The 144,179-nt window shown below is 37.4% G+C and overlaps 5 protein-coding genes and 1 long non-coding RNA gene across 18 annotated transcripts; 3 read left to right on the top strand and 3 right to left on the bottom strand.

Annotated features, from left to right (window-relative positions):
* Positions 1 to 366: 366 nt before the first annotated feature.
* LOC306987525 (uncharacterized protein) lies at positions 367 to 2,488 on the top strand (the record flags this gene model as incomplete). 2 transcript variants are annotated; one of them, XM_079591870.1, is made up of 4 exons in its annotated part: positions 367 to 693; positions 892 to 1,074; positions 1,179 to 1,668; positions 2,358 to 2,488. In XM_079591870.1, exons 1-4 carry the CDS (start codon positions 489 to 491, stop codon positions 2,419 to 2,421), a joined length of 942 nt encoding a protein of 313 aa, XP_079447996.1. In that variant the 5' UTR covers positions 367 to 488. The 2 variants fall into 2 exon arrangements, with proteins under 2 accessions (XP_079447996.1, XP_079447995.1); XM_079591869.1 differs by lacking the exon at positions 2,358 to 2,488 and adding an exon at positions 2,042 to 2,312.
* On the bottom strand, positions 2,093 to 5,784 carry LOC306987524 (uncharacterized protein). 3 transcript variants are annotated; one of them, XM_079591867.1, is made up of 5 exons: positions 5,348 to 5,784; positions 4,519 to 4,744; positions 4,356 to 4,434; positions 2,875 to 3,060; positions 2,093 to 2,706 (listed from the first exon to the last, which is right to left on the bottom strand). In XM_079591867.1, exons 1-5 carry the CDS (start codon positions 5,526 to 5,528, stop codon positions 2,629 to 2,631), a joined length of 750 nt encoding a protein of 249 aa, XP_079447993.1. In that variant the 5' UTR covers positions 5,529 to 5,784; the 3' UTR covers positions 2,093 to 2,628. The 3 variants fall into 3 exon arrangements, with proteins under 3 accessions (XP_079447993.1, XP_079447994.1, XP_079447992.1); XM_079591868.1 differs by having other exon boundaries at positions 2,520 to 2,706; positions 2,880 to 3,060; positions 5,348 to 5,640; XM_079591866.1 differs by lacking the exons at positions 2,093 to 2,706; positions 2,875 to 3,060 and having other exon boundaries at positions 3,347 to 4,434; positions 5,348 to 5,640.
* A 3,400-nt stretch (positions 5,785 to 9,184) lies between these two features.
* Positions 9,185 to 33,760, bottom strand: smap2 (small ArfGAP2). 2 transcript variants are annotated; one of them, XR_013795139.1, is made up of 11 exons: positions 33,055 to 33,760; positions 19,614 to 19,747; positions 19,437 to 19,522; positions 19,267 to 19,345; positions 19,110 to 19,169; positions 18,370 to 18,445; positions 18,168 to 18,289; positions 17,885 to 18,056; positions 17,488 to 17,777; positions 14,011 to 14,373; positions 10,964 to 12,526 (listed from the first exon to the last, which is right to left on the bottom strand). XR_013795139.1 is itself a non-coding variant. In XM_079591433.1 (10 exons), exons 1-10 carry the CDS (start codon positions 33,155 to 33,157, stop codon positions 14,248 to 14,250), a joined length of 1,248 nt encoding a protein of 415 aa, XP_079447559.1. In that variant the 5' UTR covers positions 33,158 to 33,760; the 3' UTR covers positions 9,185 to 14,247. The 2 variants fall into 2 exon arrangements, 1 of the variants encoding a protein (XP_079447559.1); XM_079591433.1 differs by having other exon boundaries at positions 9,185 to 14,373.
* LOC306987163 lies at positions 21,478 to 25,232 on the top strand. Its single transcript, XR_013795106.1, has 3 exons — positions 21,478 to 21,788; positions 24,944 to 25,045; positions 25,185 to 25,232. It is a non-coding gene; the product is annotated as an uncharacterized lncRNA (long non-coding RNA).
* Positions 33,761 to 33,799: 39 nt separating the features above from the next.
* On the top strand, positions 33,800 to 55,851 carry col9a2 (procollagen, type IX, alpha 2). Of its 2 annotated transcripts, XM_079591432.1 has the most exons (33): positions 33,800 to 33,922; positions 35,193 to 35,309; positions 36,596 to 36,670; positions 37,523 to 37,558; positions 38,288 to 38,350; positions 39,087 to 39,140; positions 39,439 to 39,474; positions 39,709 to 39,732; positions 40,463 to 40,516; positions 40,727 to 40,780; positions 41,104 to 41,154; positions 42,515 to 42,571; positions 43,246 to 43,299; positions 44,649 to 44,702; positions 44,854 to 44,907; positions 45,642 to 45,695; positions 45,782 to 45,835; positions 45,942 to 45,995; positions 46,085 to 46,138; positions 46,364 to 46,417; positions 46,908 to 46,952; positions 47,639 to 47,692; positions 47,773 to 47,826; positions 47,912 to 47,965; positions 48,582 to 48,653; positions 49,013 to 49,048; positions 49,178 to 49,222; positions 49,315 to 49,347; positions 50,267 to 50,413; positions 51,508 to 51,562; positions 53,885 to 54,073; positions 54,170 to 54,247; positions 54,328 to 55,851. In XM_079591432.1, exons 2-33 carry the CDS (start codon positions 35,238 to 35,240, stop codon positions 54,531 to 54,533), a joined length of 2,076 nt encoding a protein of 691 aa, XP_079447558.1. In that variant the 5' UTR covers positions 33,800 to 33,922; positions 35,193 to 35,237; the 3' UTR covers positions 54,534 to 55,851. The 2 variants fall into 2 exon arrangements, with proteins under 2 accessions (XP_079447558.1, XP_079447557.1); XM_079591431.1 differs by lacking the exon at positions 33,800 to 33,922 and having other exon boundaries at positions 34,994 to 35,309.
* Positions 55,852 to 57,776: 1,925 nt separating this feature from the next.
* col16a1 (collagen, type XVI, alpha 1) lies at positions 57,777 to 128,295 on the bottom strand. Of its 8 annotated transcripts, none has more exons than XM_079591423.1 (69): positions 128,144 to 128,295; positions 122,838 to 122,931; positions 117,778 to 117,846; positions 115,629 to 115,746; positions 110,616 to 110,739; positions 109,446 to 109,727; positions 108,865 to 108,945; positions 105,496 to 105,570; positions 99,009 to 99,041; positions 96,847 to 96,882; positions 96,241 to 96,297; positions 95,066 to 95,101; positions 94,500 to 94,544; positions 94,332 to 94,370; positions 94,151 to 94,213; positions 93,426 to 93,470; positions 93,194 to 93,289; positions 91,446 to 91,484; positions 91,212 to 91,256; positions 90,892 to 90,927; positions 90,040 to 90,153; positions 89,274 to 89,309; positions 86,696 to 86,731; positions 86,464 to 86,574; positions 84,900 to 84,935; positions 84,734 to 84,778; positions 83,720 to 83,770; positions 83,512 to 83,631; positions 83,354 to 83,389; positions 83,167 to 83,274; positions 82,791 to 82,913; positions 82,199 to 82,252; positions 82,062 to 82,103; positions 81,887 to 81,922; positions 81,321 to 81,374; positions 81,155 to 81,223; positions 79,968 to 79,994; positions 78,967 to 79,023; positions 78,807 to 78,848; positions 78,562 to 78,624; positions 77,586 to 77,639; positions 75,850 to 75,894; positions 74,459 to 74,578; positions 74,228 to 74,269; positions 73,059 to 73,136; positions 72,199 to 72,243; positions 70,991 to 71,035; positions 69,391 to 69,444; positions 69,237 to 69,290; positions 69,057 to 69,110; positions 67,368 to 67,412; positions 66,964 to 67,017; positions 66,612 to 66,647; positions 66,274 to 66,336; positions 65,930 to 66,001; positions 65,748 to 65,801; positions 65,553 to 65,597; positions 65,284 to 65,328; positions 64,809 to 64,862; positions 64,293 to 64,346; positions 63,902 to 63,952; positions 63,722 to 63,811; positions 63,592 to 63,627; positions 62,420 to 62,464; positions 60,774 to 60,971; positions 60,172 to 60,235; positions 59,911 to 60,087; positions 59,743 to 59,820; positions 57,777 to 59,648 (listed from the first exon to the last, which is right to left on the bottom strand). In XM_079591423.1, exons 2-69 carry the CDS (start codon positions 122,911 to 122,913, stop codon positions 59,449 to 59,451), a joined length of 4,707 nt encoding a protein of 1,568 aa, XP_079447549.1. In that variant the 5' UTR covers positions 122,914 to 122,931; positions 128,144 to 128,295; the 3' UTR covers positions 57,777 to 59,448. The 8 variants fall into 8 exon arrangements, with proteins under 8 accessions (XP_079447549.1, XP_079447550.1, XP_079447553.1 ...); XM_079591424.1 differs by having other exon boundaries at positions 75,850 to 75,891; XM_079591427.1 differs by lacking the exon at positions 77,586 to 77,639.
* Between the last annotated feature and the right edge of the window lie 15,884 nt (positions 128,296 to 144,179).

Raw genomic sequence — 144,179 nt, 5'->3', positions numbered from 1 at the left:
TGTAAACGATGACAGTTAACCTCCATCCTCAAACTAAATACTATCAACCAGAGTCCTGCACGGGTTCGGGTACCCGACGGGTGACCCGCAAATTTTGCTCAAACGGGTGAAAAATATCCAACTGTGTCGGATACGGGTGCGGGTCGGGTCGGACACGGGGAAACGCGGGTCTAATAAACACGGGTTCAGTGAGATGCGGCGCCTTGTAAAAGGTCCAAGTGATCTGAGGGCGCGCGCGCTTCCTGGTGTGTGACGTGTGTGCAGACTGGTGCATAGATACACTAGATGTCGCCTTGGCTACGGCAGTTCATTGGAACGAATGTCTTTAATGCGAAATCTAGTGTATACATATCTATGCACCCAACGCTACTTTTGCGTCATCGAATGGTAACGCCCCTTTTTTGGGGAAAACAAACAAACGGTCTGGATTCCCCATTTTGACACGATCTGAATTCTCTTTACTCCGGTAACAGAAGACCAAAAATAACATGCCCAAAAGTTGTTGCGTGGTGAGCTGCACCTCAAATGTTTTTAAAAACCCCGGGTTAAAATGTATACCTTTACCATGCCGAATAAAACAAGCGGAAAGAAGAAAGTTATGGCTTCAGGCGATAAAGAGGGAAGCACCAGATGGAGGGTTATGGGACCCAAAGACTCCTCACACATATGTATGTGGGAAACATTTCATAACTGGTAAGCCGATTATTTAATTAATTCAACCCCCAAACTATCTGTATTTAACATGAAGTAGTGTACTTGCTAGTATAGCTACTGGCTTTAATTTCGTTACCATACCAACTAAGCCAGTTAGTGCTAGCTAGCATCGAACTATGGCTAGGAGACCATAAGCATGTACTGAAACGGTATTTTACAATGTTAAACCAATTCCAGGAAGCCATGTTAAAGAACCCCTGCACCCGGATTTTGTGCCCACAATATTTCCTCACCGTACTGTGGCAGACCCAAACCAGAAATTAAATCGGTATAAACACGCCAGGAAACGTGAGCAGACGTCACCCCTTCTCAAACGCAAGGTGGCAAAAACGACTGCTGTGAGCCCAGATCTACCTACAAGTAAGTTTAATGACATATACTCGTTGAGATTGTATTAAGATAGTCAGGCTAAAGCTGGATTGGGTTTAGATGTGCGGGCTAAAGCAACTTCTTCTTCTCGTTAGTTCTCGATGAAAACCACTGCCCAGTTGACAACAAGGATGCTGACGATGTCCCTGTTGAAATGCGTGAGTCAAGGAACTGCCTGTCATCTTATTCTTTGGAGGAAAATGATGGAAAGTGCCGACAGATGATTGGACTCAGCTGGACGATGTTTTTGAGCCTATTTACATTTCTTAACCAGTTCGTGAAGAGGCGAGACTACATCTCCCTTCCACCGCGGGACCAGCTTTTTATTACACTGATAAAACTACGTCAAAACCCATCCTTTTTTTTCTTAAGTCACGTTCTGAAAATGCCTCAAACAACAGTCAGACAAATTTTTATCCGATGGCTTGATCTGATGTATGCGAAAATTTCCTTTTTAGTTCACTGGCCTGATAGGGAATGTTTTGCAATGATACCTCCAGAAATGAAGGCCCAGTTCCCACGACTCACAACAATCATAGATTGTTTTGAAATCAGGACAGAGTACCCCAGCAACCTTAAAGCTAGGTGAGTATCACAAGAAATGTATTTACACACTCTCTGAGAAAGATACAAAATGATTTGATCTTTTTTTTTATCTCACTATACCGGGAAATAACCTGATTTAGCCTATTAATAAACACTCCACCTTTACCAGCAAAATAGAAAAATATTCTCATATATAAAACGAAGTAATCAAACAAGCAAATTAATAAGTAAAAAAGCAAGTTAATAATCAAATAAGTAAGCCCTGCCCCCTCACGATAATATCGTGTATCGCCGATCTCACAGGCTGACGATAGGACGATATGCAAATGGAGCATATCGCCCAACACTAACTCTCACATCCCATATTGAAATAAAAGGCTAGATGTCATTGCTATTATGTATCCTTTCTTAGAGCAAAATCATACTCTAACTACAAGAAATGGACAACAGTGAAATATTTAATAGCATGCAGTCCATCTGGCAGTATTACATTTATTTCAAATGGATGGGGAGGAAGGGCCTCTGATGTGCATATTGTTCGACAGTCAGGATTCCTGTCCTCAGTGTACCATTCTCCAGGTGATCAGGTAAAATTGGAATTACGTGTAGGGCTGCGCAATATATCAAAATTATCAAAATATCGCAAATGTATATATCACCACCCTCTGGTGAGAACAAATTAGATACAAATACAATGCAATATTATGGTGGATTTTTTTAATCTCTAGATATTGGCAGACAGGGGGTTTACACTCCAGGATGACTTTGCCCTCCTCGGTGTCGAGCTGTTAACACCATCATTCACAAAAGGGAGGAAGCAGTTACCAGGGAGAGAGGTGGAAATGTCCCGAAGGAAGTCAAACATCCGGATTCATATTGGTAAGTAAAACTAGATTATTGTAATGCTGTATCATTTATATCATTTATTTATCATTTAGCAGGTATCATTTATTTGAAAAGTCAATTTAGAAAAGCGCTCCTTTTTTGTTGTTGTCGTCCTTACAGAGCGGGTGATTGGTGTGCTGAAAGGTCGCTTTCACATCCTTGATGGTCCACTCCCTCGCTGTCTGGTTCAGTCTGCACGGGACAAAAACCAAGGGAAAGCAACTGTTGACAAACTTGTACATGTTTGTGCAGCACTTGTGAACATGGCACAAAGTATTATTAAATAAATAGTAAAATATGTTGAATAGTGTCTCTATTTTTTTTAATTGATTATTTAAAAAAGATTATTATTTTTCTCACCTCACTTTGTAGCATTGTTGTCATCAATCGTGGGTGGATGTGTTTTGCCCAAAATCTGCTGATCACGTCCACCATTCCGTGAATGAATGCATCATCTTTTATGATTCTAAAGATGGTGGTCTGCTGTGGGGTCCAAGTAACAAAATCTGCATACTGTGCAGCACACACAAACATTTGCAGCTGAACCTTTGGCAAGGAGGAAGGGGGAAAGGAAGTATTATTAAAATGTGCCTACAGTATATGTTAAAGAATGTCACAATTCTGTTGACAGCTACTGATTTCTTTGTGTATCACCCTTACGAAAAAGAAGTTTATTCAAGTGTGCAATTAGTATACTTCTTTTTAACTAAAAATAAAGTATTTGAAAAATAAGAAGGTGAACTTTCATTCTACTTTTTATGTACTTCTCAGAAATATACTTCAAATTGCACTTAAGTATACTTCACTTATACTGACAGAAATGTCTAAGTATATTTGGCCTATACTTGTTGATCGAGATATACTTAAAAGTATAATTAAGTATTCTAAGTATTCTTGGCTTGTACTTGTGTTTACTATTTTGATTGAGTAGCTTATTTAAAAAATACAAATAAAAACATACTTCATAAAATGAACTTTAAGTATACTTCTTTTTCGTAAGGTTAGCTTTGCCTTTGCAGAGTAAACTGTACCTGAGTGTAGTAAACATGGTTGGGCTTCAAAGAAAACAATGTGGAAAGGTGCCCTTTCTCATCATCTGTCCAGCTAACTGACTGCTGACCTGCCCACTTATACGGACACTTTGCCTCCACCACACCCTTGCCGCAACAATCGCATGACACATAGGCATCACATGATACACCAAAGTATGGTCTTTCATGGCTGATTCTAAAGCCTGATCTGTCCACTCTTAATCCTTCATGCACTTTGCATACATCTTCAGTTACCAATATGTTGGTAGACAATTGGTCAGTGGCTGGGCCAATGCCCAGTGCATATTTGTAGGTCTCTAGGGCATGTTTTTCATTGTCTCTTCCCCACTTAAGGTAAGGACTATTTATGTTTTTAGCCTCTGACATGATTGTTCTGATTACAGTGTTTGAGGGTTTCTCTTGATTAGTGTGAAGAACAGTGTGAGCAAAAGAGCTGGTGATTCTTCCTACTCGGTGCCTGCGCCAGGCCTTACAGGCTGCCTGCGTTATAGTCTCTGCCTCCACTCTGTCTGCCTCTTCCTTGGTAAAGGTTAGTGTTTCAAACCAGGAGTGGTGTGGTGTGGAGCCTGCATATTTACTGAAAGTACTCAGCACCACAGGACATTCACCTGTCTCGTGTAGCATTTGTAAAAATTGTGCCTGTTGGCTTGCTGAGGCTTTGGGGATGGGTCTTTTGACCTTACCTATGACTTTCCTGCCTCTGCCTCCAAAATCTATTGAGCGGATTTCTGATGGCTCAACTTTTTTTGTAGAAACAGCGTTCCATTGGCAGGCTATACTGGTACTTACAGTGGTGGTGATGCCCAGGCGGACTGAGGCTTCCAATTTATACAGAACTGCACCCACATGAGAACAGCTTTCACCTAGTCTTGGGTAAAAAAAAAAAAAAAAAAGAGTGTCAATTCCACAAAAACGTGAGCACAAGTCAACCACTACAGTATGGATCTCTTACCCTGCCATGCAGTCGCAGTGAGCTGCTCTAACTTTGCCACTATTTTCCACAGCTACCCAGGTGTTGTGGGGCTTGTTAGTCACCCTCCAAGAAGGTTTAACACTGCTTTTAAAAACAAAGCACTTGTCTGTTTTTATGTGTAAAACAGCCTGGACCCAACCACTGACGAAAAACTTATGGGCCTCCAGGGACCTTTTGTTTTTCATTGTTTCCGATGTGTACAGGCCTGTCAGACACAAACAGTGACATTGTATGTTTATCATTTATGTCTATAGTGGTGTCTGCTCTATTTTAAGATTAGCACTAGGCCTATATGACTTTTCAACGACCACTGCTCTGGGCTACATGTAACAACACGAACGGCAGTAGATCAAGCCTTCTAGGTTAGATAGCGTAATGTCACAACATCCAATTTGACAGCCCCATAATACATGTCCCATACATATTTTGCCGTACACTGTAAACCTTTTTACAACTTTCAAAGTCCTAACGTTAGCACTTTCTAGACACAAGTAGAAACCAGCCAAGTCCACTTTAGTCTTAGCCTGCCATTATTTCAACAGTAAAATCAGTTAACAGCCAAGGTAGCGTGCCTAGTGAGAGCTAACTTAATCACGTAAGTTAACGTTAACTTAGCTGCTATCAGCTTCGTCTTTCTAACTAACGTTAGTATAGCTAAGCTAGTCGACAACAAAACTATGTCAATAGCTTAAATCAAGTGAAATATGATCCAAAGTAAACCATCGACTCCTATTGACATGGCCTCATCGTCTAGTTTGTCATACTGTGAGTGTGTTAATGACAATAAAATAGGCTAACTGTTACTTACTTGGTGATTCCACGAGATAGTGGTAGATGTCTGAATAGTCCATATTTGGCCACTGCGTGGGGTCATTAATCCAGTTTTCTAACAATTCAAAGGGACACCTCTGTAACCCCGTATCCAGTAGCTTCTTTAAATACCGCTCACGGTCCTCGGCCGGCAAAGAGAGTGTGTACGTTTGTGCCATTTTTGCTGTCAAGAAACTTAGAGCGATCTAGAGCGAGTTCTGTTCTCAGGGGAATCCGTTTGTTTTCCCCCAAAAAGGGGCGTTACCCTTCGATGACGCAAAAGTAGCGTTGGTCTATTCTGCGCACACGTCACACAGAAGGAAGCGCGCGCGCCCTCAGATCACTTGGACATGGCTTTGTTACAAGAGTTAAAAACGATATAAATACTGTTCGTTTTCTCACACAAACCGCTCGTTTCGTGTCTTAGGCCATCAATGTGTACTTACATTTACGAGTCATTAAATCATGTTTCATTTGGACTTCTCTGTGCATGCTCTTTGAGGTGGACCCCATAGACCTGCTTGATATGACTTTCAGACAAGAATGGTTTGACCTAAAAATATCAAAATTGAAAATACTGTGGAAACAAAGACACCTACATCTTGAATGTCCTTGAGGTAAGCTAAAACATATCAAAAATTAATTTCAAAGTGAACTATCCCTTTAATGCAAACACAGCCACAGGGGAAAAAAATAATATTTTTATTAAATAACATTTGAAAACCTGTATAAACTGAACACCAAATAACAATATTAACTATTGAGAGGTGATGACTCGTTCATGAAAACGTCACAAAGAAACGGGAAAAGTAGCCTAATGATTATTGAATAAATATAGCCAGGACAGGAGACAGAGCTGTTTTCTTTCGTTTTGAATTGTTTTGTTTAAAAGTAGGCTACACATTTCAAGCTTTCTATATGTTTCTCAGGTCTGTGAGGCATGTAGCTTATACGCTGAGTTTCGTTAATTTCCAGTTCATGCGCCGTTGATCCGCTCCGTGTCCTGATGCCTGCTATTAGGCTACTTCTTATTTATTAAATTCAGACAATTGGTTATAAAACATCAATTAAAATTAAGATAAAAATTAATACAAAACGAAATTCAATTTAAAGAAAGGCTTTATACATAATGAAGTGGTCAATAATGTCTGCCTCTGTCTCCCGACATATTGCACAACGTATGATCTTGCTTTTAACTTCTCATATAATTAATATTGATGAAACAATATATAAATATATATAAAATTGTGAAGCTGATGTGCTAGACGAAATTGAATTGTTTTGTGGTAACGCGTTAGCCATGTAGGCCTATAGGCTATCGGCTTTTTGACAGCTTCGGCTGTTGTCCTTGTGTTAAGGCAAGCCGCCAAAGGCAATACAAATTTGAAAAAAGTGTGTCTATAATGTGATTGACTAAACTGATTTTATTTCGGGTGCGGGTCGGATCTCGGTTCTATTTTAAGCGGGTCGGGTCGGGTTGCGGATTTTAATTAGCCTAGTGCTGCTGTCGGAAAACGGGTCGGATGCGGTTTTAAGCCCTGCGGGTACGGGCGGGTGCGGATTTACAAAATCGGACCCGTGCAGCTCTCTGCTATCAACCTTTATTCAAGCCACTACATTAACACCTCTCATAATGCAAACGGATTCTGACATATGATTTTTTGCCGTCGGATTCTATTCCCCTGTATTTCTTACACAATGAGGATCTTCTTATATCTATCAAAGTGCTGAACATGATTAGGCCTCCACAGCCTAGTGGTCAAATCCTCCACAATTAAGGAGGGTCTTCTAATATCTATCAAACTGCTTTGTTTGCAAGGTTGCCACAGCCTAGTGGTCCAGGCACTGACATTTAGAGCTAAAGATTTTTAGGTGACCCAAGTTCAAGTCCCGGCTCGCTGGCTTTTTTTTATCCAACATTTTCCTTTCACAACAAAAGGTAAAAACTCGAAAATATATTTATTTAAATTGGTGCCAGGTAAGCTCCATCCCCACACAAAATAAAATGAGATTTTTTTAAGCCACTACAACGCCTCTCATAATGGGAGTGGGGGAACGGATTCCGACAGCTGTTTTTTTAACAGGGGGAACAGAATCCGACGGCCAAAAAACAGCCGTCGAAATCCGTTCCCCCTGTATTTTTTACACAAGTAGGATCTTCTAATATCTACCAAAGTGCTTTGAATGCTAAGGTTGTCACAGCCTAGTGGTCCAGACATTAAGAGCTGAAGATTTTTTAGGTGACACAAGTTCAAGTCCCGGCTCGCTGGCTTTTTTTTAATCCAATATTTTCCTTTCACAATAAAAGGTAAAAACTCGAAAATATATTTCTTTAAACTGGTGCCAGGTAAGCTCCATCCCCACACAAAATAAAATAAGCATTTTTAAGCCACTACAACGCCTCTCAAAATGGGAGTGGGGGAACGGATTCCGACAGCTGTTTATTTTACAGGGGGAACAGAATCCGACGGCCTTAAAACAGCCGTCGAAATCCGTTCCCCCTGTATTTTTTACACAAGGAGGATCTTCTAATATCTATCAAAGTGGTTTATTTACAAGGTTGCCACAGCCTAGTGGTCTAGGCACTGACATTTAGAGGTAAAGATTTTTAGGTGACCCAAGTTCAAGTCCCGGCTCGCTGGCTTTTTTTTATCCAATATTTTCCTTTCACAATAAAAGGTAAAAACTTGAAAATATATTTATTTAAACTGGTGCCAGGTAAGGTCCATCCCCACACAAAATAAAATAAGATTTTTTTTAAGCCACTAAAACACCTCTCATAATGGGAGTGGGGGAACAGATTCTGACAGCTGTTTATTTTACAGGGGGAACAGAATCCGACGGCCTAAAACAGCCGTCGAAATCCGTTCCCCCTGTATTTTTTACACAAGGAGGATCTTCTAATATCTATCAAAGTGCTGTTAATTCTTAAGCCACCACAGCCTAGTGGTCAGTGCACTCTGATATGAAAACCTGTTGATTTTTAGGTGGCACAAGGTCAAGTCCCAGGTCGAAGGCTTTTTTCATCCCATATTTTCCTATCACAATGGGTCTCATTCATGAAACATTCGTAAATAAACTAGTAAATATGTGAGTGATCTGCGATCTGCGCGTAAAGAGACCTTCCCGAAAACTCTTCTCCTGATTCATTTCGTAAACGTCAGATTTTATAGTGAAATGTGTGTGTGTGTTATGAATTCCAATCAGTCGTAAATGGGACGCGCGTGCACCCTCATTCTCAATTACCATCAATCCCGCCCATTAAATCCGACTGACTATATGGGCTTCATATTATGACACCAAACGAAGTATTTCAACATGTCTTCTCAAAAGCGAATGAAAAAGAAAAATGTCTCATTATCAGATAATATTTTATTATCAGAAGTTCATTCAAAACGCCACATTTTATTTTCAAGCGTAGCCTACATAGTGGCGTATCAGGTCCTAAAAAAAGGAAGCTTGGCAGATATTACAGATGCAGTTACTGGAGTTTCATCTGTTAATCGAACAGTCCCAGAAGTGAAAAGAAAATGGTTCGACATGAAGCGACTGCAAAAAAACAAATTATTCACTTCGAAAATATAGCCCAGCCCTATTGAAAGCAATTAATAATTTGATTAAAGTGTTCCGGTTGCAGATGCTATCACTGACTTTCATAATAAAAGTAAAAAGAAAAACCGAATGTAATTACTATATATATCATATTTTTTCAAAATGCTGTGTAAATATGTATATAGTCTATGGCTTGTGTACAAGATTAAATTTATTTTCTGCATTTGTGCCACTGAAGAAAAATACATATATAGCTTACAGGCCACAAAATCACAACACTTAATTGCAGTTTATTTGTTTATTTCTCATCTTATTTCACATTCAAGCCTTTGAAATACATTTGAAATATCCTGAAAAGGAAGCAAACAAGATCGAGCAACTAAAATACAAACTTCGCAAGTAACCCACATGAGTAGAGTAGGCTACACATTCACTGCGAGCCACAAAATGATGTGATCCATTCAACATAACAAACACTTACATGACGTCATCATCTCACGTGTGAGAGTTCACAGGAAGAATGTTCAAGACCTCCACAACGTAATGTGGGCAGATGATGTTTTAGCACCGTTTCACCAAAGGGGGCGATGGAAACCATTACACAGCTGTCGGAGTCATAAAGCCTATCGTCTTCTCTTCCTTGAGACTGCAAGCGTGAGTGGAAACAAGCCCTCCATTTTCCATCAAGGAAAATCATTTATGCATAGGCCTACTGAGAAAACAGCAATAGTTGTTTTGACATTTACTGCTAGCACAAAAGCATTTATTTTAAGTGTGCTATGAAATGTGCACTGTATATGTAGCAGTTGCTTTTTGTATTAGACCTCTACAGATTACAGAATGATTGCTTCTCTAAGGATCAATCATTTACCTAAGTATTATTGTAGATCAAATTTTCAAAACAGGACCCATATTGCTTTACATAGAGCACTACCACTTCTTTATTTGACCTGTGGTAGTTGCATTTAACTTAGCCACTATGTTAAGAGACATGCTTTAAATCTGACTGGCAGTTTGTATGGAAGCTCGTTTCCGCCAAGAAATACAAATTCTGAAGAAGATGACTAGAATTGTGGATTATACAGTTGAAATTTCGAGAATCAAAGTCGCTCAGCAAGCAATTTTGCGTTTAAAAGACATCTAAAAGCCGTCCAAACACATAGACGTCTAGGCTAAAACAAGGCAAAATTTGGACTGTCAGTGAAAATGTAGGCTAATAGATGTCTAAACTATAGCCCAAGAATAGACTATCATCAATTATATAAAGAAATTAAATGAGTGAAGAAATTAAACCAAACACCTTGTAATCACTGTTTACTTTGCTTACATGATGGAATATCGTACATCTCACGCAAGTTATTTTGGCAAAAACTACATGTAACCAAATTCAAGGTTATTTTGGCTAGAAGTGGGTTACACATAGCCGGGTCTATAGTTAACGTAGACGGTGAAATGGCGGCTATTGAAAAGTCAAGTTTTCTCCGAATTGTGAGATACAAACTCGCAATTCTGAGGAAAAAAAGGCAGAATTGTGAGATAAAGTCACAGTAACCTTTTTTTTTTTATTGCAAGTTTATACCTCACAATTCATCTTGAAATTCCGAGTTTATTCCTTACAATTCTGAGTTATAAAACGCGCAATTCTGAGTAAATGTCAGTATTGTGAGATATAGGGCCTAAACAATTAAGCAATTGCAATCGGAAACAAGCTTCCACAGAAACAATTTTGCAAGGAAATAATTAGTCTTATTTTCTCGCATACAAATTAGACCAATCTACGCTTTTATGTAACAGTTATGACCCGTCTTATAGAAAAAAATATATAGACACATAACTTGTAAGACTAGATTAAGCATTTTATGCAGCCGGCTATACTGAGCCAAATTACATTTGACAATTTTGGTCTGAGTGGGTTTTGGAGATTAACTGTTTGGCCAAGATTCATGTTGGTAATGCAGACATTATGAAGAGTTTTGAAAAAGTGGCTTCAGTATTGAACGATGCTTGTTAGCTATACAAAATAAAACAAAATTAAAACTGTAACAGACAAACCAGACAGATACATTCAAGTGCAAGTTTAAAAGCAGATCCACCTGGTGAGATGAATCAAATCAGCAGCAACATTTTTCATCCCACTGATTTGACGTCAGTTTGAACATCCAATGATTGCCGTTTTGGAATGTCTAGCATGCAAGCGAGGCTGTCGCATATGGAATTAAATGTTGTCCAATCAAACTTTCTCAATGAACGAGTCATGCATACAGGCTTCTACTGTAAAGTGCTATTATAACAATTTAAATTAAAGATAAAACCTTGGACCTTACATAGAGGGTTATAAGTCTCAAATCACAAACATGGTATTTACAGGTTCACACATGCCTAATTGTGAGTAAATAATGGTCCCATTTAATCAGAATAAAGCAAAAGCACATACAAAACCTAAAAAATGCAGTGCAGATTAAAATTAAATGTTTGCACAATTAAAAAAAAGAATTCAGTAACAAATTATGAAATGAAACACTACTGTACATCACTGATTGGCCAATAGAGAGCAGTGATGTGCAAAACCACAATGACATTGTCATTTCAGACAACATACTCACCAAGGTATGTAAAGCACAAGTAATAATAACAGCAAACAATTCTTTACATTCAGCGCTACAACGCAAAAACAAATATTTTCAAATGCAGAGAAGTCTAACGCAATGAACTCCTTTAGAAATCTAATACTGAGAGAAAAAAAATCCATTTCCTAGGCAGAACATTTTCAGTCTCTATGGCTATGAAAGATAAAAAGATAACCTGAAAATAAACACAAAAGCACAGATGTGTTTAATGCATGTACAACTGCTTAATCCTGAACAAGTAATAATAATAAAACAAAACACATTAAACCAGCTTAAGATGGTTCTCTGGTCTCGTTCAATGTGGTCTAGCTTGTTTAAGAGGGTCTTGTTGGTATTCTAGACAGGCCAACTTGGCCAACTCCCAGCCTGACCACCTGCCAAGTGCCTAAAACCTGTATGAAACCAGTAAACCAGACCAGCAAACCAGCTTAGGTTGTTTGTTCACCAAGGAAGTCGTTGTTTTAAAGGGGTCCTAGTTATCAAGAGTGAACCTCATCGCATTTGGTTACTTTAAAAGTAGACATAAGGCTCAAACAAACAGCGAGCAGTCAATAAAACCCAAGCTGACTGCTTTGAATGAACTTCACACAGTGGCCATGGCAAATTCTGCTCTTCGGGCAGCAGTCAGAGTGAAACATTCATTTGGTCTCGGTCCAAACTGCAGCCTGAGTGTCCCAAAATTTTGTTCTCTCAGCCAGCGGTGACCCTGCACTCAGTAATGAGGGGAAAAAAGCAGTGTACAATACAATCAATGGTGCCATTAAACTCTTGAGGTCAAACCGCAGTGCTCTGAAACGATGCACAGCAGCATGGATCCATCTAGAACTTGTCATTCCTAATATCTGTGCAGACTACTGAGCATTAATAAATCTTTGGCTGAATGTAAATGTCCTGCTATGAGATGGATGTGAGAACCCTTTCATCCTCCCAAGCCTTTATTTCTCCTGAGTTGAGAGCGAGCGAGACCGAAAGCAAAGTCAAAGTGGCTTAGTTGTACCCTGTGCGTTAGAAAGACGACAATACAAAAGTATCATTCGTAGGTTTGCGGAACCTGATAGCAGACATAAAACAGACATTTTCCTCAGTAGTAAAGTTTAAGACCCTTACTAACAAAAATGGCAACTAAAATGGCTTCTAAACTTAAATTGAAACTAAACGAGAGGTCACATTAACTAAATTTTTGCCAATTTTCACGAGCAAAAATGGTCCAATGCAGCTTTTCTGTTGGTAAACGTGGCGTATTCACACGTACAACTGGAATCTGTTGCGAAATCTGCATGGGGAAAACTTTTGCCCTCACAAAGTCCCAGATCAATTGAATTCCTATTGAATTGACTGGATTTTGCCTGCAAAAATCAGCTGAACAATGGTAAATATGACTGCAAATTAACACTGATAAAATATGGTGAACGTGATTTCACCAAGTACATCATGTTCCTGGATCGTTCCTGGATTTCTTGATGGAGCAACATTCCAATCAACCAATCAGATTTGAGGGACAAGTTTACAGTTCATGTCAAGTTTAATCTTGCAACCAGGGTTAGGTGCTGTTATTCACCTATCATTTCCCTCTGATTTTAGGGATTAGTTACGGCTAAGGTTAAGATTAGGGGTAGGGATAGCCTAGGATTAGGATTTGTCAGTGTGTTCACACTTGGCATGTTTGGTTCGATTAAATCGAACCCTGGTGTGATTGTTAGTGCGGTTCATCTGAATAAATGTGAAGGCTGGAATCTGAACCCTGGCGCTCACCAAAGAAGCGGACCGAGACCCATGTTTTCAGCTTCCAAACAAACTCTGGTGCAGTTAACTGAAATATGAACGCGGACCAAAGACACATATACGAACCAAAAACAGGACATGATGTCACAAGATGCGACCCTAAAAAGGACAGAATGCTCAAGTATACCTGTATTTTCTTGTCTTAGTTGCAATGTTGCCCATCACAGTTCGTCATGTGTGTCAGGGAGGGATTCCTGACGCTGTTTTGACTCCTTTACACATTTTATAAGCTCTTCACGAGTTGTCAGCTTCATCATATACATTACACACATACAGCGAGTGCATTTAGCCCAGCACACAGCATTGTTTTGGAAGTTCAACAAATTCCTTTCGCAAAATATACGGCATAAAAGCCATTTTTGGTTGTTTTGTATCTTTAGGTTTCTGTGTTAAAAATGACCAGTGACCTAAGCAAACCAGGACTAAATTTAATGTTTTCTTTTTTTGGTCCGGACCAAAGGAACCAAGAGAACTGAACTACAAGTGTGAACACACCCCAAATTTTCAGACAGGAATGTTGTTCCAGGATCAAGAAAATATGTTGATCCAGGAACATGTCTTACTTGGCAAAATCACAGTGGCCAATAAGAGAGAGAATAAAAAAAATCAAATCCTCAAGCGGATGTAGCAAAAACACATAATTTAAGAACGTCAAAGCTGTGAATCGTGTAACATTCTGAGAGGAGCGTACGCACCATACCTTGCGAAGGAAACCTCTAATTCTCTCTCTGAGTATGTGATTGTTTGAAGGCAAGCATGAAAATCTGGCTCTGAGAATGAGGGAGGTAGAGACTTTGCTTCGATTGCGATCATCGAATCGACTCCCCAACGTGTTTGCTCCTACAATCTGTTCCCCTTCTTCTGTCATTCAGTCGTGGCGCCAACCCAGCCCACCCAATTCAGACACACTGTCCCACTCTCTCTCTTTATGGCGTCATCACTTCCACACGTGCGACCCAAGCATTTGATTTGAACCGGGAGCAGCCGCCCCGCCCATGGACTGACCGTATCCCATCACGTTATTGGCACTGTAGAAATTCACTCCTGCCATGTGTTGAGTCATCTGTGAGAGAGACAGCAGAAACGGTTATTACGGGCAATTAAAAGAAAGTAACGGTGAGACTTACATTTGTTGATTTCATTTGTTCTCCCTCATGTCGTTCCAAACCTGTGGGCTTTTTTTTTCAGTGGAAGACAAAAGGAGAAACTTTATACTGGTTATTTTTGTCAATACAGTTGCAATGGGGACTAAAGCTTTCATGCTTCAAAAACACTGCAAAAAAGTATCATAAATGTAGTGTTTACAAGACATGTGCATCTATAGAAGCCACACAACAACTCTGTGTGAGGAATAGATGAAATTTAGTAATATATATAATATAATAGGGGTGTGCCGGTTTCAGAATTGGTGATGACGGTTATGATGTGAGTCAAATTTGACGGTTCGTAACATAACCGTCGGTTTTTTTTTTAAATCCTTAAAAAAAAAAAGCAATGAACATGCTTTGTTTTAAATAAATCACACACACTAAACAAATCCTTTTAAAAACGTAGGCTGCTTAAATTATATAAGAGCTGCATAAAAATGAATGAGTAGGCCTAAATTACAAATGATAAAATCTACATACCTTTATCAAAGAAAAAAAAAGTCGAACAACGATTGTTGTGATAATACCTTAATTAAACGAACTAAATACAGGAAACAAAAAAAGTGCAATGACATTTTAAATTCCTAATCTTTTTCGACTTCAAAGTTCCGTGACAGGAACACCAACATGTTCACTTTACTCGGTTTTAGTGACGATCTGACAGGGGTAGCTATGTTACCCGCAGTGCTAAAAACTCGCTCTGATGCTGTGCGTGTAGCACAAATACACATGTATTTACGTGCCAATTTTGCTAAGAGCGGATAGCGTGTGTCTCCCCACCATGCTAGTGGATTAGCCGTAGAGTCAATTGGTTCTTCTTGGAGATAGCGGGTTAACTCCGTGTCAGCGCGCGCTCTGATCGGTAAGGGGGCAGAGATTTCAGACCTCCGTTTATTAGGGAGATCTCCAAGATTTCTCAAAGCCGCACCCGTCTAGAAAGGATGTAGCAAAGATATTTAATGCTAATGCATGAGGCATAGGCATAGTTTCATTCATTTACGATGAGATGCACTCTAGTTCACAATGCAATGCCAATGCAAGTGAACGCGGCGCGCCGGCGCCTCAATGTCACGGTTATTATATTGTCTGCTATATTATTAAATACATGCAATTGGTTGATGAAACATTTATTAAAATTAAGGTACAATTTGTACAAAACGAAATTCGCTTTAAGGAAAGGCTTACAAAGCAAAACTTATATGAAGTGGTAAAAATCATTTCTGACGATTTACAAAACAAAACTTCATTAAGTGGTAAAAACCATGTCTCCCGATGTATTGCGCATATTATGATCCTATCTAAAAAATTATAATTTTTTTGTTTGTTTTTTATGTTTGTAAAAAATATTTTAATAACACGGTTTTGGCGGTTATAGAGTTCTAATGACGGTGTTTAACTATAACCGTCGGTCTCACGGTTATATACTAACCGTCACACCCCTATAATATAATACACTTTAGTTAGTGTTAACTTTAGTTTAGTTAGGTAAGACGCTAAGCGCTGCCAATCACAACACACTGGGCCAGCTAACCAATCACAGCACATTTCGTATTTTGGCTTTATCAAAACCGGGACTAAACAATGCGTTCGGGACAGACTGGGGAGGGGGGAGAAGATTTTTGAAGATTCACGCATGAAATCATATTCCAGTACACCCCAAAAACAAAATCAAGACTTTGTAAAAGGGCATAGTATGACCCCTTTAAAGATGTACAGTTTATGTCCATGACTTAACTCTAAAATTACTTTTTAATATGAGCTCTTAATCATACATTATGACAAATGTTTCTTGTTAGCAGTGTTTATCATAACAACAAATATTGAAAAGTTAAGGAACAACAAAGAAACCCATCAAATGTAATAGAACAAGTGGCAGGTCTGTTAGTTTGCAGTAGTCTGTTTTCCAGGTTTTCCAGAATGCGTGGGAACCCTGAAAGTTTGGGGAATGGGGACAGTAAGATTGTGTTTTTGAAAGAAGTCTCTTATGCTCACCAAATCTGCATTTATTTGATCAGAAATGGAGTAAAAACAGTAATATCGTAAAATATCATCACAATTTAAAATAACTGTTTTCTATTTTAATATTTTTTAAAATGTAATTTATTCCTATAATGTTAAAGATTAGAATTTCCAGCATCAATACTCCAGTCTTCAGTGTCACAAGTCATGATCCTTCAGAAATCATTCTAATATGCTGATTTGCTGCTAAGAAACATTTCTTCTTATTATTAATGTTGATAATACATGATACATTTTATTCAGAACTATTTGATGAATAGAAAAAAACAAAAAAACATTTATTTTAAATAGAAATATTTTGTAACATTATAAACATCTTTACTGTCACGTTTGATCTCTTTAAGGCATCCTTGCTGAATGAAAGTATTCATTTATTTTTAAAAAGGCAGTGTTGCTATATCTGATTTGTGAATAAATCGTTCTTTTGAGTCAGATCTTTTCAATCAGTCTATGATCTTCTTCACAGAATTGCTCTCAATGGTCCGGTTTGCAAGTTCAACTCAGTGATCCGGCAGTTACCCCTGCTTTGAATGAGGAACATTATCACTGGAAGAACATTATCAGTGAATAGCAACTCAGTTGTGTGTGAGAAACAAACCAAAATATATCATTTAAAATATGAAGGATTAAAATAGAGTTGTTTGGATTTTTTTTTTTTTGTGCTTCTTCAGCAGTTTTTTTTAAGCATGAAAGCTCAAGTCTAATCATGATATCTGAATGGAAAAAAACAATCAGTACATTCTTAAAAATATATTATTTTGTGTTCCACAGAAGAAAGACAGCCATACAGGTTTGGAACATCATGTGGGCGAGTAAATGATGGCAGACTGGTTTTTTTGGTTCACTATCCATTTATTGTGTGTTCTTTAAGTATCAAACCCAAAACAAACTCAAAAATGGATTTGAGTTGAATGTGCCTAAAATGATTTGGGCTATCAGTGTGAAAAAAAGCCTAAACTATTTGCTCAGTATCAAGTCAGCATGGTAATGGTGATTCCAACGCTTGTTACCTGGCTGATGTTCCACTGCATCTGTTGAGCTCCATATGCCTGCTGAGGAACTGCTGCCATGCTTCCCATCATCCCATTCTGCATTCCTATTATGCCCCCCTGCACCCCTGCCATGTACGGAGGAGCAGCTGGCACTCCGGTCTGTGGCATGACACCTGCCTGTCCCACTATGTTCATCTGTGGAGCCATCATAGGCCCCATCATGCCCTGCTGGGCAGCCAGGCCCTGGTATTGGCCATAGCCTGCAGCAGGGACATAGCCCATCTGGGTTGCTCCCATGTACATGCTAGCTAAAACAGAAACAGATAAACATGCATAAACAGCACAAAGCAACAGAAAGGAACCATATTTTGAGTAAGTAATTTCAAATTTGCCATCATCCTGAAACTAATCTCACCATGAGCGGCCATGTTTGTTTGTGGTGCTGTACTGCTGTACAGGGACAAGATTGAGTCCTTTGACATCTTCTTTCCACTGTCCTCGCTTTTAGTGGGGGGATCCAGGAACAGGCTGAGGTTTTCGGGCACTGATGCTGCTACCCGTCCAGTGGGCATGGACCCTGAGTTAGGCTACAGTGGGGAAAAAAACACTTCAACTATTTGGTTTACCCTCTAAAGATGGATTCAAGATAGCAAAACAAAGTTAGGACTGAAGTGAAAACTCAGTGTGAACATCTTTACCGTGCTCCTGACGGAGTTTGAGCTGCTGACAGCAGCAGGCAGAGAGGTGAAGAGGTCAAGGGCGGGACTAATCGCAGTTCTCTGTTTGCCATTGGATACGGGAGCTTGAGGAGCTAGGGCATCTGGAAAAAAAAGAGTTTCAACATCAAAAGTCTATATTGTGGTTGTACTGATATGTATGATGTGTATTTTTGCATGTTACCTAGCCCTAGTAAGTCATTAACAGACTGTGACTGCTTCCTTGGAGTGTTTTTGAATGGCTGTGGCTCGTCTTTTTTCTGCAAGACAAACAAACATAGTCTTACTCATGCGTTAATGATAAAAACATTGTTTTGTTATTTTAAAGGGGTCCTATTATACTTTTTTACATTTACAACTTTATTTAGTGTGTATTGTCGCTGGTTGAACATGAACAAAGTCTGCAAAGTTACAAAGCACAAATGTTGAAATGAAAACCAATTCTAGTAGACCTGAAAAACAAAATTCAGACCATAATAGATCCCCTTTAACAAAGTTGTTTAACTGTCCATCAATAAATGTCAACCCAGAAAGCTCCATCAGGAATTTCTAATGTCTTCATTATAATGAAAATGTTTTGTCAATGTTTTCAGTTAAGCACGGGTGTTCTAAGGTTAGAACAAGACGTAGAGTCTCTTCAAGTAATATTAACCACAGACCCAATTTTACTCGTAAAATCAAAACCTGCTATTCTCAAAATAATTGAGGATTATACAGTTCTTAAAAACGTCTAAAATCACTCAATCGCAGTTTTTATTTAATTTGTCATAAATACTTCATGTTTACATTAATTAAAAAGTTTGAAAAGCAGCTTTGTCATAACTAGAGCAGATATCGGGGAGCATTCAAATCAAAAAGGTTGAGAACCACCGTTTTAAACAGAACCATTCAAACAGACTCAATTGCACAAATGCAGAAACCCACCAGCTTCATCTTTTCAAAAACAACAGGAGCCTCTTTCGTTACAGTCTCACTCTTTTCTTTCTGAAAATGGAAAGGAAATTCTTTATTCTTTTACAAAAATCAAACTAACAATAAAACTAAAAAGATAATTTTATCATTACAAAATCTTTGGACTTACCCTAAAGGACTGGATGTCAATGCATTTATCCATATATTTCTTCTTATCATATTTGTCACGGATAAAAATCTCAGCAGCTCTGTATCGCGGTGCTTAAGGAAACCTGTAACATGAGAGGATAATAATCTAATACACACAGCACACACACATTCATATGTGCTAAAGGATACTGGTCTGTCTCTGGGCGCTGGAAGCACTCTGGTAAAAAGGCCTCGTATAGTCGCCGAGCTTTGGTGTTCCCCATCTCCTGAACAGACTGAGCACATACAAAACATGCACAAACACATTTAGATCATACAGATCATGATCAAATCAGAAACAATGCCCTTTCTACTGGAAAAGCTTACCTGTATCTGCTCATGAGTCCACTGGTCCAGGTTTACAGATTTAACTCGTGATATGTGCACGCCAAGATTCCGATGGATTCCCGCACAGCGGATACAAATGAAGATTCCAAGATTCCAGGATGCCCATCTGGGACCTGACAATAAAAATGAAGACATTAGAGTGATGTTTAATTAGGACCACAGTTTTATCTACCTTTTTATTTCTAAGAATATTAAATTATATCAATATCGAATACAGAAATGGCAACATATATTATACATATATATATGCATTTCATTATACAAAAAAAGCTTAATTTTGTCAACCATGGTGGAAGAGCAATTAATCTTCCAGAATGCTCTAATTTATTCAAAATATTATATATTAAATAACATTAAGCTTTTAAAAAAAAATAAGAAAATGATACTTTTATTCAGCAAGAGCACAATAAATTGATCGAAAATGACAGTAAAGACATTTCTAATGTTACAAAAAAAACTTCTATTCATCAGAAAGAAAGAAAAAAATCCTGAAAAAATAGATCCGTTTCCACAAAAAATATCACACAGCACAACTGCTTTCAACATTGATAATAGTGAAAAGTTATTTGAGCAGGAAATTAGAATGATTTCTGAAGGATCATGACAGTAAGACTGGAGTAATGATGCTGAAAATTAATCACATTTGAAAATAGAATGTTATAATTGTGATAATATAGATACATTATGTTTTTTTTATCAAATAAATGTGAAAACTTAAAAAAATCTTATCAACCCCAAACTTTTATGAATATATTTATATAATTATTTTTCGATACATTTTCTTATTATTGTAGAAATTGATTGAAACTTTGACGCCAATATTCATTTTTTAATAAAGTTATACAATTACAGATTTCATTATGCTTTAAAATGCAGCAAATTCCTCTTCCTGTCATTAAAATTCAACTTCCTGTGGCGTGTGGACAGTTAAATTCCAATTCAATCTGATGAACTGAAATGGAGCCAATTCTTAAAATCAGAATTCAGCCCAACCCTCGCTGGAGCAATTTAATGAGTCAGTGAAGGAGAGAAGGGACAGAAAAACACAGACGGGAGGCAGCGAGAGATAGAGAAGGGCGCCTGCTGAGGAGTGATATTTACATTCTCTTGCTTGGCATTAGTAAAGAAAATGACAAGCTTCACACACTGCAATCACTAATCCAGTTTGGCCAGTCATGTGGACACGCTGGCACAACGCTGATAACACACACCCACCAGCACCCTGCAGCATCTGTAGGCTACTCTTAAATCACACACACGGGCGCTCAGTCATGATAAAGCCCACACTACCTGCTACAAAGAACCATGCCTGAAGGTGCATATATGTGTAGTCATCACCATTTTCCCCCTTTTCCTACTTCAAACACATTATGTAACCGTACTCTGCTGAGACACGAGCAAGCTTCAAAGACATTGCCGAAGACTGTCTCCGAGCACAAGCTCTGAGCGAGCTTTTCTGCTCGTTTGAAGCAATGCCAGTTTTGGCCAGTAGGTGGCAGCACCGCATTAAGTTATTGCTCTGGTTGCTCTCCTGATGCGATGTCACAGAGGATTGTTGTGGCAACATTTCCTCTTAATTGCTTAGGATTCTCTGAAACAAGTGCGCACAGCATTCTGGGACGGTTTACACAGCGCACCTGCTGTGGTTATATTCATCTGAGTGGATCTAATTTGACACAAAATTGACAGTCTAACCTTGAGTAAGCATCAGATGGCACGCCCATGGGCCGTTCGCTGACTGTCTCGTGCGTACTCGTGCACACAAAACTGAAAAGCACTTCTGAAAATAACAAGTTCCAATCAGATGATGGCGAGGCTTGTGAGGAATTAATAATAACTGGATTTGACAAAGTTGCCTTGCATTGGATATTTGAAAAATAATCAGAGTTTTGTTTGAAAGACTTAGAGAATAGTAAAATAATTTAACGAATTCATTTCATTTAAAAAAGCTATTCATTTTTTGTTTAGTACTTTTAATAATAAATAGCCTATATGGAAAAAAATGCAATTCCAATTTTTGACATTGATAATAAAAATAAATTTTATTGATCACTATAATCAGCATATCAGAAGGATCATGTGACTGAAGACTATTGTAATGATGCTGAAAATTCAGCTTTGCATCACAGGAATAAATTACATTTTAAAATGCAGGTGAGCATTATACACTTTCGTAATATTAATATTATTATAAATACTACTAACAAAATACCTGATGTGTATTTTTATCTACACATTGTCATAGTTATGTTTATGTTGTCATAACCATGTTACACTAGTCATAAGCGATATGAGCTCGATTCACTCAAAAGAATCGACTCATTAGATTCATTCATTCAGGAGTCAGACTACACTGGTCATGCTGTATGGTTTTGATTCACAATATAACTGTATACAACATTATGTATTTATATTTGATTCACAACATTTACTGTATTTTATATTTCAGATGTTAAATCTGTGAAATAATTAGTACTTAACACATCTGAACTTCTAGTTGAGCCATCTATATATATATATATATATATATATATATATATATATATATATATATATATATATATATATATATATATATTATTGTTCTATTATTATCTGAGCAATTTCAGATTCACTCACCCCTAAACAGCAATGAACTGTGGTCGGGTGCTTTAAATGTCGGTCAGACGGTCTTTTCACCGGTAAGTGGGCGAAAGTGGACCAGCCTGTATTCTGGAAATCAATGGACAGGCTAGACAAGACCATCTAACCTTGTTTGTTTTAAATATTTCTTTGTACCAAAAAAATAGCAGAAAGCCTGAATTCAATCATGAAATCTGAGATCTAATATTTATTCGGCTATAAATGTGTTGATTTGGCCCTTAATGGAGCGCCGGTTCACGTCTGCACTATGCACACGGTCACACTCACATCTGAGATCTGGCATGGATGTGAGATGGCCCTGTGCCAGAGGAAAGGGATATTCCCAACGGGATGCACGTTGATTCGCTGCAGCTGTATAAAACACAATTTTCATGAGCTCTTCTGTGCCGCAGGCCTCTTTAGATTACCTATTCATCCCCCACCTACAAACATCCCTCCTTCCTCTCCCTCTCGCTCTGTTTCCGCATGGCTAAGGGGTAATCAGCTTGCGTGGTATTACTGGAGGACGTCAGCTCGGGCACAGGGAGAGAGAGAGAGGGTGTTTGCGTGTGGGATGCAGAACATGTGAGGCTGTAATAAACAGTCATGTGGAGTCAGGCAGGTTTCAGGGTGAATCACAACAGAGATGCAGAACAGAGCGGAGAGATTCACATGCTGTTCACACTTATTAACCTATTAGAGAGAAGCAACAGTAAGAGCCGGAGAAAGGACACATGCCATTGCCAAGCCACCTGTTTATTAGTGGTACTTGCTAAGCCAAAAATCACCATGCTCATACTTAGGCATTTGTGACAGTGCAGGAGACCGGCCTGTGACTCCTGCACTGTTTATGCTACAGAAATTATTGAACAGTATGTGTTATTATTATGATAAGGCATATGGTTTTTGGCCTGGTCGATGATGAAACAAGGGAAAAATATCCAATTGACTTACATTGAACACCCTATCAAGTGCGTACCAAAAAACAAAACAAAAAAACTATATAAGAAAAAGGGGGAAATCCCTTTTGGGGAAAAACAAACAAGCTGGCATGATGGTCCAGGAACAATAAAAGAGAGTAAATAATAAATCACTTGCCCTATCAGGCTATTGCTGTGTTGTTGTTGATGATCACGTACATGTTGTTTTATGCTTTGCAAATAAAAACTTGAGGTATTTTTTCCTTCTTCTTTTTTTTGGTAGACAACAGTCAAGAGCACAGGTGTCAAACTCAGTTCCTGGAGGGCCACAGCCCTACAGAGTTTAGTCCCAACCCTGCTTCAACACACACACACCTGCAATTTTCAAATTAGCATGAAGGAATTGATTAGCTGATCAGGTGTTTTTAAAAAATGTTTAGGGTTGAAGCTAAACTCTGCAGGGCTCTGGCCCTCCAGGAACTGAGTTTGACACCCCTGGTCAAGAGGAATTGAGCATCATAGCTCAATATTTACTCGCACTGACCACCGTAACAATCAATCAACAATTATGATTGATAACGATAAATCTTTATTTGAAAGCCGGTAACCGATATATTGGCCGATAAAGATCTCATATATAAATATATATATATATAAATATATATAAAAAAATATATATAAAAAAATTGTGTATATATATATATATATATATAAAAATTGTGCAGTAGTGTTCTCATTACAATATAAATGTAGCTATTTGACAAACTTGCGCAGCACATGTTGCACTTAACTGTATTTTCCTTTTCAAAGTGATTCCAATTTCAAGCAATTCAAAACCGTCATGTGAACAGTGCATCTGAAGAGTCTCAGCTTAAGGAAATAAAACATTATTTATCGGCTTTAATATATTGGCCAAATGTTCTTATTGTGTCAATAATGATAACATAAAAAATTAACATATCGGCCAATACTGATATGGTGGCCGATATATCGTGCATCGTAACAACATTTTATTTTTCTGTTTTATTCAACAATGTTGTCTAGTAACTGGCTAGCATAAATTGTATCCCCATATATTTTCTGAAAATACAATAATATAATTAATATTATAAATATAAATATATACAAGTATAAATAATGTTATATATATTTATAATAATATGTTAATGAGTGAAAATATACAAATATATTATAAAATACATTCATACTTTTATATATTTATAAACATAAAAACATTTTATACTATTTATTAATGGGATAAATACTATACAAATGCATTAAAACATAAATATTATATTTATATGTTTAATAACAATTTTATACATTTATTGCAAATAATAATATTATTTATACATTACTAATGACATATTTGGGGTTGGTCAATTTTATTTTAATGTTTATCAAACAAATTTTGCAACAATGTGAAAGTCACTTCTCAATTGAATGCATCCTTGCTGAATACAAGTATTAATTTCTTTATACTGAACCCATGAAACTTTTTAAAGTTAGTGTGTAAAAATGTATAATATTGTGCTGGGGCAATGAGGGTAGGCAGACACAAATCTCAGCTACTGGTAGAGAAAAGCCCTGCATTTGCTTGACACTCCAGGCAACTGTTGATATAAAAGAGTGAACAGCTTTCCCTCCAGCTTGACGGGGAGCCTTGTTTACCGTCTCTGTGGAAATTTACAGGCCTGCAAAGCTGTCGTAATGTCGCTGTTAAAGTTACATTAACATGCTGTGATCTACAATGTGTTCCTCTGACAGACAGCATTCTAGTCTGCCAAAGGAGAGACGAAGAGTGTACCTGAATCAAACAACAAGAAAGACCAACTCAGAAGAGAAACATGGACTTTGGTTGGACCTCCTGTGAGATGATGTGTACTGAACAAACACGTCCACACACACACACACAAACACAGATGCGCACACACTCTTTAAGTACATAGAAACTGAAAAAGTGCAACATGTTTGTCCGAGACCTGATTTCAAATTCCTTTCTTAACAGTATCCAAACATACAGAAAAACCTGCTCATGACGCCACATGGATCAACACATCACAATGTTGCCATCAACAGGCAACCAGGCGAGACACAGGGCCCACGACCGATCTAAAGTATCCAGATAGAAATTTGTTGCCTATTCTCAATGGGAAAGTGCCCAAGCAACATCTCTCGGCTACACTGCCCGGCAACATTGCTCAAAAAAGTTGCCGCGTGTATCACTTTAAGAATCTCAAGTCTTGGATCATGGAGAAAAGCCTTGTGGGGGAAATCACATACTGTCTATGTAGGTAGCCTACTTGAATTTGAACCTACTTTGTGACCATTAAAAAATTATGTTCCATATAGTATGAATGATTGGAATTCTGATGCACTACATCAGCCACGTGTTATTATTGTCACATGACCTATCAGTTGCGTTTCTTCACTGCCATTCATTAATCCTCTCCTGTGGCCTCATGATAGTAAAGTGTCCATTGAACACACACGCCTGCTGTTTTTCGAATAGGGTACTACTCTGTTGGAGTGCTGTTCTCTGCATACTATATAGTGGGAAGTGTTATATTTCGGACGAAGCTTCGTTTCTCCAACTAGGATGAGGGATTGTTGGCCTGCCAGGCTACCAGTTATTATTATTATTTTCTGGAAGCTACAGGGCTTCTCTCACCCCAAAATATCCAGAGGACATGAAATGACTCTGGCACCCCTCAAAGCAGATGGACTTTTTGGTTTATTCAGGATTGAAGTTCATTAAGACAGACTTGTATTTAATTATGCAGACATGAACTCTCAGTGTTACGCCATTATCACGTGTCTGTGAGCGGTATTAGGACTACAGTTTGACTTTCATGCTAATCTCCAAAGCCGACACGACACCTGGAGGACCAGGTTGTAGCTCTGTCTTGATGTCTGCTAACAGCAATGATCTTTAGTAGCCTTTTAAATCGAGTTTTAATTCACACGCTGTAAGACGGCCGTTTTGCTGCAGTGCCAAAGTAGTACCCACAGGTCAGGCCCTTGGAATGTGTAACATTCAAATTTCCAGACATTACAATAGTGTTTCATAAACGGTGAAAAAAAAATTGAGAACAAAAAATTGAGAACAAAAATGGCCTAGTTTTGTTTCTAATTCACTCTAAAGTAGTCCATATCTTAATTTCAGTTTGCCTTTGTACCAAATAACCAAATGCTCAATACAAGTCACAAATAAAATTCAGAATCAAATATCCGATTTGAATGGCAAATAAAAATGAGATGTTAGTCAGGAAATTAAAAAGAATTGCAGAAACACTGTAACTTAGTATGGAATAGCCTTCCCCTTAGTTTTCTTTAAATGTTTAAGCCTTGTGGGTCTTGCAGACAGCTTCTTACAGAAAGAAGAGTCAGTGTTGTTCCACTCAATGGTAGTGGCTTCAAACAGTTGATGGTTGAAAAATGTCTTTAAAATTTGAGTTTAATGTGAGACCAAATATTCACTATAGGGGTCAAATTGTCTTTAGATAACTTTTCAATTGTGGGAAGCAAGCCATTCTGCAGTATTCTCCTCCACCCCAAAGCATTAAATGTCTTTTTACAGTGAAGTAGCTCACCAATACCAGCAGCTAAAAAGGCTTCCCACACAATGACACTCTCTTCCTCATGCTTCACTGTGGTACCGCAGAGGTGCATTTATTATTATATTTCTCAGCAGATTTGTGAAGACACCGCTCTGGAGCATTACCATGCAACTCATGTTTCATTGTGATTCATCACTCCACACACAACTCCCATATTCAGCCAAACAGATCATTCTGTCTTTGATATTTTTCTGAGACAACAATGGCACTTGCTTAAATTGAGCTAATTTCCTGACCAATAATTTGTGGTTAAGAATATTAAAATCTAAATGTTAAGCCATTTTTTTTTTTGCCCAAGAGTGTAGCCTACAACATTATAAAACAGCATCTAAATTGAGTGAAGCGCATCATGTGGCAGCCATGTGAATAAAATCCTTTCATTCATTGCTTAACTAGGCTAAATGTTCAAGAAATTACTACTGGGTAAAACAAACAACAATTACAACGGGAGAGAGATGCTTCCAGCACACCTGGAACAGCAGACAGTATCTGAAAAATCATCAGAACCCACACAGAAGGGTCTTTGTTTTTATTTACAACCATTACAACCATCATTCACCTTTTTTCATTCACACAGACTATATCTATATCCTCAAGTTATCCAGAATCGTCCAGCTCTAGTGGTACAGCACGTTATTGTTAAATGCGAGAGCATTAACCTTTTAGCGCCGCTCATCGGACACTTATTTTCCGAACTGCCACAATATGTACAACAAGCAACACGAGAACGCATTTTTAGCGACATTCACTGGACATTACACTTTGAAAGTGTCACCTGCAAAAAGCAACGTAATATTTTGTAGAAATGCCGCAACTCACACGTTTTTCCAATGAGCTTGGGTTGGAACAGAAGTACATTGGCTCCTCGGTGAGAGGCCGAGAAGGTCTATAAGGGACAGTCATCGTGTCCTCCCGCATCACATCCTCAATCCACTCCAGCCTCAGCGGTGATATCTCCATGACAACCGCAGAACAAGAGAATGCAAATGAGCCTCATATACCAAGGTGTTCTGGGAGAAAAGGTCACATGTAAAACCAATTCCGTTCTCTGATTTCCATTTCCATTACAACCTGTCCCTCACATACAATCAACCTGCACCTAATAGACAAAAAAGAACCAAAATGATGACACACACTGAGAAACAGATAAGTGTGAGCAATATGAGCAACGACAGACATAAAGATAAGTAATAGCCCTTTAATGTGGCATGCACAGTTCCAGCAGCTTAATGAATGGATTGTTAAAAGACAGCATCAGTTGAACTCCAGAGATTATTATAGCTCCTTCTATTACTCCCATGATTGCAGCTCAGTACTAAATCACAGACTTCTGAAAGTGAGCTTCAGCCAAAACAGGAAGAAACAATTACCATCATGCAAACTTGCTAAGGTGACGCGCTTAAAGGAAACCATCAAAGGAAATCTATACTTTACTAGAACTGTTTCTAGACGAGTTATTGTGGCTTCCTATCACATTCACAACAGCACAATATGGGCCTATTTCTGTGTGTGCTTACAGTGGTCTATCTCTTAAGTCTGATCGATGCATTTAGCAAACACATTCAACCTGGAGCCAAAATGATCACTCAACAAAAGCCAAATAAGAGCTGTAACTTGCTAGAAATTACAAAATTACATTTCCAACCACTTTTACCTCAGTGCACTGAAAAGCCTTATGACTGTGCTCAATTGATTTAGTAAACTCTTTCCCTCAATGTAATTGAGTAATGGGGTCTCTCAAAACTAAAGGGATAGTTCACCCAAAGATGAAAATTATTTCATTAATTACTCACCCTCATGTTGTTCCAAACCCATAAAGGCCATTGCACACCGAGTCCGAAATTTTCGTATGCGTTTTTTCGCATTCGTGATTCGGTGGCTCTGAATTGTCAAAGCACCATTCAAACACCATTCAAACTGCTTGTTACGGATGCGAAAAACGCAGAAAATCGAACCCGTTTCTATTTTTTTTATGACGGACGAAAGTTTTGGAGGCAGTGTGCAAGCGTGATTGACATAACGTAAGATCGTATTTATTTTTTAACGTGCGAAAATTTTGATGCGAATTTCGGACTCAGTGTGCAATGGCCTTAAGACTCTCATTTCTGAATTTAGTCTCTTATTCACATACAAACATTGACCAGCGAACATAAACAGTCTGAGAGGCGTAACTGAGCCTGCTTGACGCGCAAGAACAAGAACAAACGCAAGAACAAAGCTCAAATGTGCTGCATAACATGAGAATGAACCTCATTGTTTTTTGCACATCAAGTAATTATGTTGGATTATGTTGAATGTTTATAAGTGAACAAAAGCCTAAATTCAATCTGTTCATCTAAAGCCCCTTTCACACAGCGCGTTGATCCCGGGAAATTGCCAGAGTGCCTTCTGTGTGAACGCAAACACGTCCCGGGATTGATGCCGGCATCGATCCCGGGTTGGGGACCTAGTAACATTGCCGGGATCAGTCCCGGAACGCGCACCTGTGTGAACAAAAGCCAGGATGAATGCCGTAAGGGGTGTGTCGTAGTGATGACGCACGTGCCATTGCGCTACTCTAGAAAGTTTTTGTTCGTCATCAACAAAGAAAGAATGAAAAAATGTCTGCAAACTATAACGAAGCAGAGACCAGGAGCTCCTACTATCCGCGCTGAAGCTGAGATCGTTCGCCAGCTTTGTGGAACGGTACACAATGCATTAGTGTACATGTTTTCGACGCGTACGTTACACGTCTCATCCTGACGTCACGTGTCTTTACGGGATCTTACTGGGATGTGTGTGTGAACGCACTCAAAAAAAACCCCGGAAAATCACTGGCAGTGTGAATGAACCAAAATCAAACGATCCCGGGACAAATCCCGGGTCACATTATCCGTGTAATTTCCGGAATCTCTGTGTGAAAGGGGCTATATAAAGCGACTTAGAATTTGGACTAAAACGCTCAATTCACATGGATTATTTTTACGATCTCTTTAAGAACTTTTTGAAGCTTTTCGAAAGTAGTTGCGTGGACTGTCAATGGAGGGACAGAAAACTCTCAGATTTCATCAAAAAGATCTTCATTTGTGTTCCGGCGATGAACGAAAGTCTTACGGGTTTGGAACGACATGAGGACGAGTAATTAAAGAGAGAATTTTCATTTTTGGGTGAACTATCCCTTTAAGTTCACTTACTGAACTGAAATAAAACATACTGAACAACAATATAAAAAATTTCTTTATTGACATATTCATTTCACCATATTAATGAAATGTTAATCGTCACAATGTTGACTCAAAGTTTGCAACAAAGACCTATTTATTTTCCAAACTTTTGACTGGTGGTGCCAGTGCGTGTAACAGTTCTCGCCTTAAGCCTCAAAAAACTAAATCATTAGGAAGGAACTAGATTACAAAGTGCAGTTTCACTGAGAGACGCTCATCTCGCTCTTGTATAATACTGCAATTGATACAATGACTTGCAATGTTTGTCTGTCAGCTAAATAACCCAATTGTCATGGACCAAAAACGCATTTAAATAAAAGAAAAGAATGCAAACAACACTGTCATGCCCAATAAGAACTATTAGAGTCAGTGAAGTTTCTCAATCCATCTGTCACTGCATGGCAGATTGGATCCTGGGTTAAAAACAAACACATGGCAGGGCATTACCAATACACAATAACCTGTCTATCACATGACACTCTTTAACAATAAGAACACTCTTCCCTATAATGAACAAACAGCCAGAAAGCAAACAATCTCACATGCCAGTGGAAGCTGTGTTCTAGCCTGTAAAGAGAAATAGGCCAGTGTTATTTTCACACATACTGTTAAACTCTTTAGCACAAGTTGTGAATTAGATCTTTGAGCCACCAGCCCCATTCATGTTATCACACACTAGTCACTAAGGCAAAGTGCTACAGAAATGCAGTAATAAGTTCATAATATAAATACTGCAACCCGTTGTAATGACTAACGTGCACACAATGTGTCAAATCAGATGCCAGTTGACCATTAAAACACATTTTCTCCCACAGTTTCAACACAAAACACAGTTTGTTGTTGTTGTTTTTCAGTGAGAGCTCATCGAATAATCTAACCTGTTAGCCTTGCTTGACCACTGAGCGCTACCTTATTGTTCTGCAAATAAGTTTAGGCCTTGTCTTGATTGTCTGCAAGGATTTCCCCGCTCTGATTTTCACTGCTTGTGGGATCATTCCCTTTTCCAAAAAAAGCTGTAGGCTATTACACAAGCTTATTCTCTTGCATCATGTATTTGTGCAATAGATGGTATGAAAAAGGGAATAAACGTATGTTACACAACCATTCAAAGCAAGGAGAGAAGTATGCAGATAGGGCAACTGGAATATGCTTGAGAGAACACAAGTTTTGGGTGTCCTAAAGCTCAGTACAAGAGACAGAGAGGGCCGGGAACAGATTACGTCTGACCAATAGCAGTCAGGCTTCTAAGAATAAGGAGAAGGGCAGAACAGTGTCCCTTATGGGCTGGAGGTCAAACAGGGAAGTCAGGCAACATAAAGTGTTTGACAAGCAGAATCACAGACGCAGCACAATTTGCCCAGTGTTACAGTGTTTGTATGCGTACTGTCATTTGTGCAATGTGTGTATTGTAACATAAGTTCATGTGAAATTTAACCACAACAGCAAAGGTATCTTCAGTGCCATCTCAAATTGAAAAACAAGTCATTATCATTGTTATTTGAACTCTATATCCAATGGCCAAATCAATACGGTGGTTATTTAGAAAAAAAAGTCAAAATTTTTATGGAATATTGCAGTATATAATCCATTCCGTGCACATCATTCTTTTTTTTTATTCATGTGCCCTCCTAATCTTTAATCAGAATAACTTCCCCTCTCATTTGCAACATCATCTGAAGGCAGAACAATCTGTCACTCACATGAGATCACAGCAAGAGCAAACCACAGCCATCCAATCAGTTACCGATGGATAAAATCAAGCCCCGCACTACTTTATGTATTTTTTTGTTCGAGAAGCTGTTTCACTCGGATACAGTATATACGCCACAATAGGGAAGAAAAGACTATCACAACTTCCTTTTCATGAACACTTTGTCTGCGTTTAAGTCAAATTTTTTATGACCATCCCTTGCTAACTTCCCTCTGTCTTGTTGACTCGGATGTACGTCATCGCTTACGTTGCACGAGTGCCCACTACTGGCGGAACCCTTATGTTTAAATAACACCCTAAACCCTTGACCACTTGGAATCTGCTATGGGAGTTGCTGTTGTGAACTTGTGACGTCACAATCATGATGCATTGTGGTCTATGGATCTGCCTGAAGTGTAGCCTACATAGACTTACTTAGTCCCTCAGTCAAAATCAAAGGATTGAGGGTCTGTCCAAATGAACTTCCCTTCCCAACTTCCCAAATAAAAGCCCAGTAGTTGACAAAATGAGAGGATACCCAGACAGCAGCATAGTGTCGGGTATATGTGGATTCAACGGCAACGCATACTAGATGTGGGCCAGATCTGGGCCGACACTATGCTGCTGTCTGGGTAAATGAAAGGATGGGTAAAGGAAGTCCGATTCATTGGCAAATCGGTTCTTTTAAACAATTAATTTCAAAGAACTAGTTTTAAAACGATTCAGCAGCTATTTTATGTCTGGACGTGATAACGCCATCACGTGGTCCTTATTACTCTTTAACACATTTTAATAAGGCCACAAAGATATATTGATGGTTATGATTTTTTCGCTTAAGTTATGTTAAAAAAGGTGTAATTGGTGTCCCAATTTAGTCATTCAAATTATTTAGAAACTACATTTACATTACACAACACTAACACCATTTACTGTACACCTGGCTAAGAAAAGTAGGCTAACTAACCTACTTTAAACTTATTAATTACTTCAATTAAAAGATAAACTCGTTTTGTATGCTTGATGATAAATACAATTGAGTCATACTCATGTTTACTATACATGTTGTATAGTCTGTGTTTCCTGAAAACATTGTAAACCTAAAGTCCCAATGGTTTCCAAGATATTAGTTACTGTTTTACGAATCAATAGAAAACCCAGACCGGTTCAACTGATTCATCAAACAGATCCGATTCAAAAGAACGATTCGCTCACGAATAGGACAACAACACACACCAACCAAACTGATGTAAAACACACAGGGCCTAATCCAACACACTCATACACAAACACTGAACATACAATATACTCAATTTCTAACAGCAGAAATAGGAAACCGTAGTAAGAATTGTTTAATATGAACCTTACCTTTCGCGTGACAATCAGCGCAAAACTTGTTTTCCTCTGACGCGAGAAGAGATGTGAGAACAGCCTGATAGCGGTCAATGTCTTTGACTGATTTACCCGTCATCTTCAGAAATCAGTATCTCACTGATCGACCTGCTCTGTGGAAGTCCAAAGCCGCTGAGAAGATGTTCAGATGTTTGTCCGTTAATGAAACACCGGGAAGCGGATCGCTGACAGACAGGCTGCTGCAGATGAAGAGAGACAAAACACTACAGTACTGCTGGCTTCCGCTAATCTTACCAGGAAGAGGAAAAAGCTGTGAACCACGGATCATATAAAAACACCATATTCCCCTCTGTACATTCGCTGGTCCTTGACACCCAACTTTCCGCCCGCAGTATCAGAGACACATCGAGCACGTTCACGCGCTAACAGTTAACGTTACACTTCAGTATTAGGCTACTCATCTCATGAGTCACCGCTCTGCCTCTGTTGTGTCTGCTGGTGGTCGACAGACGTGCTGTTTTAAAACATTCACTATCTAAAAGAGACATAGACTAAATCCAGCATCAGAGAGACAATTGCGGTCGTGATGTTCGCCGTTCAGAGATGTGAATTACAACCCCTTTGTGTAATTTGTAGAAAATGGGAAATTGCGCCCCCCTGCGGGGAAAGCAACACTGCGCACATCCGATTGATCAACATCCATTCATGTTTGTCTTGTCACACAGACACAGGAAAGATTGTAACTATACGATTAAACTTTCCCTAACTGTATTGGTTTTAAACACCTACTGTAGTTGAAAATATCAAATTAGTTTAGTAAGTTACAGCCTCTGTGAGCACTAAAACCACACCGACATGGACCACTACACGCAAGATGATAAAGGTAGGCCTATATTTTAGCCAAAATGTTGAAATGTGTTCTCAGTCAGGATGCTGAGTATTCTTCATACCAAGGGAAGTTTCCACATGGCAATTAAAATGTCTATCACACATAACGCTGCGATGGAGAGGTGTTTAGGCTGTATGTTTTTTTTTACGTCATGAAGGGTTTGTTGTTTAAATATTGTTTTACTGTTAAGATTCTGTTGAAACTGATTATTTAATGGCTGATTCCACTGTCACAACTCATGCCATCATTTTTGTTAATTGAACTAAATCTGAATAAGTTAGCCCTTTTAAACAATTAATAATATTCTAAATTAAAACTAGGCCTATACATTTAGTTTTTACTCATTTATTTTATATATATATATATATATATATATATATATATATATATATATATATATATATATACATATCGCTATATATAACAACAAAAAAACGAATTCAAAACATTTATAGCCTAAATATAATAGTATATTAATAATAATACTATTGTCACAAGCATGCTTTTGGACTGTAATAAATAACTGACTTTAAGGTAGGCTATATGCCCATTCAGAAATGTATTACAAAACAAATCCACCCTGAGAAATTTTCTCTAATGTTCACAAATGACAAAATATTATGCTTTTGGACACTTTCTGGTCATTTTAGACTTTGTGTAACATGTCCGTAGTTAATGAACTATACGGTATAATGGTTCCCTCTGCACCAGCGTGAACTTTAGGAGACCTTCACACATCCTTTAAAAATCATCTTGAAGCCATTTAGCTAAATGTCATTGCAAAAATGCCCAAGCAAAGTTACTGGAGTTGTACATTTTGGGGTTACCGGTACATACATTCCAAGCCTCCTATAATCCAGGCACGAGTGTCTGTTTATTATGCCTCAAAAACAAACATTCCTGCGTCCAGAAGCTCCACAGACCGTCCACTAAATCAACATCATGATGTCCAGCGTACATATTCAACAATCTACAGTATTGAGGTATTCAGTAATGGGGGCGTGAGAAAGTTAGCTCTAGAGCTCTGTTGTCTGCATGTTCAATCATCAGAAGTCTCCGCCTCCCGCGCGGGCGATGGCTTCTCAGGTCTGTCCGGTCCTCAGTGTGTTCTCTTAGGGGCTGGCTGTAGGGCTGGCTTACACCTCTCTCAATCCTCCCCTCAGGTCCCTGCCACTGTGTTTTTCTTTCCTGTCCTGGGCAGCGCACACACACTCACATACACACACCTTTCTTTTCCCTGGATCCACCATCCTGGGCTGAGAAGCCTGGAGAGAGGGTGGCAAGGTTGGGACGATAGTGAATCTTCACCATGGCTAGATTCTTCGTGATCTTCAGAAGCTTGGTCCTGTTGCAGGCGCTCTGCTTGGCCTTATCGCAAGTGGTGAGTTTGGCTGCGCTTATCTACTTTTTCTTGATGCTGGATGATCTTGGTTTCGCTGTCAAGTATGAGATCATGTATCTTGGAGAACATCTTAAGGATTGAGATATGATTTACTGTGAATGGGACTGGATATTTTATTCGTTGACTAGTTTGGTAGGTGTCCTGTTTACAGGAAACTTTTGATTCTCAAAGTTGCAAGATTTTAGACTTTTGAGTTTTTTTTTTCTTCTAATCTTCTAAAAGTTTACCTAAGTGGCTTTATACAGCATGTAGGCCTAGTATTGAGCAATATACTATCCTCAGCAGTGTTATCTTTTGATTCTGAAAGATTTAACAATTCATTTTTAGTGACTGAAATGAGTAAATGGAGACCTGTTGAATAAAATATGAAGCAGAAAGTGAACATCAGACGAATAAACAGAGAGAGGAGAAGGTAGAAACGGAGAGATTACAAAGAGCCCATTGAAACCCCACTGGAGCTGCTATTCAAACAGACAGAACCTGAAACTGCTCTCAGCAGAATAACACATACTTGTTACATTTAGATGAACCATGCACCCCAGAGAAAAAATGCATGCATAAAATGCTATGAACCCAATGAATGTGTACTGTTTTTTGAGTCCACCATCTTATAAACTCATGCATTGAAAAACAGATCTATCTTTGATGCTGAATGGGGGAGGGTCTGAGTAAACATCCCCAGCCTCTCTTTTCTCACCCCGGATGCCTTGATCATCTAGCCAAGGCATTTAATTTGGTTTTCATCACAAACCCTTGTTCTGTCTATCAACTTTAAATAAGTAAACATGTCTGAGGCAGTGTTAACTAATACTAAAAGTAATTTTCAGTAAGCTGGACTAAAGCTGGAACAAAATAAGCTGTAAACATACGCTTGAAAAACTTAATAAATTAAAGATAAATAGATCTCTTTAAAAAATAAAAATAAAAGCACATACATAATTGCTAAAACATTTGAAAACTGAAAATATAAAAATGATCTAATTAAAAAGCATATAGCATATAAATAATACTTACACAATTACAGAACAATATAGGCTTTATTGGTTTGTTTATTATCCAAAATTAGACTTGCATACAAGAGAGATTTAACTAATTTCGTAAATTACGGGTTTTATTTTTTTAATCGTTAACAACATTTTATAATAAATTGCTAGGTTTGTGGAAGTTGAATATAGAACGCTGTTTATATTTAAAGCGACTGGCAGTGCACATCAATGTGAAGGCTTCAGTATTGATGAAATTGAAAACTCTGTGTTTAATTTTAGACCGGTCCTCCTGGACCCCAGGGCCCTCCTGGTCTCCCTGGTCCCGCTGGAACGCCCGGTGCCGACGGCATTGATGTGAGTATTGGAGCCGCTTGGCTGCACCACAGGTCGAGCTGGTACAAAGACAGTCATTGTGCACCTTGTTTCATGGGCCCCGAGTTCACCTGCACTACCAAAATCTTGCCAATAGAGGGCGCACAGAATGAAAATAATCACACAAAAGGGTTCTGTTAGAGGGTTGCCGCTTTCCCATATTGAGAGAGAGAGAGAGAGAGAGAGCGCGCTAGTAAGATGTTGGTTATTTGATACGGTTGTGGGCTAGATGGGTTCAGTATAAAGGCACTCAGCAGGATATACAACGAGCCCGACTGATACATAGCATAGAAAAAACAAAAACAGGATCCCAGTGTTCTCCCATGAGATTCTACAAATACTGTATATTTAGATTGTATAGTCATAAATACTGATATATGCATATAAGGAAATATACAGAACTCTGACACCCAAAATACTGTAAATCTGACCTTATAAAGACCTTAAAAAAAGGATGACCTCCATCCTCAGGATGGAGGAGGAGCTTGTTTGTGTGGATTTTTACGTACATTAATTTATTTACTTTTGTATATACATTTCTTTGACATTTTATATAGGCCTATGCTAACATGCTAGCTTTTGCAAAGGCTGTGAGAATTGAGCTTGAATATTTCAGATTAAGTTATTGTTTACTAAGTTGATATATTTGATTGTACTCTGTTTTTTTGTTTTTGTTTTTAGCAAGAAGCATTATTATTAATTCCCTGAAATTTTGCTATAGAAGAAACTGGATGATTTTTGTTTGTTTGTTTGTTTGTTAGTGATTTGTCCCATACTTTATATTGTCATAGTCTCACAGTCCATCTTTGCTACTGTTGTATTTCTCTTTTACAGGGTGAGAAGGGTCCTCCTGGACCTCCCGGACCACTAGTAAGTGACTACCACAGCTGATCATAAATTTGCATTTTATATATTTACATAACCATTTAAGGGTAAAATAAAAAGCCTCATATATATTAAAATGCCATTTATTCCTTTGATAGCAAAGCTGAATTTTCAACATCATTACATTCGAATATGCTGATTTGATGCTCAAGAAACATTTATTATTATCAATGTTTAAAACAGTTGTGCTAATTAATATTTTTTGCAGAAACCATGATGCTTTTTCCCCATGATGCTTTGATGAACAGAAAGTTCAAAAGAACAGCATTTAGTTGAAATAGAACAAAGTAAAAGTCATTTTTGATTAATTTGATGCATATATAGCTCAATAAAAGTATTAATTATTATTTTATTTTATCTTACCGATCCCAAACTTTTGAACGGTAGCGTAGGCTATACGAACAATATTTTATATATAATTTGCTAACACTTTATTTTACAGCGTCATTGCAACAAACAAATGTTTCATGTAGTAATAACTATAAATTATGCATAACTACATGCAACTAAACCAAATCCATATCCTAACCCTATAGTAACATGCAGATACTTAATATTACTCAGTACAATTACAGTGTAACAAAGACACCTTCAAATAAAGTGTTACCAATGTATCTAATAAAAATAAAAGCATTTATTTCGCACCAAAGTCAAACTTAAAGAACTGAGTGTTTGATAGTATTTTAACCTTTTCATGTGTGAATCACTTTACAGGGTCAAAAGGGAGAGGCCGGTGAACCCGGTCCTGATGGATCTCCAGGGGAGGATGGCATTGATGTGAGTGACGCCTACAATTCAGGAATTACATATTTATACTGTAGCTCAGCCATAAAAAAGGCAGTTAAGTTTGTAATTTGGAGCTAAATCTTGTTTTCAATCAATAGGTTTGATTCATACTGAATAATGACATTTGATATCCTGTTCTGATGAAGGTTATTCACACCTACACTCTGAAAGGTTGGCGTGAGACTGAGAACAGAGATGTTGGTCCTAATGAGCTAGACTTTCTCAGTCACATGCTAAGAAGCAAACATTCCTTATTGGATTTGCCACTTAATCTGTTCTGGAATGCCAGTCCCGGGTTTTCCTCTCTCTGGAATGTTTGTAGTAAGATGTCTATGTATAAAAGTGTCTTTAAAAATGTTTTTACTGAATGAGAATATACACATGGATCTGTACATATTAAATGTTCTGCTTATGAATCAAGTCGTCGCCATTATTTATATAGCGCTTTATAAAATACAGATTGCTTCAAAGCAGCTCTACAGTGATAAATAGGGAAATAATAATCAATGATGCAAACGGAGAAAGCTGTGTAAAGTCAATCAATTATTGAGTTTAATTCAGCTATAAAGCAGTTATGTCATCATCCAGCTAGTGTCGGTGCATATTGCTGAATATGAACTAAATCATCCGCTTAACCCTTTGAATCATCTTAGAGGTGTTTACATGAAATAATTATTCCTATCTGGTAATTATTCTGAAGGCTTGTTTTCCTCTGTTATCTCTCCAGGGTTTGATTGGTGCTAAGGGTGAGAGGGGTCCTCGTGGTAATCCTGGACCAAAGGTGAGGAAATTATATTAGATATTTCTTCATAGATGCAGCATACACACAATCTACTCTATTCTCAATCAGTTGGCCAACCAACACACAATACGAACACACACAACATATCTTTAAATGTCGAAAATGTGATAATAGAGGACAATGAATGACTGAATTGAATATCATGAATAATGAATGTCATGTATGCATACTGAGGGTGTTATGAATAATATATCATCGTTTCTGTCGTTGTTAGTCTAAAAGTGTATAAGGAACGGAACGCATCTAATTCCACATGATGTTTTATTAATTTTCACAGGGTCAGTCAGGGCCGGGTGGACCACCGGGGCGACCTGTAAGTATAACATTTATGTAAGGAATTTGTTGAACAATAATAATGCTGCGAGTCCACCACTTGCAGTGTCTCTAACTATTCAACAGGTGACGCTGTAGTACACAAAACAGTAACATTTCCGACCAGATTTTTGATGTTTGAGTGTTTCTACAGACGCAATATGCTGTATTCCAGTGCTAATGGACTACAACCAAGCTCTGTTGCTAATTATTCTTTTTTTCTTTTAACCTTCAGGGACCCGGACTGCCTGGACTTCCTGTAAGTAAGCCAATTCATTAGCCATTTTACTTCCTTATCCTTATTATTCCAAGTGAAACTGGGTCAATCCCGCGGTTTCACAAACAAGGTTTAAAAGCCTAGTCCCAGACTAAAGGACATGTTTGAGCTGTTTTGACTGAAAGCAACTTGCACTGACATATCTCAAAATATCAACATGCACATCAATAATGTTTTTTTTTATTCTATGGAACGTTTATTAAAGCTATTTAAATGTCCTAATTAAATTAAGGCCTAATCCTGGCTTAATCTAAGCCCTGTCTGTGAAACCAGGCCATAGTGAATAAAATGTGGGGTGGGATCTTTGGAATTTGGAGGGGTTCAAACCTAAGGATTTGTGATGTGTGTCAGCCAAAATATTACACTTTTTCTTCTTTTTTAAGCTAGAATAACATGCACCAATGAATCATGCCCTATGAATATGCATATGCCAATTATACAGGAGCTTTGATTTTTAACCAGATGTTCAAAGTTATTTGTTTTTTCAACATTTTCTCACATGCAATTTCAGTGAGAATGACTTGTGCACTTTTACGGTTTGCTTAAACTATGTTGCATGCTCCAAAGGCTTTTACAGTGCAAACCCTACAAAACCATAAGAGATCTTAGCGCACAGAGGTTTCTTCTGTTCTTAGATTCGACAGCACACGCTTATTATGTATTAGATTAATAAACAAGTGTCTAATTTCACTGTTCATAATCTCATTTACAGGGAGCACCAGGCCCCATTGGACTTCCTGGACAAATTGGATCTACTGGGCCAAAGGTGGGTCTTATTCGAATACATCTTCCTAATAACATGACAGTACACACATCTTTTCTGGTTAAGAATGTTGTTCATACTTAACCTTTGTTACTAGCTAAGACAACTGTTTTCGTTGTAGCATAAATAGTGGTAAAACTTCACTCGGTAAACCCATTTAATTAAATGGATCACTGAACTGATGCCTGCTTGCACTCACATCTCTCATCACAGGGTGTCTTGGGAACTCCTGGACCTCCAGGATTACCCGGACCTTCAGGCAAGCCTGTAAGTCACAGTAATGTTTCATTTACTTCACTTTGAAATGTAGTCTTCTCAAGTGAAACCACAAAATCTAATTCTGTGTATAAAGCTGTAGGGCTGATAATAAATCAGTGTCAGAACGGTGTAAAATGACATCTCATCTCATAGTGCAGTTTTATTTCATTTTCTACTCTATTTCGCTTCATTTCTTGAAGGCATCCATTTGGGATCTGCTTCAGAACCTTTTCACTCCATGATAAATAAACTCTCCAAACTTATTTATTTCTTCCAAGCCACCTGCATTTATATCCTCTTTCTCAATTTATTTATGTCATTGTCATTTTCAGGGTCCACCGGGAAAGTTTTTGGGTTTAGAGGAAGGCAGCGCTGACTTTCAGGTAAGGTTGTGTCTGCAAACCATGATGTGCAACAACTTTTCCAGCTGAAGTATATTCTCATTCGTTATTTCCATAGACATATAAAAAACACAGTAATTAAAGAGCTTTAAGCCTCAAACTAAACCAGTCAGCTCCGAAATGAATAATAGCATCACAACATTTGACTCGATGCAAAAAAGTATTTGAAAAAAATGAGGTTTATAAGGGAATAAATTAACAGCCAATCATATAGTCACAAAATGAAACAATGATACTGTACAATATATATAAAAAAATTGGCTACACCGGGATAGAAAAATAACTTCTTAATGCATTGTTGTTAGTCTTTTTGACTAGTTTTTCCAGTAAAAATAAAAAATATCTAAAATGCCTTTAAATAATACAATTAATTAAAGATAAATTTACAGTATTTATGATGACAGGATGATCATATTTTATATATATATATATATATATATATATATATATATATATATATATCATTTTAAATATACAGTACATAGTTTTTTTTCTGGAAAATTAGACAAAAAAAATTAAGAAAGCGTTTTATGCATAAACTAAAAAATACAATATATAATAAGTTTGTAAAAAAAAAAAAAAAAAATCATATATAAAAGCTATTGTTGAGAATGTGGTTGCAGAGTTGATTTCATTTGTTGTCATTCCCAGTGCTTTATTTGTAAGTCCTTGGTTAAAAAAAAGCTTGAGAATCCCTTCCCTAGATTTATAGTATAGTCTAAACTTAAAGCTGATTTAATAAACAACAATTTGATACTCTTTTCACAATTCGGTCATCATGTCTTACATTGAAAGATCAATATACTGTATATAATCCTTCTCTATTCAGTCCTAAGTCTTCCAAACTGCTCTTATTTGAAATCTTTTTTTGTCCTCTCAGAATCTGCCCTTCTCTGTAGTTTCTCTCAGTTTGCCCTGTTATACGTTTCACACCCCTCATTGATCTCAGTGTTCATAGATTTTCCTAATGAGCTTCATTAAATGGGTGTCATCAAAGGCTTCTGCCCATTAGCATCTATCTGGATCCAGAATCCAGGGCTGTGATCTGCAGGAGTCTGCTCAGCACTGGGGCTTGTGGGATCACGTGGCAGACTGGTTGACTGCTTCTCCTCCGGCCTAGAGCCCAGCTGGTGCCCTGCACTGTCTGGATCAATCCTTATCATCCATTTACTGCAATTAGAGGGCTGGTGATCTGAGATCTAGAAAAAATATCCGAGCCCCTGCTGCCCTTTTTCACTCCGCTGTGATGGTTTGAGTTAAGCAGATCTGACAGTGATTGTTTAGCCTGTGTGATTTAGTGTTGTTCTTTTTTTTAATCCAATGTCGCCACTGTGTGTTTTAGTGTCCAACCAACTGTCCACCGGGGCCGAAGGGTCCTCAGGGCCTACAGGGAGTGAAGGTTAGTAAGTTAGAATTTAATATTTTTCTAAGATTTCTATTTTTGTGAATAAATACATGACTAAAGTGCATAGTTCACCCAAAAATGAAAATTCTGGCATCATTTACTCACCCTGAAGTTGTTACAAACCTATATGAATTTATTTCTTCTGCTAAACACAAAAGAAGATATTTAGAAGAATATGGGTTATCAAACAGTTGACGGGCCCCATCGGCTTCCATAGTACTGGAAAATAATACTGTAGAAGTCAATGGGGCCCTTCAACTGTTTGGTTACCGACATTCTTCAAAATATCTTTTGTGTTCAGAAGAAGAAAGCAATTCAGGTAAACGCATCAGAAATGTCTATTTTGGGTGAAATATCCCTTTAAGGGCATTGCAAGGGTCAAGCTATGACTATATTCACAAAATAGCACAGCATTGAGTGCTTTATTGCTTTTATATTTAGCAAAACTAAAATGTAATTCAGATTAAAATGTTATGTGCATAAGGAAATTAACTAAGTGCCATCCTTCTGCTAAGACTGCAAAGGTGTTTGCATCATAGCTTTAATATACTTGTGCATGGAATGATGTATTGACCCATCAGCATATGAGACTGGAACTAGTAGTTTACTAAGATATTTTACAAAGTGGTATAATTTAATGGCTGATCCTGAAATTATTTTCTTCACAGGGACATAAAGGTCGAGTTGGCGTACTGGGAGATCCAGGAAGCATTGGAAAATTGGTATGTTTTTCCTTTTGATGATCAGCCGAATCCTTGTTATAATATGAACAATAATAATATAATATAGTAATATACTTGTTTTAATATTTAATAATTAAACTATTTCATTATATATAGTATTATTCATTATATATATATATATATATATATATAATTATGTAATAATTTAAATATTTTAATCATGTTTTAAATACATTTAAATCATCGTATGAACAACAAAAATAATAATACTATTTATTTTAGAAATAGTATATACATTATTTAATCATTAAAAAATTTATTATTAATTAATTATACAGATACAATTTATAATGTATTATATATATATATATATATATATATATATATATATATATATATATATATATATATTTCAAATAAAATTAATAAACTAAAATATTTTTAATAATTTAAAATGATTATTATAATAATTATTATTATTATTAACAACAATAATAATAATGGTAATAATTAAATATTTCAACATATTTATATAATACAAAAATGTAATTATTTTGCAAAAGTTATTTAAAGATTGGTGATGTTGGTGACCTGACCTGTCTTCATACTTAAACATTATGATTGTTCTATTTTAGTAATTGGCACACAGGGAGGACAAATGGTGTGTACACTTTGTAACCACAGAGGGGAGCATGTGAGCACCCTCCTGATTCATAAAAAAGACAAATAGGACACAGCCCCTTCCAACTTTAAACTTCATAAACCTCATATCACACAATATAGAACAACAGAAAAATACTGATTGGTTGGTAGAGTCAAATAAGCAATGTTTCTTATTATGCATCCAGATCATGCTTTGAAGGGCCCCAGTATCTCCTCCAAAACACATCATCCAGCATGCAGAGCAGGATTATGAGCTAATGAAGCCCCTCAAGGCGTATAACTGCGTCTAATCTGGGTGTGACTCGCAGACAGAACACATTGACCCAGATGAAAGGAAATAGGGGGCCGGCAGGTACTGAGAAGATACTTGCCTGTGAATTAATCAGACTTAATGAGCCCCACAAGGACATTAGAATGGACTACAGGGACAGAGCGGATTTGCCCGTAATTCAGAGCACGACTGTCTTTGGGAAGTGTTGAATTTAAAGTCGGCATGAAATGAAAGTTGCGACAGTCCATTCTTCCCTATTGTGACGTATATTAGAGTGAAATGGCTTCTGGAATGAGAATTTCCTATCAAATTCAGGACACACATATCTGAAAATTAGTCATATATTCAAACAAATAACTTCAAAGCAACAAGGCACACAATATCCCAAAATAAAAGGCCATTTTTTTCTTTCAAATGTAAATATGTGTTTCATCCTTGTGTTCTCCATCCTTAGGGTACAAAGGGTGATTTCGGCATCTCTGGTGAACAGGGAATACCAGGCCCTCCAGTAATGTATTTATTTCTGTTCGGGTTATTTTATAATTTAAGCCTATGTTGCTGTTACATCATTAAAAGTAATTTTAGCAGTACATGTTATGAAGGTCCTAAGATCACCTGTGTAATAAAACGTCTGCTTCTCTCTACCACAATCACTTTAGGGCCCTCAGGGACTGAGAGGATATCCGGGAATGGTGGGGCCCAAAGGCGAGGCGGTGAGTCACAGTTCCCGAAATATTACTCGCTATCTGTATACGTATGATTTTTGACTGGTTTGAGGAGATACAGGCCTACAAAAGGATACATAGCAGATGGTGTTATTATATTATACTTTTTTTTTGGTTAATAGAACTAAAGCTTATGGAAGCTTGTTGGGGAAAAAAAGGCAACTCACAATTCTGACTTTTTTTTCTCAAATTGTGAGATATAAACTGTGAGAAAATATCATAATTATGACATAAAAAGTTGCAATTACCTTTTTTCTTTTTTATTCAGTGGTGGAAACAAGCTTCCATACAAGCTCAAATACACTTATTAAAAATACAAATACAAAAATCAAATAGAATTATTAAATGAAAGCAATTTATCTAAAACTAAGGTGGGTGTTTTTGGTCCATCAAATATGTGGTTCATTTTATTACACAGTCTTTGTGTGTGAGATGAGATGATAATTTTGCCAGGCGGTTTTAAATTTAGACATTATCCTTTAAATAAGCTTATTATATTAAACATAGCTTATTGGGAATTTTAGCTTCCCCACTGAATTGTACATCTTGCATGTATGCTTGATTTGCATACATGGGTTTTATTATATTCTGAAAAAAACAACAACAGTGGAACGTAAACAAACATTGCACAGATTCAATTATATTTGTAGGACAGCAAATCTCCACAGTCTTTGTTTTACAATCTGTAAAAACTTGAAAGTGATTCACATCTTCTGTGACAGGGACCACGTGGTTACAAAGGCATCTCAGGACCAATCGGCATCCCTGGACGCCCTGTAAGTCTGAAAGTCATGTGTTAATACATTTCATTCTCATAACTGACAAAAATACATTTAAATTATAAGCTTACTGTGCAATGCAGGGTGAAGAAGGACCCCAAGGACCACCTGGAGAGTCTGGTGACAAAGGTGACTTTGTAAGTATTGGTAATATTATTCACATCTATTCATCCAGGCATTAATTTATCATTCTACATGTTAAGTTATCAAACTTTTCATCCATATATCTATTCATTCTTGTAGGGAGAACGTGGCATACGAGGGCCTCAGGGAGTGGTGGGAAAAAAGGGAGAGAATGTAAGTTAAAAGATGGTCAATTTAAATGCGATTTAAAACAGGTCCGCTAAACTTATGCTCTTAATCTTTTGATTAATGTTCCCTGTCAGGGTCTTCCAGGGATTGATGGAAAAGATGGTACCCCTGGCATCCCAGGAATGAAGGTATGGATGACTCTTTTTCAGCTCTTAAATCAATTCTCACAGCAGCCATCATTATTCAAGGAGACACATGACATATGTAAATGATAATGTATAATGCACAGTCAGAGTGTGCAAGTCTAGTTTCATCCAGAAGGAGGTTATTTTTGCAATATATAATATCCAATATAAATGCAATATATATAATAAATGAATGAATCCTGCACTTTCCTATCCCTTTTTTTTAAGGGTGCTTCAGGACAAAATGGAAGACCTGGAGCTCCTGGTCACCAGGGAGAGGCTGTAAGTGGAATTTATTACTTCATTATCCTTTCCATATCATATTATATACACAGTAATTATCATTATTAAAGGTTCAAGGAAACTTTCCCTATCTTCCCCACATCTGTCCATTGTATTCCCTTTGTTAAATGAGGATCATTACATATAAAAAGTAAAAGTTTAGTGTATTTTCTGCCTACGGTCTCAGTGACATTTCTTGCCCTCACTATTTTGGAGCTTAAACCACCTTGAAATTGCTCTTGCTATTAACTATTCATCATCATCAAACATGACTCTCCTGGCGACTTGGGGTAATGGAGCATGCTGGTTATGATACAAAACATCACAACGTACCTGCGCAAGCTATAATACAGGCGCCATCGCTAACAGGATGAGTTATTGCAGCCTTGTTCTGATATCAGCACAGAGTAAAGGACAGACATGAAGCGCTCCACGGAGGCCTGCAGGGGTCACTACATTCATCCTGCATGCTATTTTTCATATTTTGTAGGGTTTGCCTGGTATGCCTGGAGCCAAGGGTGAATTGGGAGTTAAGGTGAGATAATGCGGTTATTTTATGAATTTCTACACGTTTTGTTGTTGTTGAACTATGAACTAGTTCTCGGTGTTCAGGATGTCAGTTGATACTATACCATCCACAGTGCTGGGAAGTAACAGATTATATGTCATCTGGATTAAATTCCAAAAATTAAGTATTTGTAATTAGATTTTATTAGTTAAAAAATAAAAAAATCAGATTAAAGTTAAGTTTTTATTGATTACATGATTACATATTCAGTCAACTATTCATAAGTTATTGATTTTCCCAATTTTACATTTTCATTGGCATGCAGGTAAACAAATAAAATCAAAACATTCTAAGTATTTTTTTTATTTATTTATTACAATTTTATTATTTAATTATTAGCTTTTCATCCACTCACGGACCCCTAATTCACTTCATTTTTGTATAATGTAATATATTTTCTTTCTCTTTGTATTTTTTATAAAAAATAATAAAATTAAAATCTATGTGATAAACGAGTTAGGTCAAAAGTAATCAAATAGTTGTCAGATATATTACCTGAACTGTAATCTAATGGATTACGTTACTAACTACAATTTCCATCATGAAATTTGTAATCCGTAACAGACTACAATAAGTAATCTACCCAGCACTTATTATCCACTAGTGCTTCATTCCACCCTTCCAACTATTTAATTGTTATCTTTTGTGTTTAGGGTGAGACGGGCCCTCGCGGTCTGATGGGAACGCAAGGCCCTCCAGGACCTCAAGTATGTCATATCATTCAAGAACACTGGTTTACAAATAATCTAAAAGTTTCTCATTATGTTTCGGTTTCTCTGTTTCTCAGGGAGAGCCTGGTCCTCCAGGTGAAGCTGGCATGGAGGGAGTCCCAGGGCCAAAGGTCACTTTCCATCCTCATTGACAAATCATCTATTTAACATTGAACGAAACGCTGTTTTCTTACCTTTTTGATTCTCGTCCGATAGGGTGACAGGGGTGAAAGAGGACCTGTTGGGCCTTCTGGTATTGTTGGCCTGCCTGTAAGTTTCGTGGTCGTTTATCAGATATTTATTTTCATAATTTTTCACCTATAATCAGGGTTCCCAAGGTCATTGAAAACCTGGAAATATGTTTGAAGGATTTGTTAAAATAAATGCTAACACTTAACTTGAGGCCTTTATATATAATACATTATTAAAGTATTCATAATAAACATTGTAATGCATTATATATTTTCATTAATAATTTTAGCCAAAGTTCAAATATAATATTTTTTTGTGTAACGATGGAATAAGTATTATAATGTTAAGTATTATAATGTTTTATAAATATAATGTTACGTATAATAATTGTGATATTATAAGGTGCATTACAAGGCATAATTAATGCATTACAAATACTTTTAGAATACATTATATATAAAAGTATCAAGTAAATAGTACCTAAAAAAACTGCAACAATAAAAAATAAAAAAAGTATATATATATATATATATATATATATATATATATATATATATATATATATATATACACACACACACACACACACACACTTCTTTTTTGAGTCTATAAAATAAAATAAAAATATATTCTAATATCAGAAATATCAGGATTTTTTTGTCATTTTCACTTATCTTGTATGTTTTACTTGCAGGGAAGTAAGGGAGAGAGAGGGCCCATGGGCATCCCAGGTGGTCAGGGTTTATCTGGAACTAAAGGTGACAAGGTGTGTGACCATATGAACACAATAATTAAGAGTTAATGATCTGAGGTTATTTAAACTGGTACAGTGATGAGATCTGACCACATGGGGGCAATCTTCACTCATGATTTGACTTTTCTAGTAGAGGACATCTATGCTCTTAGATAATTCATGTCCATGTTTCCAAATAATACCCCTCAATTCAATTGTCCTTTAATCTACAATATCCTTGCCGTTTAATGCATTGAATGATGGCGGTAAAAGCCGGGTGATTTAGTGTGCTCGGAGAGTTTACGGTAAAATAAGATATTACCAACAATAAATTGGAGTCCATTAGAACTGACACTGAGAGATATCTGATGTACAATTGCTTCTACTTACAGGGATTCCAAGGCAAAGTGGGATCAAAGGGAGACGTTGTGAGTACACCCTCAGATAAATACATACACATATTTATGGAGTGAAATAGAATCCATACATCACAGTCCACATCACAAAAGATAACAGGTTACGGTGACATTGATGGATCTCACCTGCTTCTTTCACAGGGTAATCCCGGTGTAGAGGGATTGGCTGGGGAGAAAGGAGAGAAGGTAAATAAGTCCTGTAGTCTGATACATTTATTTAATAGATTGGTTCCAGAAGACTTCTGTTCATCTTAAAATTGCGTTTCTCCATTTAACAGGGACAATCTGGGGAGCCTGGCCCTAAGGGACAGGTAAGGACAGCATGAAGAACACAGATAATGCAAAGTGAAATGCGTCATTTAGTTAGATTCAGATTTTTTTGTTTGTCAGAGGACATGACAAACTATCTTGAAGGTGAATTGTCAGTTTTTTATTTTGAAATACGTCATGCCGCCCAAGTTTTGTGAGTACTTTTACACAAGCCATTCTGACGTGCCCAACCAATGGCGTGAGTTAGGGGCGGGACTACTCTTTTGTCCTATAATGGAAAGATGTAAATCGGACATGTTTATGGTAATGTTATTATTAACTAACTAAAACTAAAATGATTTAAAAAAAAAGGTGATTTACATTAAGCTAAAATAAAATAAATATGAATATTAGATAGAAAACGTAAACTTAAAAAATAAAACAAATTAAATTAGAAAGGTTGTCTTGGAAACTAGACGAAATTAAATTAAGTTGACAAAAAAATGCAAAAGGAAATATCAATTTCATAAACAAACTAGAATTAAAATACAAACTGAAAATATAAAATAAAAGCTAATTCTAAAAAGTAACCAATATTATAGTAGTATATCAATAATAATGAACATGGTTTATAAGACATGTTCAGGAAACCTGTTTGGAAATGATCATTAATATGATATTGTTCATTGCCTAAAACTACCAGACTAATGATTTTATCTTGGCAGACTGTAAAGCATGAAATAAATAAAATTATAAATAATTGTTATTATCTGTTTTGTTATTGATGTTTGCTTTGTAATTTATTAAGTTTATCGATTCTTAATTTATACTATTATATTTTATAATCTGCCAATTTCCCCACTAGTGGTGCAATAATGACACACTTCACCTTTAAGATAAGGTTTTAAGCATTATCCTAGTACAATCAATGGTGAACATCCGTTTCTTTATTTTCTCGATGACTACTGCCTCTATCAACAGCAAGGTGTGACTGGTGATCCAGGGCACAACGGCCCCACCGGAGATCCCGGGAAACCAGGAGACCAGGGTCCCGCAGGCTTACCTGGTCCACGTGGACTGTTTGGAGAAAGAGGAGTTCCAGGGATGCCAGGAATACAAGGAACAACTGTGAGTGTTCAACAAAACCTCAAGAACAATTTCCATCCCAGCTTTCCCAACCCAACAAACAATTCTGTCTACCAGAGAGCAGCACTTCATGCCTTAAAACTACAAAACTAAAGTATTGCTCTACCAGACAGGTTACAGTAGAAACACTTGCAAACAATAATGAGATCTCTTGAAGTGAGGAAGATCACTTAAAGGCACAGTATGTAAGAATTGTAGATTAAAACATCCACTAGAACAATATTATATGTTTTGTTGACTTGTGTACTTACATTATCCCAAATGTTTACAACGTTTAAATCTGCAATTTTAAGCAGTGAAACCCGTGCCATTGCGTCACCGACTCGCCTGTCAATGACGTCATATCCACGTCACCCTCGATTTCCGTAGAAACCATGGAAACCAAAGATGCTTTAATATATGATGTGTTTTATTAGACAGGTGAGCCACTGTTTGGAGTTTATTAACAGAAAACGAAAAGCTCAACGCATTTAGTCTTATTGTTTGAATCTCCTTTTCCTGATTTACCGCGTTTGTACCATGCCTCAGAGACAACACTATTTTGTCAAGTGGCTAACATAGCAAAACCAGAAAGAGCTTTATTTGTAGTAACAGTAATACAGCATTTTCTCCACAATACAATATATTTTAATATGATCTGCATGCCATTTAGCAACACAAGTCATCCAGCTTTTATTCAAATTATATTATAATATCAATCTAACTTATACCACCACAGTAATGTTAATAAAACTTTAATACATAAGCTCATCCATGAACATGATTTCCCGTCGGATTGCACGCTCACCCAGAAATGGAATCATTTACTCACCATCCATCATGTTGCTCTTAATGCAAAAGTAAGAGGTTTAGCCTTCTAAACTGCTCTTTTCCAAAAAAATAATAATAAAGAGATGTGGTCACTATTTACTGTCATTATATGGAAAAGAGCAGCTTGGACATTTCTAAATATCTCCTTTTGTGTTCCACAAAGTCAAACAGGTTTGGAATAACGATAAAGGATGACAAAATGTTCATATTTGGGTGTGCTATCCCTTCAAGTGTGTTTTTATCATTTTTATGACTTCTCTTTTCAGGGTCGAGATGCTACGGATCAACACATCATTGACGTGGTCCTGAAGATGCTTCAAGGTGAGAAACAATCATTGTTCTTTCCGTAAATGGCTGCAATCCAAATTGGCTGAAATCAGTGTGTCAGAAAGAGGGCAGCTGTAATCTATCGCTCTAAACCTACAGTACTCTTCATCCTTCAGAATGTATCAATGTGCAACTCATCACTCCTCAGGGACAGCTTTCCTGCCAAACACTATTTATCCGCTGCTCCAAATTGACTTCCACACGGTTCTGTTTTCTCTGGGATTGTCAGGCTATGCTCTCTGGCCTTCTATTCTGCAAGAGAGAGATGACCTGAAGTTGCCCGCGATAACCCTTGTTGGCTCCCAGCGTTTCACAATGTAATCCCTCAGCCTTGCGATTGCAAACATTCCTTCGCTTATACAGCCACACATTCACGTGAAGCGAGAGGAAAGATTTCGCTTTCGTTCCCCATTGGGAATCAGATTAGATGTGGAGATTTGGTCAGTGTGACACCTTGAGAACTGGTACAACAGATGAACGTCCAGCTCTGGGTGGTTATCTTAATGATATTTACCCAATGTTGCACCCGGTGAGATGTGATTGTGTGCTAAGCGAAGGTTTGACACTATTTGCAGGGATTCTTTTCAGGGTTGAGCGCCCGAGTCTCCACACAGAACACATTTTTGCATTCCACTGTGCTGCTCCTCTATTGATTTTCGATGTAAATTTGGCTAGATGGATTTGACTGCTGCACATGAGACCGCTTTCTAAAAATACAGTGCTCGTGTTAAAAGCAGTTCGCTTTCAAGAAATGCAGTTTTTCCATTTCACTGCCCTGCATTTCACTGATTTGCTTTTCCATTTGTTTTTTTATTTAAACATGCATTAGATCAGGGATTCTCAACTCTGGCCCTCAAGATCCACTTTCCTGCAGAGTTTAGTTCCAACCTTATCAAACACACATGACCAAGCTAATCAAGGTCTTCAGGATTTCTAGAAAGCTCCAGGCAGGTGAGTTTGATCAGGAGTGGAGCTAAACTCTACCGGAAAGTTGGACTGCGTCTGAAAACAGTGCAGCGTTTGCGCACTAAGGCCGTGTGTCCACCAAAGCGTTTTTTCACGCTGCTGGCGTATTTTTTCAATTGTTTTCAATGGAAATGCCAGGAGCGTAACGAGGCGCTGAGCTTGTATTTAACGCTCAAGCGCTGAGCGCTCGCCGTTTTTTACAGGTCGCCGAGAGTTGAAGACTGTGCAACTTTGGGTAAAACGCAGCGCTCATCACTGTCACTTTTTACCCAACCGACCAATCACAGTGGAGGAGGGGCGGGACAAATACCACACCGACCAACTGTCACAACATTCTTTCTGTACAACGACATCAACCAGCAGAGCGAACCGAACAAAATGGATGAAAAATGTATATTGCTGGCCTCCGAGGTGTGTCTATTAAAAAACTGTGCTTTTTAGTACTATCAAACAAATGATCTGCGAAATCAGTTACAAGTAAACTGTGCCGCGGATCTGTATCATAGCAACGAAGCATCTCAACTGAAAAAACGCTGCGCTGGCAAAACGCTCTCAAGCGCTCACAGCTAGGAGTTTTAAACAGAGAGCCTAACGTTTACAGCTGGCTAAAAACGCTTTGGTGGACACACGGCCTAAAGCACCTCATGAAAAAAACTAAATGTTCAGTTTTTGAAAAAAACGTCTCTAGATGGATGTGGTTGACCAATGTACTTGCATCATGCTCTTTTGCTGTCTTGCGTCTTGCTCTCAAGTTAAACAATTTTTTTTTCAAATGTACCTCTAGATCTACATCTCATGTTTTTGCACTTCATGAGCTGTTTTTGCATAGTTTTCTATTTAAACATGCTCTAGATCAGTGGTTCCCAATCCTGATTCTGGAGTACCTTCAACACTGCAGATTGTGTATGTCTCTTATGCCTGCTACCGATCATTACAAATCACACTGTACGACATGGATGTAGACTGTGCGATGATGACACCTATTAAATCATAGTCTACGACGCAAGTTAGCATAGAAGAATAAAACGTCATTTGCATGAGCTAGTGGTAAACAAATAGACCCTCAAATAGGGCATTATTTGAGGGGACGGCCATTTGTAGTGTACTAAACTATAGTGGACATTATCGAGTGCATTCAATGTATCCCACATTGCAAAGCAATAATGAGTGTACAGCCAATGTTGGCTGTCAGAATTGGCTCACCTGTTTTCCTTCACTACTTCAAGTGAACAGTATTAGTGGACTAACGAAGGGAATAGTGATTGAGGGTTAATTCCACTACAGTGTCTCTGTTCATAAATGCAAAAATACATGCTGCCTGAACTCATTTGACTTCTATTCTTCTGACAGAAAAGTTAGCGGCGGTAGCAGTGAGCGCTAAGAGAGCGGTACTTGGCGGAGCAGGCGTGATGGGACCTCCAGGTCCTCCAGGACCACCAGGATCTCCAGGACCTCAGGGTCCTCATGGACGGACAGGCGGCCGTGGCATTCCTGGCATGATCGGCGGCCCAGGCCAAATAGGAAACACTGGCCTTAAAGGTTACAAAAACCTTCTAAATGTAGATCTAGCTCGATAAGATCATGTCAGTTAACCTAATGACTGTATATATCACCCCGTGTTTCTTTTTCTTGCAGGGAAGAGGGGTGGAAAGGGAGAAAGAGGAGATCTTGGACGCCCACACCCTGGCCAACCGGGACCACCCGGACTGCCTGGTAAGTTCAAACTACGCCCACCTTTAAAGTCCCTTGAAGGTGTGTTGGTTAATTAAGCGGCCCATCCTGCTCTCTCACAGGTCCTCCTGGTCTTGACGGTGTGGCACGCGATGGTAGGCCAGGCGAGCGAGGACCACAGGGTGCAGCGGGTGAGGCGGGCCGCCCTGGAAAAGCTGGTCCTTCCGGTCTTCCTGGATTTTGTGAAGCAGCTGCATGTTTGGCAGCATCAGCCTACACTTCTCCCAGACTACAAGAGGCGGGAACAGTGAAGGGCCCATCCACTTAAATCAAGCCCTCTACTGGGGCATAAGAACATCTGGGAGAGAGAGAGTTAGAAAGAAAGAGAAGGGAAGCATGGAAAGAGGGGCACACATGCCTTCTCTTCATTGGACACATTGTGAGGGGGAGGGAACAGCCGTTGCCTGACATTGTGAATTATCTTTGTATGTGTTATGATAGCATATGTATGAGTTGACATCTACGGAGAGGAAGTTTTAAGGTGGCAATGTTAGCCAGTGCTGCTCTGTCCCACCTCACAGTACAGAGCGAGGTGAGAACATTGCCAGTGACATCACCGATGACATCATCGCCATCATCATCATCATGCACCATGGACTAGAAGAGCTGTGAGAATGACATTCAAACAAAGGTGCTGTTTTTGTTACTAATATTTTTGTTTTATGCATTTGATCCAAATGATGGCAATATTTTTACAAGCCAGGAAATTCCCCTTTAATTGAACCAATAAAAGAGTATTTAAAGCTACTATATTAATAGATTCATTTACCTTATGCTTCAGTGAACAGCGAGTTTATACACCATGGCTGAATCTGAAATCGCCCCCTGTACCCTATAGGGCGCTATTTGAGGGGACATCCATTTGTAGTAGTGTCCAAAACGTAGTGGACGTTATTGAGTGCACTCATTCAATCCCACAATGCACCGACATAACGAGTGTACAGCCGATGTACGTTCAACAGCTGTCTGAATTCGCTCAAGTGAACCGTATTAGTGGACTAACGTAGGGAATAGTGAATGAGGGTTTAGGGGGCGATTTGGGATTCAGCCCAGGTGTACATTATGTCCCTGTTTGAGCCATGAAGCAACACCTTTGATCTGTTCCTCTACGCGAAATGGTGACGTGCTCCCATTAACTTTATCCTTGATTCCATGCTGTAAATCTTTGTAAATGTGTTTTCATTTTGTATGGAAAGGGTGGGTTTAGAATATAAAACAGATCCAACGTTAATGACTTTAATCAGCATTCAGGATCAAACTCCAAACATTGCTCAAACTGACTTACAAACCTGTATGCCACTTCCAAGTTACTGTGTTATGTACTTAGAGAAGAACTGATTATCTTCATTAACAACTATTTATTGTTCTTTTTTTTTTTTTTTGGTTCGTCTGTAAACACTTTTTTTTTTGGTCTGGTTGTTCAGATTTACCCCAATCAATAAAGAAGAACTTTTTGTAAAACTCACATGTTCTTCTGTATCGTGAAAGTCTGAGAGGAACAATGATTTTAACTTTCTTTAAACGATTTAAACATTCTTTCTTCTGGATCTGACATATTTTTCGTTGTAATAAAAGATATTCATTTTGATATCTAGCCTTGTTCATGATGAAAAGCAGCATGCACTAAATTCACATGAATGCTACGGTATCTATTCATCCAAAGCAATTGATCATTGTTAATTTAAGCAAAGGAAGTCATTTTTGAAGAAAAACACATTAAACTGTCTCCATCCTTCTTGTTTAAGGATACGACAGCAGAACATCTGTATTACTCCTTTATATCTTTTTATTACTCAGCTCTGTGGAATACTTGATTCTGATTGGTCTGATGTGTCTTAATATTCTCCAATTGCAATACTGTCTACCGCTCATCTGGATAACTAAAAACGTACTTAACACCAATTTATAGAATAAATTATGTAATAGTGTTCACACTAAAATTTACAATAGGAAAAATCCACTTCAAATACTTGGATAATACACTTATTTAACTGGTAAAATGAAGTGTGAGGAGCTATCAGACTGGTGCTGGATGACCTGGATAACGTTATAAAATTATTACACTAGACAGAGTAACTAGTGCATGGTATACACTCACCGGTCACTATTAGGTACACCTCGCTAGTACTGGGTTGGACTCCTATTTTGCCTTCCGAACTGCCTTAATTCTTCATGGCATAGATTCAGCAAGGTGCTAGAAACATTCCTCTGAGATTTTGGTTCATATTGACATGATAGCGTCACGCAGTTGCTGCAGATTTATGGGCTGCACATCCATGATGTGAATCTCCCGTTCCACCACACACCAAAGCTGCTCTATTGGATTGAGATCTGGTGACTGTGGACGCCATTTGAGTTTAGTGAACTCATTGTCATGTTCAGGAAACTAGTTCAATATGATTTGGGCTTTGTGACGGTGTTATCCTGCTGGAATTAGCCATCAGAAGATGAGCACACTGTGGTCATAAAGTGACAGACATGGTCAGCAACAATACTCAGGTAGGCTGTGGTGTTTAAACAATGCTCAGTTGGTACTAATGAGCCCAAAGTGTGCCAAGAAAATATGTGCCGCACCATTACACCACCAGAAGCAGCCTGGACCATGGTGATGGTGTGATATGGAGTGATACAAGGCAGGACATAGGCAACAGGCAACGTTTTTCCAATCTTACATTGTCAAATTTTTATGAGCCTGTGCAAATTGTAGCCTCAGTTTGGTGTTCTCAGCTGACCGGAGTGGCACCGGTGTGTCTTCTTCTGCTGTTGCCCATGTGCTTTAAGGTTTGACGTGTTGTGTGTTCAGAGATGCTATTCTGCAGACCTCGGTTGTAACGAGTGGTTATTTGAGTTACTGTTGCCTTTCTATCGGCTCGAACCAGTCTGGCCATTCTCCTTTGACATCAACAAGGCATTTTCACCCACAGAACTTCCGCTCACTGGATATTTTCTATTTTCCGGACCATTCTCTGTAAATCCTAGAAATTGTGCATGAAAATCCCAGTACATCAGCAGTTTCTGACATCCTTTGACAACCACAACCATGTCATGTTCAAAGTCACTTAAATCACCTTCCTTCCCCATTCTGATGGTCAGTTTGAACTTCAGCAGATCTTGACCATGTCTACATGCCTAAATGCATCGAGTTGCTGCCATATAATTGGCTTGATTAGATATTTGCGTTAACAAGCATGGTGTAAGTGCATAGTGTATATATAGCGTAATTTGGGACACACCTCATGTTTCTCATATCACATTCTTAACATCCTCGCCTCTTTTTAGTGTTAGCAATCTCATTTCTACTTCCAAATTCACGCCCTCACCATCATCATACATGATGTTATATAAAGTGTTAAAAACTAGCTACCCTTGGGCCAAAGTATTTCAAGACACTTCATTCATCCTTTGCGAATACAAAACTGTCGCTATAGCTACAAACTGAAGATAAATATAAGATAGAATAAGTTGTTTTGGGATGGACTAACCTGTGAATAAACGAGTTCATAGACTGTAACTGCTTTCAAAACTTTTATTGCTTTTCTTTTTAAAAAATTGCACACAAATAAATTTACTTACAAATAGCACGATGATGAGTTGCATGCATGAAGGGGGAGATTTTTCTTAAAGCTTGGGATGAATAAACGGTTGAAAGGCTGAATGCTCGTAACATTCACTTCATGAAAACGGCGTAATTGAAAAATTGTCAATGGCTCTGCTAAAAACTTTTCAGCTATCCTCTCAATATAGATACAGAATCTTTCTCGCCATCTTCACACACACTCACACACGCATACAGTCCGAGGGAGTGATAAAGTGCAGTGTAAAAGCATCAGACTGGCTGACGCAGCAGAGAATCCGAGATGCCGTTTGCTTTAGAGATGACTGAGCTATGAAGGTTGGGGATCTGCCGTGTTTTAGGACGACTAGCAAAGCATGTTTAAGATTCGAATGTTCTAGGAGCACATGATGGTTCAGCTGCAAGTGGTACAGTATATCAAGGTAAATTCAAGTTTAAGAGTCCAGAGTGGTGGTGGAGGAGATGTCGTCCTCATCGAGAGATAGGTGTCACTGAAATACTCTTATAAAAATAAAATCTCTTTCCGTCAGGTGCAACGTCACAAAATTGCTTTTTAACCCACAATTGCATATAAACCCTACCTTTACAAAACGTCCATTTGTTTAGAGCTTATAAAATTATTCCAAAATATCTGAGACGACAATAAAAAAGGGCTGCCATGATGTCAATTCTTTTTAAAGTACAAAAAGCCATTACATATAAATATGAATATGTACAACACAAGCCCTTGGGGAAGTTCATTTTGAATAATTAACAGTCAATTAGGGCAATTGTATCTATGCCTCTAATGATAACATCAAACTATTTTATATTAAATGGCTCACGCTATGGAACGAATTATTCACTGGAAACTGGATGGATATTTATGCCACATTGTCTTTGCCAAAGCAGCAAGATAGCAAAATTAGCAGCTGCCAAAACGACCCCCTTATTAAAATATTATTAAAGGAATATTCCAGATTCAACACAAGCCCTATTAACAGCATCTGTGGCACGAAGTCGATTTCAACAGAATTTTGTCACACAAAAAAGTTGAATGCTTCCCCATAAACTTTCATTATAAGTGCAAAACTCTCAACATTTTTTTTTTTTTGATCAAAGTAAAAAAAAAAATCCTCCAGTAATCAACAGCATGCCATAGATGATTTTAACTTGTATTTAATTCTGAATATTGCTTAAAGATAACCAAGGGTCTTGAAGACTGATATGAAGTGTTAACATAAATCCTATGATGAATAAATCTGGGCACCAATAATGACTTTAAACACCTTGTATGTCCAGGGAACTAAAAGTCTTCAATTTACTGTAATAATAAATCATAAAAAAAATGTTTATGATGCAAGCGTGGCATTATGGGACAGTTTTCAGGGGTTAAGGCACTCAATCTTGGGATGTCTTCACTGGTTCAACAGCAGACAATAACTTACAAATGTCCCCCATTCGTGGTGAACCGGTGTTTTGGCATTGCATCATGTGGAAAGGAAACGCACATTAATCCTTTGGTTCTCCATGGATCTTCTCAGAAGCCTTAGAAGGTACAGGTAGGTAATTGTGAGAATGTCAATCTTGGGGTACCATCCTCCATTTTGTACTTCGCTTAAACCCTCTTCTAGTACATGGGACCTTTGGGAGACATGGGACCCTTGGGATTGTACTCCACAGGCATACTCATACAGTCTGACGGGTGACAACGGCCATCCTTGCCCTTCTGTCCAGAGGGTCCTGGAGCTCCAGGAATCCCGGGGATGCCCTGCTGACCAGAAGAACCTGGTGGTCCCATCTTACCATAACCAGGACTACCAGGGACACCTAAGAGGGATGGAAGGAATGAGAAAGAAATGACATTGTGACAGTGGAATAAAGTTGGCAAAATGACCTCCATTATTGAAAACTAGAGTCAGACCTGGAGCACCCGGAGGTCCACTGTCTCCCATCTCTCCTATACCCTTATCTCCTTTCTCTCCCTTTACACCAGGGCCACCTGGGGACACACACAAGCATCCATGTGGAAGACTGGGCAAATTGAACATTGGACCGCTGTATGAAACATTATCACATTAGTTCATCTTACCAGGTGGACCCATGGGTCCCTGCCTTCCTTCACGGCCAATCTGCCCCGAGCGGCCCGGTATCCCCGGGGGCCCTTGGATGCCTGGATTTCCATCTTTCCCTGGGGGTCCTGGTCGGCCAGGGGACGCAACCATCTCCACAGGCATCTGCATTCGTGACATGTAGTAGCCCATGCGCTCTGCGAGAACAAATAAACGTTGAAAACCAAGTCCCAGTGCATATCTCATCATCTAGATATGTCTGGTCACAAAAGTTCTCTCACCGTCAAAGATCTTTATGACCTGCTGTCTGATGAAGGATCTTATGTCATCATAGTTTACAACAGCCTGGAAAAAATAGATACATTTCGACGTTTAAATAGTCATATACTGCATATATACTATTCTGCAAAACAAGATCTATTGTTTCTCAAAGTAGATCCGGTTCTCTATGATACTGCAGGCGGGAAACTGTTTCTGTCAGTTAATAAACTCTTCCAGCCAAGGCTTTATTATTATTTTTTTTGCTGTGTACTAAGGCTGCAAAATATGAAGACACAACCAAATTGCGATTTAAAATGCGAGAGAAAAAAAAAATCTGCGTTTCGCCTGTGTTTGTTTGTAGGGATGCACAATTGTGCCAAAATCTGGTGATTATATGTCAATATGTATATAAAATAATAATAATAATCACTATTATTACTGCTAAATCAAATATAAAAATACTAAATACATTGAATATTTAAGAAAAATAATATAATAATAATTATATTTTACAATACATCTTTTAAAATGACAAAGCTAATATTTATGGCTGTCTTAATTCACTTTTAAATGATAATCCAAGAAACTGTAGATGGGAACATAGCTTCTGAATAAGCCTCACATCATTCCCTGGGATTCCTGGTGATCCGGGGGTACCAGCTTGTCCAGGTGAACCGGGGCTTCCCCTTTCGCCACGGGGTCCGGAAGGTCCTATGATCCCTTCTGGTCCTTTGGAGCCAAAACCAAAGCCTCCTCCTGGTGGGCCGGGACGTCCGCGCTCTCCCGGGGCTCCCCTTTGCCCTGCCGTCCCTGCTTCACCCTGGACAGGGTTAAAGGAGCAGCTGTGATTTACCACACAGGAGACTCCAGGACAATGACCACAGGCTACTCAATGATCCTTGTAATAGCACCGCATAATGGCCTTTATACAGAAACTCAGCACTATACAGTCCACAAAATAAAATGTTCAAGGTCCATCCCATCTACTTTTATGAAAAGGGTGAATACAGTGAGCACTATACTTGTGGCCTATCATTTCATTCTGGTGTGTGAATTCAATTTTCTGCTTCCTGAAAAAGCCTTTGCTGGGTTAATACTTTTTTTTACAACTATTTTTGTAAATTAGCTATTGATTAATCGATGTAGCTTAGTCTACAGATGAGTGAGGGATAGCTTTAATGGCTTGTATTGTAGTGTGCCTTTGCTTTGAAAACACTGAAAATATGTCTCAAATTTTTATCAAGTGGACAAAAAACCATTTAAAGTATTGTAAGTGCTGTGCTGTACTTCTATCCCTTACAGTTCTCGTTTTTGTTCACATCAAAATAAATATGCGCAGATCCATAAAAAAAATCCATATTACTTATGTAAACAAATGTCAACTTATGCATACTGTACAATGTAAAATGAAGTGTACAGTGCAACAGTAAACAATTTACTGTTGTTATCACCAATTTAAGGGAAATTGCATCTGGATTTATGAAGTGGATTGTAAAAAATAACGCACAAATTATAATCATTTTAACTGACTTTTTTGTGTGGATATATAGGTTTTTAACTTGGTTATATAAATTATTGTCTTATGTCTGGTCTTGACTAATTTTATTGACTATATTTCAATATATGTAATGCAAATAGTTATACTTAAAAAAGATATTGGCACCTTAACAGCTTCAATGTAGTTGGCTACTTTTTGCTAACGGCTTGTATTGTAGATTAGGGTAGGGTAGTTTTCATATATTAATTTACAAGTATCTTGTGAAGCTACAGTTTCAAGCAGCATTCCCAACACTGATGTTGTGCATGTAGCAGTCGATATAGAGCGTGTCACTGGTTTACACATTTAAGGGCTTCTGCTAATGGGTTGAGGGAAAAGCACTGCTCTCATCTCATTCAAGCCTAAACTTCAAAAACCTGACAATGCTGTCCTGTCACAGTGACAGATGCTCCTGTATGGCTTTATTATGGAGTATAATGGTGTCACTATGTAAGCTGAGAGTGGTGTTCAAACAGGCTACTGTGGCAGATGAGATAAAAAAAATACAAATAACGAGTGATGGCAAAGTGAGGTTAGATAACAGGCTCTTGTGATTGCAGATGGAGCCACCTTCATTGAACAAAACTAACTGGATGTGTTGAGCACACATTGATGGAAGGGGAAACACTCTCTTATGCCTGAATAAGATGTATCCAAATACATGTGAAAAGATGACAGTGTTCAATGGTGCAAAGACATTATAACAGAGATGTGAAAGCAATGCACCTTACCTTCGGTCCCAGTGGACCAGGTTCTCCTGACAGGCCCGGGGCTCCCTGCGGTTACAAATAATTAGAGGAGTGAAACTGGGACATGTAGTACAGAGAGTTTTGCAGTAATAACCATTGTGTCTACAGTGTGTGCACAAGAACATTCCTAAATCAATCAGAATTTGGCCATATTTTGATTGTGAATGAGTAAATATACGGTAATTGCATTAACCTGATTTTAATAATCCAATTACGCTTCTAGAAAGTTTAGAATTCTAAATAAGACAGTTGGAATTTGTAATAATCCAATAAAGCTTCTAGAAAGTTCCTAGGATTCCGAATAAGGGGCCATTTTCAACAAAACCTTTTATGCATTTTTGCCGTTCATTTACCCGAAAACAGCACTTTGAGGGCCTTAAAACGCAAAACCTTTTAAAAAAACGGGTTTCAAAGATATTATCGTCTCCGTGTAAACCACAAAACCGTGAACTTTCAGAAAACGGTGACGTCATGTGGATGCGCATTTCGTGTTCAGTCTATAGGCGCATAGTTTTTCTTTACAAAGTGACATCGCCAACTACTGGCCTGGCATGAATGATACAGCATTTTCAATAGTTTTTGCGGATCCGTGTGAACGGGGATCGTTTTGACATTGTTGTCATCTGTACGAGAAAAACGCGAAGGGAAATTGTTTTCTGTTTTTAGTACATCGCCGTCGTGTAAACATACCAAGACAGGTGGCATTTACCTGCGTTAAATGGAAGTAATAATAACCCAATAAGCTTCTAGAAAGTTTCTAGAATTCTGAACAAGACAGCTGGCATTTACCTGTGCTAATCGGAAGTAATAATAATCCAATTAAACTTCTATAAAGTTTCTAAAATTTTAAGTTAGACAGCTGGCATTTGCCTGTGTTAATTTGAAGTCTGTTCCATGTAAACACATTATTAAAAATTAAAAACTGACTATACATAACTAACCCTGTCCAAATAAAAGTAATTCTGGTTTCTATGAGGCAGAGGCACTGGTAAAAAAATCCAACAGTCAAAGAAACATATTGTTGTACCAACTTGGAGACAGAATCTTTGGAATGATGCCTTAACAATGATGTGCATTTGGGTAAATTGTGTTTACAAAGTTGTATATTGTATTTATAAGATTGTATACTAATGCAAATCAAAGGAGGTGCTTACGTCTTTACCCGCCGCTCCATCACTTCCTGGTTCACCCTACAGAAAAAAGGGTTTCAAAGAATAATTTAATTAGAGTCTATAAAAACTGTTGGTAAATATTATTGAAAACAAACTAAGTTTAGGTACTGACCATCAGCCCTGGATGACCTGGGACCCCTGGAGGGCCAGGTAATCCAGACTGTCCTCTCTCTCCCGCCTCACCTTTGTCTCCCTTAATGCCCTGGTTAAGAACAAAAAGACACAGTAAAGAATTCAACTCATTAAAAACATCGCTGACACATTATCTGTTTTGGAAGACAATTTTTCTCACCAGTCCAGATGGCCCAACTGGTCCTGGTGGCCCTGAAGATCCGGCAGAACCCTAGAAGTTTCCAGTTGCAAGCATTATGCCATTACATTCTCAAGTTTTTTTTTTTGTTTTTTTTTTTGATTGATTGATTTCTGAAGGATCATGTGACAATGAAGACTAGAGTAATGATACTTTGCCATCACAGGAATAAATTACATTTAAAAATATATTAAAATAGAAAACTTATTTTAATTTGTACAAATATTTCACAATATTATGCTTTTTTACTGTATTAAATAAATACCGCCTTGGTGAGTTCTTTCAAAAACATTTTAAAAACATTTGATTTTTGAACAGTAGTGAATATGTACAACCTAAAGAAAATAGATTATAAAACATTTGAAATACTTACCACATGTCCTGGAGCTCCAGGTGGTCCTTGAGGTCCAGGAGAACCAGGATCACCCTGAAATGCAAGTAAAAAACATGTTTAATTATCCAGACGTGTCAGACCGCAAGTGTTGCATTCTCAGGATTGCCGCCACCATATAACATTATTTCATTATGGACATACGCGTAAATTGTCTTCTAATTACTGTCATGATAAAGCCAACATTTAAAGAGAATATTCCTGAACAAATCAGTTATTATAAACATAAGTATAACTCAATCGCTCCCTTGAGTACTGAGGTTTGTTACTTCCAAAGTAACATGACAACACACATTAGGAATGTACAATAAATTGGCCAAGCATTTGCATCTGTGTTTGCTTAATGCTTACTTACATAGAGTATGTTTCTGGTTTAAGGGTACAGAAACCTATTTTCAGAGCACTCTTTCATTATCTGAAATCTATAGAGCATTTGTAGAGAAATCTATAGCGTATTTAAAGGTGCAGTGGCATAATGTCTAATAGAAAACAGCTTACCTCTAGACCAGCCCTTCCCGTTGCTCCAGCTGGTCCCTGAGGTCCTCTATCTCCCTACATATAACAATGAAGAAAAGAGAGGGGTGATGCAGCGTAAAAGACAAAGAAACATGTAAAAAGACAGAATAAAATACAGAAATAAAAACAGTTTTTTGTGCAATTAGAAGTACCAAAAGGATTTGCAAAAATAATGATCGTTTCCAAGCATTTTCTTATAGTCCCACCCCAAATTTGGGGGATTTAAACAAACAGAACAACATAAAAACTGCAATAATAACACTTTTCAGCTCATATATGGCGGCTTACTTGTGGTTGTCTCTGCTCATTAAGAGAAAGTGTTATAGCATCAAAAACATTACACACATCAGCTTTAAAGACAGGATCAATGGAAACTTTCATCTTTTATTCATTTATGCACTAAACTTTTCAAATAGAAATAAAGACAAGGCTATGAAGCTCAAGAAAAGGCTCGTACTTTCATTCCTGGGAGACCCGTGTGCCCTTTGATGCCCTTGAAACCCTGGAATGAGAAAAACAGTTACACGGTGAGCCTCTTCCAATCAGAGAAAAGTCAAAACTAAAGCAAGTCAAGCTCCTCCTCGGAGACGCTTAATTAAAGTTGACTTTGTTCTTTGTTTCAGGCTTTGTTCCAACTGTTGATTTTTTGTATTCATGTGTCACTGCTTTAATCTATAAAGAACTTGGAAATGAAAACGAAGAAAGAAAATATGGCACGGTTAATACCGGTATTCCCCTGGTTCCAGCAGGGCCAGCTGGTCCTGGTTCACCCTGTGTGATTGTAAGAATAAAACCGAGATGAAACAACTCTGACAAAAACAACACATGCACATACAGTATATATATATATATATAATGTAAAAATACAATACATGTGGTTATATATATAGGCTATATAATATATTTAAAAAAAATCCTGACCCTTAAACCTGGTTTTCCATCTTTGCCATCAAGTCCTTCCATTCCAGGTGGTCCCTTTAAACAAACACAAAATGCGAAGCAAAACAAAATCCTTATGTAGTCAAAGTTTTAATGATTACAGAGACATGATAGGCTGAATATCTGCTTTAATAGGAGTCTATCCAGAGGATTCTGACACTCACAGGCATGCCTGGGCCCCCGGGTGATCCTGGGGGACCTGTGGGTCCCTGTGAGCCCTGAAGTCCAGCACCACCCTAGTGGAGTAGATAAATGAAGGTGAGTGCTTGATAGAGAAGCATCTCCATTCCACATGTCAAGCCATTTTACATCCAAAGTGCGGTATGTCAGAGTGCTTGTTTGTGAAAGTGACCGTTAGAGATAATGCAGATGAATGTAAATGGCGAGTCATCTATCAAATGTCATTGCTCTTATAAGGATTTATTTCCAACGTGAGCGAGGAATGTCACCTATGTGGTATAATTTAATACATCAATGCATGTTCAGGCATTATAGAACTGTCACTTGCTTTCTCAGCCTGTGGTCCTGGAGGGCCCGATGGACCTGCTTTTCCCGGGAAACCTGGAGGACCCTGGAGACATGAAGGCAACAGTAAGAGATCTGGGATTGTGCCATTAGCATATACAAAGAGATGAGGCTTATTTCAGAATTCAGACGTCAATAATAATTCTATATTTGAATAAAACAGAATATTGAATGAAAAAATGTTGGGAGAAACTTGACGTAATCCATCAGGAATTGATTGGATTGTGAAAAGTGGGTGTCCCCTACCAGAATGCGAGTGGACTATGCGACAGGTAAGGGACATAGTGACTGAATGATGAATGATAATGATTGAAATCCCACCTGTTGTCCTGGGAATCCTTGGGATCCTTGGAAGCCCTGTATACAAAAGATGTGAGAACTGTTACTGTGTGCACTGTAATTCGTAAACACAGCAACAAAATGAAGGTGATCCACCTGGGAATTTATTGAGTGGATACATAAAGTTATAAATATTTATTTTCAAAGGAAAAACAGTATATGTTTAGAACATTTCTCAGATCTTGGGCTTATAAATTTGAAAACGCAAAAAGAACAGCTTGCTCTACATATTGTATTATGAATAAATAAGGTATCACAAGGGATATGACAGATATAGAAACATATTTTAAAGAAAGATTTTTGTTGCCAATACATCAGTGACATGCTTTCATACCTGATCTCCCTTCGGTCCCACGGGTCCCGATGTTCCAGCTTCCCCTTTAGGACCCTGCCAGTCAAGAAAGCGTATGTTGTTCAACACTACAAATTATCACAGTTTTTGAGAACAATGTTGAATCTTTGTGAAAAGGAAAGAACAAAAATCAATGTTCTCCTAACAGTTTTTCAAGTTGAAGCTTGTTTGTTTGATCTGAGAGTTATTACTCACAAAGAGAATACAAAAGAGAGTCTGGCTTCTAATATATATCGTGCACGATTATCAGCCATCCAAGATAGACATAAAGGTTTGTTTTGAAAAAGCCAGTGAAAAAGACAAACCGATGAAGTGCAGTGCTATTGAGGGTCGGAGTATACGAGAAGCAGAAATAATAAGAGCATTAAAACTGGATGTTTACTCACTGCGGGGCCAACAGGTCCTTGATAACCTGGAGATCCCGGTGGGCCCTATATAAAACGAGAGCAAAGTTTCAAACACTGTTTACCAAGTCATTAAAAGATTTCCTCAGTTTATGTTCTTGTGTGGCTTGAACCCCCCAAAGGAGAGTCAGAATAAAAGGAGAATAAAGGGTTGAGGTGTTCTGAAAAGTAGCCATTTTTTTGTGCATATCATATGCATTGAAAAGTGTAGGGTCAGTAAGATTTTGTAATTTTTTTAAAGAAATTAATACTAGGACATACAGGTGAAACTCGAAAAATTTTAATATCGTGCAAAAGTTCATTTATTTCAGTAATTCAACTTAAAAGGTGAAATTAAAATATTATATAGACTCATTACATGCAAAGTGAGATATTTCAAGCCTGCCTTTGTTATCATTTTGATGATTATGGCTTACATCTTATGAAAACCCCAAATTCAAAATTAGAATATTGTGAAAAGGTTTTTTTCATAGCTGTAAGCCATAATCATCAAAATTATTTTGATACTTTAACCCTTTAAGTGTCACCCCCCTTTTTTTGAATATACATGAAAATGCACTTTCCGAACTTAAATGTTTGTAACTCAAGAATGCTTTGGAATATGGATGTAAGATTGGTCTTGTTTTAAAGAAGAAAATTTGCAGATTTTTGTAGAAGTGAAATAAATTAAGAAAGTGTAACAGAAAAAAAGTTATAGAAGTTTGAGTTTATGAAAAAAAAAATAAAAAAAAATAATTATTCATATTTTATATAAAATATATTTTTTCAAAACCCTGGTGACTCTAAAACTGCACAAAAATCAAAGACAAAAATCTGAACAAGTTGTGTTTTAAATTTTAGGTTGATATCTCAAAAAATGAGCTTTCAGTAAGATTTTGTTTGAGCGCAGTACCACACTTTTTCACTAGTTGACATTACTGCCCATATAAGGGCGCCTGTATTTCCATATATGGTTTTTCTTTATTTCTAAAACATTTTCAGACCTTTTTTTCTAAAATAATTGAACAAATGCTATCTTTTGAACTCTTAGCATGAAAACAAACTGAGGTTTCTACCATTTTTTTCATGATTTTTCATGTTCATCAATATTTCAAAATAAAGGACTGAACACCTTAGGAGTATGAAAATATTATTGTTGCAAATTGATAAATTACGGCTCCTCTGTAATATATTTTGAAAATCAGTCACCAAATATGAAAACTAGAGATTGTAAGCTTTCAAATGATATATAGTTTTTCAATATTAGTTTAGGTTTAGTATAGGATATTACTATTTTAAATATGTAATGAATTTGGGCCCACCGGTGGGCCGGTGACACTTAAGGAGTTAAATAGAAAAAGTTTTTTTTTTTAATTGTAATAATATTTTAAAATATTACGTATTTTAAAAATATTATATTTTTAGTGTAGTTTTGATAAAATGCATCCTTGGTGAGGATAAAAAAAATTATTTCAAAAACCATAATAAATCTTACCGACCCAACACTTTTGAAATATAGATGTATTTATACACATTTAAACAGGAGTTTCAAACATTTCATGACGTTTGTGCTGTGTGAAACTCTGATTAGCCGCTGAAAACTGCTTTTGACATAAAAAACAGATCCCATTAAAAGTAACTGAATAATCTGGACACTGTAAGTTTAACATTGTTCAAACAGAGCATTCTTACAGATTCTCCTTTATGCCCCGCAGTGCCTGGACTGCCACGCTCTCCTTTAAGTCCCTGGAAAAAAGGATAACGGTTTCAACCCACCAATCTGATATTTAGCAGTTATATCACCTGTCACAAAACATTAATATATGATGCCTCTGCATCTGGTCCATTGCATAAAATGTCTATTCCACTTACATGGAGTCCAGGTGCTCCCATATTTCCAGGATAGCCAGGATTTCCAGGTGGACCCTTGATAAAACAACAAAACCACTCAATAAAATGGCAAACTAGGAGCTATTTTAGTCAATATTCCCGAATTACTCAAGACATATACTGTAAGCTGACTCACCTGTTCACCTTTCTGTCCTGGAAGCCCATCTGTCCCTCTCTGACCTTGTTGACCCTATGATAAAAAAAAAAGAAGCAAAGAGGCATTAGTTTAAAATATTAATATTATAAAATCACACAGTATCAAGCTCCTTGTTGGTCGGGTTGGAGAATACTTATGGTTTCTCACCGCCTTGCAGTTCAGATCATTTTGATCTTAATCACAATACAAAAAAAAAAAAGTGTATACATCTGCCACCAGATTGGCATTTATTCCATAAGCAAGTGTTGAAAGTAAGGGGAATGAATTCATGTCATTTGTATTCAGGAAACAGCCAAATAATGCCGAGTTTTTCTTTTTACTGTTTTTACCTTTATAGTCACGGGACAAAACATGCCTACAGCTATTGCAAGCATAATGTATATGGTGTAGACCTGAGCTGAATATCATATTGGATAATCAATCAGCAAATGTTTCCTGCATATAGATATAACACTTAGAGTATGTTTTTTCTCTCTTAATCGATTTGACTAATTTCCCTAAACAAAGGTCAGTGCTCTTTGAACAATTAACAATGTCTCTAGACTGATTGTTCTTATTTACTAATTTACTTCTTCTAAACTTATTGACCTTAGTAAGAGGAGTTCTTTATCTTAGAACTGTTTACATTCTGTCTATATTGTTACAACACTATATGCATATATGTACTAATATTAATTGAATATTATTTTACTTGTATTGAATTGTAATACTAGTATATTTTGGAGCTAGTATTCATAATCCTTATAGAGAAAGGGGTGCTTTTGTTTAAAACAAATGCTGTATTGTCTGTCTTTTAGTAACTCTCTGATTAAATAAGAGTTCAAAATTAAGTAAAGTTTCTCCCTATGAGAAGAAAACACACTTTTATATGGTCATTTTATTCAGCTATACTGTAGGTCAAGACTCCTCAGAAACTTAATAATGGCTCACTTATGGTTGTCTCTACACATTAAACAGAAATATGAGAGGGAGTATTTGACTTCATCTTTAAATATAAGAGGAAATAATGCCCCTCCATTCGCTTTGTCCGTTGGCAATGCATTTCTGTTATTCTCCTTAATCTTGCTGACTGCACAGTCTCCTCAGCGTTTGTTATATATCATTCTATTAGTGGATCAATTCCACAGAAAATTTCAATTTGGAAAACATCAGCCTACTGTAAATCTTTATTTTTTATATTTTTGTGCTAATAGGAAATGAAAAATACGTGCAAAAAATCTACACCGCTGAGTTTGTTGTTTCAGATTCGATTGAAGCACATTAAAGAGAGCCAGATAATGCTCACAAAGCATAAAGATGGTCGACATTAAAATAAAATCCATTCTGACTCAGACTCAATTCATCAGTGAGCTCAAATCTCTGCTAAAACATGCTGTTCAAGACGTTGCAAAATAACCTGTCAGCACCACATGCGCAATGGCTATGGAGAGATAATTGAACAAGCACCACAACAGTACAGTTTTATTTCTATATCATGGAATTTATTAAGCCGCAGAGAGAAGTCGAACTGGTAAGGTAATTAAACATCTTCTGAATGTGTGTGTTTGAGCTGTTCGTGAGTTGGCGTGCTTTGACTTACACTCAGGCCAGGGGGTCCTTGAGCACCAGGAAAACCAATATTCCCCTATGAGAGAAAGATAATAAGAGAGCAACATTTAGAAACATCTTTCTTTATAATGGACAAAATCAATAAACAAACAAGCAATCCTGTTAGAAGTCCCTCAAACCCGCCTGTTCATTTCTCACCGTCATGTTTCACTTCGTTTTAAACTGAATATGATGTTAGTACTAAAGTGTGATGAAACTCAACGGAATCAAAAATACAGAAAAAAATAGTAGTATTGTGAAATAGTATTACTATTTTAAATTACTGTATTTATATATATTTTAAAATGTCATGTATGCATGTGATGGCAAAGCTGAATTTTCAGCATCATTACTCCTTCAGAAATCATTCTAATATGCTGATTTTCTTATTATCAATGTTGAAAACAGATATGCTGCTTAATATCATTGTGGAAACAATGATTTTTAGGACAGCATTTATAATATATATATATATATATATATATATATATATATATATATATATATATATATATATATATTTTGTAACAATCCAAATGTATGAAATGCATTATTTCTGAAAAGAATCTTTCATTTGTTTTAAAAACAACAACAACCAAGGTTGTGTGCATATACATATTGCACAGTGATAAAAAAGAAAAAGAAAAAAAAAGAAAGGCCCATCATATCAATAAAGGGTTGCAGAGTGACTCCTGGTCTATAATAAGAATCCTCCCAAGCCATTGCACACAAGTTAAAACGGGCACAAGCTAAGTCTTAACTCTCATTTCCATCTTGAAATTAGGTTAGGCACAGGTTTGGGACTCTTGGAAAACTCTTCTTCATTTCTGGGCCGAACCTGTAGGGGGCTCTCTAACCTCACAGCAAAGAGTAGCTACTACGCTGCTTTCCCTTCTTGGTCCTTCCTAATTGAAAACACTGAACCTGAAAGAAAATAGATCGTGCAAACAAACACTGCATCATGGGACTAAATGCTAATGACTAAATGAAGTCATGCAGAACACTTCACCGTATGCTGCACTTCTGAAACAAGGTCTCAGCATTGGTTTGTCTCTTATGACATGGGCTGCACTCTGAAAGCCATCTGGGGTCACTCAGTCTCAGTTACTAAGAAAAGAGGGCTAAAAAAAAAGGGAATCCTGCCAGAAATAGCCTTTTAGGGAGACGATCTAGAGCATAACGGGTAAAGTGGAAACTTACCGGGGTTCCAACAGAACCAGGAGGTCCTCGCTCACCTCTAGGACCCTGAACACAGACAACGATAATGTTTTATAGAACACAGGGGCCAGGGGAGAAACCATTATAACTGGGTTAGGGGGGACACCTTTTTGGAAAATAATCATTACTGGCAATATAACACGGTGACTAAGATCAAGCAGAAGCCTCTGACTACCGGTTGCATCAGCAGTGAACTGAATGAATGTGCATGCGGTAAGTCATCCTACTATCCCTAGCGCCCACCTAACTGGCTTTCAGGAAATCATTTAGGATGACTGGGCGTACATCACATCATCTAATTAATATTCATGAGTCAAGATGATAAGGTTTATAAATGTGTCTCTCCCCCCACCTTTTCAGATCATTCCAAAGCCACTAATAACACAGATCTGGGACAGAATATGAGACAGACAGAAATAATAAAATGTGAGTGCGCTATAGACCAATTTCGAGCCGACGTCATAACGTTAGTTAGCTGGAGGCAAAACAAAGGGAAACTGGAGGCGGCCGATACAAACCAGCACAGATTCGGCTACATAAAAAAGAGCTTAAATTATTATTATTATTATAAATAATAGTCATTTTGTTGTTGGGTGCAAGAATCGATGAAAAATGAATATGCTGTATTTTATTTTGAGAAAATATTCACATCATTACAATTGCAACGTAATGTCACTCTTTACATTGTCGTCTTCTGGCCTTGGCGCTGGCTTGGCAGAACTTCGGATCGTACCACACAAGTCTTGTACGTACATGTTTACTAACGGAAAGGGGTCTATTGGGCTCTTATATCATCTCTAATTGGCATTGGTAGTAATGAAACGGTTATCGGAATCTCTTACCGGTTCTCCTTTGTCTCCTGGGTTCCCTGGGAATCCGGGCGACCCTGGTGGACCAGTGCACTGACCACTGTTACCCGTCTTAAAACATTGAGCAGACATGAGGGGTTACAATCAAAAAATGCTTGCACAATTTGAAGACAAAAATAACTAATGACTTTTAACAAGTTACTTTTTCCAGTGTGTTGCAGTATCGTGTGATAAAGCTTTCCTAAAGTGTTCTTTCTAGCATTCTGATTCATTTTGTGATCTGGTTTGTTTGGACATTCATGCAAATGAACCGTTTCAAAAGAATGGTCCACTGATGCAGTGAGACCGTTTGTATAAATGCTGCTGTTCATCATGGTCATTTATACAACAAAGTGTTTTTCCTAGTTAAAAGTGCCCCTATTATGCTTTTTCAGATATTACATTTCATGTAGCGTGTTATAAAGCCGTTTGTGAATGGAAAATGTCTGCGAATGATTAAAGTGAACGATAATGAAGTTATTGTCTCCCAAAAGAAAGAACTGAATCTGAACGGCCTGAAATGAGTCGTCAGTAATTCCAGTCTTATTTCCACCATGAACCTAGGTTTGTAACAAATTAGCATAAAGCCTATGGTTTTCATTGGCTGTGTTGTCGACACGTCGAGAAGATGTGTTTTTCTGCGCTGCAAATCCACTTTGCATGCATTTCTAAAGGATGAGATATGGTAAAACCGACGCCATTGTTACTGTTCATATCACTGTCTATACAAGTGCTGAGGAAGCTTCTGGGGCTGAATTTCAGATATGGTAATAGGTGTTTCGTTTCCGACGTGTGCTGTAAATGGTAGACCAATCAAAACAGAGTGGGCCATCTGACCAATCAGAGCAGAGTTGGCTTTCGGAAAGGAGAAAGACTGAATCCTTTATCGAACCGTTCTCACGCTGTGAGACAGGAGGAGATGCTGCAATACATATTATGGGGAAATTAGAGTGTATTTTGACCTTAGATGCATGCAAACCTTTTTTAGGAAGCTTTAAAATATTATAATTAGGGCTATACAACAACTCTACATTAAGTAAAAAAAGAACAAAAAAAACATGATGAACAGCAACATTTAACTAAATATCTTAGTTTTTAATATTAACTTTATAATATTATAAACTAATCATATTTATAATATAATATTATATACAGAAACGTACTGGCCCACTTGGTGTTTCCTCTCTCTGCAGCTTCTCAAAACACTGTAAAGATGATCATAGAGATGGGTTTAGAAAACTGTGCGCATTCAAACAGTACTATACATGTATGTTGTATCCTGAGCAAAACCATTGGGTATTGTAGAAGCGAAAAGGAATACCAAACAGAAAACACAAACCCACACCCTTGTCTGTTTAATACCAATCACTTCATCCATCATTCATCCCTCTCACCCGTTCACATCCTTCTAAGGGCACAGCGCCAGGCTTGCCCTGATCTCCCTTCTCGCCCTTAGAGCCACCAATGCCGGGCACACCTGGTAGGCCCTTGGAGCAATCGCCACCACAGCCCTCCTACAGTGAAGCAAACACATGTTTGTTCACTTCAAAAAGCACATAAACAATAAATACACAGCATCGACATGCGAGTACTAGTGAATAGCATTGCTGTGTTGAAGAGTAGCGAGGTTCAGACAGACTGAGGAGTATGCATGAAATGTAAACACAGGATATTTTTGTTAACAGTAAAGATCGTGCTCTCACATGCCAGTCTGATAGAGCAGGAATTAAAGAATCCAAACCTCAGCTCACAGAATACACAAGGTTTCAAAGCCAAAAACTAGGGTTTATAAAAAAATGAGTTTTAAACTGACTCTGATCAGAAATATTACTCTGCCCAAACAGCACACATACGTCACTGAGACATGGGTGAAAAATATTCTTAAAATTATTTTCTAATTTAAGTGTCTTATTATTATTATTGTCTTTTTTTTAAACAAACATTTGATAAACATCTAAATAAAATCTTAAACCCCTTAAATGCATCCGCTGAACGGCTTTCAAACATCAGCCAGGGATTTTTAAGCAGCATACTGCCAAAAACCCAAATTTTTTATTTAAATAAATGAATACTTTTATTTATCAAGGATGCATTAAAAGCAATAAAAGTGACAGTGAAGACATAGTTACAAATCTATTTCAAACAAGTTCTTTGAACTTTCTATTTGTCAAAAAATACTGAAAAATGTATGGTTTCCACAAAAATATAAAGCAGCACAACTGTTTTCAACATTGATTATAATACGAATAAATGTTTCTTGAGCACCAAATCATCATATTAGAATGTGAAGGATGATGTGACACTGAAATTCAGCTGTGCCATCAGAGGAATAAATTTAATTTTAAAATAGGCTATATATTAAATATAATATTTCACAATATTGATGTTGTATGTATTTTGTGTGTATTTTTGATCAAATAAATGGAGAATCTGTGAGCAGAATGGTAGTTTAAATCAATACATTTTAATGGCTTTGTCATGTAAGCATTCTAAACTATGTATTTATATGGTTGTGAAATATGTCTGGCTTAAATTGCAGCACTTGTTTTTGTGCAATGTGCATCAGGGGTTCCCTGCATCATCTATCTATCTATCCGCCTAGGGGTATTTGGCGTAAAAAAGGTTGAGGCACTAAATGGCATCCAATGTCTTGCTGTCGTGTGTATTATTTGTATACACATTACCGGATAATACCAGTGTTTCATTGCACATGCATACTAATAATTCTATAGACAGTTGAACACCTGCAGTTAATACAGAGATGCAGATTAAACTGTTTGTTTACCTTGCCTGGGGAAGCTGAATCCTGAGGCAGAAGAACGGGAGGCTGCTGGATGGAGGAGACAGTCAGATATGATGACGGCACCAACAAATATTTTTAATAATATTAAAACATAACAACTGAATGTGAAATTATCATCAGAAGTTCAGAAGAAAGTGACTATGATGAGACCAAGGCAATGCAGTACACTAAGTTATTTTTGAAAGCATTGCTTTGAAGTCTACAATGAAGTTATGATCTCATTAGGTCATTAATAACAAAAATCTCATTTTAATAAGGGAATTATTGTGCATGAAATTATTCAGAAAAAAAAATCTGAGAATAATTTAACATGATACATTATTTCACATTATGCTACATTTATTAAACTGTCATTTCAAAACAGTTCACTGACTAATTGCATCTATAAACATGTAAATGAAAATGTATATTTAGTTATGGTTGAAAATATTATGATAGTTGGTCATTTACAGCATGGATAAAAAGTTACTTTCACATCCTACATTAGCATTAGTTTCAGAGCACAAAAGATATCCAGGAAAACAGACAATTCCAAACATTCCTATGTGCAACACCCACAACATGAACTCACGTGGAGTATGTAACGAACCCCCAGAGTATTTGAAAGTATTTTAAGGAATTAAACTCAAATTCCACTTCAACTTGAACCAATGTATTTCATGCACTTGGCCCATTTTGGTATAGCGGACTGGAATATTACTCGAGCCACAGTTACCAGCACTCAACCAGAGAGCTTGACCGAGGATGAGAGCGTCCCTCAGATGCTCTTGAAGGTGCTATGAGCATCCAGATACTGATGTGCTTCAAGTACATCATCTCCTCTCACCACTGGATGGTCTCTCCACAGCTCAATAAAGTGGTTTCATTCCAGGACCACTCACATGATAGCACCTTATGCAATCCAATTACTTTTAATCCAAACTGCGATTACGAGTTTTTAAGAGAACCATTTAAATTCCTAATGTTATTCGTTACTCATTTAATTGAACTATTTAGTGTTTTTGACTGTATACTTTTGAATATTAATGAACTAGCTTTGGGATTAAGCTGTTTGTGGGGTCTGTTATTTAGCGAGTTAATATAACATGGTTTAGAGTCTGATTGTGCTCTGGAAGAACCCGGTGGTCGGATTCTGCTGATAGAAGTGGAGCAGAGCAGACCAGGACAGAAGTCCGTCCAAATTTCCGCTGCAGGCTGGAAGCCAAGAGCTCTGATTCCAGGATGGGCCTCTGGCCAGCTGAGAAAATATGCGTGCGGAGAGACGGGGCCATTAATGCCGGAATCCTGCTTTCAACCAAAGATCTAATGGCTCTTTTTGTACGGCAAATCACTCACAGTAATGGCCGCCCTAACCGTAACTCAACACAATGGCAGTGTTTACCATTGCACAAAGCCTTGGAGACTGTGAGTTAACACTGAAAGGGTAATGGGACCATCGGCGGTCATAAAGGACACACTGCAACAGAGACGTCCTCAAAGAATGCTGAGCTAAGATGCTTACAAATGCTTACTGGTTCTTTTTTGTATTATAAAAAAGCTGATGGGTCATTGCTACTGTCCTCGTGAATCACCTCTAGCTAGCTCCGTCTCCCCGCACTGGTTTAAAGACGCTCCCCTTCTAACGCAGAAGTCGGCCAATCAGGCTCCTTGATCTGTGTTTTTTTACTGTAATAAAGCTGTTGCACTCCACTAGCTCCTCCCCCTGTCTGGTTACTCACTGCTTGGCCGGGTGGACCCGTTTTCCCTGGTACGCCATCGTTGCCAGGGATACCCTGTAAGAAGGAACTGAGGTTGAATTGGTTTAGCCTGTGGCCACAATCTGGACATCTCCTTCTCCAGCGGGGCAGAGGGAAAGTAGCCAAAGCCCTGGACCCTCTCCTGGTTTGTGTTCCAGCTCGGAGTAGACATTTACATTTTGTTTGCCTATCTCTGTCTATATATTTTTAATTTCAGCTCTTCTGAGGCTTGGGAAATCAACACAACACCAGGTTAAAGACCACACAGTGCTCACGGTGAGATCATACAGAAGTTCATTTGCCAGTTTATCAGGGAGATTTTAATGTCCATGATCTTAAATACCATCATATTTCCTCATTCTGCATTTAAAACAAACCTGATGAATAATACACATGACCAATGGACACATGTTAAATACACCAACCTCACAGTGAGCTCTGCATGGTTTTTAAAAAGAAAAAGCAGCATGATCCCCAACCACTTATTTAATTAATGTATTAATTAAGATTACATTTAAGTCGGGTTTTTTTGCGCAATATTTTAACTATACATTAAGGCTTTAAATTTACAAGCTACATTAATACCTACATTTACTTTATAATAACTTTTAAAAAAGCACAGCCATTAACAAGCACATCCCACGGCACTAACCAAAAAGCCCCTTTAAAGCGTGCAAGTTTAACAGCAATGTTTTAACATAGCGCTCTTTTACAAACTACATTACAGTTGCATGACATTATATTTACATTACATTACATTAATGGCAGCTTTAAGTATTAAGTAACATTTGTTTTTATATGTAAACATTTATGGTTGCATTTAAATTTGCTTTAGCTGAAGCTCAGAGTTATCCATGCAGGCCTTCCCAATACAGAAGCCCCACAAAGACAGCAGGATGGAGAAGGAACAGACAGAAAAAGCAGAGGTACACCATAATGCAATCTGTTTAATACTCACCTGTGGGCCTGTGATTCCTAAGGGTCCTGGGGGACCTGGAGGGCCTGGTGGTCCAGGAGGACCCTAACACACATTAAGCACAATGAAATCATTAGAAGTAAGAAAGCGCCCATACACTAATCTTTAAAAGAGTCACATTTGTATGACTTCAGAAGTCCAATAGTTTTCTTTTTTTTTTTTACAAACTCAAATTGCAGACATTTAAGCAGCAGAAGAGAAATAAAGAGTGAAAAAGGAAGTCAGACCTGAGGACCAGGCTGCCACCTGCTCTCACCACCTGGGACCCCCTGCAAGAAAAGAGCAACCAAGTTCAGATCTGCGAATGACATCGGGTCTCATGATCCGAGTGTGTATGTGTGCTAATGTCCTCCTTATTAAATGCAATAAAATAAATCATTAGCTCACAGGTCCGCCAGTTCCAGGGAACGTATTATGCGAACAGTTGCACTCTCCTGGTTCACCCTATGACACAGAAAAACAATTTGGTGACAATGATTTCTACATTATCTGTATTGCTAACTACACCTGATACAATCAACCTACACAAAAAACAAGCATCACAACTCAACAAAATGAATGTATCATGTTTATTAATATTATACAGAATGTTTTAGTGTCTAATATAAACAATATCCATTTTATTGTATGATTTTTGCTTTTTGACAATAACTAAATGATCATTAGACTACAACAAAACGATAATATAATATGTATTATGTATATTTGTGAACATATGTATGAATATATGACACATATAACATGCACGCACACACACGCACGGACACGCACGCACGCGCACACACACACACACACACACACACACACACACACACACACACACACACACACACTGTTGACAACATGACATGATGTCGGAAATACAAAAGGTTTTCGCTGTAGAATTCTATCCTTGCACTCGACAGGAATGACAGAGCACTTCATCACACTTAGGAGTAATATGCATCATTTGATATCAGCTGCCACTTTCCTCTGTGTTTAGACAAATTAGTCAGGGAGACAGCAAAGGACATTAAAGAATGAAGCATTTCCAGGCCTTTGCTTTCGAGGTCTCTCTTTCTCATCTCCCTCACGCTCACTTCCTTTCTCTTTGATACTCTGTGATGTTGTCAGATTACAGATGACAGCTGTTACATTCACCAATTAATAGTCCTGTTTTAGCTCGAGGGCATTTTTAACTTTTTCAGCACTGTCAAACTCTTCTGTCAGACTTATGCGTCTGTTTGTGTCTCCAGGGTGGGTGGACACATCGTTGTGCATACAGACGGTCGCTCTAAACATTACTCCTCCTATTCCTCGTTCTCTCCACACTCACACACACACACACAATCTCACTGCTTCGGGGGAACTCGAAATCGCCTCCCCAGCTCACTGATCCAGACACTTACCTTGTCACCCTTAGGCCCAGTGACTCCCTGAAAGACAAGAAGAAACACACACACAAAGGCTCAGTTAGACAGTGTTATTGTGTGTAACTCTCCAGGGCCAGCGAGATGAGTGTGGATCGGGGAGGAGCAGCGACAGGTGACGTGATGCAAGCAGACAATGTGTTGCTGTTAGGGATCCAGACAGAGTCGGATATGACCCAAGTCTGTTTCTGGATTCACTCCTCAAGCTCTCTGCGACAAAGCCCCAGGTAATTAACATCTGATGCAAGAACAGACAACGCTAACTTTGCTTTTTTAAAATTAGACGAGCTCTGGCAAGACAACAAAAATCCCGTTGCTTTTGTCTTCAGTTTATGGAAGTTCGTTTGATGCCATCTCTAGACACCAGAGCAATGAACAATGGACAATATGGTTGCATGCATTTGTTAATGGCAGAGCGTGTGCCACAATAAGGGAATAAGCTGAAGGAGATGATCAAAGGACCGCTGAATCAGTACATTGTGAACACAAGTATGCAAAACAGATAAACAGCAAAAACATTATGACCAGTCACAAGTGTAGCGAATAGTGTTGATCATCTCCTAACAAGGCCACATATTAAGGTCTGTGTAGATTAGATGGTAAGCAAACAATCAGTTCTCATAATCAACATGGATGCAGGAGAAATGGGCAGACATAAAGATCTGAGTGGGTTTGCTCTTGGTCAGCAGTGGTGAGAATTTACCAGCAGTGGGCAGAGGAGGGAAGTGAGCTCTCTAAGCAGGATAATGCACCCTGCCACACTTCACACATTGTTCAGGAATGGTTTGAGGAATTGAGTTGAAGGTGTTGCCCTGGCCTGCAAATTCCCCAGAACTCAATCTAATTGAGTATGTGTGGGATGTGCTGGACTAACAAGTTCGATCCACAGCGGCTCCACCTCGCAAACTACAGGTCTTGAAGGTTCTTCTGCTAATGTCTTGGTGGCAGATACCACAGGACACCTTCAGAGGTCTTAAAGAGACCATGCCTCAGTGGGTTTTGGCAGCACATGGAAGACCAACAGCATATTTGGCAGGTGGTCATAATGTTTTGGCTCATTTATTGCTGTACATACATAATGGAATGTAAACATTAAATTGTTACAATTAAGAGAGGCAGAAAAAAAATGTCTGGGGAAAATCCTTCTGTCCATGTCATGCTCTTACCTGAGATCCGATTTGTCCTATTCCCGTTGGCCCTTGTGGCCCTGGTGGTCCTATCTCTCCTTTTGAACCCTATTGATATCAAGCAATACATTAGGATAATAGTGAGGTCTGTGTCCAGTGTTTCTTTTGGCATGTGGAGTGCTGTGTCATTGCATCGGTGATCTACCCTTTGACCCACTGGTCCCATCGGCCCTGAGGGTCCTTGACGTCCTTCTGGACCCTGTAGGACAAACATGACTGTTTTCACACTTGATTTTTTTACATGTAGTGCATATTAAATAAGCCTGTTTTTATTTATTGTTGTGATTCATACACTGCTGTTAAAAAGTCTGGGGGTTAGTAAGATTTTGTTTTTCTTTTGTTAAGAAAATAATACTCTTATTCAGCAAGGATGGATTACATTGATCAAGAATTACAGTAAAGACGTTTATAATGTTACAGGATTTCTGTTTTTCAATTTCATTTCTATTCATTCTATTACCACAAACATATTTTCCAACATTGATAATAATAAGAAATGTTTCTCGAGTATCAAATCAGCATATTCTAATGATTTCTGAAGGATCATGTAACACTGAAGACTGGAGTAATGATGCTGAAAATTCAGCTTTGCCATCACAGAAATAAATGACATTTTAAAATATACATACAATACAGTAATTTAAAAAAGTACTACTATTTCGCAAATCCATGTGTGAACACCAAAGAACAAGATAGTTTTTGTGCACTTACAGCAGCTCCGGGAAAACCTCTAGGGCCCTGCTCACCCTGAGTGAGAACATCAGAGCATCAGAAAGGGCTGGTGCATTCAAGGAATTATTTAAATACAACCAAGACCTGTACATTTCTCTAAAAATAGTATAAATAGTATAGTTTTTCTGACTGACTACAATAGCTGTTCATTCACCTGCTGTCCTGGAAGGCCAATACCTGCAGGCCCAGCTTCACCCTAATAATAAACATAAGAATCACTCCACGGTCACTCTCATAACCTTGGCACACTGATGTGACTGATGTATGCATTCGTCAGGTTTGTAACTTTACCTGACTACCTTTGAGCCCCGGAGGTCCCTGGATACCAGGTGGGCCTAGTCGACCCTACAGAATAAAGATTATAAAAAAGAATCCAGATTTTGCTAGACGCTGAGTCGTCATGTAGGTTCTCTTTTCCTTTCCTATATATTTGCACATACCTCAAAACATGCCATAATATGATTACGATTAGATTAGGTTCTGCAAGCAACAGATTACACATATATATATATATATTATTATTATGTGCCAAAACCAGTTACATTTGTATTAACTGCAACCAAAATATAACATGAATATTTAATTGAACTCTCAAATCAATGATGAAACAACTTAAAAGCAGTATTTTAAACATTACATATTTGTTTAATGGCATCTACTAAGTACTATGAATATTAATCAAATAAATATATTTTTCCTAGCTCTAAATTTTCACTGGTTTTATCATCTGCTAGGCAAAATCAAAAGTCCAATCCCTTAGAAAAGTTTCAGCACATCGCTCCTCAACAAGACGCATGATTTGAAGGTAATGTAGCACAAACTGTGTGCTCCCAAGTTTAATATTTGGAGTTTTGCATTTACATGCACACAGAAAAACCTGCACCTGTTTCCCTTCTCGGCCCTCGCCTGGCAAACCCGGCTCTCCTCGCTCTCCCTTGGGTCCTGGAAAGCCAGCAACATTGCCATTTCCTTCAGGGAGTGATGGACAGCTGTCACACGCGTCTCCCTGGCGATACAGACACAGATGCAATAAGAAAAGACAGAAAGTTTTCAAATCGCAAGGGAGCAGAGATCCAAATGGTCAAGCGTTCTTTATCTGGAGAGATATTTTTGCCTTATACATTGCCTTATTGTCGTATAACACCTTAATTCTAAAAGTGTAATCAATTATATCAACATGATTAATGATTATGCAAAAATCCTGTGATGGCGCATAATTCAAGGCAGTGTAATTAATATGTGACCACATGATCAATGACCTTTTCTCCTTTTAGTCCATTAAGGCCGTTCCTGCCTCCCTCTCCTTGAGATCCTGGTGCTCCAGGTGTCCCAGCCACACCTGGGTCTCCCTGTAAACCCTGATCACCCTACGCACATACAAATGATATTTAATTCCTAGAAAAATCCCCCATATTGTGAGCACACTATTAACATTTTTTTACTTACTTTCTCTCCTTTGTAACCTTGAAGACCTGGTGGCCCCTGTTGAGACACCCATTATGAAAGCAAAGGGTTTTAGGCTTCTCAAATAATTTTTTTTAAAACAATACACTGATAAACTTTTCCTATATACAGTAGAGCGGACATAAAATAGTCATGCTTACCTGTTTGCCCTCAACTCCTTCACCTGATGGGCCAGGAGGTCCTGGAGGGCCACGTTCCCCTGTGACCTTTATCGTAGGTGGGCCACTTCCCACCTCAGAGGCAGGGGTTTGGCAGTCTCCCTTTAATAGAAGGCACACGTGTACCATGTAAGCACATCTATACACTTCTAACGAAGAAGAGAAAACCACAGTAAAAACATTTACTTACCTTTTCACCTTTTATACCAGGTGTTCCTAGACCAGGTAGGCCAGCATCCCCCTGTAAAACATGAGCCACTAGTGAAAATGCATCTATTTTGGACTAAATTTAATACATTTTTAATAACAAATTAAATTGCAAGTATAACAATTTGAGTGATAATCTGATAAACATACAAGTAAACATGGGTTTTAGAATCTTACTCCCGGTTTCACAGACAAGGCTTAAGCTTAGTCCCAGACTAAAATGCATGTTTTAACTGAAAGCAACACGCTTTTTATCTTAAAAGTAGTCAGTGCCATTGTTTTGTCACAAGATGCACACCAGTGATGTTTTTTTCAAAGGCATGTTTGTAAAATCTTAAATTGTCCTAATTGAACTAAGGCCTAATCCTGGCTTGATCTAAGCCCTGTCTGTGAAACCAGGCCTTAGTTTTTTTATTTGGTTTGTTCCTCTTTTACTTAACAGTGGAACTCAAGCTGAATTAACTCCAAAAAGTTAATTTGAGATGCTCAAAAGAGCATCTTGCATATTCAATTCTTTAAAAATATATATATTATGAAAAATAAATATAATATAGAAAATCATTTATGATTTTTCTTTTTTTAATATATACAACTTAGTTTATTTTAAGGTTCAAATTAATGCAGATTTAAATGCAGTCTCAGATTTTGGACTTTGCATATTAATTATACACACTACCGTTCACAATTTTGGGGTCGGTTCGTTTTTGAAAGAAGAAGTCTCTTATGCTTACTAAGGCTGCATTAATTTGATCACAAATACAGAAATATTGTGAAATATTATTAGTTTAAAATTTTATATGAAATATAAATTAGGTACTGTAGGTACACTAAACTCAGTTGCTTGCACAGTCTTTAAGCAATTACCGGTATTCAGCAGTTTCTTTTTAATTGTATTTGTATCTTCCACTATTTTCACGGTTTCTTGATTCTGTGAGGTTCCAATCAAAACACTTTAAAATTAGTGCAGAATTACAAACTCTGAGTTGAGCTTTATCACCTGGGCTCCTTTATTTCCATCTTTCCCTCTTGGACCAGGTTTTCCCTAAAAAAACATTAACATCTACATATTAATCTAATGTTGAGGTCAGTCATAAATCACAGATGCTAGTAAAAAAAAAAAAAAACACAAATAAAAATAATTAATATGAAAACAAAATACTTACCGTTTTCCCCTCGTTTCCTCTGCTGCCTGCATTCCCCTGTAACCAAACAGGGTGTCAGCAGTGCGTGACACAATCAACGTACAAAAGAAAAAAACTACTGTCCACACATTAGTGCTTCTAAAGTGACTATATTATTTTATAATGGATTAGCATGCCACACAAATTCTAGACTATTTCACTTCAATAGTTAACATAACTATTAGAAAAAAATAAAAGCCTCACAGAAATGCCATTGGAGAACCATTTTCATTGAACTGTTCATAAAAGAACCATTTTTTCTTAGTGTGAAGTACATTTTAATAACCTAAACAAACTTTTACCACTATAAAGAGCCTTTTGTACAATGAAAAGGTTCCATGGAAGTTAAAGTTTCTTTGTGGAACTGTTGTGGGTTAACTTGTGGGTTAGCCAACTATGCTGAGAACGGGTTGTAATATGATGCTGAACTCAGGCTGTTTACACGGAAACGATCTGAAGAGAAAACGCAAAAGTGGCGTTGCGTTATCACTTTTTATTCTGCGTTTAGACAAGCGTTATTGGGGGATCTGCGTGCATATGGTGACGAAATTAAATTAATGATATATTTTAGTTTGATAATGTTTTGTTATTTTCCTGTACTGGCGCATACCTGTGACGTAAACGCGTAAGCAACGCCTTCACTGTCTAGCAGACTTTCGCGTTTTTACCGTTTTTACCCTTTAGACGGGAACGCGATGGTGGAGCGTTTTTAAGATTTCCACTCTGGAGGGTGGTTTCACTTTTTCACATCCGATAAAATATTTTTACACCCGCAAGCGTTCTCGTGTAAACAGGGCCTAAGCTCATGTGAAAATATAACTGGAACCGTTCCTTACTGTTCTTAGAACGTTTGTCCCGATGGTGGAAAAGTTGATGCCAAAAGCACCTTTAATTTTTAAAACTGTACATTGTAGACATGCACAATGGCTACAAAAAGTATTTGGACACATAAGCTACACTTTTATTGGCATCAGAAAACAAATGACGCTCAAAAGTTTCTCAAAGCTACGTTTTTGCAATTACTTTTTACCATCTGGTCCCAAGGTCATTTTAAATGGATGTATGAAGTCAGTTTCTCTTCACCCAGGTGCCCTAGAGAGCAACCACAGGTGTAGTTCATCACTATAGAGATGTTCCACTAAATCTGACAACCAACTTATTTTTGTGAAATGCTTTCTCCCTGTATATGAATATCAAGTAAAACAAAAGGAAAGAAAAAGAAAAGCAGAAAAGATCAGTGCATATTAACATAGGCCTGAAATGACAGGCACTGGCTGATTAATTCCCCAATCTGACATTACAAAAAAAATGTTTAAAGCATTTGTGCCTGAAGCGTATATCTGAGCCAAATGCGTGGAGTAGCCAGCGATAATGCATCAGCCAATATATACATCCCTGCGCACCCATACGCAACCACTGAAGTGGATATCAAAAACTGTTTGTGTTGTAATTTACTGCACTTCAGGACTTATGGGAGGAAGTGATGCAGAACTTTTTTAAATGATGTGTGCTAGCTGTCAATGAGAAACCACTCAACAACATTCACCTGCTCTCCTTTTTGCCCAACACCTGGATCTCCCTTCTGTCCCTTTTGATTCCCATTCAAAATGCCAGCTGGAATATCTCCAACGTGAGGGCAGGCGGAACATGCTTCACCCTAACAGAGCGAAGATGGCAAGACATTAAAAGAAAAGTTGCAAAATTAAGTTGCAATGTCAAGTAATTCACAAACAGTGAACATATTCTTCATCTTCCTCGACAACCCCTGGCAGACACACCTTTTCACCTCTGGCCCCATCGGCTCCTGGCTCCCCCTGAAAGAGAATCAGTTTGTAAAAATGGCTCAAACTCTGAATGAAATTTCATTGTTTCGGCACTCTGGAATTTGAAGAAAGCAGGCAGTAGTTTAGTCTGGAATACACACTGCTGTAGTTGTCACAATGCACAGTTGCTGGCATTTTAGGAAAAACTCTCCAACAGGAAGCAGCTTTTGATATCAAGGCATATTTCATTATCTGTGTGTGTGTGTGTGTGTGTGCTGTCTTTGGATTGGTAAAACTAAGACTAAAATAAGACAAATAAATGAACTATTAGTTATTGTTCAGTGCCTAGTCCTAAATACGGTAAGAACTGACCTGTCCATAAAAATGCAAACAAAGTCAACTTCAGAGCTCAAAACGTTCTTTTAAATCCAAAAAAACCCACACACATTGAAAACTAAGGGCCAGATTCACTAAACGGGGCAAATTAGCATGAGACCGCAATCCCATCAAAGAGCGATGGAAGTGGAAAGTTCTGTAGGGAATCTACTAACAATGTGCAAATAAAAGAACACAGACGCATCCATTTCATTTATATTATGACCAAACCAATCTACCAAGAGAAGTGCAAATTAAAAATAACGTGGCTTGGCAAACGATATGTTCATTCTGTGGTATTTTAAATAAATGAACACGAATGGAGATAATTCTCTCTGTTCTCTGTGGTGTCTACTCTCCTTCGTATATCTACACCCTTGCCTCATTTAGTGTAGGCGGTTCTATGAATATGCAAATTAGCCCCGCCTCCACTCCCTCACACCAGCTCAGAGATCCACTTGATGACGATCACACGTTGAACTGATTACAATGTAGTTTGTGACGTCAGTAACACCAGCGATTTCAAACTGCGTTTTTGAGACTGTCTTTGGTTCACTGCAGTTTTAAGGAGAAAATACTCAGCAATGGTGTTGACTTGTGAATTTACACATGGTTTGTCTTAAAGGTGCAGTGTGTAATTTTTAGCAACATCTAGTGGTGAGGTTGCGAATTGCAACCAACAGAAGTTACGGTGGCCAACAGGAAAAGATGTCGTCGTCGTCTGAGACAGCAGAGTAGCCAATTCAGCAATGAGTTTTCTTTACAAAGATAAATTAAGAAATTAGGTTTACTTGATTATTCAGTATTCAGAATGTTCAGAATATTCAGTATTCAGAAATTATATGTTATTGCGAATATTATTGTTACTTGTTCATTATTGTGTCAGTGTTTTATTCGCTGACTTAAGCTAGCTCGTTTGCATGAAGAACAACATAGTGACGAAACTCGTTTGTCCGATTAGGGCTACTGTAGAATGTAAGGGGACCCGCGGTGTTTGTAGATAGGAATGGCTCATATTCTTTGTTATGTAAGGTCTTTATACACCACTGAAACCAAAGTTATGTATATGATATTGCATTTCTGTCAACAGATCCTCCTAAATATTACACAATGCACCTTTAAAGCATATTAAAAACACCACATAGACATATAAACAATGTTAAAACCTTGATTTTGACCACATGACTTTAAGACCTACTGTTTTGGGTGTTAAATAATGGTACACATACTAGTAAATTTACAAGTGCAAACCTTAGTAAATTACTTTGTATGAGTAATTAAAATATTCTCCACCCATACATTTTGTGTCTGAAGGGGAAACTCCTATAAATGCATATGCAATAAGGTCAGCCGCAAAAATAACTGTCTACGACTTTTCATCACTCATTTTTCACTGGGTGTCTTCAGTAAATCCTGACAGTAGCTGGCACAAGCTGTTAAAAAATGGCTCATTATAAAGAAGTTTGCGATGTAACAAGAATGAATACATTAACACACCATGGCGCATTTACACATCCACAACAGATATAAAGTGTCCTGGTCAGTAATTAAGTAATAAGAAGGAAGTACATACTAATAGTCAGAAGTGTTGTTTCTAATTTCTCATGCAAAGAGGGTATTTACACTAAAGCCTGAAATGTAAAGTAGCAAAAACAGCCCAATTAATTCTAAGGGTCAGAGAGAGGGTGGAAAATGGTAATATAAGCTAAATTATGACTAGTTTTAGTGCAAGAAATCTTGATTAACATTATAAGTGGACCTCAGGGGAACAAAATAAGATGATTGAAAAAATAACACAGAGGAAAATGTGAGCCCATGGAAAAATAGCCTTCATGGTGTTAGAGTAGTTTATTTTTTCATCCAAAAGACTGGCTGGCGGTTTGTGAATGCTCAATTTTATTAGTCATTTTTATTTTTTTTATTAAAAAAGATTTGGCTGGTGTTAATTGTAGATGATACAATTTTAAGTAAAAAGTAATAGCATATGATTTGAGGAACTTCTATACAACAAACGGTGCAAGACGTTAAACGTTACATGCTGAAGATTAATACTGAAAGTTTAAGGGTTTGTTGGAATATTAAACAGTAAGTAGGAGCGATAGTGTTAGTGATGCACATGAATTATGATATTCCCCCTCTGACCATGGATATATTCATGTGTTATACTCATTATATGTGTTTCTATGCAGTAAGAAACAAGTAAGCAGTAAACACACACCTTCTCTCCTGATTTGCCATCCATTCCTGCAGGGCCCTATGAAAAGAGAGCCATATGAGTATGAGCATCAGTCTCCCTAATCACGACACTAATGTCATCCTAGCTGACCGCAGCTTCCCCACTGCCAATGTCCCGCATTTGCACCCTGTCACTTTCTGCATCCCACGCTCTCACTCTCTGTCCCATAACTAGGTATGAGGAATAGATCGTGATGGTATTGGAAATCGTTACAGAGAAATGCGAACAAGCGCTTTGTATGGTATGCCGCATAGAATACTTTTTTTGTCAGAAGAGAATGGAGGAATTTTAATGGGCTAAAAATGAAAGGGCCTTTATCGTAGTCACTGAGTAAAATGGAATCTGACTGGAAAGTGGTCTAAACTTTGAGGGTGGAAATGTTTCATGGATGAAAAGAGAGACCTGAAGGTCCCTGAAGCTATAATGAACCATGATAGAATATCTGTTCACTCGTCGAGAGGGTAGTAGAATGGCGACAGCATTTCTCATTCAACAACAACAGCAGGCGAAAAAGACCTCGCTGATTGTTGGCTTATTTCATCGAGCTTGGCAAACACAAATATGGCGGGCCCACTGAGGTGAACAGCATCTTTTTGCAATGATAAAGTGCCTACCAGATTTGAGTAATAGAATTTAAAAAAAGTTTCAGGATGCTACACAGAGACATTGAATCAAACATAATGAACTGCTTTTAGCTTTATGTGATAATCACAAGCAGTTTTTCGAGTTGGTTTCGGAGTGAACTCACAGGTGGGCCATGTTTTCCTTTGCCCGGGGCCCCTGGTTCTCCTTTAGGCCCCTGCTTGGCCACGGTGTTGTCAGACTCCGAAGAGATCACTGGACATGATTCACACGGTTCTCCCTAAGAAAAGAAAGAAACATTTTCAAAAAATACAAATGCCGTCATTATTTACATTTTTATTGTTCCAAACCTGTATGACTCAGGGTTATTATCGTTAATTACTAAAAACATTTTTGTTAATTGAAACGAAGCTAAAATAAAATATTATTAGAAGAAAAATTAAAAAATTGTAATTTGAAGCACAAAACCCCCCCCCTGAAAACTGAAATTAAACGAAATTAAAGGGAATTAAACCTAAACATTAATCTAAATAAAAATTACAAAAATAAATAATAAAATGATAAAAAAATATATAAATAAAAATAAAAACAAAACTGAAAATATAAAAAAGCAGATTCAAAATATGAATAAACTAGCTAAAATAATTATATATTTAAAATAATTATTTTATTTTATTTCAGCAAACAATCATTTTATTTCAAGTAACAAAAAAGTTTTTGTATGATGGGGGGGGGGGGGGGGGGGGGACGACGACGACGACGACGACGACGACATATTTGGACACAAATGTCCAAATATTGGACATTTGTGTCCCATGCAAGAAAGAATGTAATATGGGAACATGACATGAGTGAGTAAATAATGAGTAAAGAATTATATGGTGAACTGTCCCTTTAAATAGAAAATAAAGCAATAACAAGCAAGAATATTCACTGTGACTTTCTGTGAATTCTGAGCAGAATCAGAAGCAATAGCAATTTTCATGCAGAATCAGAAATTGAGACTGCTTTAGCTTACCTTCTCGCCTTTATGTCCCAAAGGACCTCTCGGACCCTGTCAGCAAAACAAAACACGTCATTGGGTATGCATGAAGATTAGAACCGCAGAAGCTCATTCAGTTGCAAATGCAAATTATGTCCTGATAGCTCCAGTGGTAATAAAACTAATTATGGTGCTGATGATAGTAAACACATTTTGTCCCTTACAGTGACAGAACAATCAGGATAGTGATAGAAAATCAGGATAATTAGCTTCTTCAGTCTTAGCAATTCAGCACACACCATCATTTCACATTGACATCTCTCTATAGGTCAAAATGAGGGGAAAAATGCACTTACAGGATCTCCAGGCTGTCCGTCTACACCAGGTATCCCAGAATTCCCCTAGACATGTACAGATATTTTTGTTATTAGCACATATGAAACTGGAAGAGACACATTGAGGAAAGGAAATGGTACGTTTACATTAAAAATAAGTTAACATCTTAATCACTTTGTGGTCAAAGCAAGAAAACATCCCTGTAGTTCAGGCTCAATAATAAAAGATACTCTGGTATATAATGGTAAACATACTTTCTCCCCTTTAGATTCTGCAGATCCACCAGGGGGCCCCTGTGAGAAAAAGACAAATGTTTATGGTCCTGATTACTGTATACTGCACACTATAGAGCGGTGCAGGGATTACACATTTGTGTAAGCCAAATCCCGGAAACGAGTCAGTATTTTAGCACTTCTGGTTCCATCGTCCTAAAGTCAATGTGGTTTTTTTTAATGTATTTTTGGTTAAATGCTTGAAATAAGGTGAATACAAGCAATATACATCAGTAATATTCTTGTGATTTTTTTTTTAAAGCTTTTACTTGTAAATAGCGGTTGCTAACAAGTGGCTAAAATGGACTACAGAGGTTGCCGGGGACATTAAACATGACCAGGTAAACTCATCTACTCACTAGTCTGATTTCACAGCCTTGTTGTGTTCATAATTGCACTATTGCAAACTAGTATAACTCAAACTTTCAGGGGAAATGTTTGAAACAGACTAAAAGAGTCACGTTGAAGTCATGTGACCATAGTGTAGTTCGTTTTGACTTCTGCTGATTTTGTTTACGCTTTAATAATTCATAAAAGTTGTGTTCATTTGTTAAGATGATCACAATGAACAAACTGTGTAAGAAGCATATGTGTTAACAAATTATGGTAACATTTTATTTTAGGGTCCAATCCTCTCTATTAACTAGTTGTTTAATAGCATGCATATTACTAGGATATTGGCTGTTTATTAGTACTCATAAAGCACATATTAATGCCTTATTCTGCATGACCTTATTCTACATTCTTAATCCTACCCAATACTTAACAACTACATTACAAACTATAAAAAAAAAATAATTAGGAGTTTATTGAGGAAAAAGTCGTAGTTAATAGTTTGGTAATAGTGAGAATTGGACCCTAAACTGTGACACAAATTAGGTGTTGATTATTTAATTCTATGTTAATTATTAAATTATATACTACTGTTCAAAAATTTGGGGTCACTAATATTATTTAGTTATGTCTCTTATGCTCACCAAAGCTGCATTTATTTGATCAGAAATGCAGTAAAACAGTAATATTTTGAATTATCACAATTTAAAATAATTGTTTTTATTTTTATTTTAATACATTTAAAAAGTAATTTATTCCAGTGATGGTAAAGTTGAATTTCCAGTATAATTATTCCAGTCTTCTGTCAGAAATCATTCTAAAATCCTTCAGATCCTTCAGAAATCATTCTGGTTTGGTTATTAACGTTGAAAAACATTTGTGCTGTATAATGTTCTTGTAAAATTGTGATTTTTTTTTTTTTTTTGAAAAATAGAAATATTTGAAATAGAAATCTTTTGTAAAATTCTAAATGTCTTTACAGTCACTTCTGAACAATTTAATGCAATTATAATAAAAGTATTATTTTATCTTACTGACCCCAAACTTGTGAACCTTAGTGTATATATAATGACCTAAAAAATACTTGATTTGTATTATTTTTTCCCCCAATTCTGGTGTAATTGGCAGTCTGATCAAACACATGACAAAATGTATTTTTCAAAGTCAGCTCAAGGTCAGCTTGATTCAGCTTGCATTTCGACAATAATCTCAAGTAGTTCTGCTGTATATTGAACGTTCAAGCTAATTTAGGGTAAGTTCTCCTATTTTTGCAATTTAACGCTATTTTGGGATTTCTATCCGACAAACTCAAAAACAATACATCCAAAACATTAAAAGGTAATCAAACCTCTATTTAGAATCTTAAAATAGTCTAGAAAGATGATGAATATTCCTACTGGTGGTCCTGGTTTCCCAACTCCGGGCAGTCCAGGAAGCCCTGGGCGTCCTGGTTCCCCTGCAAGCCCCTCCGGACCGACTACACCAGGAACGCCCTGTGAATTAATCCGAGCTGAGAAACACTGGCTGGGCATAACAAGCACTAAAAATAACGATACCACAAATCTAGTGTTCATTTATAGTATCTCAGAAAACCGTTAAATAAATCCCAAGAGGATCAGTCCGTTTTACCTTTTGTCCTTTGGGGCCCACCACACAAATAGGATTAGCTCGACCCTATGACAGGCAAGACCAATAAAAGATCATTAGAGTTCATCTCAAACATTGGCGTTCGCAGTATCACACTGCTTACATAACAGCCCTCCAACAGGAATCAAACAAGTCAGTTCACCGATGACTTGAGGCTTAGATAGATAAACAGTTTAAAGGCAAATTCCAAGTATGCATTAGCCGGCCATATTCGCCATCCCCCGTTGTATACGGAATAGAAAAGATTAAGCATAATACAACCCGACTATCCATTTAAAAGAATCAATGAGCCCGCATTGATTTGTGGCTCTTTGTTGGCTTATGTAATCTATGCAGCATTAAGAAGATTTAACACCCAAAGAGATAGCTAATGAAAAGAAAAGGCAGCAGAGAGTATATGGGTACGAGTCCAATACATAATGCTTTTCGCAGCAGAGCGCTTTGAATATATGGAGCCACTTTAAGCAATATAAAAGGAAAGAGACTCTTACATCCTTTTAAAATTAAAATATGTGGACAGAGACATAGTGTGCATGTGATAGATTACACAATCGTTCATTATTTTTTGAATACACTCTTGCAGCGAGACATTGAAATACATCAACATGTCTGAAGGAGGGGACCTAGAGGCATGTGCATATACAATGTACTTAAAGTAGGGCATAAATAAAGAGCATGTTTGAGTTTCACATCAAATGCTCACTTACATCTTTGCCCGGACTTCCGGCCAGACCTGGGGCTCCGATTTCTCCTTTCTGCCCTTTGTCCCCCTGAGTACGCATATGAGAGAGACAAGACAGACAGACAGGCAGAAATGGAGAGAGAAGTAAGTGGCAAGCTCTAACACACTCATACACATTATATCAAAACGATGCCATCTTCTTTTACCTTCACTCCTATAGCTTCCCCCCAGTTGGCAGCCAGACCCTGAAACGTAAGAGAATGAGAAATGGGCGAATCAATAGCCAGAAATAGTATCAAGATATCCCCTCTGCTTCAGTGAAGCCTGTTCAATGAAGCCTCTCTCTAAAAGACAAGGTTGGCGCACACACTTACCGACTCGCCCTTCTCTCCTTTCTCCCCTTTAACACCTTCTAAGCACTAAAACACACAGATACAGCATTTCATCCAAGTAATTTATTTATATTCAGGAGGTCCAAACATATGGGTTAGAATCCAGGAATAAATCTGGGATTGATTATCTAATTTAAACTTGAAAACAATACTAAAATGATACTAAGACTCATGCAAATTGCTATGCTGATAATCTAATTTAAAATATATTTTATTTTATAATCTTTAATATATAGGCCATTTAGGGCTGTCAATAGTGTAATTAAAAAAAAAAATTAAACACCTCTGCATGTTGCTTGAGACGCACAACAGTTCTTCTCTGACTTTATAGGTATTATTTTCATTTGCAAAATTGAGCGTTTAAAAGCGTTATTAAATATTAACATGTTATTTTCCCCATAACTAATTAATTAAATTAACGCATTAAATTGACAGCCCTAATATATATATATATACATTTTTTTTATGTTTACTTTAAGACAAGTCAGTTTATTCAACTAAGGATCTGTCAGTGCCAGAAACCAAATGCAAAAACCATATTGACTCACTCGTCCAGGAACTCCAGCACCAGTACAGTCCAAACCCTGTGAGATCAAACATTTGATATGAACAATTTAAGGAACAATATCACACACATATACAGCAACAGTCTTGCTTTTGAAATGCCTCGTATCAGTCCCCATCTTGAAGACTCTTAATGTTGTCTACATGAAGGGTTTTTTCAATGAAGTTATTAATATATTAACCCTCTGGTGCTGTTCGGTCATTTTTTACCAAAAAAGTATATATTTTTTTTTTTTACTTCATCGGAATAGTACTAAACTTGGTAAAGGTTTTGGCACTTGCCGTGTGAATTCAAAAGGTTAAATGGTCCTGAAAAAATTAGTCACACAAAAATTATGGCATTGGAAACAAATGGGTGACGAATTTCATCTTGGAAACATTTGGTACAAAACTAAATCTTACTGAAAGCAATTTTTTTGAGATATCAACTTTAAATTTGAAACACAGCTTGTTTCGTTGTATGGCTTTGATTTTAGAGTGACACAGTTTTAGAGTAAAATGCGTTTTGGAAAATACATATTTCATATAATTGTTTTTTTTTTGTGCATTTTTCATTTTTGACAGCCAACAGCACCGCCCTGAGAGGTGATAGCATAGAGGAGAAAGTGAAAGTAACACTAACATAACAACATATCCTCTGAGCACGTAACACAAACAAATGTAAAATTTTCACTTTTTAAAAAAAGTTTCACTTCAGCAACAATCTGCCAAGTGTCGTTTTTAAAAAGATACAAAACTCAGGTCTGTGCTCCAAAGCATTACAGATTTATGACAGTTTAAGTTGGAAATAGCATATTCTCAAAAAGTTAATAAATGGATTATAACTACTGCATAAATGTAACATAGTACCATAAAATCCCCTAAAAAAAATAAAAAATAAAAAAAACATTATCAAACTAAAATATAGTACAATCATTTAATTGAAGAGAAAACAAAAAAACTGTCACTTTTTGACCTGACGCGCAAAGAGATGATGCCAGTAATAATGAAAGTTTTGAGTAGTCGGCCAAGATGGATCACTGGCACAGAAGCTAGCTCCTAATGAGGCATTTGTATAAAATGCCAAACTAAACAGCGCTGTAATCATTTATTCCCAGGCCTGGACAGAGACTGGGATTTTGCACACAAACATACTTGCTCAAAGATTGCCATTTCTTACCTGCTCTCCCTTCTCTCCTTTGAGGCCTGACTGACCCGCATAACCCTCCTGGATAACCTGCAATATACAATAAAGAGAGTACTGCATGTGTAGAACACAATTTCACATGAACACCCTGCAAAAAAAAAAAGACCAGCTTGGACTAAACTGGCAAGGGTCAAAAAACATACAGTGAATGTGTTTACCGTGCCAAGATTTTAATTATGTACATGCAAATATGGAATAGAGCATGTGACGTGGTGGTAAAAGCCCTGATCAATCCTTGACACTGCAAAAATATCTGGCACTGCACAAATAAAACTAAAATCTGGCATTTTTCTTCCAAGCAAGATGCATTTAGAACACTACACAGTGCATGTATCTTTGCGAGTGCATTGGCTGCTTCTCATAAAATTCCTCAAAGGTAGCAGAACGTCTGGCCAACCTTTAAACATTCAAACTTTACAAGCATCCTAAAGCTATGCCAGATTTTCAAAGATGTAAATGCATCTCTTTCCAAAGGCGTGATGACACTGCACTCATGCACACTCATGCATGCAAATCCTGCTGCCTACCGACACAGCCATTATACATGCTGCACACGACAAACTGAATGTGAATACCCACACTCGATTCCTCATTGAGCAGTAAACAGCCTGCACACTGGAAAAAAAAAGAGAAAACCCAGTTGTTCCTATCCATGACCACTTATTTTCTAAAGTATGATTTTTGGATATAGTATTTTTCACTCTAATCCAGCTTTGACTTTGACGTTGTAACATGTGTTGGCCTGCGGGTGGCAGTGCAACATAATGTTAATCGGCATGGGAGTGCAGAATCGTGAGCGTGCGCACGAGGACCACGACTGCGTATCATTTCAGCTTGGCTTGGTTCTCTCAAGGGAGACAAAGATCAATAAGAACAGAAGACTACTCACGCCAATGTTCACCAAAGCCAGCTGCACTGCTATAAGGGAGGGGGGCACCCAAAGTGAAATACTAATAAATAACTGTTCGTTTTTTTAGTGGAGGAGGAGCACAATTAAAACTAAATCTACTACCCGTGGAGTGTTGCTCAGCCAACAGGCGGTTAACTCGCATTGATGCGGCGAGGTAAGGGAGAAGGTGCCCGTCTCTGTGCCGCAGCTTTGAGAGCGGTTGGCTGACGCACTGGGCTGATTCATTCTTTCCAGAGGTGCACACAGAAGAAAGCAACATGATGAAAATCAACTCCTTGAGATTTGCACGCACTCGCTCTGTTCGCATGAATCGATGGATTTATATGCGAGCCTACTGTTAGAGATGATATCATTTTAAGAGAGTTTGTGTGTCTGACCAATTGTGAGCTCATTGCTATAGAGGAATATTCTGGGTTGGTTCAATACAAAGTTAAGCTCAATCAGGAGCATTCGTGGCATGATATTGATCATCACAAAATTTCATTTCAACTTGTCCTTTCTTTTCTGTAAAAAAAAGCTAAAATCTGGGTAACAGCGAAGGACTTACCATGGAGACAAATGTGGCCAACCTGTTAACGCTAAATACTTAGCCATGAAATGTAAACAAAATGTGCGTTAATATTAATTTTGTGGGGGGAAAAAATCAAACACTAACCTTTTCTGTGTAAAGTTACATCCAATTTTATAATTTTTCGCAATGACATTTTATCATTCTTAATTAAAAATATATATTATCATAGGCCTATCCTTTTCTGATAATTCCAGGTTGCTGTGGTCACGACCGTAAAGTTGCTTATGTATTTAACTTAAAAATATGTTGTTCTCTCAACTAAGGATCTCACCACTACTTATTATCACGTTCCCACACGTTAATATGACATTCCCACGAATGAATATCGCGGCCACGACATATTATCACGTTCCCACGAGTTTGTATGTTATGGTCACAACCAAACTAAATGAACCCCCTGGTCACTAATTTAACTAAGGCCTAATCCTGGCTTAATCTAAACCCTGTCTGTGAAATCAGGCCTCTAAACTTCAGACATCTGCTTTTAAATACTTCAAAAATTGTGTTTACTTCCATTGTGCCTCGTTGTAACCTCGATTTGTGCTTTAATAAGTTAGATAAGCAAAAAGAAAAGGAGGGAAGAGTCTTGAGTTTTTTTTGGTTTTTTTTACAGATTCATAGTAATGTTTCAGTTAGTTGTCAAGGCAATGTTTCCAACGTTTTTCATTTTTTATTTTATATCTTATATTTTATTTTACAATAGCACTGATCTAAAACAATTTGGGACAGGGCCATTGACCCATTGTTTAGCTCTGTGAATCATACCAAAACCCACAAATACCACTTGCTGCATCCCACTCAAATACTGGCATTTTCAAGGCTTTGCATTTTATTTGAAAGCAGGTAATACCTTTTCTCTATGAGTCATAAACGATGAGTGTTGAGTGGGTGCAGAGAGGGGGAAAGGTGACAAACTAACAGGAGTTTTTTTGTAAGAAAGCAGTATTCTAGTATTGTGCCAGATAATCACATTTACTAAGCAAACGTCTCTCTGGATCCAGTTGATGTATTATCATCACACAATATGATCTTTTATCAGTAGCAAATTATCTTATGTGTTTATCAGGGTCAGTGTCAATGTTCTTCCCACTGAAACTCAGCACGCAGCAAATTACTTGCCAATTAAACAGAATTTCTGGCTATTGGGTGGAATCTGCTGGGACCGCACTTCTTTATGTCAGGTTTGGAGCTTCATTATTGGGACGGTCTGTTGCTATTCATGGCAAATGGGAACACATCATTTTAATTCAAATAACTTACTTTTTCCGCCAGTTCCTTGGATCCGAGGATTGCCTATAGAACATAAAAACGAAGAAACGGACAAAAAAGGTCAGATTTCTGAAACACGATGGCAGTCCTCATAACAAATATATATAATTGCTTACAGAGTAAAACAGTTCAATGCATCTTGGACATAATTTAAAACAAACAGAGACTATTTTTTTTGTATTTAAATATTACAATACTACATGATTTTTTTTTTTATAATATAAAAATATGCCAGTAATTTATTTTAAGATTTTACTCTAATGGAAAGATGGCATGTGCATCTGTGTGAGGCATCACATAATGTGCCTGGTTTCACAGACAAGGCTTAAGCCTAGTCTCAGACTAAAATGCATGTTTAAGCTGTCATAACTGAGAGCAACTTGCACTGACATATCTTAAAATATGTCAGAGCCCATGTTTTGTCTCAAGATGCACATCAATAATGCATAAACTAAGGCCTAATCCTGACTTAATCTCTGCCTAAACATTTTGAAATCTCATTGCAGTATAAAGATAGATCACATAATCACACATTTTTAGGAGGGACTGATGAAAGATAGAAGAGCTGAAACCCCCTAAATAGGGTCTAGAAGTGCCTATGTACGTAAAACACCTTCTCTCACTCCTTATTCTTATCTTACAAAGTTCTGCTGACCTGATGTTGGCGCACTCAAGTGTTTGCTTAATATAGATCTGTTTGTATTGTCATATTATATTGTCAGTATGATCAACAGTGAATGAGACTCTTTTGAAAGAGAGCAAATGGGGAGGAGAACTGGCAGGAAAAGAGAGGGGGAAGTGCAGTGAGGAGGGACATGATTTGAAAGAGAACATCAGCGACAGACAGAAAAACAAAAGATGCGTTTGTGGAGCACATGTGAAAGTAAATCCTTGAGTCATGTCCGAGCAGAGAAAGCAAACATAGCATAGGGAAGGCTGATCAGACTGGATAGGCATAGAAAAGAAAAGAGAAATCTTTTTTTTTAAAGTACGGAAGAAAAGTGCTCGGTACCTAATCTCCAGTCATACCCTTAGATCCAGATTAGAAATTGCTGATAGTGCATACATGAATGCACAAACACTAAAAACAGGGTTCCGGAGAGAACACGAAATGGACATGGTGTCCATAAAGCTATAAGCTTGCACAGGATTGAAGAGAATTATGATGACCTGTTCCAAAAAGCCTAGTGGAATGAGCGCATGAATAATGCAGGGAACTTTGTTTAGCTGCAACCGTGCACGTCTCAGCTCATGAATTTCTCCCTGACGGTGAGCTCAAAAGAAAAAGAAAGCATTGACAGAGGAATGCTGTGATTTTAAGGGACTTTAATGCGGGGTGGACTGAGGATCTGCGTAGGAGGAAGGGGTTAATGCAGAAGTAGGCTAATGCTAGCAGCTTCCAACACAGCCTGGAACTCATTACAGTCCGTCGTAAAACACAGACAGCTATGCTACAAGACAGTAACCTGGGTCAGAGGAAAACATGGGAGCATGTTAGATTTAGATTTTTTTTTATGGGAAAGGCTGGCAGTATGTGTGTGCTGAGCTTAAGCTCACAGCTGTGATGCTGTCTGGTTAAAACTGTATATGGAAGAATTCTTCAAACACACACACCATAATTTGTGCATGATCTCATGCACTCGTAGGCAAAACATGGCAGCTTTTTTTTTTAAGTAATGCAACTGCAAAAGTATTGAACTGTAACACTTTTTTTAAGGGTCCATAATTATGCTGTAGTTAATGATTAACTGAACACAAAGGCATATTAGCCATTATTTATGCAGAAGTTAAGCTTTAACAAACCAATAATCAATAATTAAATATAGTAAAGCAAAAATTAAGCCATCATTCGCTCACCCTGCCGTTGTTCTAATGCCATACATGATAATATAAATTTTAGGGTGAACTATCCCTTTAAAGGTACAATATGTAATATTTGTGCATTAAAATATCCCAAAATCACAAGGCCAGTGTTATATATTTTGTTAAGTTGATTAATTATAATATATCCCAAATGTTTTCAACTATTTTTAAATCGTGAGAAAATTGCTATTTTAACCAAGGAAATGGGGCATGTGAGCAGGGGTGAGCTGGGAGTCGCCAGTCAATGGCGTCATATCCGCGTTACCCTCGGTTTCCGCTCGTACTGCGTGGAGTTTCATGCGGAAGTTGTAGTTGTAGCATCTATCAAGCAACAAACGTTAGCTTGTTTCGCGTAGTTGTTATGGAACACAATTGTTCTTTACCGATTGCAGCTGGTTCTGTCGACAAAGACAAGTCCCATAAACGTACAGGTAAATTTTATATATTCCAAATGTAGCATTCGGTAATAGTTATGTTTATGTAAGGAAAGTATTATTGCTTTAGGCTTGTTTTTAGTTTATTGACATTGTTTATCACGTCTGGTGTGTATGGCCATGTAAATAAATATAGCATGTGTTATACATAAAGATTAATCAGTCTTTTGGCAAATGATGTGGGTATGTGCGAATGTACTTTTACAACAATTGTTTAGAACACGTAAAACTGCGCAGCATTATCACAACAATGAATTCGACAAATACAGTAACATGCTAACCAATTTAGTATTAAACCTTTTCTTGTGGTTAATTCATTTTAATGAAATAAAAGCATGTCATTAAACGTAATTCCCGTCTGACTGATTACATCCACGGTGGAGTTAAAAACTACAGTTCCCATCATTCCACGCTCCTTCACATCGTCATCAAGCTACGCTGTTGTTGTTGTTGTTTGGAATGTAGCGCCCTCTAGCGGCAGAAAATATTGCATATTGTACCTTTAACAGAACATATATTAAGGGCATTTATTATTTACAACTTATCAAACATTTGAAGGATAAATAAGCAGAAATAAGCCAATAATTAATGGGTAACTGAATGTACAATAAATGCCTTTTAGGGTTACACTTAATTTACAGTCCACTAGCTACACGTAGCTTTGCAACTACAGTACATGTCAACTATTTCTCAATAGAGTATTAGTAGACTGTTAGATTATGGTTAGGTTTAGGGTTAGTAGAATAGGTTGACATGAACTTGCTAAGTTACTTTTCTTACTCAATTTTTTAAGCTTAAACCTTGTTAGATTTGTGCTTAAAACTAAAAAAATAATTTGTGTTACGGGAGTAAGAAAAATAAACTTCATTCAACGTGTAATTTGTAATTGTAATTATGTAATTTAGCATCAAATCATTTTAAAGCAAAAAAATACTAATTTAGAAAATTATTCCTGCAGTGTGTAAAATTGTGCCATGCTGTCTAAAGTCAGACAATTGCTCAATTTGGCTGGCATGATCATACATAAATTTGTTAGCGCTGCTAACATTTTATCAGAGAGATGAAATTTGTAAATACTGAGACAGGAAGTGGCATGAAAGCACATGAATTGATACATCTAATGTGTACCAATGGAGCTAATTCATCTGTCACTACTGACAGCAGAGCTAAAGAGCATTTACACCACAGGACCAAACTATTTATATAATTTCCACCTCAAATGTTCTGCTGTTCTTGTGACTCATTGTTTTTCCTCGCAAAAGCATGCTGATGTACAGTACGTGTAACTGTGTGTGGATGTAACAAGTTGCTTTGAGTTTGTTTGGCTCTAATACAGAGCCCTCTGGATGTAATTATGTTGCATGTGTGAGTCTATATGAAACAATACACGTGGCAAGCGGAGTAGATGTGTGACCAGTTGGAGACCAGCTGAAGTGAATTCACCAACCAGCTTTTTATTAGCCCTGCTAATGATCATGACTCACTGCTGCCAGGAGAAACAACACGAGCAGCCCACACCAACATCATTGAGAAACTGCTGATGATTTTTTTTTTTTTCAGGGGAAAATAGCATCCAAATCCCTGGTCTAAGAAGAAGTTATTGTTATCTGCAAGATTGAACTAAGGTTATTCCTGGAAAAGGTAGAGACACAGAAACGTAGAATGATGCGATGGGGTCAGTGAAATTGCGTGTACTCATTGCAGCGGATGCAAACGTCAGCTCTACGCCATGCACCTTTGGTAGAGTTTCGTTTATAGTGTATAGTTGGCCAGCAGAAGGATAGTTCATCCAAAAACTCTATCATTTACTCACCATTATAATTGTTATTTTTCCATGAAACACATGAGGAGGTTTAAAATCAAAAGTCTATAGAAACTGATGTCAAGTTTAAATATATATACATATAGGTTTGAAAAAAGAATGTCCTAATATTATAGCTGCCTCCTATTAGTGAAGACCAGACGGTAGTCGACGAGAAGAGGCTTAGTCGGTCAAATTGTTTGACATGCAAAAATACATATATTAAAATGTATATAAATGTAAATGGGATGAATGTTAGCTTGCTTATTGTGCCCAAGAGCATGACCTATTTAAGTCCACATGCTATTGTAACAAGAAACTATGCTTCTAACCACAGGTCGAAAGATGTCGTTCCCGAATGTTAGTTGGAACTTAAGTTTCAGGAAACGCCAAATCGCTGAACTTTATTGGTAACTTGCGACCATAGTTGGCTAACAATGCTTTTTGGAAACGCACACCACATCTTTTACACGGCTCCATGTGGTAATCACAGTGTGCCGGGCAGGAAATTCAAACGTTTGCCTCGCATCCATTGATCTCAAACATGGCTTATTTGAAACATGTACTGTACTGCAAGTAGTAGCCTAACGTTAGCCACTTTACATGGCCACTCACGTTAAATTTAACCTAGACAAATGTGCGCTATTATTAGGCGTATATCCAAGTGTTCATGCTGAGTGTGGAAGCTAAATTAGTACCGCACTTACTGCATGACATGTTTAACTTAAAGTGCATTTTTCTATATAGGCGCATCCACTATACTATGGACAGCATCGTCAACTTCATCTTTGCAGCTGACACTGAGTTTATTATTAAATTATTAAAATGTTCAGAAAGTCTCCTTTCTGTTTTTTTCTGACACATTCATACTCATTACTTTTGCAAGCGCGCTGCAGCAAGCTCTTGATTTTAAGCGCTTAAAAGCTTAATTTATATTTTAAAGGCTCATTATTATGGTTTAGTAATTCTCTGTAATGTAGAACAAAATGATAAATGTTACATATAATATTCTTTCTCAGCCCTGAGACTCAAACCATTTTCCGATAAGTATATATTTAATAAATGAAATTAATATCATAAACGTGCAACTAGCTGACTAATGGCTTAAACGAACGACTAATAGTCGACTAGAAAATTTTTTAGTCAGGGGTAGCCCAATAATGTAATGTAATAGTAAAGAAATATTACAAAAAATTTTAGACAGCATTTCAATGAAACATTTAAAAAAAAAATTGTTTACAAAGCCTGAAAATAAATTATACATTTTAATATATGAAATTTTGACTCTGAAAAAAATAAATAAAGTATTTACATGCAGTGAGAACACATCTTAAACTGGAGATGAGGGCCAACAATTCATTAAACATGCAAAAATTACCCCTAAAAATAAGAAAGAGAGCACAAGAAGGACAGCAAGTAGGTGGAGGAACAAATGTGCACATACCAGGACCGGAGGAACAAGAATAAATTAAATAAATAAATAAATAAAAGAGTGGTGGAAGCAGAGAATGTTTGATTTCAGCACTGCTACAGCCCACTGGGCATTGTTCATAAGAATTTACGTTCATTTCCAGTTTCTGCAGAAGATCTCATTCAACTGCCTGCTAGTGGGATGCTTAATGGCCACTAACTGTGTCATTTTTATGTCGAATATCGGGATGAGAAATATTTATCAGCCTACATCACATCACATCTCATCTCTTCATCTATTTATGTGCTGTAATGCTGCTGGGTTGAACCATTCATGTGTTCTAACAGGGGAAATGTGCGAAAAACTCAACTGGATGCTGCACATTAATATATTATTAGCATATTATTAACATATTTGCCTAAAGGGTAAACCTGGTAAACCTATTATAGGAAGATCACCTCTCTGGGCTTTAGGAGCATACACACGGGATTTGTTCTGTTTGCACCACTTTTAATTGTTGGTGAATATGCACAAATGCATTTGATGGATGTCTTTGGTCATTGTGTATCTGTGTTGCGTTTTAAAATGGTGTTGATTAAAAAAAAACACATCCCGAGGCCTCTTCAACATATTCCATTCCATTGCATTCTTGTTACTTATGAATGCATCCTGTTTGTACGCCCCCTTAATAGCTCCCACTGAGAGCAAGTACATGTGTGTCTTCAAACCATCTCAAGATCAGGATCCCACATTCGAGAACTAACAACCCCTCTCTTCATTTCTGTAAGATCTATTCATTAGAGGCCCTTGCACACTTTCAGTGGCTAATGTTCAAGTGCAGCATCAAGAGATCTTGTTGCAAACGAATGAGTTTATGTGCTGTATCTCAATAATTCCATCTCTACAGCCCGTTTTTGGTTAAACAGGTTTAAATTGCACAATATTTTGAACAATTTAACACTACTTTACCTCAGAGAAAGGATTGGGCACAAACTCCACTTGGTTCTCTGCAGCTCGTCGACTCTTGGGAGCATCTGGTGGGCACTATGGAAGCACAAAGGTCACAAGTCAAACCAATTTGATCATTGTTGATAATGTTAAAGTCCCCTTATTATGCTTTTTCAGATATTACCTTCCATGTAGTGTGTAATATAGCTGTTGGTGAATGTGAAATGTCTGCAGAGTTGGTCAAAGTGCACGATAAATGTGTTATTGTCTCCCAATAAAACAAGCGATTCTGAACTGAAACAAGTCGTCAGTAATTCCTTACTTCCTGCATGAACCTACGTAGGTTTGCAATAAATGTGCATTTATTGTGCCAGCCTGTTGAGAAGATGCTGTTTTCTGTGCTGCAAATGCAAATCCATCGCCATCATTACTGTTCATATCACGGTGTATACAAGTGCTGAGGAAGCCTACGGAGCCGAAATTCAGATATGGTAATGGCCATTTCATTTCTGACACGCGCTGTAAGCGGTCGACCAAAGACTAGAGACTGGGTCATCTGACCAATCAGAGCAGAGTAGACTTTCAGAAAGGAGGGATTTTGAGAGACTGAATCCTTTATCAAACCATTTCAGACACTGTGAGAAAAGAAGTGATACTGGAATGTATATTATGAGAAAATTAAAGTGTTTTATTATCTTGGATGCATGTAAACCTATTGTAGGAGACCTCCAAAACAAAATAAGGAACCTTTAAAATAGCATAAAATAAATAAATGAAACTCACAAACTGAAATAAAGCTGAAATATAAATATTAGCTGAAAAAGGTTATAATTATAAATGTTACTTAACTAAATACCTGAAATAAGTTTAGGTTGAAACACTAAAATTACGACACGGTTAGAAAGCTAAATAGCTTATATTAAAAACATTAAAACTAATAAAATTGACAAAAGCCCCAAACTAAATTTGATAAAACTTAAAACTGCAAATATAAAAAAATAAAAGCTACTTCAAAATATGAATAAATACCATAATAGTACATAAATAATACAAAAATAACATTAATTTCATGTACTGTAAATCAAAAAATCCTTCTCATGCACACTTCTTGGTATTGTTATTATGAACAAATATGGTCTTTCAAGACATCTGTGACCTAAGACATCTTTTCCTCTGCGTCTCAAAGATGTAATCGCTGACTCCTCTGCTTTTAAAAAGCCATGTTAGAGCACATGATTTTGGGGGAACGAGTTACGCTTGTTTCCATTTTAAACACTCCTCGCAGGGAGCTTTGAGCATTCGCCTCAAAACAACAGAACACAAACAACTTTGTTGACTCACATTCACATCAGAAACCTTCATGTTTTAGTCACATGGATTTAATGTTATTCATATCTTACCTCACAAACTGGCAGGTAACATGTAATGGGAATAATATCTGAATCATCTTTTCAGACTAAAAATGGTCCATCTGGCATGCAACTAATGACATCTAATAGTTCTTGGCTGTGAAATATCCTCTGATCCAAAATTGCAGCAAATTCAAAATACCAGCTCAGAGTTGGCTGTACCCATTCCCATGTGCACTTCCTTTGTCAAATAAGTTTCACAGGTGACATTTCCTGATCTCTACCTTCTTTACTATTCAGTTTGTGGGTGGCTGGATGCTTTTCATACAGGCTGAAGTTATCTGCAAATGTGACGCATTCCTGTGAGCCTTTTTGATTCAGCAAGTCTTGCCAAAGCTCTGATCAATTCAGAAAGGAGAAACGCACCAAATTCCAAATCCTCAAATAAAGCAGCACTCCCACATCGATGACTCAGGCGCTGTTCCTCCACCACAGCCATCCCGATGGAAGCTGAGCCGCTGCTGGAGCTTGATCCATCAAGTACAACTACAACAATGCTTTTTTGACAGAAAGAACGCATCCATTCCCTTAGCAAAACATGAGCTTTGCCTCCGCTGTGATCATTGAAAACATGTGCAAGTGTTTCATCAGCTTGGGTGAAATACTACTTTACAATGCTGGGAAAAAACACTCACCTTTTGTTATATGTTTTTTATAAATATTTTACCTACAGTACATATACTTGGTCTGTGGTATATCGATCCATTAGGGTAAACCATCCAATGGTTTAATGTACATGCATGAGACCATACATTGTTAAATGACTCTGTATAGGAATCAACTTTTACTTTGTTACAAAGTTACTTTGATGCAAACTGGTTCATATTCAGAGAAGCGGTTCACCAAAAAAAAAAAAGAAACATTTTCTCTCTAACTTATTTTTTTCTTATTTTCACTATTACAATTGGTTACACTTTATTTTAAGGGGTTCTTGTTACTGTGTAATTATACATTTAAGTACCGAGTAATATTGATTAAATACATGTACTTACTTTAGAGTTAGGTTTAGGATTAGATTTGGTTCAGGGTTAGTTGCATGTATTCAGGGCTTGACAAAGTTTTTTTGCCCACCCGTGGTCAGTGGTTTTATTAGACTGAACGCATTGCAGGTGCATTTTGAAATGTTTTAAGTTGTCACTTATTTTTGTAATCAAATAATCAGTCGATTATTGTGATGATTAAACGAGTAATCAGATCTTTGTATGTGGGAATAAAAATATACAATAGCCTTTAAAACGGCTCAAAATACCGGTACATATTTGATCAAAAATATAGTAAAAGCTGCCTTTTCAACAGAAAAAAACGAAATACTATTATAGCAATTATTCATATTTTTAATTATTACATTTTTGCAATTGTGTTATGTGCTTTTGACATTGTTATTAGTTTTGTATTGTATTTCTATTTAGTTTTTTAGTTTTTTTTTGTTATTCTAGTACTTCAACAAACTTATTTCATATATTTAAGTTTAAGTATTTCATCAAATATTTAATTTGGTTTAAGCTTCATTTTAATTAACACAAATTATGTTAATAGTTTTAGTTAACAATAACAACACTATTCCTTAAATTCTCTAATCAAACAACTTAATTCAATGGTTTAGTTAGGTTTTGTTTTAGAGTTATTTTTAGATTTATCAGACAAATTAAATGTTGATATATGAAAATGGCCAAGTCATTTCCATTTGTTACAGTACAAAATTTACCAACAACCTTGGATAACATTTTGTCCATTCAATAAATATTGCCCAGACAACTGTTGTTTTTGTTCTGTACATCTCATTTTAAAGTGGAATAGGTACAAATTTCCATTATATTGGCCGTCATGCACCCTGCTTTCTATATACCAGTATACAAAGCCATTTAAAAGCCCATAGCGGCCAACCACTAATAGAAATGACATCACCACACCAAATATATGTGATATTTTGCTTAATACCATGTTTTAGAGCATTTTCTGAGGTTTTAACAGGCATTATTACCCGAGCTCCAGGTATCTCACAGCAGGCCTCCTGGATAGCCAAAGAGGGGTCACAATACACCATCACTTGCTGAACATCAATCTGAAGAAAGAGAAAGAGAGAATGCATATTAAAAGCAGACCAAGAATAGAGAGAATGAGCTTTTTAAATGCTGGACCCCCCCTGCTTTACATATGACCATTTACATGATCATTTCGCTAAGTGGTTGGATTAATGAACTAATTAATTAGTAATGGATGAAGCTCGTTTAGGCTACCACGGGCTGTTCTTTTCATCTTTTCGAGCTGAGTGAGCTCAGTAGTGTTAGCCCTGAAGAAAAGCGCCTGTAGTCTTCCTGTCTCTCATACATCCACAGACACACCCCTGCCGCATTTCCCCTGCAGACAGGACGCCTAAGGCAAAACCTGCGGGAAGCCGGCTTATAGGAAACTTCTACTTCCGACTACTCTATTAGCAGTGTAGCGCTTAATTAACAAAGGAGCTGGAAGCTTCTGCAGTCATTCATCTAATTGACATCCTTGTACTCTAAGCCTTGTAAAAAAAAGTCTTATAACATTTGTAGGATCACCAGAGGTCCTCACCTCCACAGGGGCAGCATCAGTAGCCCTCATACCCAACAGCGTGTGTCCATTGATGGGCAGTTGGCCACGGAGCTCCAGAGGCTTGTTCTCGATGGAGCTGCAGTCCACATGCAAGGAGGCCGCATTACTCTGCAGGCTCAGAGCCACCTTGTGCCAGCGCATGTCCATCAGGGATTCCACACCGTCACCTTCGAACACGCATCCCACCATGGACCCTTCGGGGTCAGCCCCTCTCGCCCGCAGGGCCAGCTTGCCATCTGGACCATTCCAGTCCAGTGAGAACTAAATAAGTGTGATAAATAGGGAAAAAGAGCGTTTTATTTATAAAATGTGATTTTGTTGAAGCTGCAGTACAGGGTCCAAATATAGCTTTTTTTCCCATACGTTTTTTGGTCATTAATATTTCTTTCAGTCATTTTTTTTATTGTTTCATAACAATACACTACCGTTCAAAAGTTTGGGGTCAGTATGTTTCTGTTGGGGTCAGAAAGAATTCAGTTTCAAATAAATGATTTCTATTCATCACAAAATCCTGAAAAAAGAATGCATCATGGTTTCCACAAAAATATTAAGCCGCACGACTATTTTCAACATTGATAAATAAGAAATGTTTCTTGATCAGCAAATCAGAATAGTATAATTATTTCTGAAGGACCATGTGACACTGAGTTAATTACAGGACTAAATTACATTTGAACATAATCAAATAGAACAAATTATTTTACGCTATTACTGTTTTTACTCATGATATACTAATTTTAAGATTAAGTTGTCTGTCTTAAGATGACTTTATCTTTATATATATATATATATAAAAATGTGTACTTAACTTAAACTTCTTTTATTTGTGTACCAAAGCTAAATTTCTCACATAAAAAGACAATAACTCAAACACAGAGTTAGTTTTCAAAACATAGTGTTAGTTTCTTGCTGTAGCATAATAATCAAGCACTGGTAAATTGAAATATATTTTATTAAAAGCAGGATACAAGAATTCTATACATGTGTCATGGTTAAGCAGCTACCTTCTGCACCACTCAGTCCGGCACAAAATAACAATATCTAACAAATAATCAGCGATTAGAATTTTATGATTTAACATGCTGCCCTATAATTATCCGTTCCTGAAGACACACATCTATAGACTTGAGGGGGAAAGTGGACACACACCTGAGGATACCCAAACTCATCGGATATCTGGAACAGGTAAATGTTGTCATTCAAAGATTTCTTCCTCAGCAACATGGTGAAGACCAGGGTGAACTCCTCTGGAAGTCCATGAGGAAATACTTGACTGAGGAGACAGGCATGTGGTTAGACTGCAGCACACGAACAAACAAATAAACGTGGAGCAGGTGGGTTGTAATAGTACAGCATCAGTCTGAATGGTAGCAGCAGTGGGAGCATCTCTGTATTAATGGTGCTGTGGATACAGATAGAGGGATAACCCCAGACACTAATTTTAAAGAGAAATGCAGCTCAGCAATCCTCATCTTTATTCTCGACTTCTATCTCTCTCTAGATAAACAGTTTGCCTGCCTCTTGGTGGGTCAAGGGCAGACAAACTCCAGGAATGTGTTTACCATCCCAGATACACACACACAGACTCAGTGCTGGAAAGTAATAACAGTGAGGCTGGCCTCCTTTAGGAAAAAATGAAATCAGGCCTAAGCACTAGAAAGAGAGAGAGAGAGAGTTTGTACAGGATGAAACTTGTTATGACAGGGGGTGAGGTACACATTGTTTTTAAAGATTTCTTGTTGATATTACTGAACAAAACTACTCCACTGAAAGTGCCATCATAAATCAAAGATTAACGATTTTTCATTTCATTATTAGAGATAGCAGGTCTGAGACGCTTTATAGAATAGAGGTGCATGATATATTGGTGGCTATAACAAAGAATGTTCAGATATTATTATTGAATGCCAATGGTGGGATTACAGCCATTTTTTTAGACGATAATTTGGTACAGTATGCTTGATTGCTGCATTTTCTTTTATATAATATGTGCGTAAGAACTAAAAAAGCCTCATGTGCACGGTGTGTAAGTGTGGCCTTTAAAACAGCAGTGTAATATTTCTGTGTTTTTAAAATTGCTTTAAAACTTTTGAAATGCAGCATGTGTCATTTTTAAAACAATGGATCTATGAGAATCTAGAAGATAAGCTTATTTACTTAGAGACGAGCCTTGGGTTTATACTACTGTAGCAACGAGCAAAATATTAGCATTATATATTAGCAACAAAGAGTTAATACTCTGCTGAACTCTGTCAAGTTTTTCATAAAGAACACACTACAGTTCACACGTTTTTTTCTTTTTCTAAAAGAAATTACAATTTATTAAATCGATAAAAAATGAAAAAGACATTCTAAAAATGTATTCTATAAATGATTGATAAAACTTCTCTGATTGTTTGGCATGATAATGGATAGGACAATGTTGATATGTTTGGTCTTGGCCGAATGGATCCGCTACGCTGCTGCTGCTGCAGAGCAAGTACGGGACTTGCAACTGCCAACACATACACGACACACTGCTGTGAGAGAGTAAGACATACTGTTGCTGTACAATAGCATGCATGAATTAACCGTAGCAAATCTATACAGGTGGAGCTGGGGAAGTTGGAGGGTTTCTGAAAGCATGCTGCAAACTATGGCAGATGCTGACCAAGTATTTGAGAGTTGAGCAGCAAGATCATAGGCTATACAGCAGGAACCAATCAGCTATAGTCCTACAGAGAATGATGTGATTGCAAGCAGATTGAGTTAAGGACCGACCTATCAGTCTGCGCCATCTAGAGTTTCAAGACAGAACTTTGTATAATGTTAAAAACGATTCTTACTTCAAATAAATGCTGTTCTTTTGAGCTTTCTATTCATCAGAGAATCCTCAAAAGAAAATTGTTTTTTAACATTGATGAAATGTTTCTTGAGCATCAAATCATCATATTAGAATGATTTCTGAAGGATCATGTGACACTGAAGACTGGAGTAATGGTGCTGAAAATTCAGCTTTTAAAAATAATTTACACTTTAAAACAGAACACTATAAAAAATATGTTATGTATATTTTTAACCAAATAAATGCAGTCTTGGTGAGCATAACATACATATTTCAAAAACATTCAAAAATCTTACCAACTTCAAACTTTTGAATGGTAGTGTATGTGAATAAAACAAACATACTTGTTGCAGACCTTTCCAATGATGTACAATTCATATTAAGATTTGTATGGAATCCTGTTATGGTTATTATGAGCATTTTTCATAAATAAAAAAAAGAACATTTCTAATTTGTAAGCGAATTAAAAAGAATGTGTCATTCCGCCTATATTAATTGTAAAGAACAGTGCTTTTACACAACACGTATTAGGTGTCCAGTTTTAATTAATTAGCTAATTAGCTAGAAAACGCGAAATGCTTAATTATCAGGATCAGCCACAACAAGCTGCAGATTATCTGTTATTCTTATCAGCCCCCACATTTTTTGTACTTCTCGAACACAAATACAAAGACATGTGTAAACACACTCAATCTCTCCCCCAGGTGAGGCGAAATCCCAGATAAAGAAAAGCAAGAGGTAGACAGTTCTATTACAAGCCAAGTCTAAGCTAAGAGAATGACTAACACAGAGGTGGCCAAACAATTTATACACCATCTGCAGCTATCACATATCAGAGACCAGCTGACAAGACTTTACATCGCACTTTATCTCATAGAAAGAGAATATAGGATAGCATTTATGTAGGAAGAATCTTGTTTCTCTCTCTCTTTGTCTGCAGTAAGCTGGCCATGTCGAGTGAGTTTCAAGTGCAGGCTCTCTCTCTCTCTCTCTGGCTGAGAGATGAGATTTAGAGCGGGAGAAAAAGAGCTCAGGTTTCAAATGGGGAAAGCACCTGGGGCTCTGGAAAACCCATTCTTAGAGAGGAACTCCCTGATGATGGGGGGATTTGGGTATGCCTGTGTGTACAGTATGTGTATCTTTCAGAAGGTCAAACCGTACAACTTTCAACCAAAAGACAACTATTAGTGCAGCTAAAAGAGATATGAAATGGAGAAAGAAAGCATTTTGGAAACTAACATATATTAGCAATTCTGACCACAATTTGTGAATTTTTATTTTGAAACTCCATTTGAGACACATCAGTTTCAAACGATGCACTATATGCACTTATGCTATGCACTATATACCGGTACTCTTCTATTTTATTCTGATAGTCCCTCCATTTTGCAAGGAAAGCTGTGACAGTTGAGCACGAAGTGTCCAGCATTCCACACTTTTTAGTTTAAAGTAGCTATATGTAAGAAAACTTTGTGTGAACATCTTGTAGCAAAACGTAAAAAAAAATCAAAAACAAGACTTCACCGACTTCAAGGTTGTCTATTGTCTATGCCTGTACACTGATTTGTATGTGAAGGACTTTGCCAGGAAACTCAAAAGGATATGACGTTTACGCACATACGAGAGCATCTCTTCCATTTAATGACACATGGAATTAATTCTTACACAATGTTCAGGATAATGCAGAAATAGGTATTCTGTACTGTAATGTCAATGTGTCATGCAGAGTAAAGGGAATAATTCAAACTATAGTCTTACGTAGCCTGATCCGTAGTCTTTAGTCTTACATATACTTTATAATCAAACTATTAAAACAGTGCATTTTTGAATGAACGGTAAATTGCAGAACTGGTGCAAACATATCCACATCGCTACGATCAGATATGCTTTCTCACTGCTGTCATTTTGTTGTGTGTTTATTTTGTTATTGAGAGGAAAGTGCACACAGCACATGTTTACATATTCATTTAAGCGTCGCTCTCAGCTGCAGTGTGGACGGCGTCTCAATGTTCATTAACAGTATATTCGCTGCAAAGGTAAATGCACAAATTGGGACGCATCTCACATAAGGGATGAGTTGATGGTCTCGCCAGACTTCAAACATCTGGATCCAAATTCCTAACCTTTAAGTAACATTTCTTGCAATGCACCATCAGCACAAAGATAAGCTGCGTCAAATCCTCATGTTTATTTGCAACTGCCAAGCTGCTTTCTCTAAAGAGAGTGGTAGAGAACAGCTATCATCTTATGACAGGGAGATAAACAGCTGCTCAATCATTATAAGAGAAAACATCACGTCTAAAAATCTGAATACTGGATAACTAGTATCTTAGAGGATATACATGTATATATATACACTCTCTCTACATGATGTATCCAAGCATCCCATAGAATGTGATGAAACCAATGTAGCTATTTGGATCTTATTTTAAAAACAAATTTAAATGATCAGAATATGTCCCACTTTGCCTGTAGTCACCATATCTTCCTTCAAAAAAAATTTGTGTGTGTGTGCTGTGCGTGCGTGTGTGTTCATGCTATGTACAGTATACACTGCAGATTGAGGACAAAGCAAGTACAAAAAGAGTATAAAAAAGCTCTACAGTCCAGCACAAAAGCTTCAGCATTACTCTTCTGACCTACTTGGCTCAAACACTCAAGCTCTCATTTCTGTTAAGTCTACATGAGAAAAGGATAACAGGAAATTCTAATGAGGAACCTGATGTGTAGTCTAAACCAATAAACTGAACTTCTCATCCCAACATAAAGTACCAGAGAACCACGAGCAAACAGAACCCTTTAGCTTATATCATTGACATTTTTCATCTATGCGCGGCTCAATAAAAGCATTGTCATAAAACGGATTGTTACTGTGGCTTGAGGTCTCACCAAAAGCACTTAAAGTTATTGTTAATAAAAAATTTAACAGCGTTTCTGTGTAAAAGCACAAAGCAGCATGTAATCTGCTGAAATGTTTATTTGCAGAGAGATGGACGTGACATAAGGAGGACGTCAAAATCTCTCTGGTGACATTATTGTGATTCTTTCATGATGCTACTGTAAATGTTAAACAAATAAAAGTCAACAGCCAGGAATTCAAGGCTTGTACTGACCTGCTAATACTTTGGTAGTTCTGCAATTATATCTTATTGAACTGTATTGCTTTTAGAGGTTGAACAGACTCAATAGTCTGAGAGAGAGTGAAATTGTAGTGTTTTTCTATAGTAGACCCAAAAGGGTCACAGAAAAAGACGGAAATAACCATTCCCTCTGTCCAAAACTTTGAGTAAAAATAGACACCGTAAGACAAATAAGAAGAGGAAAGGTAAAACATTTACTCTGTAGGTTGGATGAGTTGGACTTTCCCAAGGCGAAGGATGACAGGCCCTCTCTGATTTCGGATCTTCTTGACCTCGCTGTTCTTCAGCAGGGAGAAACGGCGCGCCAGATTGAAACCTGCAGATCGGACGATCAATCCATTTACCACCCCACAGGCTAATGAAGAGCGGGCTGCTATTTGACATGTCCTACGCTATGTATCATCTCTGCTGTGGCAGTTTTCAATTCATGTAAGGCCAAAGGAAGAACCTTAATACTGTGAGTATCTATATCTTAGACACAGAAAAGTCTATTCCTTAGACTGCCTTATGGGCAGTTGGACTTTAATTAAGTGTATTAAAAGGCTGGAATGATTACAGATGGCAATGCATTTACATAATTATACAGAGTGAACATCTTTCCCATTTTTGGATAAACTGTGTGCAGAAATAATGTGGCGGCACACACAGGAAGTGTAAGTTGCAGCACAGCCGAAGGGAGTAGAAGCCAGTGTTGATAATAATAAGGAAAGCTTCTTGAGCATCAAATCAGAATATTAGAATGATTTATGCAGGATCATTTGACACTGAAGACTGGAGTAATGATTCTGAAAATACAGCTTTGCCATCACAGGAATAAATTACATTTTGAAATATATGCAAATAGAAAATCGTTATTTTAAATTGCAATAATATTTCACAATCTTATTGTATTTACTGTATTACAATCAAATAAATGTAGCCTTGGTGAGCAAAAGCGATATATATATATATATACAGTGCTATGCATAAGTTTAGACACCCATGCTAAAGTTGACTAAAAAGAGCAATAAAAAATCATCCTTTGGAAATTGAAATTAATGCCTTAATTTAAAAAAATAGGAAAAATCCAACCTTTAAGGACACCAATTTTCTTTGTGAATGAATAATGTATCGTAAATAAATAAATTTTCTTCCTTAAAATACAGGGTGCATAAGTTTGGACAACCCTATGTTAAATTCCCATAGAGGCAGGCAGATTTTTATTTTTAAAGGCCAGTTAATTCATGAATCCAGGATACTATGCATCCTGATAAAGTTCCCTTGGCCTTTGGAATTAAAATAGCCGCACATCATCACACACCCTTCACCATACCTGGAGATTGGCATGGAGTACTTTCCATAAGATCATCTCTCAATGCAAATCAAACCAGCTGTTAGGCTAACTGAAATAAAACCATGCCAATCTCTAGGTATGGTGAAGGATATGTGATGATGTGGGGCTATTTTAATTCCAAAGGCCAAGGGAACTTTATCAGGATGCAGAGTATCCTGGATCCATGAAGTAACTGGCCTTTAAAAATAAAAATCTGCCTGCCTCTATGGGAATTTAACATAGGGTTGTCCAAACTTATGCACCCTGTATTTTAAGGAAGAAAATTTATTTATTTACGATACATTATTCATTCACAAAGAAAATTGGTGTCCTTAAAGGTTGGATTTTTCCTATTTTTTTAAATTAAGGCATTAAGTTAAATTTCCAAAAGATGATTTTTTATTCCTCTTTTTAGTCAACTTTAGCATGGGTGTCTAAACTTATGCATAGCACTGTATATATATATATATATATATATATATATATATATATATATATGTGTGTGTGTGTGTGTGTGTGTGTGTGTGTGTGTGTGTGTGTGTGTGTTTGTGTGTTTATACATATATATATATATATATATATATATATATATATATATATATAGATATATACATATTATATCATTAAATTGATAAAAAAAAAGCATCTCAGCAAGAACGAATCCAGTGTGATTGGGCCCTAAACAATCTTTCTGCATTTACATTCTGCATTAAAAAAACATAATAGGGATAGTTTGCTCAAAATGAAAAGTATGTCTACTCACCATAATTTCGCTCAAACCTCATTTTGAGTCACAATTTTTTGTGAATAAAATCTTTAATTTGGTCTGTTCATCATACAAAGCTATGATGTTGCTTTAAAATACACTAAATCATATGGACTTTATGATCCTTTTAAGAGCTAGACAACCACCCAGCAGAGCAGGTTGGACATTCAACTAAATATCTTCTTTTGTGGCATGACTTGAGGGTGAATACATGACAGAATTTTCATTTTTGTCTACTTTAATGAAGGTCCATAAGCAGCAGTCTTTACCTGTAATGTTCTGTCTTGCAGCTTGAGGAAACTTCCAGTCTTCTACCTGTATGGACGGGCAGCTGACACCTGTAGAAAGAGAGAAGCAGTCAAGTTGCAGCAGATCTTGTCCTGCCAACTGTGAAAGGTTTTGCAAAAAACAACAACTTGTACAACCAATCATGAAGTGTCCTGTCAAAACTTAGTCCTAGACATGAGGTGAACGGGTTGAGCCATTCAAAGATTGTCTGAAGGAGACAGACACCACCTCACATATAAATTGAGCTAAAAATAACTCGCCTTTCTCTGGGGGAATCACTCTCCCAAACTCACAGCATGGTGGCAAAGACAATGACAGGTGGTCTGAAACACTCTCAACTGATGGGCAACATATGAAAAAGATTTAACAAAGTTCATACAATCCAATCAATTCCTGAGGGGGGGATCTGTCGATACTGATACTGATTTTGTTTTCCTTAAATTTAATAAAAAAATCTCTCACAACTAACGCTGTAAACTACAGAGAACATTCTCATTTGGTATATTACTAGGTATATTAGAGGTATTTTTTTTAAAGCCCAACTAACTGCTTTGTATTTTCAGGTAATTACACAAATACAAACTGAAATGCTTGATTTCGACTCAGTTGCACATTAGGTAGTTTACATAAACACTTGTCTCCATGAAAAATGTATTAAAATATACATATATAATTAAGTAGATAAGCTCATATCTAATGTTTTTTTATGGATAACTAACAAACTGTGAATGTTGGATATCTTTCCAGAGGTAATGTTATTGTTCTCAAGTTGTTTTATTGACGTCTTTCCGCGGGTGAAACACTGATTGAGCGATGACATGGTACTTTCAGTACATTGTAGTGTATTTTTTAACATACCTTTTGATATCCCTGCACGTTTATTCATGCTATACTGTAACTAGCGCTAGCGGAAGAAGACTCGCTCTCCTCCATGCTGCTAACGTACTTGGACTGAGGCGCTACAGCGATCTTCTTGTCACATTTAAGAGTGTCAAAATGCCATAAATGCTAGAATTTTGTGATAAAATGGACAGAATTCGAAAGCTGAGATTTTCTTTCTTATCAGAAGTAATAAAGCACAACGCTATTTGTGACTATTGGATGGAAGGCGTCATTCAAATAATGTTTGGTGTAGGGAAAAAAACAAAAAACGTGGACCTGCAACTCTGGCTTGGGGTGATTCATAGGGTCAAATAGAGTTTGCGAGAAAAAAATTATTAATTAATTAAATTTAACGTCGCTCTTTTTATATTATACTTTAACTGTCGCATTAACTTTGACAGCCCTAATTCAACGAGAGACATTTTCTTCACAGTATGAGATGCAGTCTGACACGCTTTTCCGTCCCGTTTTGATTGACAATCATAATCGGACCTCACATTTTCATCACAGAGACGTGTTATACAACAAAGATCTATTTGGTCAGCACAACTTTGATAAAGATATTTATTGATAAACCTATTTATTTTTCTAGAATTTTTTTTTACACAAATGTAAATTTCAGTGTGCTAAGCCTATATTTATATATATATTTTTGTAATGAACTTAAATCCTACCTGGACTCTCAGTACATCCAGCAACTCCAAAGCCCTTAAAACTGTCTCACTGTCATTTGCATGATATTCTCCTGACTTTATAACCTGTAATTGTAGGCTAGCCTACTCTCAATTATGACTGATATTTGATATATCTATATGGTATATTTACCCCTGGTATTGATTTTGTATGTTCTTAGCAATGCAATAAAATTAAAAAAAGAATAATCGGACCTTTTCATCAGCTGTTTTTAAACAACAATAGTGAAAATAATTGCTTCAATTGAACGATACTGATTATCGGCCAAAAATGCCCCTTTTCATGATCTACAAACACTGAAAAGTTCAGTTTAGGACAAAGTATTTGACAAAAAAAAAAGTTCTTTGTGAAGAAGCATGTCAGAGGTTTCTGAGACAAGAAGAGTTTTTAATCAGCATGGTTTGATTGGCTCAAAGACACATACATCAATCAACGTGCATTAGCAAGTTACTGCAGTATAGGAACTGTCACTTAGAAGATTCAGAGATCAGATGAGTTTGAGAAACTCAAGCAATAAAAGAGAGAAGCAGCTCAGAGCCGTCTCGTTGAGCTTCTATAGTGGCGGAGTAGAGCAGGTGATGGGTTTTCCAACTCGTATTCTTGCCCTGTCAAGTTACAAAGAGCTCTTTTTAAATCTACAACACCTGAATCTCTCCACAGCCAACTCAGCAGATACAGATAGGGAGAAAAATGTCTCCCAACAAAAACTTATCTGTCAGATAAAGAATTCATTTTGAATTGTTCTCGCATTTTCACTTTTTGAAATCAGACAGACTCTGCTAAATCCCTTTTCTTCTAGGTTCTACAAAGCCCCTCAGCTTTCACACGGCAAAAAGGCGGGATTAAGATGCGGAGATGTCAGGGAGGAGATAGGAAAGCTGGAGGCGGCTCTCGCTCCCGAGGCAATGATGGAAAGTTGAACGCAGGGGGAGGAGAGGTGCATTTCAAATGCATGGAGAACAGACACGTCATCAAGCATTGCAGACAGGGCTATAGAGTTTGAAGTGGAGTGAACGTTTCTGGGGTTTAGGATTTTATACGTTCAGAGTCAGCATTCTTTTAATTTAGAGATACGTAGCTGTACAAGCTGCTTCACCGTTAGACTCTTTTGAGGTTCTTCTTCAAAGTCCTACACTTTCCAAAAGAATGAAATATAAAAATACATCCATTTTAAAGAGGGTAGAAAAAAGAGGGTAAAAAAATAATAATATCACCTTTCCTGGATTCAGTTAGTTATCTGAAAAGCTCATATATGTGAGATACTGTGTGTGTCTTACCCTTGTTCAGATTCCCTACCATGGCCTCTGCTCTATTTGTCCCTGCTTGCATATTGTTTATTAAACTCATTAAGGAAAAAGTCAATTGGGGATTTGCACAGCTGGGGGTGAGCAAAGACATCCCAGAAATCAACTATCCAACCCCAGGGTAATTGGATGTGGCTGAATGTGGGAAAGTGTTTTTTGGGGGTTAGTTTGTTAGCTAAAGCAATCGTGCATCACTTCTGAGCACAGATTTTCATGGTGATGAAAGGGTAAAAGTCATACAGAAGTCATGTATATTTATATTTTAGAGCATGAAGTAAATAGCATCCGTTTTGATTTCATGATGACTTAACAATGACCAAATATGGTTTGATTGAAGTTATCAATCAAATCTGGTACTTGACTGTTGAATGTTTAAAAAGAGGTTTAACCTTAAACATAGAAAGACAGTATAAATCATACTATCAGTCCAATATTTTTGGCATAATGGGAATAGAGATTTCTTATGCTAATATTTCAATAGATGTTTGGCTACATTCATCCAGACTTGCATTATTATTATAATAATAAGATAAAGCAGCATTATTGTATAATACAAATAAAAGTCTGGAGGTGTTGACATTTCTCACTCCTGCCTGAAACCCCACAGAGACCCAGCTTGAGAAGAGCCTAACAAGCAAAAGTGCAAAAACAGCATGTATAAAGTGATGAATGATAACAAGCAAGTCCTTACATCGTTTAAACTAGAGATTCTGCCTGAAAACAAGCAGGGCTTCTCATCTTTCCTCACATTATTAGGGCACAAGCCAGTCTTGTATGAAACCACTAGCCAGTAGTTTCTGAAGCACCTCAAAACTTCTGAAACTTCTTAAAAAAAGAGCCTAACTACACTGAGGATATAAAGTGACATGCGGGAAAAAAAGTCAAAGTATCAATACTGAGGGGCCCCACTTACAACTCAATTCTGCTGTATGAAGGGTAAAAAAGTCCCAAATTTCCATAACCATATTTTTGAGACACAGCCCTGGCAGTCTAGAGAACAAGGCATGGAATCACCCTTAAAACGCTGAGCCATTTTCCACGGGTCTTTGTTCTTTCATGGTTTTTCCCCCTCCTTTTTTTTCTCATTTTAAGTAATATCATACCTTATAAAAGTTTGAAAGGAAATTGTAAAATAAAGAACAATGAGTACTTTGGGTTAACACAAGTTTGGCTAGTAGGCATACAGATGTGTTCAGCAAACAGCAGTATGTACAGAAGGCTTCACTAAAGAGTGCATTCAGTTAAACAATGAAATGTAGTCAGGCATTCAGATTCATTTGGAATATGACACAGTATACTTCCTCTTTAAGATCCATCAACTTAGATTTGTTTGCTCTCTTAGTTCACCAAAAAAAAAGCTTCTGGCATCATTTACTCACATTCATGTTGCTCAAAACATATGACTTTCAGTGAAACGCAAAAGGAGATATCTTAAAAGAATTGCGCTGGTCGCTCTTTTTCATGCAATTATGATGCCGACTGATACTTTTAAGCTTCATCAAGCAAAAATTCAACAAAGCATCGTAAAAGTGGCCCAACAACTGTTCCAAGTCTACTGAAGCCATATGACAGAGGAAAATAATTAACATTGACATCTGCTTCAATTCTATTAGAGGAGTTCTTGAGAGAAGACACATGATTCATGAATGAATTTTCAGTGAGTCCCTTTATCTGGCTACTTGGCTTTGATTCTGAATGCTTTGTTCATGAATCAAAGTGGTTCTTGAGTTCAACTGATTCATTTATCCATTCTCAGTGGTTCACTAGTTCAGTGGTTAACCACTTTGATGTCGGTCTGTCTCTAGCATAAAAACTATGGTATGATTTGTAAAGACTTGGAATATAGTAGTGCACAAACACTTTTATTGCGCGTTTGAAGCATTTCATTATTGTATTTCTGAAGCTTGAAAGTGTCAATCTCCACGGGTACTAACAATGGCGACCGGCGGGCTACACTTCTTAAAATGTCTCCTTTTATGTTCCATCAAATCCTATGTGTTTAGAACGACATTCAGGTTAGCAAACGATAGAAGGATTTTAACTATTCCTTTAAATATGCATAATGTCATGTTGGAAGAAGTATGAATTAAACATACAGAATCTTAGCTGTTTGAACCAGCCTTTGACAAAGTCATCCTTTGATTTTGAGACCAGGCTCTTACCTTCAGCTGATGCCAGTCGACCCCCGTGACCCAAGCAGATGGTGAGAAGCACCAGAGAGGAGCAGATGACCCTCATGACTCCCTCCTTCAGCTCCTAACCACGATAAAAAAGAATAAGTGAACAGGTGAGAGGGAAACCAAGACCAATGTAAATCACCAGAACACAGATGAGTTATGAAATGCTGTTATAAGCTCATTCTTAATAAGTGTAAGGCCTTTTGACACAGCACCATTTTTTTCTTTTACATTTAATACCATACGTCTGCAATAAAAGAGCTTCTAAATAATTGCTAGAAAGTGTAAGAAAGCATGTGGGAGCAGTCATAATCAATATAGTGGTTAAAGGCCAGATTAATAATGGTGCCTATAAGGTTGGATGGGTGCTTTTAGAGTATAAAATGTGCTAATGATCCAAAGCATTTCCAATAAAGCTTTGTAACCCATGACGTTTGATGATTATCATTACAGTGCCCATCTGTCCCTTTCAGTAACATTGTCATCTCTCACATACACAGAAACATAAAGCTTCTTCACAATGAATACTGAATAATGCACAGTACTGCCTATACCAACTATTAAAATAATAATAATATGTGAAACAGAAAGCCATTATTCCACTCTAAATGTTTCAAATTTGGCTTGAACTTTTCATGTTTAATTCTTAAAGAGGTGTCCAGATTAACTCGGAAATAAAAAGGTTATTTGCATTTTTAATCCAATGTTGTGTAAAAACTAATTAAGTCATAAAAAACATTAAAGATGCAGCTTATATTACTTCTGGTTCATCCATCACACTGGAAATTAAAAAGTAGAGCATATTGCATTTTGGGTTTTCTATGGAAGCTTGTTTCCGCCACAGAATAAAACATTTTAAAAGGTAATTGTGACTTTTTATCCCAGAATTCCGAGATATAAAGTCAGAATTGCGTGATATAAAGATATGATATAAAGTTATAAAGATGTTATGTGTAATATAAAGTTATAAAGTCCAATTTTAAGGAAAAAAATACTTTTTTCTCACAGTTTGTTTCGCAATTGCGAGTTATAAAGTCAGAATTGCGTGATATAAAGTCGCAATTGCGAGTTATAAAGTCAGAATTGCGTGATATAAAGTCGCAATTGCATGTATAAAGTCAGAATTGTGAGATATAAACTCACAATTGCTAGAAATAAACTCGAAAAACTCGACTTTTTTCTCAAAATTGCATGATTATATCTCACAATTCTGACTTTATACCACGCAATTGCGACTTTATATCATGCAATCAGACTTTGTATCTCCCAATTGCATGTTATAAAGTCAGAATTGCGAGATATAATCATGCAATTCTGAGAAAAAAGTCTGAATTTCGAGTTTATTTCTAGCAATTGTGAGTTTATATCTCACAATTCTGACTTTATACATGCAATTGCGACTTTATATCACGCAATTTTTGCATTTTTTTTTGTGGAAACGGCAATAGTTTTTTTCAGGATTCTTTTATAAATAGAAAGTTCAAAAGAACAGCATTCCATATTCGATATGCCCTTGCCATAAAATATAATAAACTATCTTCATGTGTACTAATTATTTATGTGTATTAACTTCCAGTGCACACGGAAGGATTCAACACCTGTAATTGCTTGGAACATACAAATGAAACTAAACGGAATATGAAGTATATCTCAAATATGTTTACATGTTTTCACAGAACCAACATCACCTCAATTCCCTGTTTACAGACATGCTGCTCACTCAAAGTGACCCTCACTGGCGTGTCTGGACATGAACCTGTCAGAGTGATGTATTAGTCAGAACGCCCGGGGGACAAGGTCTTCTCCTCTGCCTTTAATGGCTTTCTTGTAAATTTCAGCCTGTCGGTGATGTTCGTGCAGGCAACACCTAATCTGCATCCTCCTACTGAGGTCACACCACCTGTAGGCGCTGCACCAGTTGAGACACCGAAAGTGAAGGTGTCATGCGAAATAACACCCCCCCAGAGTATACACTATCACCTTAAGATGAGAAACGCTATACCTTCTTTCACCGGCTGCCCGCACGTCTGTTTGCATCATTCCGATTCAGTTATTTACAAAGCTCTACCTCACTTCTCACCACAAAATCAACAGTGTTCTAGTAAACAAGACAACATCCATTTCAGGTGAGCGAGGCGGAGATACTCCATTACCTATATTCAATGCCTCTGGGCAATTTCTCATTACCATTCGCTTCCACGCACAGAAAAAGGAATGGAAATTAAAGCTTGTGCTTGTTTTGTTCCCATTTCACTTTGTTTGCCGTGCAGCGAGAACAGCTGGACCGCGCAGATAAAGGAAAGAGTCTCTCTCGCATTCTGTCTTGGCTCAGTGCCCGGCAATCTGAAGTGAATGTCTATAGTCGGAATGACAAAAGCACTAGTTAGGGAATCAAGTATGTGGGCTACAAACGACAAGTCATAGTGTTTTAATGAAGGACTGATAGTTACAATCAATCTCTGCATGCGAAAACAATAATTCGGGACCATCTAAGAGAATGGCTAAAAGTGACAATGTGCATTTTTAATAAACAAGGGCTTTAATGAGCTATTGTAAGAATGTCTACAGTCATTTTGTTTTGCAGACTGCTGACAGGAAGTAGGCTGTCAAGAAGCCGCGTAGTGTGTTGTTTTCATGTCAGAGCCTGAGAGCTCAGGGAAAGAGGGAGTTATAAACTCTCTCTCTCTCTCTCTCTCTCTCTCTCTCTCTCTCTCTCTCTTCAGAAGAGTGCAAACAAGCGACAAACAGTATTCCTATTTTATATGGACCTATATAGTGCTGTCAGGTAATCGCTGACTTATGAACACATCTAAGAATCACTATTTTGGGAATGCAAGGTGCTAAAAATGTAACTGGTGTGAAAACCTGATGATATGTAAGAGCCAGTAAGAGCTGTACGTGTAAACCGCACTCTCCTGGCCTCAAGAGGCACGCTAGTGGCTGCTGTCTTTAGGTTCCTTGTTAGCACGCCCGCCTCCCATGCCGGGGACGCAGGTTTGAGTCCCGCTCAGGGGTGCGTTTCCCGTACAACTATATAGCTCACTGCTTAACTACCATAGTATGATGCATCGTTGGAGAAATCAACTAGCTCGTCACGACTGTTTCCCGAAACCATATGTCGCAAAGTATCGTTCAACCACGCTGGTTTATGACGTCTCGCACGTGGTGGACTAATAAATTATTTTAATTAATCTGTTTGAGATCGAATTAACGCTAGATTTTGTCATATAAGTTACAGACATGGCATCTGAAGACCATTTCTAATTTTTCTCAGTTATTTTGCTTTATTACCAGACTCAATATTTGGCTCGTTCTTACATAGTAGAGCGCGTTCGCACATGCGCAGTCTTCAAAAACGGTGTTTTAAATCTCTTGACAAACTAAAAAACGTAAATTACATTTGTATGTATTCTAAATAAATAACACGGGTTGTACTGAATGTCAGCTTGCTTATTTTGCTAAAGATAAGGATTTATTCAGTCTACATCTCATGTAAACTAGAAACTATGCTTCTAACCACAGCTCGAGAGCAGTCGTTCCAACCACACAAGTTTGCGATGCTGTTTGCGAACGTTCGTTGGAACGATGGTTTCGGGAAACACCAAATCGTTGAACTATGCTGATAACGACGGAACTTGCGACCATAGTTGGCTAACGATGCTTTCGGGAAACGCACCCCAGAGCGGGTCGAGTTGGACCAGATATATTTGGTGCCGTGACCCGGATGGGAGTCTGTGCGTGTAAACCTCACTCCCCTAACCTCAAGATGCACACTAGTGTCTATGATTTTTGTCGTCCTGGTTAGTGCGCCGCCTTCCACGCCGGTTTGAGTCCCGCTCGGAGCGGGTCGAGTAGGACAGGATACACAGATACCCAAATTTTCAGCACAGAGCATTTGGTTAAAGGAACCTGGGAGCTAGAGAGACACTTCAAACACATGCAGAGAGCAATCCTGAGAGATTTATAATCAGATCTGTGGCATTTGTAATCATGTCTGCGGCACTGTTTAACCTTCAATTACATCTGTTTTGCAATCATTCTTTTCCAAAGGAGCATTTTTCTTTTTTTCTGGTGCAGCGCCTTTCTGCTTCTCTTTCAAGGATACTGGAACTGGTTTGCTTGGAGCCTGGTTTATCAAACTAAATCTAATTTATTAATGGAAATGTGTGCCAAATTCACCAAATAATCTGTGTCCACAAGTTATGTTGCAAACATATCTTCACCTTGTAATAGAGCAGATGGTTTTACCATCAGAGAGCATGCATTTTTTCAACTCCCACAGGCTGATTTTGAAAAAAAAAAAAAAAAAAAACTGTGTGGTACAGAAAGTGAGCTGAAAAGGTTTAGAAAGAGATTTTAATTTAAAAACACCTTGCCAGAGGGTTGCATGAAAGAACTGTCCTTCAGACTACACTCTGAAAGCTGCATCATGACCAGCAGTATTTGCAATGCCCACATTCGGAAGTTATCCGAGAGAAGTGTGAGATTGCACAGCACAAGGCAGATGCTTCCAAACCTTCCCCATCTCCTCATACAAACAGAATCAGAGGATCATGTGATCATATTCCAAACGTTATTGTGACACGCAGTTGTCCAGATGTTCGTGTGGAAAAAGCAGCGCTCATTCGGTCTAATGCACTTTTTCCATTTGATATATGACTTTAAACAATACTGCTGTGATTTAATGTAAATATACAAATGATTCAAATTAATATTTATATTCGTATTGTTTGTGTTAAAATAATCATAATAATATGCACTACGCAGTAAAGAAAAAGCATCTAGAGCGCGCGCCTAATCTCGCTCTGCCGCTGGGGGGACACGATTAGGGCAACAAGTCAAAAAGTTTTTACCACAAACCAAAGTGGTGGTGGTAAAAAGTGTAAGAAAAAAAAAGCAACTGCGTGTGGATTATGTACCCCATTAAATTAAACTGCAGTTAAAAAAAAATGGACATCATATTTGAATGATAAAGGAAACAGCCTAAATTAAAACTGCCAGAATTAATATCTCAGATAGAACGAACAATTCCTATCATTTGCATCCCCACAAAGCATGCATTAAGTATATTGATTAATAAACTACGTGAAATGGTATATGGAATAGTAAATTACAAAAATAAGTAGGCTATAACTAATGAAAAATAAATATATATCTCCCTGAAGCCTATATATATATATAAAAAAACCTATAGCCTATCTCCCTAAACTATAGCCTATCTCCCTGGGGAGTTTGCAAGGATCCTCGCCGCCGTAAAGATTCCCCATATGACCAAAAACACATTATTTTACCTTCTGCGATCGTTAATCCAATGAATTATGGCCACATTAATCCACAGAAAACTGTTCTTTGTGTAATCCAGTTTGCTTAAAGAGCTTCCAAGAGTCCTCTCCTGCGTGGATAAAGTTTTTGCCTGGGAGTCCTCCTCCAACTCTTTTCTCCCCTCCCCTCACAGTTGTTTTATTAAACTTTCCCCTGGCTGTCGTTCCTCGATGGGAGTTGGGAGAATCTCCAGAATACGCGTGATGACATCATCATCTGCTCCGGTTGAGTGTGGAAACGCGCCTCGGGCTTTTCTTTCCTCCGCCGCCTCCCACAAGTCCTGCTTTGTTAGATTCCTCTTTTTCAACTATGATTCCACGGCCGAGGAACTTATCTGAGGTCATGGTAATGGAGACAGTGCCGCGGGTTAGACAGGTCATCGGTGACTGAAAAATATTACAGACTGCAGCCACAGTTTTGGCGGCAACAATATGGCAAACGACAAAAAGTCGTCTGATCCTGTTTTGTTGTTTGAGCGTTGGCGGTAAACCATGTGGATCGAATTATAATTCCTGTAACTATATCCTGTGTTTTTAAACGAAATAAGTTGTTGACCCTTAAAAGTTCACTATGGTAATTCATAACTTCCTCCAAAAACATTCTCAGTGTCCAAATATGTATAGGCTATTTAAGTAAAAGCAGTATGTCAAACGAGTAGCCTATGATATCTGAATACACATTGATGAATAGTTTAACAATACCTGGAGGACATTCTGCATACACTTTCTTTGAAGTGTCCAACCACTACAGTTTGCTTTCCCATGAGGCCATTGGAGCTGAAGAGCTGTCAGATTCAGTAAAGTCAACAATAATTAAAAGTTAAAAATGGCATGTTTTGCTTTGGCTGTTTGATAGTTTACTGAAATCCACTTGCTGAAGGGTTTAGAAGAGAAAACAGAACAGATTTTTGAATATAAGAACTGAATTTTCACAAATGAGGTCTAGCCTATAGGTAGCATTTTATTTTACAGTCCTGTGCCCTATACTATTTACATATTAGTAAATGCATTAAATTGGTATAGTACTAACCCACACTTTAACCTAGTAACCTTAACCCATGTAATGTAGGCTAGTTACAGTACCTTATAGTACCCACTTTCTTAGGTAAGTACACTGTAAGTGCCTGTACTGTGAAATAAAGTGCAATCGGTCATATCTTTCTTTTTTCCATAATCAAGATATCTATATGCAGATATCACAAAAGACTACAGTATATGTTATGGTGCTCAAGGAATTAACCATCCCCAACTTCACTCCCCAAATTGCAATTGCATGTAGAATTTCTGAGTTGAAATTGAGTCAATTTTTAATGAAAATATGTTGCAGATCCAAGAACAGAATCCACCGGTTGCAGTCTATTCAAAAATTAAGAACACATATATTTGAACTTTGTCATCATTGTATACCAATAGGCTGTGGGTATCATAAATTATCTTTAATTCTTAATTTGATCTGATCTTAGACCTTCATAGCCACATAAAGATCCTAAATTTGGGAAACCTGGTTTGAATTATTTGGTTGTTTTGCAGCATTAAATATAAATGGGCTGAGCTCCGGATGTCATTTATGTCTAACACTTCTGACCTGCACAACAACTGCACTGTAGATTAGTCATGGCTTGATAAAGTCAGCTTTAAAAACCCATCTTTTATTGAACAAGTAAAATATTGATCAGCGGTGGGCTGCTAAACTACTTTTTGTCACCTTCTTCAATCTTCTGCACAAAGGGCATAACCTTTGACTTGGTTCTCTATAGAGTTCAAAGCACCTTAAAAAACAGGATGTAAGTGCTTGCTGCAATGACGAGAACATCTGGAAAAAGGGTGCTTGACTATCCTCATGTGCCTCAAGTCTTCTAGACTAGTCTAAACACAAGATATACAGTCCAAAATCTAGAATGCAGGATGTGACAGAGCGCTGAATTGGAGATGTCCATCAGGATCAATCCCAGAGAGTGAGAAGGGCCAGATTTGAAATACTAATGCTGCAGCTTTGTGTTCCTGAGTTAGCCTCACTATACGAAGTCCAACGTTTCCCTCTGTGATTTTTGCTGTGCTGTTTGGAACGATGATGGACAGTATTGATGTCATATCATAAAATATAGATGAGATGATGTAAACTATGTTGTGAAAACATACCCTGGGGGATACAAATAAGCATCAGTGGTGCTGGAGCGCAGCCAAAACATGTTTCATCTGCAGTTTGACCATTAAATAATATGACAGAGAGGACTTGCATTCATATTCAGTCTGGGTTCTACATATCAACATTTTTATGATCCCTTGTCAGGCTTTGGCATCGATTTCATGTTCTTTAAAAGAGGAGAAGGGTGGGTAGAAAATAGCTTTCTTGTTGTCTTCTATATAGCATTTATGTGTTGTAGCTAATTATTTTTACTTTTATGTTTGTCCTTCATATGTTTTAGTATTTTGACCTGAATCTGTCTTTTCAGGACAGACTGTACTGTAAAAAAAACATTATTGTTGGTTTAACTTATAAAAAAAGGTTGAATTAATAACGATTAAAATGGAGATTGGTGTAATAAAAAGAAACTCGAAATATTATGTTATCTGAACTGAACCATATTCATTATCTACGCTGATTTGACAAAAGAAAAAAAAGTTGCAATAATAAATCATGACAATCATTTTACAGTGTATGTTTGATGCACATGTTTTTATTGAATGTGATGTTGCTGTTGGTATGACTATTTCATTTTTATGTAAAACACTTTGAACTGCATTTTATGCCTGAAAAGTGCTACATAAACACAGTTTATTATTATTATTATTTCCTCACAGAAATATTCATATGCAAGCTTTAAAAACATCCAAATATTGTCTTAAAAAACCTGTAGAATATATTTGTTGGTAGAATGTCTTAAAAAATGAATGCTTGCATTATGTTTAATGAATATAATAATTGAAAATTGATTATTGATTCTCATGTAAAGCTGAAAGTGAAAGAAATTAATGTTTTTTCAGCAAGGACATTAAATTGAATTGTTACATTGTTACAAAATGATATCATAAAATAATCACATGACATAATATAATAATTATCATGTAAGAGTATTTAAAAATAAGATCATGTGACACTGAAGAATGGAGTAATGATGCTGAAAATTCAGCTTCACCGTCACAGGAATAAACAAAATATTGTTTTATTAAATTGCAATGATATTTCAAAATATTACTGGTTTTACAGTATTTGTATTTAGATAGATGCCGCTTCTGTGAAAATACTAATTAAAAAAACTTCAAACTTTGAATGGTAGTACCGTATTTATGTTTTTTTTTTTTAACTGGCACTTCAATCTAAAGCAACATTACACAACACACTTTCAGCTTGAGAATCAAAAATCAAGTTTAAAGCACGTTCTGCAGTTCCTTGTGACTGTGATTTTTTTGTACAGTACAAAGTAAACAGTTGTTTGCATACTATCACTTAAAATGATAATATACCCGGCCAAATGTGAAACTCTGCTAGTCAGAAACTTTTTTGCTGATCATTCAAATGGATCCATTAAATTTTAATGGAACGAGAAAAGTAATTGGATAAGGAAAAAAGGTCAGGCACAAATTATGGCAGTATTCCAGCTTCATACGCGTGACATTATTTGTAACATTTCTCAAAGTTTCCGAGAACATTTGTTACAGGTCTGTTGATCAGAATAGTTTAAATGTAGCACATTTTAGTGAAGATAAATGGCTTTTTATGAGGAATGTCCTTTTCTGCTTGTCCATAAAGCTTAAGACACACTGCAAGACTGAAGATAGTCCCCATTCTTCCGGGTTGTGAATACTTGAATTTGAAATGTTAGCAAACTTAAAGGGATAGCTCACCCACAAATTTAAATTCTGTTATGATTTACTCACCCTCAAGTTGTTCCAAACCTGTATGAATTTCTACACAAAATATGACCAAACCTGTATGAATTTCTGCACAAAATAAGATTTTTTGAAGAATGTCAGTAACCAAACAGCTGATGGAGTCTTGCAGTGCTTGCTATACACTTCTGCAAAAAGTTTAGAATAAAAAAATATATAAAAATTGTTTTGAAGAAGGATTAAAGTGTTTTTTTAAATCTCCTGCTGCTGCCCCATCTGTCTCGTTTCAACGCCTCAAATTCCCTTTTCTCATCTCAAGCTTGTGTTTCTTCACTCTTGAGCAAAGTCCATTTTTAGAAATATGCCCTGGCAGTCCATTTTTTTGGCCTTTAACTTCCATTTCATACAGTTTTGCACTCTTAAGAGGATGAGGAATGGAGGAGGGAAAAAAATATCATGTGTTTTTTTCTCACCAAATGCCCTTGGTGGATGATTCTCAAAAAGCATCACACAGAGAAGTCAATGCTCAAGGACTGGGCACACCTATCCAAGCACACAATTGGATTTGATTTCAAGGTTCAGCAGAGAGTGACAGATATGAATCATCTAATCTATGAGCTTGAACACAGACCCTTAGACACGTATGAGAGTCTCATGGAAAGACGCCACAGTTTACTTTTGCAACCTTATTTTGATGTTTAAAAATGAACACATATTTACAGATACATTGGAAAAAACACTGATATTCACACAATTATTAATTCTAATCATATCCCATTGTAACCCATATAGCAAAATATATGGTAAATATATATTGTAAATAGCTTCTTAAGAAAAAAAAAGAAAATATATAGTTTAAAAATGCCAAAATATACCACAGAATGCTAATATTTTGTAGATTCTTGCTAAAATGTCTAAAAGTGTCAGATCGTTCTGTGTGTCACTGTTAAAGCAAATTCGTAATAACAGGACAGGCTGTCAAGAAGTCTTTTTTTTTTACAGTTAGTTAATTGTGGCATACATTATAGTCTAAATTAATTGTGCAGCCCTTTAGAAAGCCAAAGACTGGTTTGCATAATTAAGGCAATGTAGTACACACATGTCCAGAACAGAAAAAGAAGTTCTGGCCCAGAAAAATGGGCTCCACACCAGCCCCTATAATCTGCTGAACCAGTAACTGCACCGAGATATACGTTTCCAGAACAGCAACTTGACAAAAACTGAAACCAAACAAAACTAAATCACTCCCATAATCTCTATCCTAATTAATAGACAGCTGTTGGAGGATCCAGAGGAGAGAGTGAACGACGCAAGATAAGTGGACAGATTGGTGGAGCATGTGAAAGTTTTTCTTCACAGTGTTAGAGACAATATGGCTGAAACTTCTGCCACGTCCAGTGCCAAAGAAAAAGGAAACTACAGCACTCATGGCCAACTGACACATATTCAGAGACTTCCATTTAGGCAGTGAGAGATGGAAAAATCAGGGAATGGAACTTGCTGAGACTGAAGAATATAGTCATGACCACAACAGCCAATGGACTTTGGAGCACTTACAAATGTGTCTCTATTACATAAGGTTGGAAACTAAAACAATGTCCAACTGAGGCATAGATATATGACATTTGAAGATTTTAGGCTGCGTTGGATCTGATTTTCTTCTAAAAATATTGATTTGAACTTGATTATGGATAATTTGATTGGATTTAAGAATAATATCAGAAAATATATTCTATTCTATTCTATTCTATTAGATGCAGATCAACCAATAGAACCTGCAGTAACCTGGGGTAGATGGATGGGATAGACAGCCTCTTTGGGAATTCCTTGCACACTCACAATCCCCAGTTTTTCCAGACATCCTTCCAAACATGCACCGCAAAGCTTATCCTAACATGAATCCTTACTCATTTTGCCAAATGTATTTTCCAGTCAAGATGTAAAACAGCCTTCATTCTTCAGTCTGGTTTTCACTTCTCTTCCAACTTTCATTTTTGACTTAAGCCCCGCAGACATTATACTGATGTAATTTAGCTTCACAACTAACTTCAAACTTTCAAAGACACTTGCTACAGGATTTTGTAGTTCTTTTGTAATTTCCAGTTAAGCCGATCTTTTTACGCTTGGAGAATGTTGTCCTTTTGTCGAATCTCTCTTTCTGAGCACAAAGACGATATATACACTCTCCAATTCAAAAGTACAGAGATAAACAGAGTTAGAGAATGTAAATGGCAACAGCAAATGGGAATTGAGTCTCAAATGTGAAAGTGACTTCTTTGTGAGCTGTGCTTCATATTATCTAATGTTTGAGTTTCAAAATGGCGGCAATTAATTACAACCTTCCTGATTCACACCGAAAGCACATTTGTACTGTATATGTACGATATTGCTTTTATACAACAGTACATCAAAAAAGTTAATATTGAGTAACATGACAGTTACTTTATCTGCTTTTGCTCTGAAATGGTTCAAATTAAATAGTTCCAATCAAAACCAAAGCAGTTCCGCCTCGCGTCTCAGTGAATGGCGTTGCTGAATGAAGTGTTTTTGAATCTGTTGAGTGAATAGGTGTTCGTTATGGGTATTCTCTAGCTGCTGAGTGTACATCGGTTGCACACTCGTGATTGCGGTTCATTGTGGGATTGAATAAGTGCAGGCTACTCGATAACGCCCACTGTGGCTTCAGACACCACTACAAATGGCTGCCCCCTTAAATCGGGCGATTTCGGACACAGCCAGTGTTTCTGAATGAATCGGTTAAGTGAATGATTCATTAATGACTCATAATACACTCACTTGTCAACCTGCCGAACCTGCTGAACATAACACAAATTTCGAGCACTAATGTTGTACCTCACGCCATCAGGACAATTATTTAAACCCATTTTTGACTTTCTTTACAAAATTTTACTCTGGCATGGCATTTGCAGAAACAACAAATTAGTTAAAGGTGCATTAACTTTTCATGTTAATAATACCCATTTTCTAACCCATACATGCTTAAACAATTGCCTGATGGGCTGAATGAGCCCTTCTCTGATCACTGAGATTGTCTCTATAATCCTGTAAAGTAAAATAAATAAGAGGGATTCGGGCCGGAATTTGAGACTGGGCGTGACGTCATGCACGCTCACATAGCTATGTCTGGCAGGTTTGTGTATTCGCCGGCATTCTCCGTAGAAGATGGATTGTAAGAGACCTGCTTGTAGTTCATTTCAAACACCAACGCAAACTCCACGTAAGATAAAAAAAAAGAAAACTTTTGTCTAGTGCGTGCACATCTCTGGCTGCAGTTTCGCTTGCCGCCAGAGGTGGCATAGTTCTGCAAAAACTCAGAATATTGCGCTATGCACCTTTAAATAAAACCTTGTTCGAAAGTAAACAAATGACATTAAAAAAAAAAAACGTTCTCTGTTTCCAGCACAAGTACAGTAGTACAAGTACAGCCTGGACTGGAAATGATACCATTTTATAACAGGTTAGCATTCATTTAATGTTATTAGCTATAGGTGAGATCTGGCACCAAAATAATTATGTCTCGACAAAGACCATGCACCTGTTTTCATGCCTCTAACATTCTTGGCCACTTTTTCTTAAGGTCGGATCTGATTACATAATACATTTGCTTTGGTTCACACCACCTGAGTAGAATATATATATATTTATATATATATATATATATATATATATATATATATATATATATATATATATATATATATATATATATATATATATATATACATCTATCTGAGCTGTTTTTGAAGCGTCTCTCTCCACACACCAAATATGCTTTCCAGCTGAATATTAAAACTTGGCTGAAGTGGACTATTGATGTGGCTTTTTAATTAGCTTGAGGCAGCTTGAGCTCTAAATCATCTTAAAAAAAATCAAAACTGCACTTGAAAAAATTGCTTTGATGCACCTGTAGTACATACTGATGCTTTTGGCTGCCCATGTAATCGAGTTTGTAAGGCTGAAGTCATTTGAATGCAATATATACAGTACAAACATGCCAAGGGCTATATGGTATAAGCGTGCACTTGTTGGTAGTTCATAAACAAATACCGGTACACACACACATGCTGACAGTACACTTGACCAGTGCAGTTCATACATATATATACCTATATATATATATGAAATAAAAAAGACTGTACCGGTATTTTCTTCTCACTAGAGTCATAAATCCCAGTTCACTGGTCTATATAAAACATGCAGTTAGTGTCAAACCAAATCAATAAGAGCATGCCTTGGTGAGTCCAGCATAAATATGCCTCCCTCATGCCTTCGGCCCTGTTTATGCTCTTATCCCATTACAGTGGCCTGGGCCTGGCGGTGCTGAGCCTTGTGAGAGGATGGTTTTGATAAACACTCAGAATGGAAGACCAGATGAAAGGTGACTTTTCCCAGACCAGCGGGATTTGGGCATGAGGGACACAATTTCTGATAAATATTTAAATCTAAACAAACAGCATAATACTCTTTGCTTTTATCGTTTTGTCAGGGAAAGCTTCTCGTGCTCCGTTTCAGCTTTGGGTTCGGGATCTCTCTGGAATAACAGTGGTTGACCTGAAGTGCTTTAGCTTAGTTCACCAATAAATCAAGTGAAGTGAAAGCACTGAAGCGCTCAAGGCTCTCTGTGCCAAAGAATGGACCCAGGCAAGCTCATGCTTGATAAAGGAATAGTTCACCTAAAAAATGACAATTATGTCATCATTATGTCCTCATGTAGGTCCAGGAAGGCACGGTTCTCTTCTTCTGTGGAACACGAATAGAGACATTCTGAAGGATGCTAATCACTTTTCCCAAGAAATTAAGGAGTATGGGAATGTGAAATGACTTTTAAGTTTCAAAAAGAATTAAAAGCACAAAATATATTAAAGTGGATCGTGAAGTCATAAGCTTTGTACTCTATGGCAAACAGACTGTAATTTAAGTGGAAATGAAAATGTTAAAAGAAATTGTTTTTAACATCTTTTCACTGAACCGTTGACCCAATTTACAAAATTAATTATTTGTTCACAAATCAGTCATGTGGTTCTCAAGTTCAACTCATTGGCAGTAAATAATTACTTTTTTCATTTCACCCAACATAAAGCTATTGTATGATACCTGAATACATTAAATATACTGCATGAGTCATATTGACTATTCAATTTGGAAAGCTCCGGTCCCCATTAATTGCATGAAACTGCACAAAGTTTATTCTATGCTTTCCTAATTCTTTTTTTCACTCACTGTTCTAGCTTTTACTTTTCTGGACAATATATTTTTTATGCACAACAATAATTAAATCTTTGATGACTGAATAAGTGCAATTCACTTTTATTTCACAAGGTGGCAATGGCTGACACACAATGAGAAGTGACGTTTCACTCATAGTTACCACAGGCAGAAAACAAAAGAATAGGAAGTATCATCAGCAAAACTTAAAATGGTTTAGCGATTTGCAGAGCAAGTACTGAACGCAATCAAATATTAGTGTCACTGTCACTTGATGGTGGATCTGGCGAAGAAGCTGTTAGCGATCAAAATATTGATTTTGAAGATGTCGAAAATGATAGTTTTGAGAATATTGAGATCGCGAATATGAACCAGATGCTGAATGTACTGGGAAATGAGTTCTGACGAGGACAGTGATGATGGCATAAAACATCTGCTCAAACTGAACCCTTCCAAGCTCCAAAAGGTAACAATATGCTTTATTTTATTCTTCTGTAGGCCTAATTGTTATTCTAATAGGAGAGTTGTATATTATCGTGATAGGTAGAGATCCATCCGTGTTAGATAGACCTGTAGATCCGAGTCAAATATGTAATAATGATTGGCGAAACATTCATGCATTTAAAGGTTAAGATGAATTGTTATATTCCGCATCTGTAAGTCACTTTTAATGAAAGCATCTGCTAAACTGATAAATGTAAAAGTACAATACTTCAAACTTTCCACATCTGTATTCCACAACAGAAATGAAGAATTTTGAATGACATGAGGGTGAAAATAATGACAGAATTTCTATTTTGGGTGAACTATTCCTTTAACTCATCCTTCCCTCGGGTCAGTCATTTTTTGTTGTTGATAAAAAAAAGAAAAAATAAATTGAGTGTTCATCAGAGGGGTCCAAGACTCCAGGACTTTTGTCGCAGTTGAACCACGAATAACATGGATTCGAGGAGTAAAAGTAAAAAGTATCCTCATAGAAATGAATGGAATGCGATGAATGCTTCAGTACACATAGAAAAACCTAAAAATGCTAAAAATTAAAACTAAAAATGCTAAACCGTAATCAAATTTTTTTTTATATAATAATGTCTATGTGTATCTGAAATGCACACTGAAGAAAAATGACTTTAGGACCCTGCGGAACAGCTCATTTGTTCCAAATAGTGCTATAAGGCCATCTAGTGGCTAGAGTTATGAAATATCATGTTATATATATTTTTTCCCCCATGCACAAGAGGTCAGCAAAGACCTCTAATGTAATATAGTTTGAGATGAATTTGAGGAGTTTTTACAGGACGCGAGGGAAGGATGAGGGTTCAATTTCATATTTGGTCAATAAAGAAATGATTAGATTACATTTATAGACTAAATGATTTTAGCTGACTCAAATTAAAAATCCCGGAATGGTTAGACAAAAAAAAAAAAAAAAAGCCTAGAAAATATACTTGTGTGAAAAGGAAGTAAACTTTGCAGCTGGAGGGAAAGCAACAGAGAGAAAGCGAGAGGAAGAGACAGTCAGTGAGAGAAAGAAAGAAAGAGGAGCCTTGGGCGATGAGGGCTGATGGGGCAACATGAACGCTCACATCCTCTCCGCATTAGTGTCTGCAGTGGGACTGCGCCAACAGCAGATGTGGAAAGATCAGCGTGCTGGGAAATTATGCAAATGCAAAGGTGAAGGCTATAACTCACGGATTGATTTAATGCTAAATTATGTACAGGGATACATGAATGGACTTTGATAAAGCATAACGCATTCAAAAGTTTTAGTTGAGAGTGTCTTTCTCTGAATTCTTCAAATCCATTGTGCTTACATCATCCCTCACATCACCGGCACCCCCTTTCTTTTGTTTTACTGTGCGCATTAGGCGACTTCTAAATGATTGCTGCAGTGTAAGGGACAATGTAACACTTAACATTAATGATGTTTGCATACTAGATTAATGCTAGTCGTTGTATTTTATTGCATAAACAATAGAACATCTGAAGAAGTCTGATTGCAGGTGGATCTGGGACGCTGGGACTTGTGTGCAATGATGCCCTAGTTCCAAAGCAGACACAACAGACACACCCCGCACACCTGTCAGCTATTGATCAAAGCTCGATATAATCACTTTGACAAAAGCATACTCTATATTCGCATAGCCAAAAATAGGCTGTCAGGCCCTACACCTTGAAGGAAAACAAAATAAGAAGATGAAGAAAAAGCTAGCCCCTGCTGGTAACTCATTGATCGCTATTTGATTCTTATTTTTAATTTTTTTGATAGCTAGATCATGTATCACTAATATATATATATATATAATTTATATATATATATAAAAAAATAGAAAATAGATATGAAGTCATTATTATGAGATGTTAAAGCAACACTAAAGAACTTTTCCTCTTCGGTCGCCCCACAGGTTGGAAGCGGAATTGTCCATTACCGCTGTCGTAAATAATTTAGCCTACCGCAGCTCCTGTCGCACGCACGCTCTCTGTTTATCCAGCACCGGCTTTGGAATGAACAATGTCCACAGACAAAGTATGTTGCATGATTTCATGAAAGTATGATGTATTGCGACATCAGAAACAAAGAAAAACAAAAAAATTACTTTTGTAACGCTTCACGTAGCAAGCCAAATTTGTCGTTTTCTTATGTCTCATTCGAACTACATAAACTCGACCCGATCTGGTAAACTTACATAGTGTGATTATAGCAGATATAGGACCGCAATGCGGAGGCAGAAGTGCCTTTCACCCTGTTACGACATGATGAACCGCTGAAACGAGTTTGGAAACATTATGAGGTAAAAAACTTCCTTAGTGTTGCTTTAAGTCAATGTGAGATATAAAGTGAGAAATAAAGCCACATTTGTGAGATAGTGTGAGATGTAGTCACAATTGTGGGACAAATTCGCAATTAAATTTAGAAAATGACAAGTTGTGAAATACAGTAACAATTTACCGTTCGCAAAGACCCACCCCCCTTAGTTACTGTCGCTATGTCCGACAAGCTACGCCGCTCTCACGCCTCACCATGTTCTCACGCAGAGAAAATTACATCGCGGAGCAGAGAGGACACTGACAACACACTGACAGACAGGACAGACCAGGTTACTTTTCGGTTACTTTTGATAATAAACATATTAAACAAAGTCTCACCTTTCAAATTTGGTCATTTTTTAAAAGAAATTTAAACAATAAATACCGTTTTGTGGCTCTTTAATGTGCCTGACAGATCACTGTAGAGCATGAGCTAAAGTTGCTTGTGAACCGATCATCTCTTCCTTCTAGTTTATTTATAGCATCAAATAAACATGAATGAACATCAGAAGGAATGTTGTTTTAACCGCAGAAAGGCATCAATACACTCCAATACAACAAATTCAAATCCTCCCATGTTAATCTACTAACTCTCCTGACTGCTTTGTCGGACAAAATGGCGGATGGCGAAGTATGATTGGCCAGATCACCTGTCAATCAAGCTCCCTGCGAAGGGTCAAATTGACATATAATTACAATTATGAGATATAAAGTTGCAATTGTGAGATAGGGTATACGCTTACACGACAATAATGTACTAATAACAGAAAATGTTTTTCCTTTGCGTTTTTGAAAAGTTTAGCGTACAGATGACAACATTGTCAAAACAATCCCTGTTCACACGGATCCACAAAAAGGACTAAAATGGCTGTATTATGCTGCCAGCCCAGTCGTTGGCGATAACGGGATCGTTTTCAAGAACTTGCACTTTAAAACTCGTTTACAGAAGTTTGAAATTTGTTGTGTTAATCTGTGAACCACCAAAATACATGAAACGTTTTCTTTTTTTAGCTGAAGAAGGTGTCGAATAAACACCCCCATAGTCATAATTATGAGATATTAAATCACACTAAGGGGCTGTTTACACAGCACTGTTTTCAACAAAAAATGTACAACTTTTTTTTGCGTTTTAAGGGGCTGAAAACGCCAACTTTTGAAAACAAGATTCAAAGTGCAAGTTTTTTAAAACAAAACTGTTATCGTCTCCATGTAAACTACAAAAACACGAATTTGTGAAAACAGTGAAGTAATGCTCATGTGTATTGTGTATTCAGTCTATAGGCGTGTAGTATTTCTTTACAAAGTGAGATCGCCAACTACTGGCCTGGCATGCATAATACAGCATTTTTAGTCGTTTCCGTGGATCCGTGTGAACAGGGATTGTTTTGATAACTGTGTCTCTATACGCTAAATAGAGACCGTTTTAAGTACATTTTTGTCATGTAAACGTATAGGTGAGATATAAAGTTGCAATCATGACATATAATGCCACATTTGTGAAGTGGTCATATTTGTTAGATATAGTCACAACTGGGATATATAAATTCACATTGTATATGTGACCCTGGATCACAAAACCAGTCACATGTTGCACGGGTATATTTGTGGCAATAACCACAATACATTGTATGGGTCAAAATGATCGGTCAAAAATATGTTTATTTTATGCCAAAAATCATAGGATATTAAGTAAAGATCATGTTCCATGAAGATATTTTGTAAATTTTCTACCGTAAATATATAAAACATTTGTTTTTGTGAGTGGATGCAGCACAATCGTGAACATAAATGGACAACTTTAAAGGCGATTTTCTCAATGTTTCGATTTTTTTGCACCACACACACACACACACACACGCGCACACACACGCACGCACACACACACACACACACACACACACACACACACACACACACACACACACACACACACACACACACACACACACACACACACACACACACACACACACACACTCACACACACACACACACACTCTCTCTGAGACAGAAACAGGCTTCCATATTATGCTAATACTATGATTATTTCCCAGTATTAGTACTAGGTTTTAGACCATCTTGGAACAGCACAGTATAGGAGAATGAAACAAAACAGGAAGAGAGAGCATGTGTTCCACATTATTAGTTTAAATCAGATGATCATTTTTATCACAAGAAGAATTTAAACACAAGACTCTGTCTGCTTCACAACGGTCTGCCCACCCCAGACACTCGTGAAAATACGCTCAGTCCGTGAGACCGAACCCTTTGATTTATGAGGCTGTTGTTCTGTTCATTTTTACGACGCACCATCAGTTCCATCGCGAGCGGATTTATGCACTTTATCTCTAGATAGAATCCGGCCGCGCACAGGATCAAGGTGTTATTGATTGTCTCCCAGCCATTGATCCTATTGAGTGGATAGTTAAGCAGTCGTCCCCTGTGTGGCTTTCGAGATGAGAGAGAGTAGGCTACTAGCTTTATTGGGGAGAGTGGGTGGTCCGCTGTCAAGGGCACAGTCTGAGACTTGCACATTGTAGGAGGTTTAGAAACAATTGTCTTCTTTGAAAAAGAAGGATTTTCTTTAGCACTCACTGTAAATACAAGGACCTATAAGGCAACTTCCAACGCAACAAACATGCCTGTATCCCATCCTTGACCGGACTCGCGCATTTTGCTCATTTGTGGCCCTGCTCAGTGGAGGCTTGATCACATTTGACTTTGTGTTGTTGGATGTGCTCAGCGGGGGACCTTATTATCTCTGTAACACATTGCTCTATTTTTGTGATCCTGCCTTAACACCCTCCCTCTTTCTTTATCCCTATCTCTCTCTCTCTCTCTCTCTCTCTCTCTCTCTCTCTCTCTCTCTCTCTCTCTCTCATCGGAGGGGGTGTGGGTACAGGAATAGGACTGCAAGCGCTCTGAGGGCCTCTGAAGACTTTATGTCCTCTGATCTCAGTGTGTATTCCAAACAAGCTAAAGAAGCATAGAGAAAGCAAGTGTGTGGGTTTAGACGAGGGGAGGGAGGATATGGCAAGCACGAGTGTGTAAACAAACATACGTTTTAACCCTCAGCCAATTGCGCAGAGAGACTTAGAAATGAGAGATCCATTCGGCGACAAGATGATTCTCAAGAGGTTGAGTGCATATGTGGACTTCCATCTGAGTGATGCGAGCTTCAGTGTGAAGTGAAAGTGTGTTTCTGTGCCAATACTAAAGCGAAAATAATGACTGTTGAAATGAAAGTTTGGGAAAGATCGTCTGTTATTGCTTAACAAACGTCTAGTCTTAAACTCAACACTATGCAGGCTGAAACAGATGGTCGGTTATTTACATTTGTTTGCATTTTTTCTTTTCTTTCTAGCAACCAACAGACACTGAACGACTTTTCTAAGGTCGGGTGACATCTTGCTATGGTTACAAACACTGATTGGGGTATTGCATGAAATTATACATTTCAGTACATTATACTGTCTTTCAACATTGAAAGATGGTGAACTGAAGTGCACGCCAGTGTCAAAATTATGTTTATTTATTTATTAAAATTTTGTGATGAAATGGACATAATTGGATAGAGACTACGCGATATATAACATATATAAACTTCAACTTCAAATTCAGTTTTTTTCTTCAATTAGCGTTGCATGCCCCCCCCTTTTCATATTGAGTATAGTAGTCTACCTACAGTATAACCATATTTATATAACCATAATATATATGATTTATTATATATATCTTTTATATAATAAAAGATTGTGCTTCACCTTAATGAGCCCTCAGGAGTAGTGAACAAAACTAAATTTGAAAATAGCCTTTCTAGGCTAAAAACTTTGTAATCATTAGACTCGATGGACCGTGTTAACCCTTATAAATAGCTAATGTGACCAAACTCTCTTAAGAAGGCTTGATTGTTACTGTGGGTCATCAGGGAATTTACTATAATGCACTTATACTTAAAAAAATATTTATGTATTTATCTTTTAGTCCTAGTCCATTTTCATGGCATCCTGGGATTGCTTAATGACTCCAAAGGCCTGGTGGCCAATTAATAATGTTCATTTTAACAGCCTTTAGGTTTTTAATAGGTTTAAAATGTGTTGTTTATTAAATTGTCACATGAAAGACCAAATTTGGGTAATCCTAA

The sequence above is a fragment of the Phoxinus phoxinus genome (genome assembly GCF_949152265.1).
Source record: "Phoxinus phoxinus genome assembly, chromosome: 19".
Lineage (NCBI taxonomy): Eukaryota > Metazoa > Chordata > Actinopteri > Cypriniformes > Leuciscidae > Phoxinus > Phoxinus phoxinus.
Note: the sequence above shows the minus strand (reverse complement) of the source record. Positions and strands in the feature narration are given on the sequence as shown.

Excerpts from the sequence above, each read along its gene's own strand:
- LOC306987524 (XM_079591866.1), bottom strand. The coding sequence starts at position 5,528 with ATGGCACAAACGTACACACTCTCTTTGCCGGCCGAGGACCGTGAGCGG. Across the intron at positions 4,745-5,347 it reads CTATCTCGTGGAATCACCAA|GCCTGTACACATCGGAAACA; the intron begins GTAAGTAACAGT and ends TGTGTCTGACAG. Across the intron at positions 4,435-4,518 it reads CACTGCGACTGCATGGCAGG|ACTAGGTGAAAGCTGTTCTC; the intron begins GTAAGAGATCCA and ends TTTTTACCCAAG.
- smap2 (XM_079591433.1), bottom strand. The coding sequence starts at position 33,157 with ATGACGGGTAAATCAGTCAAAGACATTGACCGCTATCAGGCTGTTCTC. Across the intron at positions 19,170-19,266 it reads TTGACATCCAGTCCTTTAGG|AAAGAAAAGAGTGAGACTGT; the intron begins GTAAGTCCAAAG and ends TTCCATTTTCAG. Across the intron at positions 14,374-17,487 it reads TGCAGTGGAACATCAGCCAG|ATGACTCAACACATGGCAGG; the intron begins GTAACAAGCGTT and ends TCTCTCTCACAG.
- col9a2 (XM_079591432.1), top strand. The coding sequence starts at position 35,238 with ATGGCTAGATTCTTCGTGATCTTCAGAAGCTTGGTCCTGTTGCAGGCG. Across the intron at positions 39,141-39,438 it reads GTGGTAATCCTGGACCAAAG|GGTCAGTCAGGGCCGGGTGG; the intron begins GTGAGGAAATTA and ends TAATTTTCACAG. Across the intron at positions 46,139-46,363 it reads CTGGCATCCCAGGAATGAAG|GGTGCTTCAGGACAAAATGG; the intron begins GTATGGATGACT and ends CTTTTTTTTAAG.
- col16a1 (XM_079591423.1), bottom strand. The coding sequence starts at position 122,913 with ATGAGGGTCATCTGCTCCTCTCTGGTGCTTCTCACCATCTGCTTGGGT. Across the intron at positions 93,471-94,150 it reads CCGGAAGTCCGGGCAAAGAT|GGTCGAGCTAATCCTATTTG; the intron begins GTAAGTGAGCAT and ends TGCCTGTCATAG. Across the intron at positions 65,802-65,929 it reads CCGGGGGCCCAGGCATGCCT|GGACCACCTGGAATGGAAGG; the intron begins GTGAGTGTCAGA and ends GTTTGTTTAAAG.